At 31.8% G+C, this 107,098-nt stretch overlaps 12 protein-coding genes and 3 long non-coding RNA genes across 29 annotated transcripts; 6 read left to right on the top strand and 9 right to left on the bottom strand.

Moving 5' to 3' along the window:
* Positions 1-5,742: 5,742 nt before the first annotated feature.
* LOC122514606 (nardilysin-like) lies at positions 5,743-10,819 on the bottom strand. 2 transcript variants are annotated; one of them, XM_043631534.1, is made up of 12 exons: positions 10,379-10,819; positions 9,938-10,158; positions 9,780-9,871; positions 9,440-9,693; positions 9,211-9,324; positions 8,198-9,114; positions 7,625-8,122; positions 7,378-7,528; positions 7,170-7,303; positions 6,693-7,071; positions 6,071-6,584; positions 5,743-5,984 (listed from the first exon to the last, which is right to left on the bottom strand). In XM_043631534.1, exons 2-12 carry the CDS (start codon positions 10,153-10,155, stop codon positions 5,806-5,808), a joined length of 3,450 nt encoding a protein of 1,149 aa, XP_043487469.1. In that variant the 5' UTR covers positions 10,156-10,158; positions 10,379-10,819; the 3' UTR covers positions 5,743-5,805. The 2 variants fall into 2 exon arrangements, with proteins under 2 accessions (XP_043487469.1, XP_043487467.1); XM_043631532.1 differs by having other exon boundaries at positions 9,938-10,819.
* A 4,564-nt stretch (positions 10,820-15,383) lies between these two features.
* On the bottom strand, positions 15,384-31,711 carry LOC122514607 (putative uncharacterized protein DDB_G0282133). Of its 2 annotated transcripts, none has more exons than XM_043631536.1 (4): positions 30,611-31,711; positions 17,607-17,922; positions 16,664-17,473; positions 15,384-16,139 (listed from the first exon to the last, which is right to left on the bottom strand). In XM_043631536.1, the coding sequence occupies exons 2-4, from the start codon at positions 17,912-17,914 to the stop codon at positions 15,473-15,475; spliced, it is 1,785 nt and encodes a 594-aa protein (XP_043487471.1). In that variant the 5' UTR covers positions 17,915-17,922; positions 30,611-31,711; the 3' UTR covers positions 15,384-15,472. The 2 variants fall into 2 exon arrangements, with proteins under 2 accessions (XP_043487471.1, XP_043487470.1); XM_043631535.1 differs by having other exon boundaries at positions 16,664-17,476.
* A 473-nt stretch (positions 31,712-32,184) lies between these two features.
* Positions 32,185-35,079, bottom strand: LOC122514608 (aminoacylase-1-like). Its single transcript, XM_043631537.1, has 5 exons — positions 34,917-35,079; positions 33,750-33,919; positions 33,110-33,616; positions 32,477-32,767; positions 32,185-32,375 (listed from the first exon to the last, which is right to left on the bottom strand). Exons 1-5 carry the CDS (start codon positions 35,011-35,013, stop codon positions 32,232-32,234), a joined length of 1,209 nt encoding a protein of 402 aa, XP_043487472.1. The 5' UTR covers positions 35,014-35,079; the 3' UTR covers positions 32,185-32,231.
* Positions 35,080-39,272: 4,193 nt separating this feature from the next.
* Positions 39,273-59,013, bottom strand: LOC122514609. 5 transcript variants are annotated; one of them, XM_043631540.1, is made up of 13 exons: positions 58,764-59,013; positions 48,071-50,663; positions 47,895-47,985; positions 47,194-47,347; positions 46,898-47,045; positions 46,761-46,808; positions 46,001-46,652; positions 45,363-45,841; positions 43,678-45,256; positions 41,947-43,560; positions 41,506-41,743; positions 41,036-41,173; positions 39,273-40,923 (listed from the first exon to the last, which is right to left on the bottom strand). In XM_043631540.1, the coding sequence occupies exons 2-13, from the start codon at positions 50,326-50,328 to the stop codon at positions 40,457-40,459; spliced, it is 7,866 nt and encodes a 2,621-aa protein (XP_043487475.1). In that variant the 5' UTR covers positions 50,329-50,663; positions 58,764-59,013; the 3' UTR covers positions 39,273-40,456. The 5 variants fall into 5 exon arrangements, with proteins under 5 accessions (XP_043487475.1, XP_043487473.1, XP_043487474.1 ...); XM_043631538.1 differs by having other exon boundaries at positions 41,938-43,560; XM_043631539.1 differs by lacking the exon at positions 58,764-59,013 and adding an exon at positions 53,855-53,942 and having other exon boundaries at positions 41,938-43,560.
* On the top strand, positions 54,154-54,576 carry LOC122514611. The gene is made up of 2 exons (XR_006303094.1): positions 54,154-54,240; positions 54,338-54,576. It is a non-coding gene; the product is annotated as an uncharacterized LOC122514611 (long non-coding RNA).
* Positions 59,014-59,584: 571 nt separating the features above from the next.
* LOC122514423 (protein MANBAL) lies at positions 59,585-60,301 on the top strand. Its single transcript, XM_043631238.1, has 3 exons — positions 59,585-59,728; positions 59,864-60,035; positions 60,190-60,301. The coding sequence occupies exons 2-3, from the start codon at positions 59,865-59,867 to the stop codon at positions 60,286-60,288; spliced, it is 270 nt and encodes an 89-aa protein (XP_043487173.1). The 5' UTR covers positions 59,585-59,728; position 59,864; the 3' UTR covers positions 60,289-60,301.
* A 556-nt stretch (positions 60,302-60,857) lies between these two features.
* Positions 60,858-64,671, top strand: LOC122514452 (integrator complex subunit 5). Its single transcript, XM_043631304.1, has 10 exons — positions 60,858-61,249; positions 61,317-61,446; positions 61,529-61,938; positions 62,038-62,173; positions 62,249-62,918; positions 63,045-63,292; positions 63,372-63,577; positions 63,665-63,952; positions 64,031-64,291; positions 64,404-64,671. Exons 1-10 carry the CDS (start codon positions 61,028-61,030, stop codon positions 64,623-64,625), a joined length of 2,793 nt encoding a protein of 930 aa, XP_043487239.1. The 5' UTR covers positions 60,858-61,027; the 3' UTR covers positions 64,626-64,671.
* Positions 64,672-65,325: 654 nt separating this feature from the next.
* On the bottom strand, positions 65,326-68,758 carry LOC122514453 (protein transport protein Sec61 subunit alpha). Its single transcript, XM_043631305.1, has 8 exons — positions 68,534-68,758; positions 68,254-68,321; positions 67,978-68,043; positions 67,622-67,832; positions 67,281-67,538; positions 67,033-67,199; positions 66,541-66,930; positions 65,326-66,466 (listed from the first exon to the last, which is right to left on the bottom strand). The coding sequence occupies exons 1-8, from the start codon at positions 68,538-68,540 to the stop codon at positions 66,203-66,205; spliced, it is 1,431 nt and encodes a 476-aa protein (XP_043487240.1). The 5' UTR covers positions 68,541-68,758; the 3' UTR covers positions 65,326-66,202.
* Positions 68,759-69,549: 791 nt separating this feature from the next.
* Positions 69,550-72,068, top strand: LOC122514533 (regucalcin-like). Of its 3 annotated transcripts, none has more exons than XM_043631419.1 (6): positions 69,550-69,683; positions 70,720-70,907; positions 70,975-71,184; positions 71,252-71,464; positions 71,541-71,656; positions 71,756-72,068. In XM_043631419.1, exons 1-6 carry the CDS (start codon positions 69,619-69,621, stop codon positions 71,984-71,986), a joined length of 1,023 nt encoding a protein of 340 aa, XP_043487354.1. In that variant the 5' UTR covers positions 69,550-69,618; the 3' UTR covers positions 71,987-72,068. The 3 variants fall into 3 exon arrangements, with proteins under 3 accessions (XP_043487354.1, XP_043487356.1, XP_043487355.1); XM_043631421.1 differs by lacking the exon at positions 69,550-69,683 and adding an exon at positions 70,303-70,344; XM_043631420.1 differs by lacking the exon at positions 69,550-69,683 and adding an exon at positions 70,462-70,549.
* LOC122514535 lies at positions 70,298-70,821 on the bottom strand. The gene is made up of 2 exons (XR_006303080.1): positions 70,731-70,821; positions 70,298-70,662 (listed from the first exon to the last, which is right to left on the bottom strand). It is a non-coding gene; the product is annotated as an uncharacterized LOC122514535 (long non-coding RNA).
* Positions 71,352-71,975, bottom strand: LOC122514536. Its single transcript, XR_006303081.1, has 3 exons — positions 71,869-71,975; positions 71,584-71,777; positions 71,352-71,452 (listed from the first exon to the last, which is right to left on the bottom strand). It is a non-coding gene; the product is annotated as an uncharacterized LOC122514536 (long non-coding RNA).
* Positions 72,069-72,716: 648 nt separating the features above from the next.
* LOC122514537 (exocyst complex component 6B) lies at positions 72,717-77,154 on the top strand. 2 transcript variants are annotated; one of them, XM_043631424.1, is made up of 13 exons: positions 72,717-72,968; positions 73,345-73,510; positions 73,598-73,884; positions 73,972-74,074; positions 74,160-74,402; positions 74,479-74,646; positions 74,767-74,838; positions 74,913-75,047; positions 75,128-75,501; positions 75,586-75,820; positions 75,916-76,057; positions 76,198-76,384; positions 76,464-77,154. In XM_043631424.1, exons 1-13 carry the CDS (start codon positions 72,901-72,903, stop codon positions 76,585-76,587), a joined length of 2,304 nt encoding a protein of 767 aa, XP_043487359.1. In that variant the 5' UTR covers positions 72,717-72,900; the 3' UTR covers positions 76,588-77,154. The 2 variants fall into 2 exon arrangements, with proteins under 2 accessions (XP_043487359.1, XP_043487357.1); XM_043631422.1 differs by lacking the exon at positions 72,717-72,968 and adding an exon at positions 73,002-73,275.
* A 112-nt stretch (positions 77,155-77,266) lies between these two features.
* LOC122514538 (eukaryotic translation initiation factor 4B) lies at positions 77,267-80,733 on the bottom strand. Of its 2 annotated transcripts, none has more exons than XM_043631426.1 (12): positions 80,621-80,733; positions 80,278-80,406; positions 79,677-79,861; positions 79,483-79,593; positions 79,184-79,403; positions 78,827-79,084; positions 78,503-78,737; positions 78,372-78,417; positions 78,167-78,287; positions 77,903-78,044; positions 77,708-77,780; positions 77,267-77,630 (listed from the first exon to the last, which is right to left on the bottom strand). In XM_043631426.1, the coding sequence occupies exons 1-12, from the start codon at positions 80,628-80,630 to the stop codon at positions 77,562-77,564; spliced, it is 1,599 nt and encodes a 532-aa protein (XP_043487361.1). In that variant the 5' UTR covers positions 80,631-80,733; the 3' UTR covers positions 77,267-77,561. The 2 variants fall into 2 exon arrangements, with proteins under 2 accessions (XP_043487361.1, XP_043487360.1); XM_043631425.1 differs by having other exon boundaries at positions 77,708-77,783.
* A 535-nt stretch (positions 80,734-81,268) lies between these two features.
* LOC122514539 (DNA mismatch repair protein Msh6) lies at positions 81,269-87,603 on the top strand. Of its 2 annotated transcripts, XM_043631428.1 has the most exons (20): positions 81,349-81,702; positions 81,917-82,084; positions 82,163-82,248; positions 82,316-82,594; positions 82,660-82,794; positions 82,854-82,989; positions 83,076-83,353; positions 83,435-83,560; positions 83,644-83,728; positions 83,797-83,987; positions 84,065-84,159; positions 84,218-84,373; positions 84,460-84,617; positions 84,699-84,787; positions 84,878-85,168; positions 85,289-85,504; positions 85,590-85,769; positions 85,873-86,050; positions 86,119-86,270; positions 86,363-87,603. In XM_043631428.1, the coding sequence occupies exons 1-20, from the start codon at positions 81,564-81,566 to the stop codon at positions 86,618-86,620; spliced, it is 3,396 nt and encodes a 1,131-aa protein (XP_043487363.1). In that variant the 5' UTR covers positions 81,349-81,563; the 3' UTR covers positions 86,621-87,603. The 2 variants fall into 2 exon arrangements, with proteins under 2 accessions (XP_043487362.1, XP_043487363.1); XM_043631427.1 differs by having other exon boundaries at positions 81,269-81,702; positions 84,460-84,787.
* On the bottom strand, positions 87,334-106,603 carry LOC122514543 (microtubule-associated protein Jupiter). Of its 4 annotated transcripts, XM_043631436.1 has the most exons (7): positions 106,498-106,603; positions 106,072-106,370; positions 105,922-105,994; positions 94,474-94,913; positions 92,507-92,530; positions 90,704-90,787; positions 87,334-89,839 (listed from the first exon to the last, which is right to left on the bottom strand). In XM_043631436.1, the coding sequence occupies exons 3-7, from the start codon at positions 105,981-105,983 to the stop codon at positions 89,652-89,654; spliced, it is 798 nt and encodes a 265-aa protein (XP_043487371.1). In that variant the 5' UTR covers positions 105,984-105,994; positions 106,072-106,370; positions 106,498-106,603; the 3' UTR covers positions 87,334-89,651. The 4 variants fall into 4 exon arrangements, with proteins under 4 accessions (XP_043487371.1, XP_043487373.1, XP_043487370.1 ...); XM_043631438.1 differs by having other exon boundaries at positions 105,922-106,126; positions 106,498-106,570; XM_043631435.1 differs by lacking the exons at positions 92,507-92,530; positions 106,498-106,603 and having other exon boundaries at positions 106,072-106,124.
* Between the last annotated feature and the right edge of the window lie 495 nt (positions 106,604-107,098).

Genomic DNA, 107,098 nt, shown 5'->3' on the forward strand with positions numbered 1-107,098 from the left:
ATCTCAGTAACCTAGCCTTTTGCTAAATGAATTTAAATTTAAACGGATAGGATATATCATGAGGGAGAGAGAGAGTGAGAGAGAGAGAGGATTTATTATTGAATTTTTATAAGTAAATAGAAATTAGAAAGGGTATAGGGTACTGAGATGATTGTTTGCACATGGAGACTGATGCTTTTCATATAGGTAAAATATATATTTATATATATATATGATTTAGAATTAGATTCCCATAGCGTATTATACGTAAGTTTGTATGAATGTATGAGCGTGTGTGAACGTGGACTTAAACTTACATAGGACAAGAGAGAGATTTATGAATGTGGTATTTATGATGATAGCGTTGCTGATGCATCGTGAAGACGAATGATGTATATAAGTGGGGGATGTTAGGTCATTGCATATAAACGTGTCTATATATATATATATATATGTCTATGTGTATATACATACATATAGATATTTACATATAAATAGATATATATGTGTATATATATGCACAGGATGCATGTACACACACACACACACACACATATATATATACGCGCGCGTAATATATACATACGTTTATATGCAATCAAAATTATATATTTACTTGCTGTTGCATTGGAACTTATATGAATGAACGTAATCTATTGAATTGGAACGTTAAATGTAATAGTTTTTTCTATTACACATATGTAGCTTTTAAGCTGGTTATTAAGGAGTGTAAATGAACGAGTTTTTTCAAGAGATTAATAATATAAAAAAATAAACATGCTTTATATATATATATATATATCTTTAAAAGATGTGTTGCATTATAAAAAAGAAAAAAAAGAAAAAAAGAAAAAAGAAGAGAAGGAAAAAAAGGAAAAGCTACGAATGGGCTTTATTATCGGGGACGTTTTTCGAATTAATATAATTCTATCTTTTCTATTTTTTAAAGAAAAAAAAAGAAGAAGAGAAGAGGAAAGGAAGAAGAAGAAAATTTAAATCAGTGGAGTTTCCTTTTTATTGCCTATTTAAATATTACTTCTTATTAATTATTCAGACACATTATATTAAAACTCATTGAACGATAATTAATGATTAACAATAGCAAAATTATTTTAAAAAAAGTGTCGCTTGTTGCTGTTAAAATAATAAAAAAAGAATAAAAAAGGAAAAAAGAAAAAAAGAAAAAGAACAGAGAATTTGTACTTGAGGGTAAAAAAAAAAAAATTTCAATCGGATAGTAATCACATAATTAGCCCAAGTACAAAAAATCATCCTACACATCTATTGTCCTCCACACACATTTATAATTAAATTCAATGATATATATATATCTCATTTAACTGTACATATGAATAGTTAATACTAGAAGTAATTGTGCGATTAATGTGGTGTGTACATACAAAAAAAAAAAAAAATCCAGTTGCGTGTGCTTATCCATGCACTGTGAGTTAGAGAACATAATGAATTATGTTATAAATATATTTATGAGTAGAATAGTCAAAATGAGAAGACAATTCTACCAAAGAGCAGTGTTTAAGAGAGAGATGTGTTCTTTTATCAATAATGAAAGAATGGTGAGAAAAAACAAGACAGCACGACAAAACACGATTATTAAATAATAAGGTGAGGCAAAAAAAAAATAAATAAATACATGTGTGTCTAAGTGCAGAGAGATAATTAAAGTGAGTAAAAAAAAAAAAAAAGAAAAAAAAGAAAAAAAACCATTTATTGAGATAATATAAGAAAAAAAGACGATAAGAATAAAATGTTATATTTTTGTAGATTTGTTATTGCGTAAAATGCATTAAGACAATGAGAAACTTTATATAATTTGAATAGAATGACAGAGAACGAGAGAAAGAGAAAGGGAAAGGGAAAGGGAAAGAGAGAGGTGAAAAAGAATTGATGAGCCTGTGGAATAAAATAAAGTAAGATCTGGAAAAACAGAGAGAGAGAGAGATGTGTTTAGAAAAAGTGCTTTGGATGTGCGTATTTAGTAATAGTACATCCAATAAATAAGCATTGCCGAAAAAAAATCCCATATTCTCGTAATATCTCTAACTGTTTAATTATGAATTTTGGACAGCTTTTAGGGATAGGAGAGAATGAATAACAGAAATGAATTATTATACAGTGTCAGAAAGTGAGAGGATAGAGAGCTTCAACGTGCGCTGAGCATCTGCGAATAATGAAAAGTATTTCCGATGCATCTTGAATGGCAGCACACACTTGCTTGATTATTAAATAATAACCTGCGTTATATAGATATATACACATTTAACGATGTGACATAGCAAAATCTTAACAGTTAACGTTAGCTAAAATTATTTGACAATTGCAACGTAATCTATTTGAGGTATATTATATATGCATATTACCATTATTGTTTCTATCGCTGGCGCGAATTACAACTTTTTCAAATATGTGAAAGAATATTAATCATTACAAGTGACACGTACTAGAAGCAGACCTTCTGATCTGACAAACCAATTTGAGAGTAAATAATGCCACTTTACGCTTTCGTAAAGGTAGATGATTTTCTTTCCAAGAAATCAATCTCTTGATACCAGATACAAAATGTTAAATGACACAATGATGTACACAAAATAAATCAGTTGCTGCTGCACTGATATGAGTATGCAATAATAAATAATAACATGAAATAATTTAAATAAAATATATACGAAGCAAAATGCGGAAAAAAAATCCATATTGAATACAACAGAATAGAAATGTCGAAAAAAAGAAAACCAAGAAACTTGCATAAAAAGCATATAAATCAACGTTTAAAAACAGGGGCGTTTAATTACGTGCCTGATTTTTTTCGTTGTAATAAAGTAGAAAAAGAAACGGGGGGCCCACAGAAAAATGTCTATGATACAACATACCATTTAAATGAAAACAAAAAAGATAAAAAAAAACATACGAATAATCTACTATATTTATGAAGTAACCATCTATAATGACCTTTGAACATTGTGTGTTGTAATAACAGAAAATTAATTATACGCAAAGTATAATATTAACTTAGTATCTCTGCTAGAGTGACAAACGCTTTTGAGAAACGGTCGATGGTATGAATTACGCGATTAATGTCTGCAATTATATTGAGATTCAGACGCATTAAAGTAAGACTCGTATTTTTTATGGCTGTATTTCTTTTTACGTTAACATCATATTTTTTCTAGCGAAGATTATTATTATTCTTATAATAATTATTATTATTATTATTATTATTATTATTATTATTATTATTATAATAATATGAGGCAGCCAAGTAGGATTTCACAGATTTAGCTTAATTCTATCACTTATAATTATGCTCCTAATTCAAAAGAAAACACAATATATCTTTTTTCTTTTTTTTTTTTTCTTTTTTTTTGTCTTTATTTTTTCTTTTTTTTTCTTTTTCTTTTCTTTCCTTCTTTTTTCCCCCCCTTTGTTTTGTATTTATTTTTATTTCTACTTTTATTTATACTCAGTAGTAGATCTTTAGATATCGTTGAATAAAAGAAAAAAAACAAGAAAAAATATAAAATGAAATCATTTAATTTTTATTTACTTTATTAAATGATTATCCCCAAAAAAAGAAAAAATATAAAAACGAAATACTATCCTATTTTTCGCGTATTATAATAAATATATAAACATTATGACGGGCATTGAAATATTGATGTTTCTCTTATTCTTCTTAATTTGCTGTAGGATTGTATGAATAGAGTTGCAATTTGCTAATTGTAATTTAATAAATAATAATAATAATGGACAGAGAACAACTTTAATTAGTATGTTCCATTCGTAAATTTTAAGTTTTCTTATGTCATAGTTTTTGCTTACATATGCAATATTGAGATATAATAAAATATAATAGCGAACACGATATACTATAATAAAATAAAATAAAATAAAAAAATTAAACACTTATTGATGTAGCTGAAAATGCATGTGGGCCCCATCATTATATATTCTTATTAAATATTACATAATATATATTCTGCTATTATTTCTCATAGCTAAAAAGAGATACATGCGCATATGCGAGAGGTAACATGTATGTTTGATAATCATTAGTATGTTTATTTTTGTTTTGCTTTTTCTTTTTGTATTTTAAAAAAAGTATAACAATGTTTATATAAATAGCGCATGCGGTTAAGCAATGAACAAACAACAAATGTTTTACTTGATTATGATCTAGCGCGTAATTATAAATTATGAGGTTTTTGCCGTTTTGGATTTATTGTCAAAGAAAATTAAAAAAAGAAAAACAAAAAAATATTGAGGGATCATCCTCCTCCGAAAATATAAAGCATGCGCTGATATATCGTTAGTAATCGATTAATTTGTGACCTTTATGGGTCGGTGAGTGGTTTCTCTATTTAATGAAAACAGTGACAGTAATATTTTATATATTTAAATTTAAGTATTTAGTAGTAATGTCTATATAATTAATATGATTGATTAATTGTTTGCATTGTATTAAAAATATTATGTCATTGTTATGTATCGTCGCACATAATACTATGCGTATAGTATTATGCTTCGACGATGCAGCAAATTTCTCTATGATACACTTCGATTCAGCAAAAGCTACAATTTCAGAATGAATTATTCGTTTTTAAACTATTAAATATATACATTTAAGAAAGATATAGTAATTATTACTACATAACCGACCCATTTGGTCTCTTTGCATTTATATAACACAGTAATATTGATGTATTCTTGTTGAATTATTCTATCTTGTAACTTAATATTATAACATGTACCCCATTCATGTCTAGTGTCAAGCAGAGCTGATTCTATGCTTTTGCTAGCCGAAGAACTTGAAAACACTAAGTACAGAAATTTATGTATTCACGTTTGTATGCTCAAATTCTGATGCTTTTCTGTAATTCCAATTTAAAAGGATCAAGTGAAATGAGAGAATCAGTGCTGACGAGAACATAAGGCAATTAAAAAATTATTATAAAGCTAAAATCACATTTACTACTTTAAAAATGGATACATATTTGGGAAGTAGGAGGTAATAATTATATAAATGTAGTGGCAACTCTATAATACTACCAAGAAAAAAAAAAAAAAAAAAAAAACAATGTATACAATAATTATTCGAAATATTAAAATGCAAACGCACTTTGATGGATGTTGTAACAATTTAGAATATTCAAATTACATTAATATTTGCTTTGTAAATCTGCACACTTTGGATTACGTCGCTCTGCTAATATATCAATCCAAGATTTATTACATATTCGGTGGCATCCAACAAAATTGTATTTCTCGAACAAGGAAACATTTTTTATAGCAGGCAGAGTGGCTCTCATCCATTGGCAGATATTTTAAGTTCGTTTCTTTTTAAAATATTAACCAATATAATTTTCTTGTATAACGTAATTTACACAACACACACACGCAGAGAATAGAATGATAAGATACATAGAGATCCTCCGTTGGGTTTTTAAAAAAAAGCTTTTCAACATAATGTATGGTTCAAATAATGAAAATTGAACTTTCAAGAAGTTTTGTAAGAAAGCTCTTAGCACGAGAGGTTCTTGGATATGGTTGGCTGACATTTTCGAAAGTTTAATGATTTATTGAAACGTGTTGTCATGTCTTGAATATAATTAAAAGAACTATAAAAATTCTACTAAGAGAACATCATTGTTTTATACCAAACATTTTCGTCTATTTTCATTATTTCTTGTATATATAGAATATTTCATTGGGTTTTATAAAAAAAAAAAAGGTAAGTAACAAGAAATATCAAGAGATTTCATCTTTTAATATTTAGAAATCTACATATTTATTACATTACTGAATGTGATGTTAAGTAAACGATTTGTTTTTTAATACCAAGTTATCTTTCATAGCAAATATTGGTAATTCATTTCGGAAACTTTCAATATCTGAAATATATACGTCTGAATTATTCTTTTTAGGTGTATTATCATTTAAATATTTCAACTTGTATGAAACTATATTGTCGTTTTCTGATGTAGAATTATCTGTAAACAAAATACATATATATATAATGTTCGATAACATTCAATTTAGCTGATCTATGCCGAAAACTAAATATTTTAGTACGTACCTTCCTTATTAGAGTTTAATTCTTCTGAACTTGGATCTTTAAAATTGGAAGTTTGTTCCGTAGTTCCTATTACATGGACACTTAATTTCCTGAGGTTGTCTCCATTAATAGTATGAGAAGCCATCCAATCTTGTAATTCTTTTATGGTAATACTATCTATAGCAATAATCTCTTTTTCCAATCTGTCGAATACGTAATCACAATTAGTGATTTCATGCCAGTTTCTATCGACTTCTTCTTTCAAATGAATATCAGCGCATTGTTTTATTTTTGTTAATGCTTCTTTAATACTCTCCAAATCTTTCTCCGAAGTTTCTTTTAATGACTTGTTAAATGATTTTAAAAATTTTTCGATTCTACTATCCACGTGTTCTGTTGTAAATCTATCAGCTTGAGTATTAACGATGATAGAATAACCGAGAACTCCATAAGTATTTCTCATAAGACACGAAACATCATATCCAAGTTGTTCTTGCGTTCTAAGTTGATTAAATAATGGTTCCTCCATAATCATCTAAATATACATATATATATATATATATATATATAAAAGAAAAAAGAATTAGTTAACATAACACTTTAGTTATCTCTCAATTTAAAATAACGATCACACGATACTTACAAGAAGCAATTCTATAATAACAGTTAATTTGACGGACAATTCACCCGATTGGTAATAATTAGTTATTACTGAATTAACATCAGTCTTATTAAAATTTTTTACTTTACAATATTGTATTCCAACAGGCAATTTTGTAATTCTCAATTGAGGCATAGTATTTGTTAACAGCGGACCGCACTTTAAAATATCGATACAGTTCTGTACATTTTTAATGACATTTTCTTTAGTCATATTGCCTTGTACGAGACATTGTATATACGTATGTTTAGTAAATTCTTCGATAAAATCTTTAAATTCATTAAACGTAGTAGTAGAAATAGCCGTATGTCTATCAATGGCAGGCCAATGGTCGAGCATTAACATGGATAATCTTAAATCCCTGTAAAATTTTATAGAAAAAAAAAAAATGTTAAGTACTTACGTATTATCACTTTATAATCTATAATAAAAGATTAACAAGAGAAACATAATACGTACTTAGCCAATTTTCCTGGTTTTAAAAATGAATTATAATAAGCTTTCAGTTGTTCTTGCTTCATAACATCAAATAGATCTTTTGTCAAAAGATTTGGACAATTTGCTATATATTTTACACAAATATTTAATAACAGCTGAAAAAAACAGATGCATTAGTGAAACTTACCATGATCAAAATCGAAGAATCAGATAAGACATATGTACTTACTGGTAGTTTTTCGTTAAATCCACTAACTTTAACAACAATGCCCTTCTGACCTGTATACATTTGATGTTTGAATTCAGCCGCTGTAGCCGGATACAATTCTTCGACTAATAATTGTTTTAATATTTCTATAAATAAGTCCATCATAGCAACGCTACAAAAAATTCATGATTATTCATTATTTTCAAGCAATATAATATTTGTATAAGTAAAAATGAATATTAATATTTAATAATAAAATATTTCTTACTTTTTAGCTGACGTGGTTAATGGTGATATAATATAAAAGTACATGTAACATTCAGGTAAACCAAACTTAGAATCTTGCCTATACCAAATTTCGCATATATCGTCGTAATGTATTTTAACAGGATATTTAGGAATTTCCGAAGGTATAGGTATCAAACTAAAGTCATTAGTAAGAAAGATATTTGGTAATGGCAAGTGAAATTCTGGCAAAGGAGCTATTGTTTTCCAAGTTTCTGTCCATTCGGTGGGTATATCCATGTCGGTATATTTAGTTTTAAACCATGGTTCCACTTTATCGAATTCTCGTTCATTAAATTTTTTATCAAATATAATAATATTTACATTCTCGGGGGATAAATAATTCATGCACATTTGTATCGCCTCAGGATTATACTCAAAGTAAAGTTCGCTACCGGTAATGTAATCTTTTGGAGGAAAGAAGTGCATATTCTCGCACATTTCTTCCACATAATCTGCGGGTGCGACTTCGTCCGAGAATCTATATAAATAATAGATGTAATATTATATTACGCGTTAATAGATTTTTTTTGTTAATGAAATTATTTTGTATTACCTAAAATTAGTTTCCTCGATCTGAGATATTTCATCATAAATTCGTTTTTGCGGGCCTTCCTTTTTCATTAAATTAATATAGGAGAATATGCAATTTAATACGTCCTCCAAATGCTTGTGACCTTCTTCTGTAAGAATCAATGATAAACTAAACAATGCATAGATAGAGGAATGTTCAAAACCGCTTTCTGAGTTTCCACTAAAAATATCCAAACACCACATTTTCTTTCGCAAATAACTTATCAATGAGCCCATTCCTTCGTGTCCAATGATCCAAGCGATATAATGATGAGGTTTGCTTTTATAATATTCATGTAAAGGTGGCATTGCCCACGTTAATTCTATTTGACAAACATCTTTGACAGGCTTTACTTTATAGATTTTTCTAAAGCTAGGGGTATCAAACGAATCTGCCCCTTTAAACTCGCTAAAGTTAGTCGGAGGTAAATCATTGCTTGGAACTTTGGAAAAACATTGGATTGCGTATTCTTCTAACGTATCTAATGGTAATTTAGCTTGTATAGCCACTTTCATTCTGTGAGCGCTATAATGACGTTCCCTAAACTTATGCAATTCTTCGTAAAGTTTATCATCCGTTACGTTATCTCGTAATGTTATTAAATTTCCCCACATGAATTTTCTCGCAGGATGGTTCGGTTTGGCTAGACTACAAAATAATTGTTCCTTTCTATAAATATCGGAAGGCAAAGCCATTTGAAATTCACTTTCAACGGCTTCTCTTTCTCTGGTAATCGCTCCTTTTTTCATCAATGGTTTAATAAAAAATTGTGCAAAACGATCAAGAGACGATAATAAATATTTCTCTTGTACTTCGAAATAAAACGTTGTTTGCTCGCATTCCGTAGCAGCATTATCAGAACCGCCTCTTTTTGTAATATATGAATCAAAATCATTTTCCTAGAAATATAATACATTTCATGATAAACCATAATTATAATAGCATTTTAAAATCATTCATTTATAAATAATATATAATATGCGTAAGGTATGAACCTCAGGATATTTTTCCGAACCCATGAATACCATATGTTCTAAAAAGTGAGCCATTCCTGGAATTTCTTCTGGATCGCTAAAGCTTCCAACACCAACGCACAAACCGCATGCTGCCTGTGTAATCACATTTCATGAAATACAATAGAAAAATCTTTATATTTTGATATTCTTACTATAATATAATTTCACATTACATAGTATTTTTTTTAATTATTTTTTGAAAACATACCATTTTTTCTTCTCTTTTAAGGCGTTTACCTCCTAATAAATGAGCATCATCGGTCTCCGGTTCGAAATGACATTTCCCTTCTTCATCATTTTCATCTTTGTTTTCTGTCAAATCGTCATCTTCGACATCATCATCCTCATCATCACCCTCACCACCATCATCATCATCATCATCATCATCATCGTCATCATCATCCTCGTCTATGTCGTCTTCGTCGCTCTCTTCATCTTCAGCATCATCGTTCACAACTCCAACTTATAAAAAATAAAATATTATTCACGCGTATCATAGCAATGATATCTTTTTATATAAAACTATATAACATTTGGCGTATCATTACTTATAGAACCATCGGTATCGCGTAATTGATGTTTAGCGGAATGTAAATCTGCAATTAACAAAGCGGTGAGCCCGTTCTCCAGCTTGATGACTCTAACAAAAAAAATTGGATAATAATGTCACTGCTTTACATACATCAATATTTTCATTTTCAATTACCTGTACTCTTTTTTATCGTTTTCTGATTTAACTGGTGTGTCCAAGTATTCGACTTTAACATTACTCTTTTCATTATTTTCTTGCATATTTTCCATGGAAAGTGTGCTTTTGTGAAGGTTAATATTACCCGAAACTTCTTGATCGTTTGACATTTCCGTTGAGCTTAATTTCGATTTCAAATTTTTCTCCGGCGAATTGTGTACAATTCTTTTTGGCATTATCTTTGGAAACAATATTTTTTTAAACGTACATTTAGCACTTTGTTTAAAAAGAATTTGTTGAAAAGATAAAAGCATGTGACGTGACAACTATTATAGAATGAACTTTACTTTTTCACCTAATTCTAATATAAAAGATATGCATTTAAAGATTTAGACGGAATGAATAATTTTTCTAATATTAAATAATATTTGTTTAACAATATTTAGCTGTCATTATTACTTGTATATCAGAAACGTATCCAGTTGATCCACTAAGTGTAGACTTGGCAGTATATCAGGTTCCTTCATTATCGACCGAACACTCCCACATAGAATTGATTTTTTTTCAAACTTTTTATTTTATTTTTTCAATCAAAGAAAATTATCAATCAAGAGGAAAATTGACAATCAAGAAAATTGCCGTCATTTTACATGCGCTATTAGTTTTTATTACTAAGAATGTATTGTTATTTGAAGCGTTTTTCTGCTTTTCTCATCTGATTTATTATCCAAAAGTTTCATTGTAGTATATTTACATGTTATATTAATAATTACGCACTACATCTCTTATATGAATCTATACGAGACTTTACATTAGATTGACATTATATAGAAATGTTACAAACAGGTACAAAAACTATTCTACTTATTTATTCTAACTTATAAACTAACGATTAATCGAATACAATATATATATATATTATTTTTCAAAGATATGAATAAAAAAACAAAATACGTTTTTATTTTTAAGTAAGTAATCATAATAGTAAATACGTTATTTTTCATAATTTATAATATTTATTTTATATTAACATACAATCTTACAAATTCATATATAAGTTTTTATTTATTTCAATTAAAAAAACAAAATGATACAAAAGAGCGCGTAATTTGAATGAACATTAATCAAAATGGCGTATCAAAGTTTTTGTACTGTGACAGGGTTGTAATCAAGATCTTCATTTTTATCAAAGTTTTGATTGATTTAAAAGTAATTAAGTAATTAATAAGAAAAGAAAACTAAAATTCACATTCAGTGCATTGATTAATTCTCAAGTAATAACACAGTTAAGATAATTTTAAATGTTAATTGGTAAGATTTTGATTACAAATTTAATGTAAGTTCTCTTATTTATTTTCTTTATTCATATACCTTGACCATTTTTGGCAGTGCAATGTCATCGTAAATACAAAATATCAATACGTCTTATAGATTATACAAATTTATAATTTCGCACAGATATTTTTGTATTCCAATTCGTACGGTATATATAAACAAATACATTTTTTTATTTATTTTTTTATTAATATATACTCACAACTTGCATTATTTTTTACTACGATGTTGTTTTCATTAAAATGCATAAGAAATATGGATAGATTAACATCTTTGAGATTGTTATTTAAATATCATGCACGCGTTGCTATTACCTGTTCCTCTTTTTCATGGACGGTAAATACATAATTTGACAATTTATGTTTTTCGTTTCCATGAATGTTTATTTATTTATGTATATTGCATTGCATTTTATTTTTCTTCTCTGCGAATTTAATTTATAAAACGTATTGCGTGATAAAAAAGTATGTCTCCTATTACTTCATACGCACTTAAGTAGTATACTTCCAAGTAGAATATTAATACAATTGTTGTTATATTATAAAATGCATATTTCCTTTCGTCTAATATTATATTAGACGAAAGGAAAATTTATGACATCACATGAGTGTGTTATATATCGAAAAATATTTACAATCTTTTTTTTTTTTTTTATAAAAATGTTCTGTTGTGCGATGAATTTTTTTCTCATTTCATATGTATATACATATTACACATTTTTATAGCGCTGACGTTTTTATTTTTGATCATCTAATTGGGCTAATAATTATCTATTACAATTTTTAGAATAATTATTTTTATACGAACATAAGTTTTCTTTCGTGCTGAAAAGTAATTAAATATTGTTCATCCGTTATTTAATTATATTTCTTATTTCTTAAAGTAACACTCGCGATTAATAAATCTTTGTCGTAGTTATAAAAACATTTAAAAACATTTTTAATAGAATTGAATGTATACGCAACGTTGATACGTTGTTACTTGGACATTTTTTTTGACCGACATTGCAATGCTAAAAGATAAATGAAAGAAAAACGACGAGTTAAGTTAGATTCATTTGTATAATTTTACGCATTGAATAATTTGATATTGTTGCCATTAAAATAATCATCGCACGTATAACAAATAGGCATAAGTTAGTATTTTTCTTTTCGTTAATTGTTAGAATCATTGAACGCTGTGCCTTTTTTTTTTATCTTTCGTCGTAAAAAATAAAATCACGAGTTTATTTAAAAATCGATTAATGTTTATTAGAAAAAAAAGAGAAGTATTTACAGTAATACAAATACTTTCTATACAAAATGTATCTTTGATCGTCAACTAAGTCTGTCTTATGAAAAACGAAAAAGAACATCTTTGTATGTGCGATTAAAATCAAAAGATTGGTCCCATTTCTTAATCATAAAACATACTTTATACATTTCAAAACAAGCTTTTTTTTTTTAATATATTAGTACATAATAAATTTATGGTGCCCACGTTATGATTTTTCTTAAAATGTTATTGTAATACAAGTGATATATCTACTGGTACTTTGTCTATCGTTATATATATATTTTAAATACGACTCTTGTTATATATACAACTTATTTTAAATATAGTCCACTTATTTTTAATTAGTTACATCCTGATAGAAGAAACGGTAGATGGAATGATAACAATGAGACAAAGCATGCGTTGTGTATATCTTTTTTTTTTCTTTGTACGAATATTGAATTTTGGTTAAACGTATGTACTTTTTTTTTAAATGAAAACTTTTTATATATACAATACAACTTTTAAATATAAGTCCACTTATTTTTAAATTAAGTTACATCCTGATAGAAGAAACGGTAGATGGAATGATAATAACTGATAGACAAAGCATGCGTTGTGTATATCTTTTTTTTTCTTTGTACGAATATTGAATTTTTGGTTAAACGTATGTACTTTTTTTTTTAAATGAAAACTTTTACCGTAAACAATATGCAAGATAATTAAAAGATAATATCTCAAACAATAGAACTCTATTAATTTTATAAAATAGAATTCTATTATTTAATTCGTTTCAATTGATCTTGCATTTAGATATTACCATAGAAGTCATTTATAGATTGGTAAAATAATGTTGATAGAACAAAATTATTGCGTACGTTGTATTACAGTATTTTTTGAAGAAAGACGCTTAAACGTGGTATTTTGTCATAAGTATTAAAAAAATCATATTAAAAGAAACTAGAAAAAGGAAATAGTTTTGCTATACAACTTAGCATTGTTAATTGCAAGATGTATATACAATATTAAAATTAATTAATGATATGCATATACATACTTATCATCAACACGTTCCATTCCGCAAGGGTCGCATACGTTGTGTCCCATTCTGAATAATTTTTCGTTCAGGCTGGTTGAAATTTTTGCTATTCATTATTATTTGTCATGCGTATGCGACCTATGCAGCAATAAAAAATTTATAAATGTTTTCGAAATGCTATGAAATGTCAATTTACAAACTTCTTCTTCTTCTATAAGTGAATACTTATAGATACAGTTAATTGATCGTTGTCCTAATCTGAGAAAGGAACATTTTTCTATAGAAAACTAAGAATACGATTAATGTTACACTTAAAAATAAATCAGGTAAAACAATTTTCATCATCTGTACTTAATTATACAAAAAAAAAAGAAATTGTTTCTTTTCGATCATTCCATAGCTGTCACGTCTTTGTACTCTACTTAAATGAAATATAATACGTTTAATATTTTATTACGTTTTTCAGTAATATATCTGCAAAAACATTTATAATTATTATTTATCTCAGAAATGTATAAAAAATATGTTACATCAGTCTGGCCAATATTAGAATGACCAAATACTTATTAGTTTACTTTACAACACGTTTCTTTCTTTTTTTGGTTTTTTGTTTGTTTTCCTTTTTTTCCTTTTCATTTTATAAATGTGGTCTTGGTAAATTACAAAATATAAACAATGATAATGATAATTATTAGACAAAACTTTATAAATTATTGTATATACTCGATTGATTTTGTTTTCTACTTTTTGTCATTTAGTTATATATATATTATATATATAATTTAACATTTTTTTTATCCGATATAAACGTAACTTTAATTTTCTTTTCTTTTTCTTTTTTTGTTTTTCTTTTTCTTTTTTTTTCGTTCCACAATATGTATCATTGTTCGAGTCAAATAAAATTGCAAGGCAATAATATCTGGATATTATTTGTACAAAAAATAAAATAAAAGTAAAAATTGACGAGAAAGGAATGATGACAGCAGAAATCTAAGAAAAATATAATGTGAAAAAATGAGACAAAAAAAAATATTCTGAAATTGTCTACGGTGCTAGAATGATTAACTATACGTGTACAGAGATTACACAGAGAAACAAGTTCGGTAAAAATAGATTATTCGTCAACAATATTAAACGGAAGTTCGTGAAATCGTTTAATGAATTTGGAAGATCTTCATGCGTAACCATATTATCTCATTATAGTTACTAATGCACTGTGTAAAGTAAAAAGACGATATTTATGGTTTGCTCTGACTCAGTTCATGAGTAAGTACTCCTATACAATCTAAAATGCATGACATATATATATATATAGATAATGCTAGTAAGTTTGTTATATAAATTACTAAGATTTTTAAATCTACAACTCAATATTTTCAATCATATAAAAGCTAAACATGTTATTAAACAGATGGTGATGGTGGTGGTGGTGGTTGTGGTGGTGTGGTTGGTGGGATATATACCGCTTTGCTTCTTATACTTTTTCATCGTATGTACACTATAGTACTGATGCGTTTCCAACTGTTTTTTTTTCTACTTGCTCGCAATTTTACTTGGCTGTTTGATGAGATTCGACAAAAAAATATTTCTATGCACATGTACCATGATATTACAAAATTAAATAGAGAGATTTTCTAATAAGAATAATTCCAATTATTATTACAATGCTTTTTGAATTATTTTCATAAATATTATAATATATAAAATATAAAGAAACATCATTTTGTATTCGCAGAATATCGTCAAATCGTCAAAAAAAAATAAAAAAAGAAAATAATAATAAAAAGTAAAAAAAAAGGAAAGAAAAGAACGATCATATTTTATAAGCATGAAATATTTTTGTCGAAAGCTCTTTAAAAAGGGGGGAGAGGGGTGTTAATTACTCGTAGATCCATACTCGATTTTTTGTTTTCAAATGTTTTAAATTACTCGATTTTAAGAAGAGGTTCAGCCGTGGTCTCTGCTCTTAAAAGTAAAGGCGTTTTTCTTCGAGAAGTAGTTACAGGTTGATAAACGTAATTCCCTTGTATAGAACCGGTAAGGGCTTTTCGTTTTTTTGTACAAGGACTTAATTCATAACCAATTGTTTCTTGTTTAGTGATGTTTAATTGCATATGCAGTGCCTCCTTATCATCTATGTCGATTTCATCGTAAATATGTTCTTTGATGTCAATATCACAATCTTGACTACTTTCGTCATAACTGTCGGTAACCGAATTAGCTGCAATATGATTGTGCATAGATTCATCGTACACAGCACTTTCTTCAGCAGTCTCATCACTTGAACTTTCATTTTCTTCTGACATTTCACCACTCCCACCATACTTCATTTCTCCTCTTTCCAATAGTTCCAAATGATCCGGACATATCATTGCCTTTTTAATTGCTAATGGATCCTTCCTCGACCATTTCTGTACTTCTTCATCCATTTTGGCTACCTTCGCTGGATTAATCGCCCACAAGCATCCCTTTCTTTGATTTCCATTGCCTGCTGGCTTTTCGATTTTTTCAAAACATTTGTTCAAAGATAGATTATGCCTCACGGAGTTTTTCCAACCATTTGGTGCAGTTTTAAAGTATGGAAAGTGTTCGCTGTAACATAAATATTAAACTTCTAAAAAAAAAAACTATTTAATGCAAACTATTGGAAAAAATTATTGCAAAATAACAATAGGTTTATAAAAGGGAACGAAAGTTTGTTGAATAAGAACATAAGCCCGAAAATCGTTGAAAATTAAGCGGGGAATACCGCGTATAGTTTCTAGGGGGACTGTACCCTGACATGCACCTGGTGTTCCAAGGGCCCCCATACAAAATGGCAGCTCCCCCCATGTAACCTGGGAATAAAGGAGAGAAGACAATACTTTCTCCCTTCGTTCCCCGAACATCAGGAGAGATGGAGAGAGGGAGAGGGAGAGGGAGAGGGGGATTTACCCAACCCTTGTCTTTCCGGCCAAATGGTTGAAAATAAGCGATCTGGAGAACTTTGTTTTTCGAACATAAGTTTTTCTATCTTTTGTTAGTCAATTTTGTTCAAATAATAATATCCCCCTTCAGTTGAGAATTAACAATGAAAGATATATAAAACAAAAATAATAAAACTGTTGTTAACTTACCACATAAAATTGTAAATTTCTGAAACTGGAAGTGAACCAGTTTGACTATTTTTCAAGGCCATGGCAATCAAACAAGAATAAGAATACGCCGGTTTCGGATAAAGTTTATCCTCAAAATCGGACAAATCAAATTCTTTTCTAATCGAGATCGTAGACGACGAAGAATTGTTAACGTGATAATTGTTATTGTAGATTTGTTTTCTAACGTGCTGAGATTGTTGACTCGGTTGGGTGCTTTGTAATACTTTAAAATTTTGAACCCGTATACCGGGTAATCCATTAATTTTAGATGACAAATGGGCCTTCGTTATTTGAGGCGATATTGTTTTAATGGCAGTATTTAACGATATGGTATGAGAAGGTTTTGTTCTCAACAATGCAACCGGTCTAGTTATTTCTTGCTCGTCCTCGGTGTCATCCTCAGTTTCCGTAATATCATTTTCATATTGATCTATTTCCGTATCTATCTCGTTATAATTTTCTTGATCATTTTCGTTATCCTGATCAATATCATTGTCATTGTCATTGTCATTGTCATTGTCATTGTCATTGTCATTGTCATTGTCGTCGTTTTCGTTATCGTTATCATTTTCATCGTTCTCGTTGTCATTTTGGTTCTCGACATCGTCGTCATTGTCCAACTCGTTTTCAACGTCTATCTTTTCCTCTTTGATCTCTATCTTGGGTGTAAAAGAAAAGTGTCGTTTGTTGATGTTCGACATAGCATTGTGGGTGGCCATGTGGGGCATTACAGAATTGGGATTAACCATAATGGATGTAACGTCGTTGCTTAAATCGAGATGGAAATTACTGCTGAAAGCAAAGAAGACAAAATTCTTATGAAGAAAATAAAATTAGGGGATGTTACATATATATCTTCGTTTCAAATTTTTAATCATAACTTCTGGTGGGGGGGGGGATTATTAATAATAATCATTCGTACCTGTTAGAACTGTTGCTGTTGCTGTTGCCATTTAGCAAATTAGAAGAATTTAAAGTTTTATGAAGATCGTTAAGGACAACAGGATTGTCGTCCAATTCGATTTGCGGTAAATCTGCGATACTGAAACTGTAATCATCGTGAATATCGTCCTGGCCGTCGATAACATCTTCGATCTCGCATCTGATGTCGACGTCGAGCATTTCTTGAAGGGAAAGACTGTCGGTACCGAAATAAGAATCCATTGAGAGCCAAGGGCTTGATGGAACCTGATCTGGCCCAAGAGCGGATCTACTCATTGTTTCCAACATTCATCTAACTGAAAATATCAAAAAAAAGGAAAATAAAATACATATTATTTTATGAAATAATTAAATTACATATTAAAATATTGACTCAACGACTAGCGTCAAATCTGTGATCCAAGTCAAATTAAAATAATTCGATGAATAAAATAAATAAATAAATCAAAAAAAAAAAGAAAAAGAAAAAAGAGAGATGAGGGGGGTTGAGAAAATATGTTAGATCAGATATTATAAACCTAGAAAAAAATATTTAATCTTCCTCCCAGTGTTATTTTCCAAGGGCTGTTATATATACCGGTTAAGTAAATAGCAAGCACACTACAACTCGAGCCATTGACCGAAGAAGAAAATAATACTATATTCGATGCCAAGTATAGCGCAAGAATCGTCTGATCACGCTAATGTATATAACATATATACACGGTGTATGCATTATATCTCTCCTATACATATATATATATATTAATCATTCTTTTCCTTTACGAATGTTTATATATTCATCAATTTCTTAGCCATGGAAAAACATAAAGGAGAGAGAGAGAGAAAATAAGAAAACAGTGACGATTCTACTCGGAAGTAGATACATTCTTCGTAAGATAAACGAAATACGGAACCACATTCGATACTCAAAGTTGATTTCGAGAAAAGACGAGGCCACCAATAGATCCTCGATTATGTGTTCCTAAGCATGACCTCGCGTGCGGCAATGGAATATACATGTATGTGTGTGTTGACTCACTAGAATCACACGTTTACCAGCTAGCTCATCTTAAGCCAGGACGTACGTAATATACACACACACATACATACATACAAATCTTCTCTTTTTCTTTCTTTGTGTGTGTATGTATGTACGCGTTGACTCGTTAGAATCACACGTTTACTAGCTAACTCATCGTAAGCCAGGACGTACGTAATATACACACAAGTCTTCTCTTTTTCTCTTCGTGTGTGTATATACACGCGTACACGAGGGTCTTGAACCCACAATCGGACTTGTGGGTGTGACTGACTCATAGTATTATAGTCGATTTACTATAGAGCACGCGTGGACTCTCGTAGTAAGCTTCCCCCCCCCTTCGTTTTCTTTTTCTCGTTCTACGCTTCGTTTCCCTTCTCCCTCGAGCGAGAACGAATGAGAGAAAAGAAGAAGGGGGAATAGGGGGACCAGGGGTAAAAGAAGAAGAAGAAGAGGATTGACGGGGCAACAAGGGGGGGAGAGAGAGAAAGAGAATTACGAGTTACCCGTACACGATCGTGACTGTGTTCCCCTTCTCGCGACGTGTATTATTTTGTATGTCTAATGTGTGTACAGAAAAGGGGGGAAAAAGAAGAGGGGAAAAAAAGAAGGGAGGAAAAAGAGAAAGGGGGTTAGGGAAGAGAGAAGGTTGTATGTGTTCTTCGCTCTCGTAAAATCGTTCCAGTATAAACTACATATATATATATTTAATAGTATAGATGCGTGATTTGATGATAATACAACAAGAGCTGTTTAACACACATATAAAATAAATTGATATCGCAAACACATGACTAAAGATATAGAAAAAGAGACCGAAAATTGATCCCCCCCCCCGTACGAAAATCTGATCCACCAACGCTCATTTTACTACGATGACGTCCGCCATGTAGTAGTAGCCCCCCGTTGATTCTTGCGTGGTCTCATTCCGTACATGTGTGTATATCTCTCTTTATGTTAAAAAATGTTTTTTTACGAATGGAAAGATACGTTTGCGTGACGAAAATGTGATAGGAATAATTCGTATGTCATATTACCAATCTTTTATGTCTTACGGTAATTTGAATTTGCCGCCACGCAGGGGGTTCGGCGCCATTTTGTATTGAACTTTGAAAATTTGCCGCCATATATATTCGCGATGCTGGTTTTCAAACGATATTCTTACGATACGATATTTATAACAATAAAGATGTTAAGCGTAATGAAAGAAGAGAAAAAGAAATTCTGTTATTGAAAGGAAAGAGTTATCTTTTCATTTTATAATAAGAATTGAAGAATTATTATCATGTAAACGGATAAGAGATCTCATATGTAAACGACGTGATAGTCGTAAAATTGACGTAAGCGGTTGTTGTTAGTGTGTTCGTATCAAATTGAACCAGCCGTCGTTTCGTATTCTCACATCTGCATTCCAAGGAATATATACATATACATATATATATATACATATACATATATATATATATATATATATACTGTCGGATATACGGTCATATAAGCACCACTCGCACGTTCTACCCGAAGTACAAGCTTTCTTGATTGTCCATAATTATCCTCAAGCGACGAATACTTAGTAAATTCTTCTACAGCTGCAAGAGTTCTTTCTTTCTCATAAATAATGTGTGCACGTATATATGTATGTGTGTACATGTTCCCTTCCTTCCAATAAGAAGAAGTCATTCTTTTTTTACTGGGGAAAAAAAATTGTATTCCGACCAATCCACCACCTTGCCCGATCACGGTTGGCTGATATCGTTGATCATAGATTGAACTGTTTTTTTTTGTTTTTCTTTTTTTTTACAAACGAATAAAAAGGGTTACAACTGAATATACGATTCTTTTAGGATATATAAACGGGTTAACATCAAATATTTTAAATAGAAGTATATTATAACGAAATAAAATTTGGGGAAGAAGAAAATCGAGAATATTGTGAAAAATAAAATAATATTATTAAATTGATAAGTTTGGAAAATATAATAAAAATACGTAAATAGTATAGTTAAAACTAACCACTTTGTAACTTAAAGAAAAATCAAGAAGTAGAATACTCGAAAGATAAAGGCACTTAAGGATTAGAAGATATGAGAAAAAGCAGACACGTCTGTTAGAAAAAACCTAAACGTCTGTTCCTTGTTGACTGTCGTCCTAAAGAGTACGCGATACATTTCATGGCCGAGTTAAATTCTTCTATAGGAAGATATATTAACCGTTTCTATTAACTTTCTTAAAAATTATACACACACACACACACCTACACGTACATTACATATATACAATACATACAGTTCGAACAATGTAATAAAATAGAAAGTGAAATCTATTTGCGTAAGATCCTAATACTTGCAATATAATTCTTCGCTCATTGTTTGTTTGTTTGTTTGTTCGTTTTTCTATTCTTTTCTTTTCTTTAGAATAATTTGTAAAATCAAAGATATAAGTGTAACAATATAGGGGAAAAGGGAGTTTTAGAAAGAACTCCGAATTTCTAAAATATTTTTTATTGAAATTATGAGACACACGTTATTGTGTCTTCCCTATTTTCCAGCATGGTTTATAATACACAAGAAGAAGAATCCAGTGCGGGCGTATATTATGAGGGTTCGAGTTCCAAGAAGGGACTCTCTCGAAAGGATAGACGATCCTAAAAGAAGAAAGAGAAGACCCTGGGAGCTATTCAACCTGAAATCCTTCGCAGGTTATAAAAAGGGACCTTTCTTTCTCTATCTATCTATCTATCTATCTATCTATCTATCTGTCTTTTCTCTCTCTTTTTTTTCTTCTCTGCGCGTGGGTGTGTGCGTGCGTTCCTTCCTGTTAATTCCAGTTTCTCTTAATAAAAAAAAGAAAAAAAGGAAGAAAACGTGTTCTTGACACAGTCCCAGGTAAGAAAACTCGAATATATATTTCCGAAACTTTTCTCGTTGGTCACGTTTCATTCTCCCAAGGAAAAAAGAAAGAAAATGTCGACTATTTGTATTTTTCTTTTTTTTTTCTATCGTAAGAAAAAATTAGAAACTTCTCGTTTCGGAACACGCGTACGAAATATACGAAAGAAAGAAAGAAAGAAAAAGAAAAAGGTGAAACCGTGTGTCGTCCTTGACAAAAGTGGGGGGTGGTGATGGTGATGGTGGTGGTGATGAGTGTTTGTTAAGAACACACATAAAAATTCCGTAGAAAATATTAGAAAAGAAGTAATCATTTTGATTTGAGTTTATTATACTTCGTAAAGAAATTAGCACGGGCCAATTTGAACGTGGCATCATATTTCGAGGATTTACGAAGATTTCCCTTTCACGATGCTTTCGAAACCGTATAAATACGAACCACCACCACCACCGCTACCCAATGTGCTTCTAACACCCTACTACTATTACAACTTATTTTCTACTACTACTACTACTACTACAAAAGTATAGAAACGATGAGTATCTGTCTCTATTTCTTGACGAAACGTTTGCGCACCATTCATGACAGAATCTCGATGCTATTCTCCGATAAAATAGAAAGACAATGAGGAAGACCCGGAGACAGGAAAAATACCAACCAACAGAAGGGAACCACAGGCAGGCAAGCAGACAGACAGACAGACAGACAGACAGGCAGGCAGACAGACGGACAGATAGATAAAGTACAAAGAAATAAGAGAAGAAGAAGATGAGAGAAAAAATATAGAAACGGATGTAACGAAAAGGGGGTGGGTGCGGGGAGGGGGGGAAGAAGATGGTGAATGTGAACGAAAAGAGAGAAAGAAAAAAGAATGATGAAGAAATATATATATATACACACACACATATATATATATATATATATATGAAACAGTCCGGGACGGTAAAAAAACGTACGATGATGCCGATGACGGATGGAAAATAATTTATTGTAAAAATCGACTGGGGAGAAGAGAAGAAAAGAAGAGAGGAGAGGAGAGGAGAGAAAGGGAGAAGGAAGAAGGGTGAAGGGTGAAGAAGGGAGCAGCAGCCTTATACACACACCCAAGGGACGAGAACGGACCTTGTGTGCGCGCGCTCGCGCACGGAAAGGTGGGTTTCTTTGTGGATCGCGAGAACCGGTTCCCATTCGAGCCACGAGAAGGCTTATGAAGCAAACCGAATGTGAATCGTCCCGTCGTGCTGCGCTTCTAAGCGAATGCCATTTTCGCCGATATGAGAAAACTTATAGAATAAATATACACACGCGTACGCGTGAACGCGAATAATACACGCATACATACGTATATTTATATTAACTAATATATGATCGATCGAGACACGAATTTAATAATATGCTATTGGTAAATATTTGTATAAATTATTAGTTATAATACTATGCGAAGTACTGCAACTGTCCCTAGAATGCGCACACATTTATATTAACTGATATATGATCACTCTAAACGAATCGAAAAACATTCAATTGGAAAATATTAATATAAATAATTGTATAAATAATTGTAGAAATTATTACTTATAATATTGGAGATGAGGTACCGCAACAACTGTCCTATGATAATTAATGCACAATGAAACAAAAAACTGAGAAAAAGTAAAGTCGAAAAGCTCAGAAGTTATCGAAGGAAAATGAACGCAACACAAATTCACCTTCTTAGGTCTTCTCGAGACGAATCTAAGAACAGGAATAACGAAGAATTTGTTAAATAAGTTAAACTCTGGTACGAGGGTTTGTAAATGTTACTGATCTTTTAGTTTTCATTTTGAACGACAAATTCCTCTCTTTTGTAAATATCAAGGACACACTAAATCATGCTCAGGTAAAAAGGAACTAAAGATAAGTTTCTAAAAAGTATAAGAGGGAGGGAAGGAAGGAAGGAAGGAAGGAAGGAAGGAAGGAAGGAAGGAAGGAAGGAAGGAGGGGAGGGAGGGAGGAAGAAAGGAATGTCCTTGGGTACTAAAAAATTCCAAAATTTTCACGCAAAATCATAGGATTTGAATTATTATAAGATATTATAGGGTGAATCAAAAGTTCGTGCTGCTTCTTTTTCTTTGAATTAACATTTCACTTGCATATAAAGTATAATAATTTGATTGAATTCAACTAACAAATTGCACTTATCTAGAAAAAACACGGTAAACGCGCGAAGAACTTTTAGTTTCACCCTAATATTAATTATGATAATCTATCGATTATAGGGGAAACGATTTCCGTCATCTAAATGTATTGTCGGTAACAACCATGAAAATGTGTGTCAGGATATATCGATTACTTTCTATTTTCGGAAAAGGGAGTAAGGAGAGGATTAATTGGTGCATCGCGCGTCGTTATGTAAAATAATCGACTTATATATATATACATACAGTTGTTAAAGATGTTTCCTTCATTTAACAAAAGTTTCCTTCATTTACGTTTTCCGAATTCGTCTGGAATAGATCATTTATCTATGATAGATCTTCCAAATGATCTTACGTAATTTTCATGACCATGAAGGAAATAAAAAACAAAAAGAAAAAATCCTCGATCCTTCGTCATAGTTGTTGTATCGTATATCGTAAGTACACTTCCGGCGACAAAATTATGTTCGCCAACTCATTCGAACGGTGATAATTTGCTTCTAATCAGTAGTAAAAGTAAAACAAGTAACGTATTTTCTTTTTTAAATATTTCTTTCTATCTCAAATATCCTATATATAATATACATGTATACGTATACGAACTATACAAAACTGGTTCGTGATAAGCGGAAGTATATACGTGATATATTATATACCATTAAACACATATTTCCGTATATTATATAAAATCTATTTTTGTCTCCTTCTCTTATATATAAAGGGTAAGATAAAAGTTGCTTTCCCCAAGAAAGTTTTGGCACAGAAATGATAAGATTTTAATCAGAGTTACAGCAATTGATAAAGAACGGTGTAAATCGATAAATTAAACGATACGAATAATCGTGCATCGAATTAATGGGACACCCCAATTTGAAACATAAAATAAGCAAATTAATAATTTTATAAACGTGACTTTTATCTCACCCTGTATATCAACAGAATCATTCTTAAAGATCTCTCCAATTTTAATATTTTCAAATAGAAATGTTAGAATAAAAATAAAGAAGAAACAAACAAAAAATAATAATAAAAAAAAAAAAAAAAAAGGAAGAGAAATAGAGGAAAAAAATAAATGCAAAGAATAGAAAATAAAGAAAAAGAAGTGTGGAGAAAAGATGGTGGGAGAGGGGAGGGGGAGGGGATTTTAATAGCGAAGAGTGCACTAGTAATATTTCTAGGGATATATAATGCACCGTGGTGATTATGAGACACGGTATATATATACATATGCATATTATACAGGCTCGTTCAAATAACAATGCATTTGTTCGAATTCTTTCTCTTGCGGCTCCCACAACACCGCAACAACATTCATTTACCGCTTTCGAACACGGCATATGCTATTTATCCAAAAGCAGACCGGTTATTCTACATCCTTCTTCTTCTTCTTCTTCTTCTTCTTCTTTCTATACGAGCCATATCTAAGTAAGTGCAATAAAAGTTTGCATGGAAATGAGACTGTTAGTTCGGTTCAATAGCTCTCTAATACCGTTAGACAACAAATACATTCTTACAAACGATACTTAATTTAAAACTAAAAATCTATTATTGTTTATTTCTCAATGAAAACGTGCAAATAATGTTTTACGAGGTAGAGAATAAAAAAAGAAGAAGAAATAATAGACGCGCGTTTGACTTGAGTAGTAGTAGTAGTAGTGTAGTAGTAGTAGTAGTAGTAGTAGTAATAGTAGTAGTAGTAGTAGTAGTAGTAATAGTAGTAGTAGTAGTAGTAGTAGTGATGGTGGTGTGGTAGTAGTAGTAGTAGTAGTAGTAGTAGTAGTAGTAGTAGTAGTAATAGTAATAGTAATAGTAGTAGCATAGAAACACAATGTGATCTTCAGCAACGGCGCCACTTATGAAACACGCTCGAGTTCATTAACATCGAACTCTTCCAGCGTTACGAAGGATAGAGGATAAGAGGTGAGGAGGAGCCTTTTCCATTCCATTACCAGGAAGAGAATGAATTCTACTAACAAATACATACAATTCTCCTTGAATTTTCATTATGTTTTCTCTCTCTGACAAATATCAAATATATTTATTATTAACGATTCTCTCGGAATAATCGTTGCTAGACGACGTGTACCCCACCATCCAGCACGCACATTTATCCTGAATTATTTATTTTTTTTTTTTTTATTATATGAAATAACGAAAATTATAATAAATGTATTTATAATAAAAAATTAAATGAGAAGTTATAGAACTATATCTCATAGCATATAATATATTGTGTAATAATGAAAGTAATACAAAAATCAAAGTTCAAACCTTGACTCTGACAATATAATAACAAGAATAAATAATAATAATAATAATAACGAATAATAATAAGAGATAGACGGAGAAACTGGTGTGTGTGTGTCTGGATTTCGCGATGGACCAACCGTGGATGAGTATGACCGCGCCTTTCCAAGCCGAGTTTTCAGAGTATCGATCTGTTACTCCCCTCCTCGCATAGAGAACTTCGATATTTGCGTGTATAGAAATATATATATATATATATATATCTCCATATATGTATAAGCTGTGTGTATATGTGTGTGTAGAAAAGAAAGAGAGAGAGAATACGACATTTGCACCCTGCAGACGTCGCGTTCTCTCTCCTTCTTTCTTTTGCGCATGCGCATTTGTCAGCCTACGGTGGGGTTGTAGTTTCACTAAACTTCCCCCCTTTTTTTTTACTAGAACCTCTTCCTCTTCCTGTTTACGAAATCGTTCAAATATTTCGAGAGAACCCGTTTCTTTTATTTTTCTTTTTTTCTTTTTCTTTTTTTGCGTTAACACACCGCTTAACGTTTTTATTCCTTTTTCTACGTTTGGTATCGTAGTAAAATCTTTATGTCGAAATTCGTGATATCGATCGAATGTTAACCTCAAAGGAGGATATATCATGTAGGTACTACGTTAGTTTTTAAAATAAAGGGATGAAATTGAATACAAAATAATCATTCGGAAGACAAATATCTATTCTAAAGACTCGATTGATAATAATTAATGGATACAGAGATCTCCATTTGTTCGTTTAACGTTTTCTTTTTTTTTTTTTTTTTATAAGTTGTGTCTCTCGATTTTTTATTTTATTCGAGTCAGAAATAAAGCATATATATATAAAAGTCTTTATCGCGAAGTTAACTCATGGAGATCCATGAACCGTGATTACATCATTCCAACTAGTCGTTGGAAATCAATTTGCCCCCTGGTTCTCTCTCTAACTTCAGTTAAGTTTTTGCTTTCACCGTAACGGGTGCGGACATAGAGTTAAAGGCAATCATCAGAATAAATCGAGTACTTTGAAAATGTTTTTTTTCTTTTTTTTTTTGCTAAAGTTCTACCAAAGATTTGACTTAAGGAAAAAAACATCTATATATATATAATGCGCGTATCTAATTTTAATATATATTTTCTATTACGATTTCTAATATCTGGATAGATCTAATGGTAAGATAGGAAAATAAAGGATTGAAAGGATTGGGTTAGTTTATCTTGCTGTTAGATATTACACGGTAAACTGGACTAAACTTAATCGATCGTGATGTGAGGCAAAAAAAAAAAAAGATTAAACAAAGAAAAAAAAAACTTCCTAATGAACGAGGGGATTTCTAAATTATCTAGCGGCCCATTAGAGTACCAGACTTGTCTGTAACATATATTATCAAAGTCTCGTGAAAGCTGGCCAGCCAACCGAATGTTGTTCTTAATTTTTCTACATAAAACTATTGCAAGATTTATATATAGGGGAGTAACTCGTGCTTATGATTTAGTGATTAGGAACTAGCATTAGAAATATCTTTTTTGTTCATTCTTAAAAGTCATTAACATAAATTAAAAAAAAAAAAGAAAAAAGAGAGAAAACCAAACGGACGATAATATTTATTAGGAGAGCCAAGTTGAAGAATAAGAGAGAAAGATTTCGCCGCCATCTTTGACCGGAAGTCGCGTCTTCGCGGATCGAACAGTTTCTTTCTCTTCGGCGCAAGAAACAACTAAGAAAAAAAAAGAAAGAAACAACTAAGAAAAAAAAAGAAAGAAAGAAAGAAAGAAAAAAAAAGAAAACAACGCGAATAAAAAAGAAACGTGAAATAAAGGAAAGAAATAAAAATAAAAATAAAAATAAAAATATAAATAATAAAAAACAAAAACATAAAGGAATAGAAAAAAGGGTGAAGTTTTGTGGGTAGGGGATCTGCGCGCGCGCGCGCGCTTCATACACAGTGACAAATAGTCGTTTGAGGATACGAAAAAGAGAGAGAGAGAGAGAGAGAGAGAAAGAGGAAGAAGAGGAACGGTAGGATTTCGTTGAGAGAGTCCCTAAGATATTTCCTACGGTGAGCATATGGCGAGGGTAGAGTTCCCAGAAGGTTCCCACGGTCAATAGTTTTCCCGGCGGCAGTAAGCGTGTTGAAAGTGCTCGAGGGTCTCCCCCTCCCCTCCACCCTCCCCACCCAGTTCCCCCTTAACCCTCCCTCTTTCTCCCCTCCTCTTCTTTACCGCCACCGGTGCGCGCTCGTTACTGACGATTTTTTACGAAAAAGAATGAAATATTGACGGAAAAAACCGGAAGACGGCAAGAACCCCCCCCCTCCGCCCCATTCTTCCATCACCACCGGATACCGACTTATTTTATTTTTATTTATTTCAACTTTTGTTTTTCTTTTTTTTTTATTTACTCTTTTTTTTCTTCTCCCTTTTATATCTATTTTCTAATTGGGTAGATGCAAATCTATTGAATGATATTACATATTACCAATAGTGTGCATATATTGTAATAATAATTACTATAGGCTAAAGATAGAGTATAAAAAAAAATGAAGAAAAAGCAGAAGCAGACTTATCGATATTTTATTCTTCTTGATCGTTGTTGTTGTTAGTTAGTAAATTTATAACATTACCTAACATTACTATATTTTTGAAGAAGATGAAAAAATAAAAGATTATTGTATTATTAAATATTGTTGTATTGTTAGTTGTTAGTTAGTAAGTTTATACACCCCATTACCTAACACTACTATATTTTTGAAGAAGGGAAAAAGAAGATTATTGTATTATTAAATATCTGGTTGGAAACGGTAAAGTAGATCGCTCGATAAGCTTTGCCTCGCATAAAATGAATCTATTTGCGCGCGAGACGACGAGCCCTCACTCTCTCTCTCTTTCCTCTCCTCTCCTTTTTCCACTCTTCTCCTCTCTTCTCTTCTTTTTCTTCTTCTTCTCTTCCTCTTCTTCTTCTCCAAAGCAGTCTGGACGACTACTACTGCTACTATAACTCCAGCCTTTTGTTTTAATCGATGGAACGAGGAGGAGAAGAAACTTCCTTTGTAATTCGTAATAATTACGAATGGTATTTTATTTTTGTTCCTTTCTCAACTACTCTCTTTTCACAAATACTACTACTACTACTACTACTACTACTACCTACTACTACTACTACTACCTACTACTACTACTACTACTTCTTCTTCTTCTTCTTCTTCTTCTTTCTCCTCCTCCTCTGCGAAGAGAGCAATGATTTCTTTTTTTCTTTTTATATATATCTTTTTAACGAAACGAAAAGGAAATATTTTTCTAAAAATATATATCTAAAAAACGATTCGTTTTTGGTTTTCTTTTTTTTGGGAGGGGGGGAGTTGTTTTTTTTTTAAATTATCGATCGTTTGTTATTATTAACGTAAACACATAATTCGATAAATATAATCGATAATAATAATCGCAAATAGTACGCGACGGTGATATATTAAAATGAGAGAAAAGAAAAAAAATGATATACATATCTCGTAGTACGTTCATTGTTCTAAACCATTGAAGAAGAACGCGACCGAAAGGTAGGAAAAAGAAAAGAAAAGAAAAGATGATGACGATGATGATGATCAACAAACAAACTTATTCGCACATACGTTTTCGAGAAAGACGAGGAGAGACGACGGTATTTTCTCTCTAACGTCTTCCCGCTCAATTTTACTCTCCTACACACTGTGGTGAATCACTCATTCAGGTTTGTACGATCGTACACGTACTTACTACACATATACGTGATATGTGCTGATGATGATATGGCAGTCGGTATGTGTGTGTGTGTATTCGGTGGCGGACGAGAGGGTGGTGAAGGGTGGTGAAGGGGTGGCGGAGACACGACCGATACGATTGTTTATTCTCGGTTGCTCGGTCGCGCTACGTTTACGGTAAATAAAACGGTTGCCATAACAATGAATGTAGCTAAAGAAAGGCACGGCAGAATGAATTCGTCGAGCGCGGCAAAAAATGCCCGCGCTTATTCCAGAATATTTACTTTAACAGGGGGGGGGGAAGAGACAGATAAAAAGGGGGGGAGAAAATAAGAAAGAAAGGGTTACAATTTAAGAATAATACGCGAATTGTATAATACCGATGTTTTATCTTTTTTCTCTTTCTCTTTCTCTAACCGAAAGGGATTATAACTAAAAGAAAATTGATAAAATAAAATCAATCGATTAGGTGTTGAAAAAATATCGCGAAGATTTCCTACTATACCGTTAAGAAGACACGTTTATGAACGGAAAGAAAATGATTTTGTTTAGATTTCTGCTACCTACATCAACGTGATCGAATATAAACAGGATATGTTTTTTCTTTTTCTTTTTTTTTTGTAATAAAAATGTAGGCGGACCTTTTATCCTGCAATATCGTGCACTCGCAACACTAATAGAAAATTTTTCCACACAACACTTGGACTAGGAAAAAAGACTAGAAGAAGGCGACGACGAGCACGACGAATACAATAACTAACAACATCGATGAACGAGACGGCGGCAACGGGGACGACGGTGGTGGCGGCGACGACAGTGGCGGGCCGGTCACATAAAATTAGTTTCTTTATTGTCTCCTGCTTTCGACGAGAAGATTAGAGTAATCCTAACTTACCGTATAATCGACGGTCTTTGAAGTATCTCGTCCACTCAGCGTAACACCACTTTCACACATATATTTTACTTGGAAATAATGAGATTTTCGGCAGCGACCATGTATAAAATGACACCGACACAAGGCCCCTTTACGGAACTGAAGTAACGTTGACGGTAGGTTCGTGAACAAAGACCACGCACGATTTCAAATCTCGTCCCGCCTATTGGTCGGCCGAAGTCACGTGACCGAACCGAGACCGCGCTCATTGGTCGGTGCGCTTCGTTCGCCGAGGATCTTTTAAATGCTACACCATTTGCACATGGCTGACAAAGGAATTTATTTGAGATATCTTTTCTACACTTTCTTACGACCTTTTCGATACTTTTTCGACCTCGTACGTTTGTACTAGTAATTATCTTTAATTTTTCGTTCAATTTCGCTCGTGAAATAATTCGAACGATCGACGCGAATGAGAGAAGTGGCCGCGTGTTTTTCTCACACTTTACCCCACCATCCCCCTTCGCAGGAAAATGGCCGAACCCATACACTAAGAAAAAAAATTCTTCTTACTCCCGATCGGCTTATTATTTTGTTATTCCGATAAACGATCGAGGTAGTTATTATTTTTCAACACCATCACACGAAATATCATTCACAATTTTCATCGATGTGGTCGATAAAATAATCGAGACGAAGTCGAAGAAGACGGACGAGTCTATTACTTTGTTGGAAAGGGGTGGTCGGCATATGGTCGACAATGAACCCACTACGTACGACAATGGCGGGAATACACCATTCGTGCACATAGATTTATCGACTTTCAAATCAACATAGAATACTCGCGACACTATCACCGATCATTTTATCCAATTAAACTGGCACAAATAAATCCAGAGTAATAACCTTTTAGCGCAATTTAACACAGATTTTTTTTAGCATATCCTTTGATACTGCTAAGGTCAATAGGCGGTTCCTTTAACATACCTTTTCGTATATTTTCGATCAACTTGTTATAACATCAATTAATTACGATGGCCAGTAATATTTTCACAATTTTTCATCCGTATAAAGATTAACATTTATATATTATTAATTATTTCACAATACATTAAGCTTGACTACTACTTTTTTTCTTCTTTTTCTTCTTGGATGAACAAATGCAGTAGTCATTTTTAATATATTTGTGTATACAATAATAATTATTATTTCTGGTTGATCTTCGCTTTATATTAATATAGTAATTATTTTCATTTCATTGATATAATAGACTTCGTTCGTTTATTTTATATTTTCTTCTTTCTCTCTCTATTCGTGCGAAAATTATTACTTGCCTTATTTGCTTTTTTTTGTTTACGTGTTTTCATTGATCTCTCATGTTTCTTAATTTTATGTATGAATAAAATATTTTCTGCTTTCGTATGCATAACAAAATATATAATATAATAATAAACTTGTACTATTATATATATATATATATATATATATATATATAATGGTAATATATATAATGGTAATATATATATATATATATATATATATATATATATATATATATGGTAACTTGTTATTGCACTTTTGTTATATATCGCGAATGTAGTTCAGCGACCTTATTATATTGTTTAATTGTTTGATATTGCACTTAAACATTTGCAACTGCTGGTATTATTTTCATATATATTTGTATACCCCGTAAAAATATGTCTTTGTTTAAATATTCATCATGGTCGTGAAGAAGTATTTTTGTATTATTCATTGGCGAGAAACAAATTGCTGGTATACCGACCTGTAAAAATAAAACGATTTAATATATCTCTCTTTATATTCTTTTTAGAAATGTGTGTACTTTGAATTATTAATTTTTATTAACAAAATTTGTATACGTACAGATCTTACATAACGACTGTCAGTTCCACCCGGGAAAATACCTATTTTTAGTTTTATATCCAAGCTATCGCATGTTCTTTTAAATGCAATCCAAAATGGATTAGTGTCATCCAATTTGGTGTTCTCAATTTTTGGATTTTTTTGTTCAAACGTGTAAAATACACCTTCTCCGGCTTCTTCGCACCATTTCTTGATCTTAGCTTCAAATTCGTCATGATCGACGGATGGATCAAGTCTTACATCGAACATAGCGATCAATTCGTTTGGTATAACGTTTGTTTGTACTCCACCCTGCAAAAGAAACATATTTAATTAGTAACTATTTCATAATGTAAAATAAATGTAAGATGACACATGAAAAGAAAAGAAAAACTACAGATACATATGTAAAACAATACGGAAAATAATCAATACAAATACTCAATATACATTAAATACTTACAAGAATCGTAAAAATCCTAATGTAAAAGACATGTAAATATAAAAATATTGATTAGATAATTAAGAATCAAATAAAATACTCTAAATATATATATCGAATACTACTAATAATTAAATATAGTAATTGTTTAATTATTTCTTTAATATAAATGAGCAAAACATGAATGAGAAACAGAATACTTTGCCGTATACCTTCAATTGAGTCAGATTAATCGTCGTAACATCACCTATTTGATATTTCTCAGTGTCTTTTAATTTTTCTTTTTCCAATGCTCTTAAGTCCATAAATCGATTAATTATAACTCGTATTTTTTCTCCAGCAGTATTATCTAATAACAAGGATCCGTGTCCTGGATTTCCAGTACAATGTACTTCTACATGCCAAATAGATCTTTCGCCATTGAACATGAAGAATGTATCGGTAGGAGAAGCGACTCCTTCGTCGAGCGCAAAACCAATATTCAAAGCCTTGAAATCATTGGTGTGAACGAACTCCTTCATACCAAGTTTACCACCAATTTCTTCATCGGGTACGAAGGATATATGAATAGTTCTCTTGAAGCGTTGATTAGACATTTTCATACGTCTTATAGCTTCCAGATACTGTATTCCGACGCATTTCATATCTTGACTACCACGTGCATAGATGTTTCCATGTTCGTCCATATGAGCGCTGAATGGTGGATATGTCCATTTATCCTAAAAAAATGCATTTATTTAATTAGTAAACAATCGTTCAATAATCATATTGATTCACAAATTTAAAGGGACAGTCAATCAGTTAAGGGACTTCGTAATTTCATAATATTTTTGCGCAAATTATATTACTTACTTCAAAGACAGGCACTACGTCCATATGACTGTTCAAGAGAATAGCTGGTTCAGTTGGCTCCGTACCCAACCATGTGAGAACCACGATGGGTTTTCCTGGATGTACATGATATACTTTGACCGGCAAGTCGAGAGACTTTGCCTGCTTGTGTAAGAATTCGACGCAAGCATCTGTAATTAATATATATTCGTATATGTTAATCTAACAAGAACTGAAATATCTCTGTCGCACTAATTTTGACTTGTTCATTTGGTAGGAAATTAAATAACCTCAGTACTGTACGGTTGACAAAGTTATATAAGGAAAAAAGTTATCTTTTCATGAGCAACAGCTGATAAAATTTACAAGGGACATGATTGATAGAAAATAAATAATTCATGGAAGACAATGACTATCTTATCGCTATTTATTCGAAGATTACATTTGGGTATGTTTTGAAGAATTTTATCATTAAGATTACCTTTTCATTATACATTCACGGTATATTTTTAACAAAAATAAAAGAAGATATAAGGAATAAATGTCATTCTGTTATCTGTATGACATGAACGAACAAATCTGAATTATAAATAAGAGAAAATGAAGATAAGAATGATTAAAATAAAATTAGAATTTCGATGATGAATGGAAGATTTACCTCCTCGGCTGGTCTTTCGTTGCGTTCGTTGAAAAGTACGATGATTTTTGGATAAGTAACGAACGAAGGATACGTTTGAAAAACTATCGTATACTTAGCGGGGATCCTCTGAGCTCGAAAAATATAAAAATAGAAATAAAATTGTGTGTTGGGTGGGGCATATACAATGGCTCGATAGCGTCTGAGACGCTACGCCGTTTCGCCGGATTCAAAAATACCGGTTAGAAATGGGTCGGTAGAATTGGATGTTAGAATGTAATGTAATCGATAGGATGGCACGTAAAAGTCTGGAATACGTGTTTCAATAGAATTAATAAAAATGTAATTTCGTTTGAGAGGAAACGCATCGTTCATCGACCCCATTCACGTAGTAACCACACACCGAGAGGTAGGGACACAATTTGCAATACATTTATCATTCCTACACGATTCGCGTTGAACTTTCGTAAAACAAAGAAGGAAATTAAAATGAAGGGACGTTTCATCGAATCTAAATAATTAGTATAAACGTAAATAGTAGTATTACTCACCGTAATTAATGTCCGGTTGGACCGATGGTATTCTTAAATACTCCCGAAAATTTTCTACAGCTGTTGCATCCAGCTGAGACTGAGACGACAAGGCCATTGCTTGGGATTGCTGATCACCACCGCCGCGTCGGACGCTTCTGAATGCGACTGTCACAGCAGACGCCCGCTGTTTTTCTCCTCCAATTGCGCAGCTTATCAACGATGACGTCAGATCCCTTTGATCAATCAAATTGCAGTATACGAAGCAGCGGGTTAAACGATTTCAATTTTAAATGGAACTTCCGTTTGCGTTCGACAATGTTACATAGATAATTATTATTTTTTCCATGTCTCTTCTTATCATCTTGTTATTATATACGTACAAACAATTAATTAAAAATATTAACTTTTCTATATATATTTCTTATCTCCATTTGGTATTTTAATCAAAATTAATCAAATGTTTTTAACGAAAATATTTTGCCAACCAACGTGAGATATACCATTTATCTTCTTGTACGTAGATATATAGTACGATACCCTTTTTTGCACACGTTACTTCAATGATTTTATGTAACTATCAGCTTCGCGCACGACATTAACTACAATTTATAATATTTAATGCAACGTGTATTTCATTTGACATCAATTGGTCTTTATTATCGACTTCTTTAACACGTTGACTGTAAGGCGCATTTCACGTGATTTTCCCCATGGCGCCTAGATGCATTTTTTTTATTATGGGATGCATATTTTGTTGACATTTTTTTATTACACCAAATAAAGGGAGTTGTATAATTATGTTTAATGCATTTTTCGTGGCGGGGGTCGCCAATGACCCCCGAGACGTTGTAAACCATTTTTGCAATTATCAGTTGTTTCAAACTATCAAAAAATGGTAGTAAATTAGAATTTATTTAAATCTGTAGTTGATTTGTTTGATCAAATGACTGCTTATAATTTACTACTGCGAAAAATCATAAAATATAATATAGGAAATTGGCAATAGAACTTTTACTGATTACTTGTGTTGTAAATTAAATGGCGGTCATACAAACAAGTATATATATATAAGTCAACAAATATTTTTATTCCCGATTTTAGGATAAAATTAACGATGCATTTAGTTAAATTTTCCGATGATAAAGATTCTATTTTATCGAGCAATTGGTACAGGAAAAACGTCGTTAAATATCATGCATATTTTCCTTGTATTAATAAAATTATTTCTGCATGTTCTGTATGTCATTATTTTCTTCAAACCCGTATAAAAACAATGGTATTATTTAAAAATTTATCAGTATCGATATTTACTCTAATTATTATTTTGTATTATTTTAGTCGTGTTGAGGTCACCGATGACCTACATGGCAGTCAACGTGTTAACGATTTTTTCATTTCCCATTATCTAAACATTAAATTAGAAGTTTCAATTAGTCTTAAATTAGAAGAGGAATTTTTAGGAAAAACTTTTGTAATAACAGTTAACGTTTTTTTCATTGGATATGAGAGAAGATTAAAGTATCATTTAACATTTATCATAGAGAGTAATTAATTCGTAAAATGTATTTCGATTTATTAAATTTCATGTATGCCTAAATATGAGCTCTTTACATGTTATGCCATAATATGTAATATATATATATATATATGTTTGTACATATGTTGTACATATAGATATATATATATCTATATATATATCATATCAAGTTTGATATCCAAGAACTTGTTACATTTATTAATTGATAGTATTGATTAAATTATCATACAGTGTACGTAGTAATGTAACATGGCTATAACTAGGCACATACAAGTAACAATAAATCGCAAATAAAAAAATTATGTGTTCTGAAATTATTATAAGACTATGTATGTATATATATATACATATACATATACACACGTACATATATATATATATATATACACACACACATATATATATATATGCCAATATGTAATAATTGCTGTGTGATTTCTTTTATGTACAACATTTAAACGATTATTCTAACGAACTATTCTATTAGAAAATGTACTTAATAACAAATTTATTTTAATCGCTGTCCTACTTCTTTGCTATTATCACTATACAAATATATTAGTATATAGCAAGGCTATATCAGAAAATCAGATAGAATTTCAAAGCGACCGCATACACCAATCATATTTTTGTTATTTTTTCTTTCTGAGCTTAAAGAAGGTACAAGATTTTTTTTTTTTTTAAGTGAAACATCGATACCTTAAATTTATCTTACAAAAGTATTTACACTTTCTTTTTTTTTTTCTTCATTTCTCGTATATACTCAGGTGGAGAACATAAAAACTGTACACTTATATATATATGTATATATGTATAGATGTACACACACATTTGTATATATGCACACCACCTGTGATATTTGCATCTTATGGTACTAATTTTATTACAAAATATTGGCTAAAGTATAAGGGAATACCAAATGCCAAAAATATGTTTGTTTTGACTCTTAAATCGCAGCCAAACATAATATAAACGGGGGGGAATATTCTTTTTGTAGAGATAAGAGATCCATACGCAATTAGGAATTTGATAAAGTACTTTCATTAGATAGTACACATAAATATTTCAACTCAATTTTTACCTCTTATTTGCTAATCACAGATCTCCAAACTTTGATATATGCTTAAAATCTGATGGTAAAAAATTCTTCAGGAAGTGTATTTTTTTTCCTATATGCGTATTAATTCTTACAATTGCTTACTATTTTTTTCTTGACAATTCTCTTTTGTTTTTTTTTCTTCTTTATTTCTGATTCGTTAATTGTTCGATTTTTTTCTCAAAATTATTAAGTAAAAGACCATAATAATAATATAAAGATAATTTGAGTTTTAGCATTTCTATTAAATTTGGTAAAACGCATGTGTGTAATTTGTCATTAATAATCTAATCATATCGCAACATTTTCAAGAAATGAATGTTTAACCGAAAAATAAAACATAAGCATTTATATAATTTGACTAAAATAATCACTGGTACTGTGGTATTAGAATTAATTTGCTTATCCGCATTTATGACTCGAGGCATTCCATAACTTTATGACAAGCGCATATCGATACATTGTTACATATGTAAATCATGAATAATTTTCGTTGTGTCTTTAAATATAACTTTTTTTACTCTCTAATGAAAATGAATAATATTAAATTAAAATAGTACATTATTAATATTAGTTTAAATTATCAGAAAATTAGATAAATGAAATTTAAAAAATAATAATTTGATATACGTTTAAATATAATAACTAGTAATACAGTTATATAATATATATACACAATTACGAATGAGCCAAATTTATACGAAGCTTTGTACACTTATTTAATTACATTGATGTGTGTACACTAGAATAGATATATTAATAATATTCGATACATAATTTACATTTCTAAATGAAATTATTTTATGTTAGGAGCTAATTAATTACATATTTATTTGTTCCACTAAGTATCCATTATTTTTTTGTATAGGTTTTTTAAACACACAGAATTGCACAGTTATATACAATTCCATTGAAAACGCATCGAAAGACTACAGGAAAAATAAAATTAGTTACATTAAAAGATACAATTTTATCTTTGAAAAATCCTATAAACATTAAACAAAAATTATACAACGATTTCTTTTTATAGAATAGCGCCTACAAATGTTTTAATCTTCTTAATTACTGTAATTCATTGTTAATTTTTTTTGTCAGAAATTTTCTCCTGCTTATTCTCAGCTTTGTACTTAGATGTGAGCATTAAATTTTAGGATATTAATTATCCCAAAATTTAAAAACCTTGTTTTTCTATAAATTGTTTTCGTCAATCTTTTCTAAATTGAAATACAACAACTAAACGTTTGTGTTTTATTGATTCGCCGTAAAAATTAAAATAAGTAAGCACCTTTTCTTTGTATAGGTATGATATATATCTATATATTATTGTGAAGGAAACAACCGATATATAACAAGGACTTAGAACTTTTGTATAAAACATCATTCTATTAATCAAGACAAACGTGTTATCTTTAGACTTATTAACATATAAAACAATCATGTCATGTTTGAAATATATTAATTTAGAAATACTTAGTATCTAAGGCCTTGTTTTTTTTTTATAATATTAACAATATTCTTTTTTGTTTTTTCTTCTTCTTCTTCTTTAAGGCCTTTACACAAATAGACATGTGCCATAAAATATAAAAGCTATAACAAAATTTATGAGAATATTTATGCCTAAATAAAATGCGAATGTCATTAAAAAAAAAAGAAAACAAAAGGAAAAAACTGATTAAATTTATAAACAAATATTTCATATCGAATATATTATTTTCAATAATATAAATGAACTCTCTTGAAATGAAATTTCAACGTATTTATTATAACTAATTATCTAAGAATTTTACATTGATGAAATATAAAATATAGAGAAATCTGGACACAGAGAGTACTGGCTTTTGAAGTAGCACAACAACACAGCACAAGGTATTAATTATGTGTTATTAGAAGTCTATGGGTTAATCTAACAATTACGATTAAATAAAGATTTATATTATTATAATATTATGCATATATATGCAAGTAATATATACAATTTTAATTGAATAATGCAGACTCATAAGTGCACGTTATATATATGTGACGATGATAACTGTTCTTAAAGATTTCGATCAACGGATCTTTGATTTATCATCCATTTAAAAGAGATTCTAACTTTTTAAATATTATCAAAATTGGATTAATGCTACGTATAAACACTTTACGGCACCATTTTGGTGGTATAAAAAGTGCATACATTGGAATACACTTTTCTTTCTTTTTTTTTTTTTTTTTTTTCTCTTCATCTATTACAAGTAAGAGATGCTAAATATATATTTATATCAACAGGTTTCAAACATATACTATCTAAAATGCATACGACTATGTCTCGAAAATACTTAACTATTGCCATAGGCCACAGAAACCTGTTGAATATTTTGAAAACCATCGAATTTTACCTCCCAGTATATTTCTGCGCATGAAAATTCTAAAAGCGTATAGTAGTACCTACGTTAACAAGTCTCATATTTCTTAACTTCAGATGTTCGCACATCCTATACATATGTCGTTATTATTATTAATTTTTTTTTTTTCTTCAATTTCTACGTATATAATACAATGTAATTTGTAGAATGAATTATGCTACTAATATACGCGTATGCATGTATATATATATTACATATTATATATATATATATATATGCACATGTATTCGCGAATACAAATTATTTAAAATAAATAGTAATTAGAAGAAATTGTGACTTTTACGAGTATATTCCGAATGTGATGTTTATATTAATTTTTAATAGCTGCAAATTTGTCTTAATTGCATCAGTGTTCGCCATATATCAGCAGAAAAAGAGAAAGAAAGAAAGAAAGAAAGAAAGAAAGAAAGACAAAAAGAGAGAAAGAGAAAGAGCGAGAGAGAGCGAGCAGCATGAATGATAATTATTTATCATCACATTTTAACTAAAAATTTAAAAAAAGTACTACCGTTAATACCAGTTACGACCTTGGTGCAGGATGATGGAAAAAAGGTTTCTGCGTTTGACCTGAAGTTGAAAATACATGAGGAGTAGTTCCGGACGTCGAAGTCGCTGAAGAAAATTTGGAAATTGGCACTGTCGTTGTAGTCGTTGGAATAAATTGCGGAGGATATGGATTTGAACCCGGTGGAGCTTGAGATGCTGCTTGAGGTACCAAAAATTGTACCGGTTTGTTGACAGTTCCTTGAGCAGTTACATTTGGGTATACTGTTTGCAATGTTGTTTGCGGTGCACTAAAATTGGAATACTGAGCAGGACAGGACTTATTAGCCTGGAACTGAGGATAATGTATAGTTGAAGATCCCGGTGGTGGTATATAGGGCTGAGGTGGTAACTGTGGTAAAGGAAACGTAGGAGATGTAGTGGGAATTAAAGAGTATGGCGGTGATGTCCTACGAGCTTTTAAAATTGCTTCTGCTGTTAAACCTACAATTGGAGACAAAAATAACAAGAACAAAAAAGAAACATCGTACGAATGTCTATTAAATAATATTTTACGTTAGCTTTATCGATTTAAAATGTCGATCTTTTTGCTTACCATGTTTGCGAGCTCTTTCTTCTTCGTCATCACTAAGAAATAACCCAAATTCACGCTTTAATCGTTCCGTTAAATTTTCTCTTTGACGTTCAACCAATGTTGGTGCTGCGGACCAACCAATAGTACCTTCTTCGCTACCTAAATATAAATATAAATATATTTATTAGATATACACTAAGAAATATGAGTAACTTCGGGTTATAACGTGCATGATTTTTTACTATCCTTTGATGATTCATAATTTAGAAATAAAATGCAATAGATACAAATTTCTATTTGATAATTTGACTAATCCATATGGTCTCAAAGTTTTTAGTTTCTTTCTTTCTTTTTCTTTTTTTTTTGTTTATACATTGATAGCCTAAGAAAACTTATAACTATTAAAAAAATACATACTCTAAAGTTGATATTGATGACTGCAGATTAACAGGAATTGTGTACAATGTAAGAATCTGGATGCTCGTTATTACCTTTCTTTTCATCATTTTCAGCATTAGTGAAAAGTGGTAATGCAGTAATCCCTGGTAAATCAAGGGAAATTTTAGAACCTTCTTCGTCGGAACTAAGAGATGAAGTCCCACTGCTTGCGCTATCTGATCTACCTCTTGCTTTATCCTTTTCTATCGTAGAAACATCATTAGATGGCTCCGGTTCTGGAGGTGTACCAGTCGATTGTTGTTTGCGTTTTCGATATTCGGATATTGATAGCTGCCAAACCAATAACAAATGTAATATCGTTTTTTCAGTTTATCAATCTTCGAATAAATTCTCAATATTTTACTGTGAACAAAATACACGTAAAAAAAAAAATACATATATATACATATATATATAAATATATATATAAATAATACAAGAATAAAAAAAAAGGGGTGCAAACAGAAAATCTACTATAATCCTACCGTTCTAACCTTGCGCTTGACTGGCAGAGGAGCATTTGTAGAAGGAGACGGTGCTATCATATTATTTGGTACAACTGTTCTAGGATCTTTCAATCTTTTTATTTCTTTTGGCTGTATGTCATTTTGTTTAACAGAAACTTCATCCAAATGTGTTTCTTTATTGTTTTTACATTTCATCGGCGAATCTTTAACTTCTCCTGTATTTTCAGGTGAAAGTGATCTGATATCTTTGTACGAGGTGGTAGTATCCTCATTATCAACTTTATTTGTAGATTCGTCGGATAATTCATCTTCAAGTTTAGCCTCTAATAATTCTCGTAAAACTGTCGACAACAGCATTGATTTATCGTCACCATTTTTACATTCCTCTTCAGCTTCCATATCGATCGTGGATTCGATGATAGCGGCTTCGAAATTTAACTGAGTTTTAGTGTTACTAGGGGGATCAGTTTTTTTTCGAATTCTTTCGCTCAACGGTGGTATTGATTGGAAAGGAGGTTCGAGAACAGATTCCGTATCCATGTTTGAGGAAGTTGATTCAAAAATAGATTCTTCGGATGATATAACGAAAGAGGAAGATGCTTGTTCTATTTTTTGAGATTCATTGTTATTAGGTTTAATATTTATTTTAACTTCTTCCACGTTAAGATTTCTTAATTCGGAAGATTTACTCTTATATTCTAGGAAATTGTCTTCATTAGATGCGGCGAATAATTTAAATGGTTCGCAATATACATGTCCGTCATCCATATCCCTATTATCTTCGGATTCGGAATCTTCTTTCGAACTTTCCATAAGTCCTTCTATACCATCCATACTTTTATCCTTTTCCGAGCTCGTATCTACTTTTTCTTTGTAATCGTTACCATCGTCTCCGGTTATTCTTTTCATTTGTGCTTCTACGTCAAATTCGTCGATCGAGGTATTATCCTCCGATCTCATTTCCGAATCTTTATTAATTTCCATCTGCTTATCATCCTCGTCGGCAGATTTTTCACGTTGCTCGTTAGAAATGTTCACGATGTCTGCTATACTCCCACCAAATTCTAATCTCATTTCAGCTACGCGCTGATTTAAAATTGCGTCGGATTCCATCGCAACATTAGGCGAACTAAAATCTTCCATTTCCGTGTCGGGTTCGTTTTGATCAATTATTTCGACCGTTCCCTTCTCAATTATTTCTTCTTTTACAATATCTTCCTTTTTTATTAGCGCATTTTGTTGCACTTGAAAATCATGCATCATCGTCGTCTCAGGCTTAGCAATTTTTTCTTCATTTTTAATCAACCCCGTAGGAGACAAGTGGGGTTCTACTTTTGAATTAACATTGGCATCGAATACTTCGCTGTTTACGTATGATTCTTCTTTTATAGAAATTCTATCTTCTTTCACAGATCCTGTTTCTTCGATCTTAATGAATTCTTTTATTTCTTCATTTTTTTCACACTTAATATTTACTTCAGCACTGAGATTGTTATTCGAAAGTTTGTCGCGATTGCACGTTATTTCTGATTTGTTAATGCTATTTTGTACATTTTTTTCACTTGCGAATTCGGATTCATCGTGTTGTTCACCATTATGTTCCATTGTTGGTGATTGGGGGTGTTCAATAAAATGATATTCCTACAAAATAATATTACTTTAGTTAGTAGATTATAATATTCTATAATAGTATGATTAAGCCTAATTGAAAATTTCAAACAAATGTTAATTAATTCAACAAATATGAATGTAACTTACTTCGTTGTTACATAAAGATCTATTATTAGTTGAAACAACTTCTGGAAGCAACATCGTTGGTGTAGTTGGTGGTGTATAATTATCAGAAGATAAACTTTCCCTAGCTATTCTCCTTTTTTTAGGTGGTGCCACCCTTTCGCTAGGGGGAGGACTTTCAGGCCGACTGTTTGGCGAGTCACATTCTTCGGAAATAGCTTGCCTCAACCATCTCTTTTTTGCAGATCCAGTTGAAACAGGACAAGCATTGCTTCCTGTAATCATTTGTTTTCGTTGTGGTGGAGAATCGCATATACCGGAAACAGAATTAGCAGCTTGAACAAGTGTGGCTAGACTCTTGGCCGCATAACTTTGAGTTAAAAATTCAGCGGATGGATCATTGGGTAATGAAAACTCTGATGACCTACAGAGAGGATTGACAACAGAGTTTTGCAAAGAAGTAGATGATATAGAAGTTATTGGCGTGACTTGAGGTATATTAGTTTGAGGTGGGTCTGGCGATTCCTTCAACCATTCATTCATCATAACTTTTTTAGTTTTTGGAAATTTAAAACCAGGAGCTAAGGGCCCGACCGCTGCTGCAACAAGTAAACATGCCGAAGATAACGGTGTGGACGGAGTTGAACTTTGAGAACTACTGCTTGCACCGCTATCACATGTAGGACTTTTAACAGGTGTTGGTTGCTGTAAAGGTGGAGAACTTGGACCAGGTGTATTTGAATTAGCTAAAGCTAGTAACAGACCGGCGGCCGTCTGTATTCCTTGATGTCCTCCTCCTGCTGCTGTTGCTGCTGCTGCTGCTGCTCCTCCTCCTCCTCCTCCTCCACCTCCTCCTGCTGATGTACCAGTGGTCGTAAAACTATCGTTTCCATTTTTTGCTGGTGTATTTAAATGTACAGAATATGATGCATCCCCGATTGACGAACGATTTTGAGTAGCAAGCGGAGGTGATTGCATAGAATTACTCTCGTCGCCTGACGATACGTCAGAATCCGCGGAATTTAATCGTGTCCTCCTAGTACTTTGGGATTGCGAGGAAGTCCTTGCACGACCCTTCCTCTTTTTTCGTCGTAATGTTCTTTCAGAATTTTGCTGTTTTGTCTTGGCTTGTAAAACGACAGAATTATGATTGTTGTCCTCGTTGTCGCTGTGCGTACCACCCGACTCCTTTCTTTGCGCATTCCTTGCTTGAACTTCCTGCTTTCTTTGTTCTGCTTTTTCAAGTCTCTCAAAAGCTTTCATAATGGCTTCCATTTTTCTTTCCTCCCTTGTCATCTTCTTCTTATCCTTTTTCATCTCTTGTACGGTTGGCTGCGGTAAAGCAGGAGAAGTTTGGGATGATTGTGGTAGCGGTTGCTGTTGTTGTGTTGTTATTGTAGTTTCTTCTTTAGGTAGTTGACGTGTAACGGTCGTAGTACTACTAGTTGCAATAGTCTTTTTAGGCGGTGCTGTTACGGGTGTTGCCGTCGTCGGCACTTGTGTCGTTGAAGGAACTGTTGTTGATGTACTGGAAACTGTAGGTACCGAATCGCTATCTTCGCATATTGTGTTGCGTCTACCTCGTCGCCTTCTTTCTCTACCACTATAAAAAACAAAAACAATAATAATATTAACAATAATATGGCAATAGTAATAATTATATTTAATATCCAATAAATCTCTATTAATATTATACTATATATACTTACTCAGCATTTTCTACCACAGTCCCATTACTACCTCTTCTATTAAATTGATTTGTTGTTGTAAATTGGCATTCCCTTGTATTATTACATGCACAAGTCACCGGTATCACTGGGGAATTGGGATTAGGTGACAATAACAAATCGTGTGACTCATGCCTAATAGTGATTTCAGCATTCTTTTCGATTGCCATACTTGTGACAATATACAAATGCAATGTTCCTTTTTCTATACAATGTTTTATTTCTGCATTAGGTTTACAGCTACGCCTCACGAATCTGGCATCGTTTCCATATGTTCTAGTATCTACGCATACTTCGGTACCATCCCGTGGTAACCGATAAAAGAATACAAAAGGCCCTGGTCTTTGAGCATGCTGTCTACCTTGAGGATGAGACGGTCTATGTTGCGTACTTAGCATATATTTTCCACGTAATTCAACAACCGGAGTATTTGGCGGTAGATACATAGTTGCCGCCAAAAACTGTTATACATAAAAACGATTATTTAACATCCCTTCTAAGATAATAATGTGGAATAGTAAAACAATAAAATTCTTATTAATTAATTATCGAGTTCATAAAAAAAGAAAAAAAAAAAAAAGAGATAAAGAAATAACATGCTAAATAATATATATACTTACTCTTAAGTTGTTGCTGTGCACATTGAGTCTGCATTTACCAGTGGCAATAACATTCATATTACTTTGTCTCAAATCACAATGAGTACCATTGACCTTTATACTAGATATTCTAGCTCTTAATTCAGGACTATAATGATTGGTCACTGCTTCTTCGTATCTTTCTATCCACTGTCTGAGCGGAGTCATGTTTGAACTCCCCCATGGATCTAGAAATTCTTCTTCCTTTTCATCTGCGCTTCCTCTTCTTTTAGTCTTACGTTTTCCTGGACCTCGTTTCGTAGCCTCTTTCTTTCGTACCGCACTAGACTGTCTTGGATTCGAATCTCTTCTTTGTCTCTTTCCTACATTATTATTATTGTTGTTGTTGTTGTTATTCAGTCTTCTTACTTGCGGTGGAGGATCTGATTTTCGTCTGGAAACTTGATGATGCAATCGTTTCTTTTGCGTTGAATTAACACCGATATCGGTGTCTACCGAACTTGACGACGACGTCTCGGATGAACTATCCGAATTTAACAATTCTTCGCGTTTACGCATTTGCAAAGTACGTGCCCTTTGTCTATCAACGCGTCGTGGTTTACAAATTTCACAAAGATATTCATCAGGAATGTTAGAACGATCTATCCCCATGCAGTCCACGTGCTGCCAAACTCTGTAAGATTACAAATTCATTTTTTATATAAATATACGGTCTTATGCATATTTTATTTTTAATAAAAAACTAATATACAATTAGGAATAATAAATTGTTTAAACGTACAAGCAACGATCGCAGCATATCATGTATCCATCATCGTGTTCAAAATCACTGAAAATTAATAAGCAAAAGTAAATTTTTATATTTATATATTATTTATTATATAATAAATATTTATATATATTAAAAAATTCTTTTACCATATACATCTAGTAACACTATCCTCGTCATCACCTTCACCCTCAGCAGCAGTTTCTGTTTCTTCACCTTCCGGTTCTACTTCACGTCCGGGTTCACTGCTGATTGCACTAGCTGCATCATCCTCCACATTACTGCTATTATTTACAACTAAAAAATAAAAAAGAAAAAAACATAAAAAGATTTAATAATATACGACCATAATCATTACTATAAAAAAATGTAATAAATAACGTTTGTGCTTAGAAATAGACACGCGTAAACTTTATTAGTTATTTCTAATTTTTTCAAATTTTACCTTGTCCATATATATAAGAATGTTGAGAAGTAGTGGTAGAACTTCCTGCTCCGTTAATGGCCTGCTGTTTAGGATGAGGAGGTGGTGAAGGAGGTGGCGGTGTCCGCGGTGGTGGTGCACCATAATTATGGTCTTGTAGAACAAACTGGAGACACTACAATTAGATAATAAATTGTTAAAGTCAAATGAAATTATTTATTAATATTTGTTTCGGAAAGGAGACCAGACCCTAACACTCTGCCCGCTCGAAAGCGAATCATCGACTGATCGTTTAACCGATCATTGTTTTTTCAGATCCGTCCAAGTGATTTTCGCCTAATTTCCGTCACGATTGTCATACTAGAATAACGTGTACAGGGCATTGGCATCGGCATCACGGCACTTTTTTGCGTTGAGTCGGCTCCATTAAGTCAGTCAAAAATAAATTCAGTTAGACAGCACACTAATTGCATTTTTTCCTGGAGATTTTTTTTACGTGGTGGCGAGTGAATAATCTCCTCCACCCCTGTTCTCATCGAACATCGCGAAAAAAAATCTATGCACAAACGTTCTCTACTTTTCATATAAAATCAAATTTCTAATTGTACTGTTTAAAAACATCTTTCACGAAATCTCCTGATATATTATTAAGTTTGCAGTATGAAACGTCCGATTATTCCTACTACTTTCGTACGTTTCATAATTAATTGGCCTAATATTACCTCGTAAGGTAAGGGCATTCTTCTAACTGGAGATTTTGGTGGTGTTTTCTGTATCTCTTCTACTTTAAATTTGCACGAATCTGCTTCCATTCTAAAATGCAATAAATTATTCCATTAGATTAATCTAGATAAATTTTATATTTTATACAAATAATACAAAATGATGAAGTAATTACTTGTTATCTAAATCTTCATTTACTTCTGTATTTGTTGTAGAGAGCAAAGTTTTTATTTGTCCAGTTTGCGTTCTACCTTGTTGCGAATATTGCGATGCCATAATAAGTTGTTTCTGTTGCATAGCTTGTTGCTGAACTTTAATAGGAGAACTCTTATGCACTAACATATTTTGCATAACAGTCTGTTGAGGAAGTAACGTTTTTATACTCGTTTTCTGCGATACCGATGTCATCAATCCTTGATTCTTTATCGTAGTAACATTATTTGAAGAGCTTTTAAATCCTGACGCTTTCTGGGTATGATTCCTTTGAGCAGGTTTCTGAGGTGGAATAGTTTTAATACAACCAGGTTGTTTTTGGGTATTTTGTGGACCAATTACATTCTGTTGCTGTTGTATGATTTTAACTGGTTGAGAATTATTATTTCGGTGTAAAGATTGTTGAATAGAATTCTGAGAATTGGGAGATTTTATGGTATTTGTTATCTTTTGTGGAATAGTTTTTAAATTTCCTTGCTGCAAGTTTTGCGCTTGATTTTTGGATACACCTACTCTCATAACCATTTGTTGTTGTTGTTGTTGTTGTTGCTGTTGCTGTTGTTGCATCTTTGAATTTACTATAGTTTGAGTTTTATGATTATTCGGTATCGTGGTTATAGTAGACACCTTCTGATGTATATTTGTAATATTATGATTTCTTTGAATATGTGATGTCAAGGTAACTGATTGCTGTTTCTGTGTAACATGTTGTTGCTGAGACGTTTGTAATAATTGTGGTTGCAATTGCGTCGACGTTTGTTGCGATTGCGATGCTCCTCCCTGTTGTTGCTTGCTCGCAATAGGAGCATTTGAATTATGTGGAACCTTCGAAATATTAGGTACGCTATTACTCTTACATACGTTCGTTATGGTCTGCACTCGATTCGAAGAGAGAGCCGCCAAAGTTTGAGATTTGTTCAACGCAATTGAAGATTGCGATCTTTGATTTTGCGACGATTGAGACTGTTGTACTTGTTTCTGCAACTGTGGTGACTGATGTTGATTTTGCATCTGTCCACTAATTTGTGACTTCTGTATACCACCTACGGAATTATTAGACTTTTGAACATTATTCTGTCTTTGAGTAGGCAATGACTTTTGTTGCTGTCCCTGGACCTTTTGTAACGCTGGTGATACCTGCTGATTATTCTGATATTGCTGATGCTGTACTTTGTGATTTGCATGATTAGTTACCAATTGCTGACCTGCCGTCTTTTGGTTATTATAGACCTGCGATATTTTCGGGGAATTCGTCGAATTAATAGATTGGACCTTTTGCGATGAAGTACCAGTTTGTAGCCGTTGCAAGTTAGCATTGTTAAAGATTTGATTAACTGTGAATTGCGTTCCTTGAGCAGTAGAGGCAAGTACTTGGGATTTTTGAATAGCTTGTAACCTCGATACCGTATTACGTTGTACCATAGTAGGATTACTGAGATTTGCTACAGCTTTAACTTTCTGTAAGTTAACCGTCTGAGGTTGCCCATTGAGGTTAGATCCTTTTACTTGTATCCTTTGTATATTAGGAATATTCGTAGCCGTTGTAATAGTTTTTACAGTGGCGGTATTAAGGATTTGTTGGGGCGAGATTTGTTGAAATTTCGTATGCACATTCGTCGTTGCTTGTTGCTTTTTCGAACTAGCATCAGTCACAGACGCGGAGGTTTGTGTTTTAGCTTGCTGATTGTTCTGTGTACATGCTGCTGCCTGTATAGGATAGACATGTGCGACACTGGGCGAGGGTAAAGATTGCGAGTTGACTGATAAATGCGTGACATTTGAGGAAGCATTTAACGTTAAAGGTTGATTTATATACGCTGTACACGGGGATTTTTGTGATATCACGCGAGTCGTCAAAACTTGTGTAGTATTCGTTTGAGAAGAACTGCTCACCCTCTGAGATACTTCTTTATTAGTTTTATTAACAGGATACGAAACACTTACCGATTTAACATTTGATAGCGATATTGAGGAATGGCTTACTGCTATCTTGGGTACGTTTGTCACTTCAAGACACTGTAGTACTTGGGGATTATTACTATCGCTATTGTCGTCGTTCATTGCGACTAAGGTATTTGCCGTAGTAGTAACGCCAATAGTTAATGGCGACGTTAATTCTTGGGTATCAATTAACATGGACGAAGAAGAAGTGGCGCTGCCGTTTTTTGTCTTTTCACCGGAATTGTTTTCCATTGCGCCCAATTGTAATACAAAACTCATGGTGGCTTCTGATGCTGCTGCACCTCGTTCAAAGGCAACCGCTGTTGCTGCTGCATCTTTCTTTTTATTCGCATTACTTTCATTACTTTCGCTACATTTTTCAGCGGTTGGGGATACCACCGGGGGAGGTGGTTTTGGGGATAGTTCCTCCCCGCTCCCACCTGTGCCACCCCCGGATAACTTGATCACCGATGGGGTCGACGTTTTGAAGGCCTTTCGATAACGTTCAATGAAAATTTGAAGAAGTGCGGATCGTCTGGCTTTCTTTTTTTAACAACCTTCGACTTGAATAACGAACTTTTCGATTCTGCTATTTGAGGATTATTGACCATAAGCTGAAACAAAATACAATTATTTTTTTATTACGTATGATAGAGGCCAATTATTATATCGATTCATCAATAATATCGCTATACACATCAAGAATAAAACTTTACAAAGTGGAAACACTTCTTTAGAAAATCTTTAGGTTGCTAAAGAAACGAATAGGTTCCACACACAAAGAAGTTTAATAATTCAAAACAAGAAAGTCGCGCCGCGTTTGAACTTATCGATCCCAAAAAAATGCTTTTTGCGCGCAAAGAAAATCGTAAATGGACTAAACAATCATTCCCATTTTCAAGAGTTTGTTTAAACGAAACAATGAAACGCAATCATATATGTTACATATTATAGAATGTATAAAGCTAATAAAAAAAAAAAAAAAAAGAAAACTAACGTTATGTTACTCTGATTGGTACGACCTTCCATTGATAATTGTCTCCTATCTACGTCATTAATTTTGAGAGATGATACAAATTCTTTTTATTTATTATTTTCTCAAATATTAAATATTTCGTTTCGATAATATTGTATAGCTTATTATTCTTTTTAACTCGTACAACTTCTTCTAAGAAAAGTATTTACCTATAAAAGCAATCATATATATGTGTGTATATATAGATCATCGATTGTACTGCGACTTAAAATATAGATAAACAGATACATAGATAGATAGATAGATAGATAGATAAAGAGAGAGAAAGAAAGAGATCGTGAGTATAACTACGACGCAGTTATTGCTATAGTTTACCATCGACGAAAGCAAACGAGAACGTTACTTTAAACCAAAGTTATGCGTTCTATCGCACACTGACCGACTTAATTTTAACCGAAGAACTTACGAAATCCAATGATTGCTGCATTACCTCGGATGCCAGAAAATACCACTGAAATCCAAGCCCATGCAGCCACTCTCAATTCAAACAAATTTTCTACTTCGTATTTAAAATCTCTTCTATTCTAAATATAAAAGGAAAATCATATCGCGCATGTAAACACGGTACTTATTCCAAGCCAATTGTAGATTCTATAACGTTCGAAGAGAACTTATGAGACTTTAAAGCAGTGATCTTTGATACCTACTTCCTTTTAAATATCTATTATCGTCGAAGATGAAACGATTTTTTCATTGGAAACATAAGAAGAAAGATTCAACGAATTTGAATTCTTCGTATTGCAAGCCGCCATTTTGAAATAAATAATTGGGGGTACTTGTTTGAAATAAAAAAAATAATGACTAGTATTTGGATTAATTGACAGAATTGGATGAAAATAAATGGAAATAATCCTACGTTGAAATTTGATCATCAGTGAATTTCAAAGTCATCCATTTATAATCGAAAAATTCGAATATGCTTTTTCAAGTTTGCAACAAACAGAACTAATAATCTCATCATTAGTGAATGGCGCGAAACAAGAAGCTTCCACCCAAATCCGCGGTGAAGCGCAACGGGACGATATCGTGCGACGTTGCACACGGGGACTCTCAACTTGTATTCTTCTAAGTTGGCAGCAATGGGATTCATACAGCGACCTACTTGGCGTACCTCGACCCTCAACATTGATTCGATGCAAACCAAAATTATTTTCCAACTGATTATTATACTTCGATGAATCGTAAGACATTTCCGTTCTTTATTATTGTTTCTGAATATTTCTTAATTAATTATGTCAACGCTTTGTATCCTAAATAAATAATTCAAATGCAGCTATCGATTAAATTCCCAGAACGACAACGGAATAAAAACAAAATTAGTGACAATAACTGATCTGCAATAAATGCAACTAGATTTAAAAAAGAAAAATACAAAATTAACATATGGCAACATTTTTGAAACATACGGAAACGAATTTAAAAAATATGAATAACTTGTTCGTATCGCGAAGCATTACCCGCCATTTGTTTAATCGATATAAAAATATCGATAGTCGACATACGAAATTAAAAATCGATTGGTATGAAATTTTGTCGAGCCTTCCATTCCCTTCCACTCGTCATTGTTTTATTTTGAAACAACGGTGGTTACAAGAAAATGGTGTTATGATCTCGCGTCCCGTAGTCGCGCATGCGCACAACAACGACGACAACGACTCCTCTCGATGCATTCCATTGGACGTGTAAGCTCAACTTGATTATAAACAAACTGTACCGATGTAATAGTCTCTGCGCGATTAACTCTGTAAATTATCACGTGCCTGCGTTCAAATTAGTACAAATTACGTTTGCACATAGATATCAAAGAAATTACTCAAGACAAAAAGTAACACGCTTAACGTTAATTTTTTCAAAGGAAAAGAAAAGAAAAGAAAAGAAAAGAAAAGAAAAGAAAAGAAAAGAAAGGAAATCCCGAATTTCCCACCATTACGTTGCCACTACTGGCTACGCGTATTGCGCAACCGGAAATAAAGAATTCTTCTTTACCGACTGTAATTAATTAAATTCGTTGCTCGTAGATTTGTATTTTGCCGCCTAACGAAAAAAGTAAGAAGTATTTAAAAGCACATGAAGAGGTAAATAAGATGCGGCGTAATAAAAAATAGGCGCGAGTGTACCGCTGGAAAAGCAGTTACGCGTGCGCAAATACTTATACACAACATAACATTCATGCATTCAGTGGAGAACATACAAATATGTTAGATGGATATCTCTTGTACGTTAAGAGATAGAAAGAGAGAAAGAGAGAGAGATAACTAGCGAGTGTATTCAACAATCCCAGCATTACCCATGGTAACCGCAGCTAACGCAACCGATGCGCCACATACTGTCCCCCACCACCCCTCCCGACCCCCATTTAGCTATCCCAAGCGGCCATAGCGGCTAGTTCTACGTCGTTAAATAAACGTTTGGTATCTTGCTTTCTTCCCCTTCTTGCTACGACCTCCTCTTTCTCCTGCTCCTCCTCCTCCTCCTACTATTTTTCTTTTTATCCTTTCGCTGGAAACTTCAATGCGCGCTCTCGCTCTCTCTCTCTTTCTTTCTTTCTTTTTGCTTCCATCTTTTTTTTCTTTTTCTTTTTCTTTCTAGCGAGGGAGAAGAACACGAGCGCGCAACATGCAGTGAGCCGTATACAAAGGTCTGATTGCTGGACACCCGGTGAAATATGCCAGTCTCCGCCAATAACCGGTATCTTTCTTTGCTTTCTCTATCTATCTCTCTCTAACTCTCGTTCTTCCACTGAACTTGCTCTCTCTCTTTTTAACTTACTTATCCTCTTTACTCTCTTTGGCTGCTGCTGCTGCTGCGCTGAGAGAGTGCGAGGGAGAGTGAGAAGAGAGTTATAAGAGCGGTAATCCGAGAGGGGAAGGATGCGAGGATGAAGAGGAGGAGGAGGAAACAAAAAAAGAGAAAGAAAGAAACGAAAAGAAACGATACTGAAGGAGAGAATGGTGATGGCGAAAAGAAGCAATGCTGTGCATCGGACGGTGATATTACACCGATGACGGCACCCTTCCTTTTCTTATAAACTTTATGAAATATCGACACTTTCTCTCATCCTTGTCTCTATATAAAACTTTTATCAGGATAAATAAACATCATTGGTTAATGAACTGCTTCATTTATATCGCAACGTTTAATATTCCGCGTAATTGGTGTGTACATATATAAGATATTTAACAAAAAAAAAAAAAAAAAAAAATCTGTTTGATCTCTCTATTCCTTTTACGTTTCTCCTTTTCTTTTGCATAGACAATGAAGTTGCTTCTATTGATGTTGAATTACTATACTCTAACGTCATTCATCATCGTACCGCAGGGAACGGACGGTTTTTGACTGCGGGTTCTATGAATTAACTATTTAGGAATGCGAGCAGACCGCAGGAATGGAGGAAACGAACTGAGAGGAACGAATGTAGCATTATGAAGGCATAAAAGGTTCATTGATTTCAACAATTCTTTATAGAAAGAGAAAATTACGGATGAGAAAAGGAAACCGAGAAAAGAAAATAATCGAGTATAAATACGCGTGTCGTGAAAATTGTAAAGGAGCCGTAACATGAAAGAGACAGAGGTTGAGATTACCTGTCCTCCATCGAGAAAGCAAATTCGCAGGCGCAGGTTACGTGGGTGTTTCAGTGGAAAGGTGGAAGGAGAGGAGAGGAGAGGAGAGGAGAGGAGAGGAGAGGAGAGGACAAGAGAGTGCATTGTAGTGGTGAGTCTTCGCTATTACATCCAAGGTTAACTCTTCGCGAGTGCAACATTTTTCTTCCTCCTCCTCCTCCTTCTCCTCCTCCCCACTTCTCCTCCTATATACAAGCGTTTTTTGTAGAGAACGTATGCAGTTTTCTCCTTCCTTCTGCTGTGTTTCTCCTACTCCTACTACCAATCATTTATTATATACACAAATTTTATTGCAATTCCAGATACTTCTATATATTATTTAATATAACTAATTCCCTATGATATTTCGTTTTTTAGAAATTGTTTAAAACTCTGTAGAACAAGGAAGGGGAAAAAAAGGAAAAATTAAAAGATAGAACAACTACGTAAAATGAAAAAGCATGAAAGAGACACGCGCGCGCGAACATTTGTAAACACCGATAAGCAAGTATTGCAAGTGTCTATTTTATCTTAACGACCCTATTAGATTACGGTTGAACACAATGAAAGATAAAAAGAATATTCGCTCGGTATTATTCGTTAACTTTATCAAACGAGACATTTATCCTACAATATAGTATTATGTACGATATATCACGAGCTAATCCTTCATGCATGTACTTTGAAAGGTTACGTTTCTAAAATCTCCCATTACAAGCTGCTAACAAACTAAACCATACGAGATAAATTGATCATCTTTCTATCTTGTTAAGATACAATAAACTTAATGCATATCTTTTAATGCATTAGCGCTCCTACGTAAAGTTACTCTTCTAATAAACGCGCGAACCATTAATAAGCTCTGACGTCATCTCGAAGAAACGCATCAGCGCAATATAATAAACGCAAAAAAGCTAGATCTTCTGCGAGATCCGCAAGCAGTAGCAGTTATCTCATCACTAGATCTGAACGAAACCTTCCTCCCGGAGATCTTTAAAATGAAACGGTGGTAACAATCCTACGCTATCTATCTATACCTATATCTATATCTATATCTGTATATATATATATTCGTATGTACGAAAAGAGATGGGGAGAAAGAGCGGGAATTTTGAATCGCGCATAAAACGGCGAATAATAATGAAAATAAATTGGAACTGGGCATGCACACAAAGGAGAGGCGCGATAATATTAATTTACATGAATCAATGGGACAAACGTCGTTGCTTTGAGTTAGGTCGAGGCCGAGTGCCGCGGGGGCAGCAAAAGCAAACACGAATGCTCGATTTCTCTCTCTTGCCCCTGGCTCTTTTCCTCGCCCACCCTCTGACCGCTTTGCTTCCCCTAAAGCACCACCGGTGCAGCACAAAACCGTTGCTCTGGCTGCTGCTGGTTGCTTCGCCTACAAATTTTCGCATGGATCACACGCATTCGGTGTGTCGCGCGTGCTCGTCAATCCATGTGAACTTCTCTCTTGCGGTCGATACCATTTTACCTCGCAACCGGCGAATGCCAACCCACCGTTGGACCGAGCGCGTCAAACCTCCCTCCTCCCTTGCCCTTACCCTACTGCTCCATCCCTTCTACCCTTCATCGCTTTCCGTCCCCTTCGTCCCTCATTCGCAGTCCCCCCACCCCGCTCAGCTCCGCCATTCCTCTCACCACCCAGTTAAAGTGCAGCATTCCCCCCTCTTTGCACTTCACTTCCACTCCCCCTCCGGAACATCCTCTATCTCCGCCCACTAGCGCTACGCGCCTCTTCTGAAGATGTATCCTTTAAAACGACCGATTTAAATTTCCACTGCTACTAGCGAGAGCAAAAGAGAAAGAAAACAAGAAAGAGAAAGAGAAAGAGAAAGAGAGAGAGAGAGAGAGAGAAAGAGAGAGAGAGAGGAGAGATATTGTGAAAAACCGTAAAACGTAAAAATAGGACACACTATTGAATTGTATCTATAGAAAAGAGAAAACGTATGTTTATATCTACTATATAATACAATATCCTCTTTGCGTTCCTTAATACATATTTTTTTTCGGTTTTTCGTATATATTCTTTTAATTTGCATATCTTCTATACATGTACGTAGTTGTTATCTCAATAGTTATGTGTCCATATCAATGATTTATTGTTCGGTATAAACAATGATGAAAAGAGGAAAAAGTTGAACGATATTGCAAAATAAGGAAAAAAGAAAGTATATTACTATACCTCGTTGTTTTTACGTAAGTCGGTATTTCATTGATCTATCGTAACAAAAGATCGGAAACTCAAATTGGGAAGACATTTTTTTGAGACATAGATTAAGTGAAACGTAAGAAGGGCAAAAGAAAAGGAAGAGGAAAAGAAACAATAAGGTAGTTTTAAACGAAAAATTTCGATGCATCGAAGAAAATAATACGAAAGGACAAATGACGTTAGGAACGTAGGAAAAAGTGATTGAATAGAGAGAGGAGAGAGAGAGAGAGAGAGAGAGATTAAAAATAAAATAATAGAGAAATATAAAATCGGAGGAGGAAACGAAAAGAGATTGCGTGAAAGCTGTGGAAAAGAAGAAGTAAAAGGGGAAAGAGGAGTAGTTGTAGATAGGTGGCGGGTAAGAAGGGAGTTCGGCAAGATGGCCGTTAAAACGCGAAAACAGCGCCGTCTGGTTAAATTTTTTTATTCCCGCCGACTTCTCTTCGGAATCATATATGAATTTTCAGCAAGAGATAGGTTAGAATTCTTGTTAATACGCATTTCTAAGAAACTTAAACAGATTTTGATTAACCTAATTGATATCACAATTAATGTAACAGATTGCGTCTCACATTTGTTGAATATTAGTATTTGAAAATGTATGAGAGTAACTAAATATCGAGCTGTTATAGTAAACAATTTTTTTAAAATAAACATCTTATTACTTAACATTTAAAGTATAAAAAATGATCTTTCCATATTTTTAATACTCACATACACATTACAAATAAATTTATGTATTAAGTATAATGAACACTGCACAGATTGTATAATTTCTGGGATCGACTAGACTGAGTTGAAATAAAAAATATTACAATCTTAATAACCTATGTTTATTGTTTCTGAAACTATTTACCTTTTATGACATTACAATGTACCACATTATATACTATGGTTAGCTGAAAGACTTCATATGTCAAGTATGTTGCTCAATATGTTGTAAAGTAACGAGTACATCACTTCAATATATGTAAATTAATAAACTCATTGTGAAAAACATAGACAAAAGATATAATTAGAAATAATTATCCCATAGGAAATTACATATTTTTTCCAATGGAAATGAAAGGAAACTACGGTAACACTAACGCACATATTTAATTAATTTATACTTTGTAAACTGTTCTAGAATAATATTTATATAAAAAAATAATCCAACCAACTGTTTTATATTCTTTCAAGAAAAGAAAATTCACAAAATTACTCACAAGTTGATATAATGAATCTATCAATGTATTATATCCGCGTGAAAGAACTCCGAAATAACTGAGAATAAATATACTAGTATAAATAACATAATAGACAATAATTATTTCTAATATGTACACACATTGAAAATATTTAAAGTTTTAAGTATATAATGTGGTTGACCTGCCCTCGCTCACCATTTTACCAGCCATTGTTGCCACCATTGCGGAATAGAAATCGTAATTAACAGATATATTTTGTTGAAATCTTATCTTCATAATAATCTGCAATATTTATTTAACAAACTATCCGATAAAAGTTTAATACATTAATATTTTAACGTTCTTTCAAACTTTTTTGGTTATAGAAAGCATTAAAAAAAAGTTCGCATGTTGCCGATAAAGAAACGGTTCAAATAATAAAAGATCGAACAATGCCTAATGAATAAATAGTTGATCGTTGATATGTAAAAAAATATATTACGTTAAATAAGATTTTAATATCATCTAAGATATTCTTCGTCATAAATTCGATGTTCCAAATTAAAAAACTATTTAAAAGTGATATTAAATAATACCGAATAATGAAATAATGCAATTACAATTTCTAAACCGTTCTAAAGTATTAAAAATATCGAAAAAAAACCATCGCTTACCTTATAATGACAGGAATACAGAAGCTCACTCGAAACTTAGATGTAAACACAAGCATTTTTTAACGGAACTAACACCAAGGCAGCTTAAATAATCAAGGAGAAAACACTTTTTACATCGTGGACGACGTTATTTCACTATACTAAATTTTATTACGTTATTAAATACCGGAATAAATACAAGAATTCACGATCTCTTCGGAAAACATCCATCGAAAACTAAAGATGGCAGCCATACTTCTGTACAAAACAAAGGTTTACATCCACGGACTCGCAAGCAATGAAGCCTCGAACCCAAAAGCTTCCGGCGCTGTTATCGGCGCGCCAGTTTCAATCTTACCAACACGCGAATCCTTATTTTCATGTTAATACGAATACTTTGTATCTTTTAACGCTTTTAAATACATTTATTTTAACAAAAATAATCTATAATAAATAAATATGATTTAAATTAACAAATATTACTTCAATTAAAATATTTAAATAATTGCAAATTAATACACATTATTACTCGTAGTTGGCGTAACGATCGATTATATCTACCCAGTTGCCATCTATCGTTCAGTTTATTAAATTTGTGCAAGATGACAACTTAAAGAAAATTGCAATAAAAATTTAGCGAACTTTTTGTACATTTCAAAATTGATGAACTTTCTGAATAAAAACATATATTCTTTGTACATCCTTATAACTTTATTAACTTGATAGATTATGCATTTAACATTTATCTTTGTCTAAATCATTATTTTAATAAAACCAATGTCCGATAGTTGTCATTTAAAATACGTTAAATGCGGTGGTTGGTAATTCTGCAAATTTTGCTATATACAAACCGAACTTTCTGTTATACGATCGACTGTTGCTTAGGTTATTGATTTCTATGTTATGATATATGTTTAATAAAAATTGATATCTCTCTCGCACAATATTTGACAATATCCTAAATGGGATGAAAAACTCAGCAAGAGGTATTGTTATTTCATTTATACATTATCTCTACCAATTTTTGGATCCCATATCATTAATATAGAAGATTTTAATTGTCGATATTTATTAGAAAATATTGTAATGTTTTGTGTATTTAAATGCATATACTTTTTTAGTATGGCTGATGCTGATCCACAATTGAAACGCCTTTTACTTCCTGCTGAAGAAACGCTCTTTGAACAGCTGTTAAGATTTGGACTTTATGTGGGAGCAATATTTCAAGTTATATGCATATTAGCTATAGTCATTTATCAAGCAGGTCCATCTGATGGGGCTGCTGCATTAAAGGTATACTTCTAAATTCTATTGCTTAGATATTTTATTAGATTATCCAATAAAACTTAAAATAAACTTAGAAAAAAAACTGCATGAATTTATTAAACAACCTAATACTTGGCTCTATATTTGTTGTATTTATTATACATAACGATAATAATTATAGGATGATCCAAGTGATGTTGAATGTTCAGAAAATAGTCCACAAGTTACTCCAAGGAAACCTCATCGGCCACGAAAGCAAGAAAAAAAGAAGAGACGTTAAAACAATGAGAAAAGAAAAATATACTAATTGCCTTCCATACGTAAATGTGAAATGCAAGTCCATTAAATGTTCAATATAAATATTCCAATATTTCTAAGGACTCTTTTTAACATTTATCCATTATATAATTGATATTAATCTTTCACATAAGTATTTTTTAGAAATTGTAGAAATTATTTTAGATACTTTAAGTTGATATTTATAATGATTTTTTTAGAATTATATAATTGTAATAAGAATTTAATAAAAAATAAAGATTGAAAAGACATCGATGTATTTTTTTTTTCAATAAGAGATTAATCTTATGTTCATCCTATAAGTTTAAGAAAATAATGGAAAGGATATAATAATTAATTATTTGCATTAGCAGAATTTTTCAAACAGGCATTCGAGTCAAATAAAAATTAACATTCTTAATCTATTTGAAGAGAATAATTATTCTATATTATTAAAAGCGATTTTTATTATTCTAGTGAATTTAAATTAATTTTAATTTGGCAAAGTTTACGCGCGCTCGTATTATTTTTTTGAATTTAATTTTGATTAACGTAGTGTGTTCGGTTTTGTACTTGACCAATGCGAACGTTATGCGTCACAAATAAAAAAATGTGTTTATACATTGTTGTTGTAATATGAATATATTCGTGTAAAGTTATTACGAAACGTAGTCGAAATTTCAAAATTATTAAAAATTTCTTTTTTTCTTTTTCTTTTGTGTATATAAGTTAATATATTAAATATGTTACATTTACCGGATACTTTGTCACCACAAGATATATTAGCAGAGGTTAGAAAATTTATTTCATCGGCTGTCAGACCTACCCACAATACAAATACACTTGATGTAACTAAGACAGCTTTGTTTTTACTTAAAAATCTTCCTGCTGCAAGGGATGCTGTACTTGAATATTTTTGTAATGTATTTTGTATTGCAGTTACTAAATATGTACGACAAATTGAGGTAAACAATAATAGTATTGCTGTTGATTATTGCTTATTCAATATTAACTTATTTTAATATTTTACAGACAAATCAAAGCGTAGTTATATCTGAGGAAAGTATCATCGCAGAAATTTATTCTGTATTAAGTAATTTCATTCATGGAAATCCAGAAGCATGGGCACCAATTATATCAGCGTGGTCTTTAGAATTGCTTGGTAAGTACGAGTTTAATTTTCTATATACCATGTAAACGGATAAACTATTTTTCTTTCTAATTCAATTATTTTATTTAAATAGGTAAATTATCATCGGAATATTCAAAACGAGGCAATTTATCGAGTAACTCTGGAATCAACGATTTCTTACAACAATGGATGTCTTGTCGTGCTACTCGTACATTGATCGACATCACAGCGCAATGTCTTCAATGTCTTATGCATTCGGATACAGAATCTTGTATTAAAGCGTTACTGGATACAAGCGTAATACATAGTCCACATTTTGATTGGGTTGTCGCTCATGTGGGAAGTTGTTTTCCAAATACAGTTATTACTAGAGTATTATCTTGCGGATTGAAAGATTTCTGTGCAATGGGTTATGAAAATAATGTAAAGAATCCAAAGTTGAATTCAGTAGTTGGTATTCTAGGACACTTAGCTGGTAGCCACTTTCAAGATATTAGAACTGCGCTTTTGGATTTATTTAAAGTAAGATATTATATGAAAATAAGCGACTATATATATATTATATATATAATAATAAATAAAATATTAGATTTACTAACTTTGAACTCTTTTTCATTACAGTGGAGTTTGGATGAAAGTGTAAATGTCGATGAAGACACGAGACAGCAAAAATTAGCTACAGTACCATTTCTTTTAAATTTAGCTTCCCTTTCTCAAACCTTATTAAAAGCGATAACTAGTGATATTTCACAAATATGTAAGTAAGATACGTAAATACTTTGGTAGATCGATAAAAATATAAAAAAGTAATTGCGTAAATTTGATATTTCAGTAAATCCCGATGTGATTCCACGACTTGCTTTATATGCCTCAGATTGGTGTAAATATTTCAATAATCAACCAGAGTCATTGATTGACTTAGCCGTACATTTAGCGCTAGGTTGCGAACAAGGAGCATCTCAGATAATAATTGTTCTATTAGATACTAGTTTGAATACGAGCAATGTTGGGTATCACAGTGTGAATGCAACTCAGAGTGTCAAGAATGTATGTCGTGAAATATTAGAGTTAATGCTACAAGAAATAAATTTAACTTTAAGGACACATAACGTACAGTCTGCAAATATTTCTCTTTTAAATTCCATCAAACAAGAGTTACCTGTGATAATACCATTACTTCTAAATAGAGATCCATTGCGAGTTCAAACAGCAGTCAGACTATTGTGTTTTATCGGCGGACAAAGTTCTAACATTTTAATATCCGCCGCATCATTTATGTTGGTAAAAGCGCAAACGACATTTCATTTAGCCGCATTGATACATCTTATTTCTAACAATTCTATATTGTTTCCTATAAACAAACCGGAAAGCGAAACTATGTTCGCTAATCATGGTTATTTTACGCAAGTAGTAGAACAAGCCCTTCGAGAAATTCATTATAAGAGTCTTACAGAGATTCAAGAGTCAAGACAATTATTTGAAAATCTTACAATATTATTAAAGTAGGTATATAAAGTAAAGATTAACGTAATATCTAGGAATTACGCATGATACAATATCGACTTAATTTAATTACCGAAGAATAATTACAAATGCGGAACTTGTTTTCTTCTTCTTTTTTTTTTTAGGTGGGAGAAATCTAACAGAGTTATAGTATTTAGATCCAAAATGGTAACTAGAGCCATCAAATCGAATTTACTTCAAATTTCTTCATTATTAACGAAAACAGATAATTTTGATTTAGCTAGTGACATAGCTGGAATGCTAGCTTTATTAAGTATGCCTGGGAAAGATTATTTCGTTCCGAACATTGAACTTGCGTTGAAATTAGTGAAAGCGATATTGCAATATTTTTTTCTATGTATAGCAGAAGAAGGTAATTTATATTTATTCTAAAATTATTTATATTATTATATATTACCTGCATAAATATTGATTTTCATTTTCATTTACAGATATTATAAAGAAAGAGAAAGGTATAAAAATAGTTTGCCATTTGTTAAAGGATTTAACATGTTATTCTCAGTGCGCACGGGTTTTAGCACTTAGAGATATTTTAGTACATTGTATTAATAATGACCCAGCTAAATATTTTGGTGCAAAGGAAAAATTCGAACCACAATTTGAAGAAATGTTATTATTGCATCAAAATCATAAACAGGTAATATTATAATATAACTTTCTAATTGACGAATCAAACATATATATGTTATATCGAATGTTCCTAATATTCCTCTCATAACTATAGGTTACAAGTACGATGCTAGCTCAAAGAAATTCTTCTGTGTTTCATGCTGGTGTAATAGGTCATGGTCCAAGAAGGCCACCACCTGAAAATAATCTCGATAAAGGGATTATCACTATAAATAAAATGTTATTAATTGACGTGATTAAAGCTTGCTGTAGCAATCAAGAATCGGAACAATATCCTGTTAATTTAGATGCATTAACAATGGTTAGTCTGTTATTAGTTGAATTAGTATCACCCGATGTTATGTATAATGGATTACCGTGGCCTGACGAAGAATTTACCAAAGTAGGTATTTTATTCAAAATTTACCGATCAATTACAAAATCTTGAATATTAATTAATACGAATTTTCTATTATTACAGGTTACCGTGGAAAGAGATTTACAAATCCGTCGTACGTTCAAAGATGTACCTCTTTTATGGACTCTGTTGGAATTAACAGCTTGGTACAGGCCAGCTTTAGCATATTGTTCTGTTTTGTTAAGAGGCATAGCAGCTACAGTTATGGCTAATTGGAATATCGAAGAAGGTGTTGCATTATTAAACGTTATGGCGCTTGGACAATTGTTGCCACCTCCGTTAGCAAGTATCAGAGATATTTTACCCGTTCTAGAAGCTAATCAGGTATGCGCGTACACATTTACTTTATAAAGAAATTATTTGAAATTTTTTTTCCGATATATGAATTTTTACCATATCATAAGTATATATAAATATTATTTTTTATTTATTATAGATAAATATCATTATGAGAGAATGCGTATGGGCATACATGCGAGAGAATGTTCCATCCCCGGCATTATTTACTCGAAATGAAGGATCTAATATAGCATGGAGAGATACCGATACTTCTATTCCCAACACACGTTTCATAGAAATACTTCGTTTGATTTTACTAGCAAACATTCACAATTTAGGTCCACTTTATTCTACATTGTTTTTTAATGAACATAAATAATAATAATAATAATAATGCAAAAAACACCTTTACATTTTATATCTTTTCGAATATAATTACGTTTGTAAATAATATAATTATTATTTATTTTATATATATTATATCGGAGAATTAAACAAAAGAAAAAAAGTGAATTTAACGAAAAGTTATTAATACAAAAAAAGGAAAACTTGATATAATATGTGCCTTCGAAAAGAATTTAATATTTTTATACTATTCGCAATACAATTTAGGTATTTTCAATATACCAATTTCTACATTGAAATTTTATAACAGTAGGTATATTATTATTAATAACAACGCTATTACATACAAAGTAGAAAAGGACGTTCACACTTTATAAAATAGAAATGAATTTTTTTTGGGAAGATTTTTTTTCCATTTTTTTTGCTAATATTTTATGTATATATATATATATATATATATATATAATCATTTGCTAATTCGTTTATAATAATATATATAAAAAACCAACACACTCGTTTATAAGTTTTAATAATTATATGTTGCATCATTGATACATCATCTCACATTCATACTCCTTCTGATATTAACAAATTGCAATATTTGTTTGACGATTGACATTGAGTTAATATATAAATGAACTTAAAGAAAGATATCTATTCTATAATTTTTTTTCTTTTTTTCTCTTTTTTTTCTTCTATAGGTAGGACAAAAAGCAAGGAAGACAAAAAACAACTTTCACTTTTTATAAAAGTACATTGTGCTAAATACAACATTGAAGAAATTAAATTGTGTGTTATATCTTTAATAATACAGGAATGATGTATTACCTATGATGAGTTGGTTGTTGTACGAATACCCTAGGTGGGTGTCTCGTCCGAACAAAATGATTACGTTTGTATACACTTAAATTCATATAAACGTTACGAATCCGAATCGTACCCGTCTGGAGTCTTTTTCATAAAGCTCTGGATTGTACAGAGTTTAAAATATTAGTAAAAAATGTTGAGAATATTTTTATTATTTTCTTACTATGTACATTACTCGCGCGTGCGCCTGTGAGAAACATTTTCATCATCTTAAAATGCATGGACAAAGCATTTGACAATAAATCTTTTTCACATTCTTATTCGAGCATTTAAGATTTAATTTATGAATTCTCTTGCTTTACGCTCCGTCATTACATTTGTTTGCAAATGGCATGACTTATGTACTAAGGACATATAGCGCAAAACGAACGGTTATTTTATTTAGATATGAGAGCAAAATGTATGTTTTTTGTTTTTTAAATAAATCAAAAAATCAAATAAATCAAAAAATATGAGAAACATAAAGTATATAAGTCTAACATATATTAAAGAATTTATGAAAGAATTGAATAATTAGAGAAATCTACTATCGGGCAATAGTATACACATATTGTATGATTTGATTCACACGATGAAGACTTCACTTTATGGCAAATCAGGTACATATTAGTGCTGACATTGCCAAACGTTCTTATTTTACAATAAATTATTATTCTCAGTTCTTCAAAATTAAAAAAGTTCACTTTGAAAGTCTATATATATAATTATATATATATATATATATATATATATATATATATAAATTTAGAACAATAGTGTGCTCATCCCACCCATTTCACTTTGTTCCTTAACGAAGATTTCAAAGTACTGATAAATGATGGTCACAGCAAGTAATATACCAGTACCCGATCCAATTGCACCAAGAAAATCGGCTAGTACAGAAAGTGCTCCGATACATAATCCGCCAAACGCTGCAGCTGTTGGAATGTATCTATTTAATTCACGAATCATTGAATTGTCTCTATGACCCCTCATAACCATTTGCTGTTCCTTCAATTGCTTCCAAACCTACGTAACCAAAATATAAATTATTGTATGCAGTATATAGATTTTATTTTATAAATGGTATTATTGTAACTCACATCTTTCGCAGAACTGCCAGAAACTTCGATCCAGGTTTTAGAGAAAAATGCGCATGAACCGAGCATGAATAAGATGTATAAGACGGCATGAACTGGATCTTGGACGATATGACCTACTGATTCCGGTGGAGAAAGATAATAACATAATCCGCCAACCGGATAAGATCTAGCAGGACCACCACCACCGACATCCGACCAAACTCCTAACAAATTAACAATGACGTTTCCTTGGAATTTTACAGCCAACATCTGAGATATGACATACAAGTTGGATACTAATGCTGATTGAAGAATAATCGGAATATTGCTAGTGTAGAATAATTTTATGGGATAACTGCTGTATTGACCACGGTACCTAGCAGATTTAATTGGCAAATCGACACGGAAACCCTGCGAATATAAATTTATTTCATATTAATAATATTCAATTTATATAGTTTTTTTTTTTGCAGAGATATTTCTGGAAGGTATAATAAATATTTCACACATTACCTGGAAGTATATCACAATTGCAAATACTAGAATGGTAGCAAGGAGATTCATGAGATTAGGTAGGTTCTGTCTGTAAAATGCTTCGCGAAGGGCTCGAACTTTATCTTGTCTTGTAGCCAAGAGATGGAACAAAGCAATAACAGCGCCTTCAAATTCTGTTCCACGACCTATAGATAAAACAACAATTTAAATAATGTATCATAGTAATGTAATTATGTTATAAACAAATAAAATTAAAATCAATGTACCCGTATTGACAGTGGCAGGAGAAAATGCTTTCCAAACAATGGTTTCACAGATGTTAGTAGCAATGAAAAGAGAAATACCACTTCCTAAACCGTAACCTTTTTGAAGTAATTCATCGAGAAGTAATACAATCAAACCAGCAACGAATAATTGAATGATGATCAAAAGACAAACACCAGCTCCAATCTCGGTTGGGTCTCCGTACATTCCAGTCATTACATAAACAATGGCTTGTCCAACAGTGATAACCATACCGAACACTGTATCCAAATAAAAGAGAAAATCATTTAATCAATGAAGGTATTATAAGATACAAACAATTTTTTGTATTTTTTGTATTTACATTTTTGTGCTCCATTAAAAAGCGCTCTATCTTTCGGAGTGTCGCCAACTTCAATAATCTTAGCTCCATGCAAAAGCTGCATGATAAGGCCGGAAGTAACAATGGGAGAAATTCCTAATTCCATTAGGGTACCTCTATTGGAAGCAAGAATAACACGAATCCAATAAAACGGATCTGCGCTGTCTGAAGACATAATGCCAAAAAGTGGAATCTATAGAAAATAATATGTATTAAAAACTTTGAAATATTTTCTTGTACAATGAAACAGATGTGACGATAATAATAAGTCATATATACATATATATCTATGTTATATTATACATATATATATATATATATATATATAAATAACTTACCTGACAGCATACTAAAAAAATAAACAACGTTATTGCCGTCCATAATACTTTTTCTCTGAATTGAATCTGTAAAAAAACATAGATAACATCAAAGATCTGCCTGTAGAAAAGAAAGAAACGTTACACGTGTGAAAGTAGGTTAAAGGTTATTTTCTTTAAAGTATATTATAATAATCCAACGCGGATCTAATTCTTAAGATATAAAAATATATAAAGTATGACGTTTACGATAGGCAAATATAAATTTAAGATATGAATAGATTCATGAAAACTTACCTTTCTTTGTGGTTTCGCTATTTCTGGTAGTATACTGCAGAATGGTTTTATCACCTCCAAAAATTTAACTAAAAAATCATCAAATAAACATGTAAGAAAAAGATAAATAACATATCGGATATTAAAGTTAAGTAATGGAAGAAAACTTTTTTCGTAGGAACAATATGTTGTTTTAATATAAGTCATAAGGGGAGGTTACCAATAGCGCAAATAGCGGTAATTTGTTTTATGAAAATAAATTATTACTCTGTAATTAATAATAATTCGATGGTATACTCACATCCCATTTTTAATTCCGTAAGGTTATTTGCCTTAGAGATACCAGTTTTCGAGAGTAAAAATAACGGATGCTCTTAATACGGATCCTAAGAACAACACCGTCTAACACTCGTACATGAAACAAGAAGACTCGAATAAAGGTGGCCGCGTAGGCTTAAACTGGCAAGCGGTTGCGAGTCGTGGCTGTCTTAGACGACACGTATCAATATGCCGCTGTCACGTGACATGATGATGTTGGCCGCGAGAGAACAGGGTTCCTTTGCTTGACAACAGATGGCACCACACTTTTCGCGCATGTGCATTTAATAATTATTTGCGCATGCGCATTAAATAACATTTGTCTGCACATATGGCGCGTACATTCGTCCTCGTTCAAATTGAATTTTTCGATTTTTTAAATCTTATTTAAATCAAAATCCTCTTTTTTAACAAAACATGTTTTCTTTTATTGTTCCATACTGTTGAGCAATCTTACAAATGTTTTATAATCGTTATGTCAATATTTTTCCATTGGAAAGATAAATTTTTTATATCATAATAATAAATTTTGTTTATTCAATATTTTATTTCTTTTATGATCCATAGAAATTGAATAGATATTTCATAGAAAAATTGTATTATTTTCTATAAAATAAATAAACAACGTAAGATAATATATTTGATATATTAGATAATAGATTTAGTTAAATTTCATTTTCATTTTGAAAAATAGTTGTCGAATATAATACAATAGAAAAGAAATATATTTTTCTTTGACATTTTTCCTTGTTTTTCGACAGTAGTAAAATTAGTAAAATTAATGTAAAATGCAAATACAATGGAAGAAGCAATATAAATATGTTTAATTTATGTTCTACGCGTTTTGTAAAATATTGATTTTACGCGTTATCAAGTTAATCAACGAGCTTGTCCTTTAGTTTCGATTTAATGAGGTGAACGTAAAACTCTATATAAGGATAAAGAATATATTTATTTTAGCATTCTTTCTACTTTGCCCCTCTTAATTTGAAACGACTATAGACAAGCTCGTGTTTCGTGATCACTTCCTTAACTTATTGTAAGAACGAAAACATCAACTTGTTCATTATGTTCGATATTCTTAATCTTTTCTTAAATTTAACTTTGATTTCTGCTATTTTTGCACATCCTAGGTAAGTAAAAAGAATCAATTATTTTACAATTATATTTGAACATTAGAAAAAAAAAACAAAGATTCAAAAATCATCGTAAACTTGTTTCAATACCTAATCGTGTGTTTCTAAACTCCCTGGAATTTATACTTTCTAATTTATCGAATGTCTACAAAAGTATACAAAAATGTATCTATTCGAATACTAATGATTTTCATTTTTTTCTCGTTTTCTTATTTAAAAATAATTTTTAAATATAAGCACACACGTGATACGTTGAAAGAATTTAAAAACCATTTTTTAATAATTAGAAATAAGAGATTTGAAATAGTAGAGGATATACGTGGTTTGATAACCATGAAACTTATTATCATAAAATATCTATAAGACGTGCTTCCAATTAGAATGGAAAAAAGTTAAATTGGAGTTCAACGTGATATCAGAGGAGTGGCAACAAGTAGTTTGAAGACGGCTTTATTTGTGATACGACGGAACGTTCATCTTATCCGTCCATACGTTTATTATTAAACCGGTTCTCTTCATCAAATTTAATAATAATTTATTTAATAATACCTTTAGTCATTTTGCTTTTATATCTTATTTTTTAATAATTAACGAACATTTTTGTTCGAATATTTTTATTATACAATTGATCAGTTTTTTTTTCTTTTCAAATGGCTTGGTAAGTATTTCCTTCTTACATAATCTGCAGTTATATTGAATATTCGTAGAACTTGTGTAATAGTATGTCTAAGATTTGCTCAAACTTTTCCGACTTCATATAATTGATCTAAAGATGCACTCGCATTCCATCTTCTTTCTCGTTCCATGCGATAACCTTATAAATTATTTGTCCTTGTCATGTCATTCATAAAAACGAATTTGTGGTATGACCATGTCCGGTTTATCAGTATTATTATTCTTATTATATCTTATCAGTTCGTTATATTTATTTTTTTATCCACGATATTTTCAACACATATTCAATGCTATTTCATATCTAAGTAATTAGAGTAATTAGAGTAATTAGAATAATTAGATGTATTTACATTTACAGCAAAAATGTACCTGAAATTACTGAAAATACACCCGGTTTTACAATTAAAGCAGTGACTAAACCATTTGGACTTTCTGAAGGACCTCATTGGGATCATGGATCTCAAAAATTATTCTTTGTTGATATTATGAACCAATTATTATGCAGATTGGATCCTATTTCTGGTTCTGTTACACATACATACATAGGTAATCAATTAATCAATTTAATAGAAGCAATATGATTCATTTTATAAATGATTTGTTTTCTCTTTAGAGAATGGTCCAGTTGGAGTAGCCATACCCGTGGAGGATGAACCTAATAAATTTGTAGCGGGTTCTGGTACCGATTTTACTTTAGTTACATGGGATTCTGAGTTTAATTTAACTAAAGCTTCTACCCAAGTTTTTGCTACCGTCGATAAAGGACACAAGGGCAATAGATGGAATGATGGCAAAGTTGACTCATCTGGACGATTTTGGGGCGGTTTGTATTCAAATATAATCTGCAATAATCATAGAATTAAATTAATGATAATAAATTCTTGGAACAGGTACCATGGGTGCAGAAATAAATGGAAAGGTACAACCCAATCAAGCATCTTTCTATCGTATAGGAAAAGATTTTGTACCCCACGTTGAAATATCTCCTGTTTCTATAAGCAATGGATTAGCATGGAGTAAAGAAGATGATATATTTTATTATATTGATTCGCCTACACGTGAAATAGCTGCATACGATTACGAGCCTGTTTCTGGAACCATATGTAATCAATATTTAAATATTTGTATTAGACGCAAAATAATGAACACGTTTGACATAGATTTTGTTATCGTTTCTAGCTAACAAAAGAATTGTCTTTGATTTTGAAAAAAACAACATTACCGAAGGAGTTCCCGATGGTATGACTATAGATACAGATGGTAATCTTTGGATAGCCGTTTTTAATGGACATGTTGTAAGTAAAGATAACAAATTAATTAATACAGTTAAAAACACATCTGAATTATTTGATTTAATTCATAATACGATATTATCGCAAATACATCTTATTTAGGTGCTTAACGTGAACCCAAAAACTGGAAAATTAATACGTATAATTAGACTTCCAGCTAAAAGAGTAACAAGTGTTGCATTTGGAGGACCAAATTTACAAAAATTATACGTTACCACGTCGAGTTATGGATTATCAGAGGAAGAGAAGAAACAGCAACCTAAGGCTGGTTCTGTGTTTGAAGTAACAGGTTTAGGAGTTAATGGATTATTGGCTAATTCATTTCAACTGTAAACATGTTAATATACATATGAATTTTAAAGTACATTTTTTATAAAGTAATATTGCAAATATTCTAATACATATATAATCAATTATATTCAATGACATAAGTATATATAACCTGTGTTTAAATAACTTTGAAATAATTATTATATATCAATGTGTATTCGTGGTAAAGTTTTATGTAATTTTAGAAATATATTCGTTTTTTCAAGGTATTTCCTTCTTTGACTCATCTTTATATCAAAGCCAAATAATCAGTCATTGTAAATTATTTATGTAAATTACGGGAAACTGAATACATAAATAAATAAATAAGACTTTTTATCCAAATAACAAATGCTGTCAATTATATGTTACAAAACCAACTTCATAATTAACGGACAACGTGACTTGTTTTTTTTATAACAATTCCTTGTAATGATAATATAATGATAAAAAATAACATTTTAAAAAAATCTATCACTTTAAATTATTCTACTCTTGATTGTAAAAACATTTTTTATCTGCCATTATTATATTCTTCATATTTTTAAATATTTCAAATGAGATTGACGTAAAAACATGTTCAGGAATGTATCGCTAGAAAAATTCTAAGGGGTGCACTTTCATGATTCAGGAGTGTAACTATAAAAAAATCCAAATGGGTTACCAAAATAAAAAATAAAATAGTTCAATATTTTTTTACTAGAGGGCGCCTCGAACGATCAGGATCGTATGTATATGGGTGGTTCCAAATTTGATAAATGCATAGCATATTCTATTATTTATTTCTGTCTACGCTGCATGGTTTTTTCTTACTGAAAACGTCAATTAATAATCATTTATAGGTTAAGATGACGTTTTGTTATAACCAAATTTAATATAATTCTTTGAATAAATGAGATTTTCTCGTAACGTCAACATTGGAAAGGAGTGAAATAAAGATGCAACGTTACGACGCCCTTATGCAAGAAATAGAAGCTATTGACGATTATTTAGGACCTACTTTTCGGTATGTTTGTTTTATTTAGGGTTGCACTATGTCATTGAATTTGTATCGAAAAAACGCGCCTACGGAAACCACCCCTTTTACGCAGATGCAAGGTCGAACGTTGCATATGCGCAATGAAAGGGTGGAAACGAAAGCGCAAGTTAAGGGATGAAAAGAAAATGAAATAAAATAAATTAAAATAAAATAATATGTCAAGATTATCGGTCGCTCAAATTCAAAATATTCTATCGAGCGTTGCAACTAAGCACGAACATTTTTTATATGAAATAGAAAAATCAAACAATAATAGTATAAGCCTTATTATCAGGTAATACTGTTGCTGTTTGTTTAACTTGGTTTGTCATCCCATTCGTTCTTTAATTATTTTTTTTTGCAGGGCTATTTACGATGGCAATGAACACGAGAAATTTCAGGAGAAACTTGATGAGCGGATCAAAGCTCATGACAAAGATATTGAAAGATTGTGTAATCATCACTATCAAGGATTCATCGACTCCATTCGTGAACTTTTACAAGTTCGTTCGCAAGCGCAACAACTTAATGTTAGTTATGTTTTCTATAAGTTTCTATCGGATATTTCTTTTACGTACTAGTTGCATAACTTGGCTAAGTTGTCGTTAACTGTACAGGCAGAAATATTAGAACTGGATAAATGTATAACTGCTACTTCGAGTAAGGTCATTGAAAAAGCGGAAGAACTTGTACGGGCACGTAAAGTAGAAAATAACATGGCAGCTGCTGTAAATAGTCTTACCATGTGCCTTCCTGTTTTGGCAGCATACGCAAAACTACAAAAGCAATTGAAAGATAAACGTTACTATCCAGCTTTAAAAACCCTCGAACAACTCGAACACCATGACCTTCCAAAAGTTACAAATTACAGATTTTCTTCCCAAATAACTCAACAAATTCCACAGTAGGTAGTATTACAAAAATTGCCAATACTTTAAATAGAAATAATATTAAAAATAACTTCATAACTCTTTATTACAAATTTATATAGATTACGTGAAAACATAAAAGATGCTTCCATGTCGGATCTACGAGATTTTCTCGAAAATATAAGAAAACATTCGCCAAAAATTGGAGAAGTTGCTATGCGACACGTAAGTTAAATCTTTCTGATATTATGAAAAGATTAATTTTGTAATAACATGATATAATATATAATGTATCTCACATTTGAAATAGACTGCTGAGCAATTGGTTATTGAAGCTGAGATTATTGGACGTAAAAAGAAAAAGTTACATACAAATTCAGAATCAAGCGACGGAGAGGAAGAATTAAGTGCGCAAGATTTAATGGATTTTAGTCCAGTATATCGTTGCATGCACATTTATACTGTCCTCCGCGAAGGCGAAACATTCAAGACTTATTATAGGAACCAAAGAAAGCAACAAGCTAGACTTGTTTTGCAACCTCCTATTAATATGGTAATGTACAGCATTTGTATCAATTATATTTGTTATGGCAATACATAATTTAAAATATTCTCTTGTCTATGTTTAGCATGAAAGTTTGATCGGATATCAAGCTTACTTACATAGTATCGTTGGCTTTTTTGTGGTGGAAGATCATATTTTAAATACAAGTAATGGATTAGCTACTTATTCTTATTTAGAAGAATTGTGGACTATGGCTTTATCTAAAATAGTCAATTCACTTAGAACGCATTCAGTAAGCTTTCTATTAAATTACATGTATAACTTAAAAAATATTAATCGATTAATTAAATTAATTAAATTAATTAAATAAGATAGATAAGATTTAATCGATTGAATTTTTAAATTTTTTTAGGCATATTGTACAGATGCAACGTTAATATTAAAAATAAAAAACTTGATAATGCTTTTTAACACAACATTGAACGTAAGTAAAATTTGTGATACATGCCTATTATATATTATATGATTGTTTATCATTCATTCTATTGTAATAATTAGAATTATGGGTATCCTGTTGGACAACTTTGGGATTTACTACAAGAAATTCGCGTGCATTATAATGAAGTTCTTATGCAACATTGGGTTCAAGTATTTCGAGATATTTTAGACGAAGATAGTTTTTTACCATTACAGGTATGGTTAATTGCTTGAGTAAAGAAAAAAAATCATTATACATTCTAGGTCATATATCACAATTAGTTAATTAATTACAGGTCACGTCACAAGCAGAATATGAAAGCATTCTTAGTTCTTTTCCATATCATGACGAAGAATTACAAAAAGCAACAAATTTTCCTAAAAAATTTCCATTTTCAGCCATGGTTCCAAAAGTGTATCAACAAGTTAAAGAATTCATTTATGCTTGTTTAAAATATTCCGAAGATCTCAATTTTACGCAAACGGAAATAGACGAAATGATTTGTAAATCCACAAATTTACTTTTAACGAGAACATTTAGCGGATGTTTGTCGTCATTATTTCGAAAACCATCTTTAGCTCTTTTACAAGTAGTTCAAATTATAATAAATATGGGCTATTTAGAAAAGTCTACAAAATATTTGGAAGAATTTGTTACTAATATTACTGGGTAATTAATCTTCAGCAAACGTTATCAATAGCATTTCAAAAAGCTACGACATTTCAAGGAATTATTAATTTCATATTATTACAGAACACAGCACGAAGGACAATTAAGTTGTGTGGGTGACAAATCTGCTATGTTTAGAGTAGCTAGGGAAGATGCAGAAACACAGATTTGTGAAAAACTTGAAAAAAAGCTCGACGAATTTTTGGAATTAGAAAATTATGATTGGAATTTGTCTGAACCTCAAGGCCATGCTTCTGGATTCATTACAGATCTCATAGCATTTTTACAAAGTACATTTACATGTTTTACTAATTTACCAGTACGTATAAAAAAAAGAATGTATATATGTATATACACATGTAAAAATTCATAAACAATTCTATTTAATAATAAATATGTCTTTTAAACTTTTAGGATGAAGTTGCACAAGTTGCATGTAAATCGGCTTGCGATCATATAGCAAAAGCTATATTAGATATATTAATTAGCGAAGATGTGAAGCAAATATCAATGGGTGCGCTTCAGCAAGTCAATTTGGATACAATACAATGTGAACGTATGTATTCTTTGTATTTACAGATTAGATTTATTTAGTAGTAAGCAATTATTATATATATATATATATATATATGTATATATATATAATGTTGCATATATATATATATATATGCAACAATATATGATTACATTTTACAGAGTTTGCTGCTTCAGAACCTATTGTCGGTTTACCAGAAGGTACATTATTGCAATACTTTAGTCAATTAAGACAATTGCTAGACTTGTTTATGGGTTGGGATTGGCCAACCTACTTTCATGACTATGGTCATGATTCAAGCAAATATAACTTAGTAACTCCGAATATGGCTGTGATTTTATTAGAGAAGTATGTAGCCAAGAGTATAACTTTTTTATTATTTATCATTGAATATATATAAATATTAATACGATGTACTTTTTTACAGACTTAAAGAATCCGATAAGAAAACAGTATTTTCCGTACTGAAAAAAAGCGAAAGGGATAAGAAAAAATTATTGGAAACTGTATTAAAGCAATTGCGTCAATTGGCACAGACTACTCAACAATAATGACCGATTAAAATTGATATAATATATCAAATTAATACTTTTGTATATAATATAATATATATATACACACATATATATAAATATATGTATATAGAGACGTATGAAAACTTTTTGCACAGTTCTGTAAAAAGACCATGCAATACCATTAGTTTTATTAATATTAACTAATTTATTTTACTAAAATATTATAAAAAGAATTGTAGTTTAATTTATACGAAGTAGAGACAAGGTAAAATGATAAATCTAAGATTATATAATAAAACTTCGAAATATATATGTATGCGAACGTAAACGTTATTTTCTCCAACGTGCAATTCCTTATTATATTATAATTTGAATTGTTCAACGAGCACAGCGTAGCACAAAGTTAATTCGATTAACAAAGGTTATCTTCTGTTACTTTGATTTTCTTTTTTATCGATGATATATGAAAACATCGTACTGTATCGTAAAAAATACTATAACACAGTATCTGGCATAACTGTATCAGTATCGATATATTATATTGTAAATAAGATACAATGTACAACTCTACAACAAATAAAATCCCAATTCCTATTTCGTGAATGCAATATTTATATAGAATTATTATATTATATATGTATATAATTATATATATAGAATGTATAATTATATATATATATATATATAAGGTATTGAAATAATAATTCCTTTTTAATATAGTTGTATGAAAACTTTTCCACGTTGATTTAGTGACACAAAATACGCATTCATATTATTAAATATAAATCAAATACACAAATGGAGAAGATTGATAATTATATTCGGAATAATAAAATAGATTAAATATATATATATAAATCAACAATAATTCCTGTAAAATAGTACCAAGAGAATATGTCTTGCTTTGTGAATCAATGGGATACGTAGTTTTAATTGTAAATCAAACATTAGTAATATATGCATATAGACCAATTAGCATGCCCGTGGCATGATAAATTATGATGATACGACTAATCTTCAATTATGTCAGGATCCGCGTCATCAGGTAACATGGAATACTTGTTGGAAACGACAAAATTCTGAAATAGAATTTCCATCATATATACATCTTTTAATATATATGTAACAATATTAAAAAAGAATATATTCTACTCACTGGAGCTTTTTCGTCTTTTGCCTTGGGCATTCTATCGAGTTCATCCTTCTCCTTATCTCTATCCTTTCGTTCCCTGCTATAGTTTATTTTTATAATAAAAATGTAATTAATTTAACATACCATGAAGCATATCGTACAATATCTAAATGTAAATATCTTGTTCCATGATTGACAAGTAAATGAAATAATAATTACCTATCTAAACCACGGTTATCAGTTTTTTTTGTTGGTGGCGGACCACTGCGAGAATTGGAATTTTTGGAATCACCTTTAGAATCCCCTTTGGAACCCCCTTTAGAATCTCCTCTGGAATCCGCTTTAGAATCTCCATGTTGATCTGACACACAAACAGAGCACGCTTAATTGTATCCAGTGTTTCTCTTTAGCAAAAATATTTATAGAAACTAGAACTACGTATATATACGTAGTTGCTTTTTTTAAATACAAAGAGAAAAATACCAGAACGCGCAGTAGTCGAGTGCTGACTGTGAGATGTCGTCGATTTGTCGCCCCATTTTTTCTCCCCATCTGATCTCCATGTTTCGCGACTCTTATCCTTTTCTTTATCATCGCGATCCTCCTATAAAATAAATCCAATCGTTTCATTTTATTTTTCTTTGTAATATAAAAAGCAAATAAAATTTGTTTATAAAACAAAACTCACTCCATTTCGACGACCCCATGTACCTTCCTTACGTTTTTCGTTTTCTCTGTAATTGGAAAGGTTAAAAGAATAATGTTAAAAATAATTCGAAACATTTGTAAAATGAAATTAAAATAGTATACCACACTTACGCTTCTTCTTTCAATCTTGATTCTGCATATGATTTAGCAAGACGTTCTTCTATTTCTCTTTCTCTGGCAGTAGTATCGACGGGTTTGGCTGCACCAAAAATATTAGTAGTAGGCACAGATGCGGAGGAAGTAACTGAAGTTGTCGATTCAGATTTTTCATCTTTAGTATTTAATGGTTCGATAGGCTTGGTGCGAGGCTGCAATTGTAACTTTGGTCTGGTTCGTGTTTCAGCAGCTACAATTTAATAGTTATACATTAAAGAATAACAATATGAATATTTGAAGTTTCAATGTAATTAATAATATGATCTTATATTGACTTACGCTTAGTTTCTGAACTTCCTTTTCCATCTTTACGACCATCGCGTTCCCAATCTCCATAATCGCGACGTGGACCAAAACTGCTACCTCTATCTCTATCTCTATCTCTATCGCCATCTCTATCTCTACTACCACCTCTGTCACCATAGCGCGACCATTCCTTATCCCTATCGTCATCTCTAAAACCTCTATCCTTGAACGCAGATCTTCCTCTGTCATCTTCGCTTCTATTACGCCATGCTCCAGGCTTATCATCAGTAACTATAATAAACATAAAAAGAGACAATTTTTAAAACATATTTCCTTGTTGTTTTAATAAAAAAGTATATATTAAAAAATAATATTATATTCTTTGCATACCTTCTCTTTCTCTCTCTCTTTCCCTATTGTCATAAGGTCTACGATAAGAATCACCTTCTGATCCTGCAGGTTCATCCCTAGGCCTACTTCTCCAATCCCCAGAAGTACGTTCGGGATCATCATAGGTATCCCTGCGATTATCTCTTCCTAAACGTCCACCACGTCGTTCATCGTTATTGCTGTTTGAAACTTCAATACGAATACGCCTAGTTTTCATAGTCTACAAATTATATACAAATATTTAAAATATTATCTATTCATTTGGATACTAAAAGAAGGTATTTTATTCGTTGTCTTACACTATTTGTCATAGAAAGAGCATTAATTAAACTTTGACGGTCTTCAAATTCAACATAACCGTATCCTCTAAGTTGCTTATTTGGATCTTTAGGTAAACGCACGCTAGAAACCTAAAAAGTATTAAAATCACAAAATGAATATATGATCAAGTAGATAAACTGAAAGCTTTTTAATAAAAAGAAAATCAATAAACCTTCATTTCAGCAAAAAATTCAACAAGATCATCTTCATCTACTTCATAAGGTAAACTAGTTACATATGCAACAAAAGGAGGATTTGTAGGAATATTTTCTTCGTCGATACGCGAACCTCTTGCTGCTCTGGGTGCAGTAGGCAGAATAACTGGTTCTTTATTACTCCTTGAAGTATATCCACCTTCTATAAAATAAAAAACCATTAATAAAAATAATTCATTACAATGGAAGAAATTAAGGAAAAAACCTTCATTCTCTTCTATATCATTTAGTTAATTGTAATATTGATTAGACATTGTTTTATCTTTATTGGATGGATGAGTCATACAAATCTCTTTATCTAGTTTATATTAAACTTTGGAATTTAATATTTGAACATTTTAATGCTATCCATTATTTTATCTACTATATCTTCTAATTATGTATTTTATACTTTTCTTAAAATAGTCTTACTATCGATTAAAATTATATCAAAAATTAACAGAAAATTAAAATACAATTAATACCTGTTATATGCGCATATATATGCAAAATAAGGAAATTATCTTTGACATAGATTATATGATAGTAATGCATTATAAATGTATAACGTTCGTATACCATGCTCATCTTCGACATCATCGGCCCAATTCGTTGACTTCAAAGGTATGGTAGGGGTTCCACCACCATCAGCCAAAAATGACATCAAATCGACGGTTTTACAATTTTTCTTCTTTTTACCTTTTTTACCTGAATAAATGGATTAATTTTATATTTTAAATATATAAAATGTGGCGTTAATGGTATATGGTACAATATTGAAAGCATGGTGCAATTTATACAAAGTTTGGTTAGGTTCGCGTAAAAATCATGCTAACGTTGCGCAGAAAACTTTAAACAAGTGAATCTATATAAAATAATATAAAGAATTATGTAGATAAGGTGTTCTAACGAATATATTTACCTGCAGACATGGTTGTAGCGAAGATTATCAGAAATACAAATGGGTAACTACCACGCCAGCCCACTTGGTTAACTTCAGAATAATGTAAGGCATGAAGTGTACTTTGAGAAAGGACACTATGCACGATAATATCGATACTATCGATTTTGTGTTTTTCTCGATAGTAGTCGAGACCAATCGAACTTTCGTAAATTTAAACCAATAGCTATCTCTGCTTTTCAATTCGTCTACGTCATTCCCTCTTTCAACCAATGACAAAGTATAAAATCTTATTAATATTAATTTAAAAAAAACTAGATTCGATAATACAAAAAACTATCTGTTTATTTGCAAATTTTCATCGTGACTATAAATAACTACCTTAAATCGGAGATCTGATTGGCCGAAGACAAAATATCTGCATTTTGATTAGACGACAGAGTAAATTATACGAGTGGCGCGAATCCAATAGAATTTAAATAGAGTTAAAAAGCATGCAGATACATGCATTAAGAAAATTAAAAAATAATACAAAAATTTGAATGATAATTATAGATGTTTATGCAAATGGTGCCCACATATATGTAAATGGAATAGACACAATGTTTTTAATACTTATCATCAGAAATGATAAAAATAAAAATATTGAAAATTCGTTGTTGTAACTCATAATTTTTCGGAAGTTTTTATTGATGATTTATTTTCCGAAAAAATACTACGATACGCTCTGTATAAATATAATTGATAAATAATTTATTTTTTGTTTCTATTTATCTAGGGAAAAATTTACCTGATCGATCAGGTATTACATCAGAGAGATGGTCAAAATTTTGCCGCGATTTTGGCCTCGTGGGGTCGGAAGAGAAGTATGAGCGTCGTACGAATTAGAAGCGAACGAATAATTTCCAAGAAATTCTGTTTAAATATTCTCCAACTATTAAATACTAATTAAAAATAGAAAAAAATGTCTAAAATAAATACATTGTACAATTACTTTACATCACCAAAGACTGTTAAACAAAAAGATAATAAAGATAATAAAGATAATAAAGTTACGAAGACTGAAACGCCAGGAACACCGAAAAGTGGACGAAAGAACAAAGGTTTTTAAGCTAAAATATTTCTAGATCGATTTCCTTAAATTATGAATACATTTATTTATTTTATTTATTTATTTCAAAAGAAATATATATTCAGTATTATAACTCTACTATTATTTATTGTTATTTAACTTATATTGCAAGAAATTTAAATTATAAGTATACACATATAAATCTCCTTGTTGATGGACTGCGAATGCACAATTTTTTTTTATAGAACAGAAAAAAATAGAAGAAAAAGAAAATCGTCAAACTGATATACGCAAAAGAAATTGGAAAAATGAGGAGTCGGATGATAATGAAGAAATTGCACCGGTTCAAACCAAACGACGTAGAATTATTATACCCGATGATAGCGAAGATTCTGGGGATAGTTTTAAACCAGGTACGTGTTCTTTTTTTTTTAATTTATAACAACTTTTTAATGCTTATCAAATCATTTATATTTTATACATGTATTTAGATTCAGCAGATGAAGATAGCGAATCTGAATTATCTGAAGGTGTTACAGAAAGTGAAATAGAAACTCAAGAAGAAGAAACTCCTGAGGTTAGTAGAGCATTAAAGTTTAAGTTCTTATTTCTCTTTTTATAATAAATGTTCTTTAATATTTTAGAAGAAACCAAAAAAGCCTGTAATTGCCAAAGGTTCACGTAAAGAAAAAGGAGCACCCAAACGGTCAGGGAAAAAGGAAATAAAATCAATTACTGCATCCCAATCTCAGGAACAATCAACAAGTGTACCTGTTACTCCGGCAGATTCATGGCCTCACTTAAAATATGATTTTCTTCAACCTAATAAAAGAAGAGATATTAATAGAAGACCACCGACCGATCCAAACTATGATTCTAAGACTGTTTACGTTCCATTGGATTTCCTTAACAATCAGACACCTGTAAGACCTTTTATTCTTTATAAATATAAAATGTTTAATGTAATTCTACTAAATATCTTCCATAGGCCATGAGACAGTGGTGGGAAATCAAGAGCAAACACTTTGATTGCGTTCTATTTTTCAAAGTTGGAAAGTTTTATGAATTGTATCACATGGATGCAGTTACTGGAGTTAATGAACTTAATCTAACATACATGCGTGTAAGTTGATAGAAGGAAGTAAAAAAAAACTATCAAATTTCTAATTATTTTTCTTACAGGGAGAATTTGCACATTCTGGTTTCCCAGAAATTGGATATGGACGTTTCTCAACGAGTCTTATTGAAAGAGGATATAAGATTGCACGTATTGAACAAACTGAAACACCAGACATGATGACACAACGTTGTAGTAAAAGTAAAGGATTATACCAAAAGATATTTTAAATATATAATACACACACATATGTTTTATATTAAATGATACTTTTTTTTATTTTTTAGTGTCCAAAGTAACTAAATACGACAAGGTTGTAAAACGCGAGATTTGTCAAATAAGTACAAAGGGTACTAGAGTTCATACTCCTTTGGAGGTTGACGTATCTACACCTAATTCTAATTATCTTCTCTCTTTGGTTCAAAAATGTAAATCAGGAGTAAATAGCAGTTTTGGAGTATGTTTCATAGATACCACGATTGGTGACTTTCATCTTGGAGAATTTGTGGATGATTGTTACAATTCCAGACTATTGACCTTATTTGCACATTATCCACCAGTCCATGTAAGTGTATATTAATAATAATTAATAAAAATAATAGTATAAAACATTTTCGTTTCTTATCGTGTATATCCTTATTTCTAGATTGTTTACGAACGCGGAAATTTATCACCAGCCGTATTGAAAATTTTAAATAATTCAATGGCAGTTGCCTACAAGGAATCTCTACAACGCGATGTACAATTTTGGACTGCAGCAAACACGTTGAAAGTAAGATTAATAAAATTATATTTGTTTTTTTTCTGTTAATCAAATTGACGATGCATTAATTAATATGTCTTTTTTAATTGAAGTATCTTCACGAAGGAGAATATTTTAAAAAAGAGAAAGATTCAAGTTTTGTTTGGCCTGAAGGTTTACAACCTTATTTAAGCGAAGGTACGTATATACAATTTATATTAAAAAAAATTTCTACGAACGTGTTTTCTTATAATATGAATTTATAGGAGATAGTTTGGGTTTAACTCCTGCCGAAGATAAAGAATTAGCAGTACGTGCTCTTGGAGGATGCATTTATTTACTTAAAGAGTATTTACTCGATCAACAATTATTGGCACAGGCACAATTTAAGACATATGTACCACCTGATTTTTTCAATGGCAATGAACGTACAGAAACAAAACTTATGAATAATATGGTACGTATTTTGTTAAGATACCATTTACGTATATCAAACTTGTTTGTTTTCTTTTTTTACAAATTAATTTTGATCAGGTGTTGGATGCTATTACAATCAACAATCTACGAATTTTTGGGGAAGGTTCTCTTATGAAAACATTGGATTATTGTGCAACTGCATTTGGTAAAAGGTAAAAATATAATATCTATTATTACCTTGCTTGATTTACATTGAATTTAATAATGCAGGTTATTACGAGAATGGATATGCAGACCATCTTGTCGTAAAAATATTATAAAAGAGCGTCAAGAGGCTATACAAGAGTTAATGGAAAGAGTGAATGTGGTGCAGTCTATTCGATCTGTGCTGTCGAATCTTCCAGATTTAGAAAGATTATTAAGCAAGTGAGATATTAAATATTTTATTAAGATCTATCAAACACACCATTAGCGATATCATTTTTATTGAATTTCTATATATGTATTTTTAGAATACATGCATTAGGAAATAAAGCTAAATTATGGAATCATCCTGAAGGAAGAGCAATAATGTTCGAGGGTCAGACGTACTCGAAAAGAAAGATCATGGACTTTACTACAACTTTAAATGGATTTGAAAAAGTATTGGAGATTATTGATTTGTGTTCTGGTATGTATTCAAGTTTAAATATTGAATCAATACTAAATATTAATTCTTTTTTGGTAATACTATCTTTTTTCTTTTCTTCAGATTTCAAAACTAATTTGATAAGCCGTTGTATCAAATTTGAGCCGGAAGGAGAATTTCCTCATTTGAGAGAGACGCTCGATTATTTTAAAGTAATTAAATTATACGATAAATATTTCAACATCTTTTATTTTTGTTTTCTTTTTAACACCACGCGACCAAATAAAATATTTTATGTGCAGACAGCATTCGATCACGAGGAAGCAAAGAAACAGGGATGTATCGTTCCTAAAAAAGGAGTGGATGACGAATATGACTCAGTGTTATCTCAGTTGGAAGAAATAAAGGAAGATTTAGATGCTTACTTAGCAAAGCAAAGAAAACACTTTGGCGTTAAGGTAACATTCTTCGGTCACGATAGAAAAAGATTTCAGCTTGAAGTTCCAGACTCTCAAACAAAAAAAGTAGGATCGGGATACGAATTAACGTCCCAACGTAAAGGCTTCAAGCGTTACTATACCGCGGAAGCAAAAGTAAGTTGCAATCAACTGCATTTTTTATTTTTCTACCATTAGTTGTAAATGAATAAAAATTTTAAATAAAAGCATAAGCGAATAAAGTAGGAAATTGACCAGCGAATATTTTTTTCTTAGGAACTTTTAGCAAGACAAACGAGCGCCGAAGAAACTAGAGACAAAGTTTTGAAGGATTTGAACAGACGAATATTCGCCAAGTTTAGCGAGAAGTATGATATGTGGCATATGGCTGTTCATAAAATAGCCATTTTAGATGTTCTCATATCTCTTGCCGAATATGCTCATAGCGGTGATATGTGCATTCCAGAAATTCATGACGCGAACGAGGGTGAAGTAAGTAGAAGATATCCTATTAAAATATAACAACATAAATTTTAAACAAGAAATCCATTTATATTTATAAATGATGTACGAACAGATCTTCATCGATATCAAAGATGGAAAGCATCCGTGTATATTGTCCGATAACTTTATTCCCAATGATACTTCAATTGCTAAAGATCAGACAGCTTCGGTAATTATTTTAACCGGTCCAAATATGGGAGGTAAATCGACTTTGATGCGTCAAATAGGATTGTTATCGATCATGGCACAAATAGTAAGTCTTGTATCAATTTAATATTTTAAGAACAAACGCTTTTTCTTATATGTAATGAACTACCAACAAAATTGTACAATTAATTTCGTCTTTAATCTTTTAGGGTTGTCACGTACCAGCAAGTTCATGTAATCTAACATTGGTGGATCGTATTTTTACAAGATTAGGAGCAAACGATGACATTCTAGCTGGCCAGAGTACATTCCTGGTAGAATTAACAGAAACTTCTGCAATATTAAAACACGCCACACCTTACTCTTTAGTTTTGCTAGACGAATTAGGTAAGATTAATCGATAATTTATTTGATATATTGATTTAAAAAATAAAAAAATATTAATTATTGTATAGGTCGTGGTACTTCGACGTATGATGGTACAGCAATAGCTGCGTCAGTTGTTAACGAACTGACAAAGTTAAAATGCCGTACATTATTTTCAACGCATTATCACTCATTGGTAGAAGATTACAAAAACAATCCAGACGTAACATTAGTTCACATGGTAAATAATTCAATTCCTATTCGATCTTTTATAAAAATTTCAAACGTAGACAAAGTATCACTTGTAAAATTGTTATTTTATTGTTTCTTTAGGCATGTATGGTAGAAACTGAAGAAGAGGAAGAAGTATCTCAAGAGACTGTTACATTTTTATATAAACTCAGCGAAGGTGCTTGTCCTAAATCTTATGGATTTAATGCAGCAAGATTGGCTGGTATTCCACTTGCTATTACAAACAGATCACGTGAAATTGCTAAAAGAATGGAACAAGAAACTGTTAACAAACACCTCTTCATTAGTCTCTGTAAAGCTAACGAGTCTGAGATAAGAACTCTTATTGCAAGTATTTGAAGAAAAAAAAAAAACCAAGAATGAGTTATTAAATGATTAAAAAAAGATATTAGATGTATGTATAATGTATATCGGGTAAAAAGAATTTTCAACGAGAAATAAATTTAGTAATATTTGTCCGTTACCAATATCGTTAAGTAATGTTATATACAAGTACAAGTACAAGTATACGTAACTTTGAATTTATTTATAATTATTTTTTGTCGCGTATATGTTAATTTTTTTTACTCATTATTTGCATTACTTTATTACTTCTCGTACCTTATTATACTATATTATTAATATTTTTTTTTACGATTTGAAATTTTTTCGTCTTTTTTAAAAGATTTTGTATAAATAAATTAATTGTAACCATATTTGTGTTATACGCTATATTTTTTTATACTTAATAAATTTTTGGTACCAAATATGCATCATGTTACAGGAGCTTTTTTTTATCATGTATGTTGTACAAATGATTATATACTTTCAGGGACTTTTTATATAAAATAAATGTATAAATGGTTGCCTGTTATTCCAAGCGTTTTCGAAACTGTACGAATAATTATTAAATACAAAATTTCCAATATTAAAACGCAGTTTTGTTGACAAAGATGTGCCTGAAATAATATTTTTGATTGTAAAGTAATAAACCGATAGAAGATAATTTAACACCATGAAAACTGACTAAACGCAAAATATTTTAACAATAAGAATCACTTGCAAAGAGATAATTATTGCTTACAAAACTTTATTAATCAATGCCAGAATACAAAAAGGCTTTTCTTCATGACTAATTACGATGCATTACAAATGATATAACTTTGCTCACACCAAACGATTGCATTAAAAAAAAGAAAAAAAAAAAAAAACTTGGTGAACAAAAGGAGGAGAAGAGACGATACACGTGTGTGTGTGTGTGTGTGTGTATGCGCGTGCGCGCGAAATATTGCTGTGAAATAATAATTGTAAAAAAGAAAACTAGATGAAGAGGAATAGAGAAAGAAGAAGAAAAAAAAGAGAAAGAGAAAGCTTAAAAGTATAACAGAATAGAAGAAATATTTGTAAATAGTAATAATAATCCGCTATATATCCCAATACGAATATGTGAGGATATATATTATAAAAAGCAGATAAGGAATATGCGATACATGATCAGCGACGGGTAAAATATTTCCTCTATTCGTAATATACTCACATATTAAATTCTAAATGCGTGCCCTGAATTAGAGGAAATCGATTGCGGTAAAAAAGACAAATAATATAATCATAGTAATTATAATAATAGTAATAATAGTAATAGTAGTAGTAATAATAATAATAATAATAATAATAATAATATTAATAATAGCATTCTGTTACATATATAAATAATCAAATACGTACAAGAATTGATATCGTTTTTATGTATACTTCATTTCAATTGAAAAGTTCGTCAATATATAACATGCAAACTCATTGGATATAATATATCTATATATCATAGACCGATTAATAATAATTATAAGAGATGTGATCGGCCCTTTTGTCTAATTTTGCATGTACCATTATTTTCCATGCACCACAAAAAAGTTTACAATTAAGAAGGCACGGAGATTAATAACGCACTATATAGCGGTTTAATGGGTTTAACGCATCATGTACTTTTATTTTAGATATTATCACATGACTAATTCTAGTACACAGTTCTCTTGGAAAAAAAGGGGGGAGAGAATCCGCGACGACTGCGACTTTTTTTTCTTCTTTGATTAATTCTTTTTTTTTATGCTTTTTCCTTTTTTTAAAATTTTTTTTATTATCATTTTATTTTTTTTTTTTTTTAATTATACTTAGGAGAAGATTATAAGTTGGTTTCGTATTTTTTTTTTCTTGGGGGGCGTGGGGGAGTATTTTCTTTTTTTCTTTTATTAATTATTTTTTTAAATTTCTATGCCCTCTTCGCGTCCACGCCTGTGCGATCTAATTAATTAATTAATTTTTATTTATTTATTTATTTATTTATTCATTACTTTTGATCATTACAATCGAGAATATCGATCAAACCACTGTACTAGAAATGATTTATTCTATTAGTTTAGTCTCGATTAAGTCAGGATTAAATTCTAATAAATGATCGCGACGAGAGGGATGATAAAGGGGGCAACAGGCCTTGCGATTTTTCGTCATTTTTTTTTATTTTATCTTTAAGGCCGAAATGTAATTATTAGACGAGAATTACGAAGGAGGATGAGGAGGAGGAAGAAGAAGAAGATGATGATGATGATGTTGATGATAACAAATAGGAAATTGGGGTTTTAGTTCTGCTTCTTTTGGAAAATCTAAGTTTAGAAAAAACGAGAGAAAAAAAGACGGAGATAGATAGAAACAAGAAGAAGGAGGATGATCAACAAAATTTTCGTTTTTTCTCGTCCGATGGATTTATCAAAGTACTATATATATATTTATATATATATATATATTTATGTATATAATGTATAGTAGCAATTTACGATTAAGTTTATCATTTCCATGTTATGAAACTATAAGCCGAGAATAATATCAAATGAATTGAACGATCAATGAACGGTATTTTTTTTTTTTAATTATTATTATTATTATTAGTTTTTTTTTCTTCCTTTTGACTCGACGACCAGCTAGATTATGCAAGTTTTTCCAAAAAGAAAAACGACTAATTAATTTTGGATGGCTAGTGTTTTTTTTTTGACTTTTATCCTTTTAGTTTGGCCTGCAAATTTTTAGAGTTGTTAGAAAGGCTTGTGTGTCTATTTTTCTTTCATTATTTTCACGATACAGAAAACTTTACGACAAGAGTCGAAATAAGAGATGGTAGTAGAGCCTGTATTGTTATTATTTTGTTGTTGATTATTTTTTGTTTTTGTATGTTATCATAATTTTGTATTCTTCTCTTTCGTCCTTTCTTCAACCATTGACACGCCAAATTTTGTCTTTTAGTTCACGCTCTAGGATGGAAAGGGATGTTATGTTGTTGTTGTTGGTGCTGCTGCTGTTTCCGTTGCTGCTGCTGGAAAGATGACGGATCCAACAACCCTTTTTACCAAAGCCCAGATGAATATCCACCAGGTGGGACACGGGTACGCGTTCCTGCTGGTTTTCCTGTTGGCGATGAACCATTCGATTTCTCACCTATGCTGGAACTTGAGCTACCTGTTCCATTCTGCATCGCTGATCCTCCATTCTGCGTCTCAGACGTATACCCGGTTCCAGTTACTGGATTACCATCTATAAATAGAATTTTTGTGATATTTTCTTTTCAACTTTTGTATATAAATTTATTTCTATATATTTTCTTTCTAATATTTCAAAATTGCGCGATGCATTCGCGCTTTATTATATATTTCTGCATACGGAAGCTTCCTATTCGGATCGTTTGGAATCTTTAAAAAAGAAAAGAGAACGTTTATATATATTATAATAACGTTTAGGGTAATGAGAGATTAATGGTCACACGAGGTAAATAATTCGATCATTTTACTTCATGACAATAAAAGGGTAAATATATATATAAAGAAAAAAAACAAAAAACAGAAAATTAAGAGTTGAAAAGAGATAGAGAGAAAGAGAGAGTTAAAAAGTATAAAGCGACACACTCGGTACATAGAAAAAAACAAAGACAAAAAATTAAAAGCGAATATACATATTCGCGGTACGTTTTTCTCATATTCTACGTCACACCAAATTGTTCACGCAATTAATTTATTCTTAATTATTACATTAAAACTCTCATGTGTGTGCGTGTCTCGCAAAAAGAAATGGTGTTAATCATAATTACGATTTTCCTTTTGTTTTTAATTAAACCACATTGCAAGAAAACAAAAAAAAAGAAAAAGGTAAAATACTATTTACCACGATTTTTCTTTACTGTAAAACTTACTTTTTTAATTACCGTCTACTACAAAATAAGCGGAAGTCAACCAAAATGGCGGCAAATTCGAACGGAGTGCAACAAGACGTATTATGAAGATGCGACAAGGATAAAAAGAATGGGCAAAATTTACGAACGGGGGAAAAAGGAATACGATGATGATGATGATGATGATAATATTGATAGTGGGAGGAAATAATATTGGCAAATGTAAAGGTTACCTCTACACCTTCGTGTGCGCCTCAATGGCGTCACGTCGACTCCGTCTCCGGTGACCGGATTGCGTGGCATGCAGGACGCTCCTCCTGCCAGGATTTTCGACAGGATAACAGGAACGGAACACGCCAAGTTTTCAGATAGAGCGAGCGAGAGATATCATCCGTTGCCGCACGTTAAGCAATAGGACACGTACCAGAAATTCACCATCACCGATACCATGCATCATCGACAACGTCATCACAAAACACAGACAGAGAAACAATCGCATCCCCCATACGTTAGTGTTTTATGAATGCGACAGTTTGTGTGGTTTTTTTTTCCGTACAAACGAGTAAAAAAAATAATACAATTATTTATATATTACATTTTAACACATATTTTTATAGACAACAAAAGAATATGTAATTTATATTTTAAATGGAATAAGATGAGATTATATATGTTATCAATTTTCACATATCAAATTTAACACCTGATCTTACATTACACTTTTAAATATTACAAATGTTTATTACACGTTGAAACGATAATGATTTTAATTTATAATCTTTTGTCTCTGGCTATAATAAGAATCACAAAATAATGAATCATTTTTATTGTACTATTTAGAAAATATTTTTCAATTTTATAATCATCGTCGTGTAATCGATTTTATCTTTGTCATCTACTTACTCGTCTGTCCGAAAAGATTTTTAACAAGAAAAAAAGAAAATAATAAAGATTAATGGAACATGTGATGCTAGTTTTTTTTTTTTTTTTTTAGTGTATTTATACTAACAATAAGATAAGCGGGTGAATGCGAAATAAGCAAAATGTGATTTGATTATTGAAATTAAAATAGCGAAGACAGAAATATTTGTAGATCGAGAAAAAAAAGTTTCATCGGATGACGTATGATGAAGATATTATCTATGGAAAATGCCAGAAATTGTGTAGTTATTCTCTTTGAAATGATTTTTCAACGAGACCAGGTGTTTTAACGAGTCGACCGAAAGAAAAAAAAAAAAGAAAAAAGAAATAGCACGTGAAAAAAAAATAATAGCTCGGACGCGGTGTTAATAAAAATATCAACGTGAAAATGTGTACATATGCAATATACCGTAGTATATATAAGTATATATGGCGTTTTGCTTTCACTTAAACGCGTAAAATAAAACATTTTTAATGTCGGTAAATAACGAGCTCTACGCTCGTGAAATTTTATTTAACAAGCGAACGCGTTCCGTGTGTGTTATTAACATTCTCTTAGCTAGAATGTAAAAAAAAAAGAAAAAAAAGAAAATAAAAGAGGTGTCAATCCAAAAATCAAATAGAAATTGTAAATGACATGACAACAAAAATAATATATATACTTATATGTGCTATTGCGAATGCATGTGATTAAAAAAAAAAAAAACAAATTTAATACAAATAATAATAAATGATGATGATGATGATGATGATGATAATAATCAATCGTCTAACTCAAAATATGTGTTTCCGTTTATACTGTGGCAGGCCCTACACTGTTTTACATTTTGTTAACGATGTAAAAATTATGGTCTAAAAATCTAAAATGAATATTTGTATCGATTATTTAATACATGTGTATGCATTTCTAATATAAAAGGAGATATTATTCATGACGAATGATAAATCAAAATTCTATATATATATATAGATAGATAGATAGATATGTAAGATTATCTATGTCTAATTGCAAACAAACAAATTAAAAAAAAAAAAAGAGATAAAGATAGAATATGTGTAATAGGGTGGACAAAATGTTGTATCGTCTACTCAAATATTTTTCGTTGCACACTTACGAAATCGTTTGATTCTCCTAAAAGCTGCTTGCGAACAGTTTAAGGAAAATTCATTTTTCATTAGATTAATGTGTATAAGTAAGTACATATATATCTATACATTAATAAAAAGAAATAAATTGTTGTTTTTCTTTTTTCTCTTTTTTTTTATAAGTATCATGCTATACACATTACGACACAACTAATATAATAAATCAATTTAAATTGTGAATTTTTTTCTAATTTAATTTTTTCTTTTTCTTTTTTCGTACGAGAGGAAGAATGCAAACCTGATCAAAACTTCGTCTCTCATTGCACAACGTTATATTCTTTTTCTTTTGCTCTTCTAACAATAAGTTTTATTTAAATTTCTGATTAAAAATTCTAAATTTCTAATAAGAATAAAAAAAAAAAAACAAACAAACAAACGAGTCTAACTTACAATACTAAAAGGAACAAGAACGAAGACCAATTTGTGACATACGATTTTTATATCACGTGAGAGCCTGCAACGCGCGGACACATATTTTAAGATAGAGTTTTTATTTTATCTATACAAAAATAATTAAAAAAAAGAAAAAAAAAATCGATGCCACAATGTGCTTCGTATATTATATATATTTATATAGAGACATACAGGGTGGTAAAAAGAAAAAAGGGGATCCCATATTTTAACCATTCATTATCATTGAGAGTGTATTTATTATGAGAAGTAAAAACAAATATTTAATTAATATTTTGATAATTTTTCAATGTAAAAATTAACTTTTATTATTTATAAATGATTAGATATCGTTAAGTTAAATCTATTAACGACATATTATATGTACCCAGAATAATTCGTTTAGAAAATATTATTTCACGTACATAAATGATTAGAAATTTATTTGCAAAGAAATGGAGTTGATTTAAAATATTAATTGGGCATATTTTCTACACACTTGTTTCGGTGAATATTATTAAATTAAATATCGAACCATATATATATTTTTTTTTACCATCCTGTATAGACATATAGAAATAGGTATACAGGCATATATATACATATATTGAGGAAAAACGAAAAATATAGTTATAATAGTAATCGGCAGTGTCCAGATACAAGTACTCAAGATACGTTATTCAGCGAAGCAATTTATTTTCCATCTCTCTCTTTCTTTCTTTCTCTCTCCTTTTCTCTCTTTTTCTTTCCTTCTGTGTCTATAAAATATCCCGCTGTAAGTTTTTTTACCAAACCGTAAGAGTACCGCTATGAAACACGAAGCATATCGCGTCTGGTGCATTTCTAAGTTCTTACTTGAACTTAACAAGAGAGAGAGAGAGAGAGAGAGAGAGAGAAAGAGAGATGGAAAGAAAATCTGGCGTTACTTCGTAGGAGTACAAAAAGACAATTTTTCGGAATACTCCATAGGCGTTTGAAACAAAAACAATCATAAATAATAAATGTAGAAAATAAAAAAATTACACGAGCATAACTACCACCACAGAGGATGGAACATTTTAATGGAAACATTTATTAAAAAATTATTCTATTGACAATGGGCTTCTTGAAATATGTACTCCAAAGTTTTAAGTTGACCCTTGAAAAGTATCATCAAAAGCAAACTTAGAAATGCGTATTTTGTTTGATCATACAATATCGTTATTTCATAAAATGAATATTAGAGTTAAACCAGTCGCGTACCGTTGTTTAAATGAAAATTCAGCCAATGATATAATCTTCACGGGGTTAATCGTAATAATCGATGCTCGTTCGTAGCTGCTAAAAAAAAAAAAAAAGAAAAAAGAAAAATAAGAATAGTTTCCATTAGAAATGTTCTAACCAGTTTGATGTATCTTGCAACTGTATCTAGATACTCTCGTGATTAAGATGATAGAAAAATAAAAGAATAGGATAAATGAGGAAGAAGAAGATTAAGATTAAAATTCAGTAGAAGAAGAAGAAGAAGATGGAGTCGTCTATCAGCAAATGACGACGATGTCCTTACCTGTGATATCGTTGACGTTAGAATTGTTGGTATTGGTAAAGCCGTTGTGGATGATACTCGAGCTCGAATTGGTGCTTGATGTACTTTTAGCGGGCGACGTTGTATCATCCCCCCCGTTGAGGGGTATATTGCTTCGCATGTAATTTTTCGCGTTTGGGGTTGCGGGTGGGGCATCGGGAGGGCCAAACAGGCGATTGTATGAATCATTACCGGGCTTGATGCCGGAGCGTGTTGTTGTTGTTGTTGTCTCGGCGCCGTTGTTATCCATCATATTGCCGGTGGTGGTGGTGGTGGTGATGTTGTTGCTGGAATCTGTAGCGTCGCCGAACAATGCGCTACCAAGTTGAGATTGATTGTGATTCTTCACGCGACGTGGACTGGTCTCGTCTTGAGTCGAACCGAAGATATCGCTGCTTCCACCGCCAGGTGGTTTCAATACTCTGAAATAATGATCAATTGTTAGTATATGTGTGTGTGTGTGTTCTTCAATTGATTACTTTGAAAAACAAATAAATAAAATTAATGTTATGCCGTCTGGTGGTACCAGGCACACACCATGTTATTTTTTTTTTTTTAGATAATATCGTTTCTAAAACTATATACCAGATCAGATATATAACGCAGCAAGATATATATGACACAATCGGATCGCTTCTTGGTAATAATAAACCAAATAAATCAATATTTCATTTTAAATAGCTACGTTGGTGTTATGCGTAAAACTATTGGGCAAATATCGGTGCGACGCCATTTTATTTTTTAGATAATATCTAAAAGATCAGATCAGAGATATATATATATAACGCAAAATTAGATGACTTTTTGGTTATTATTAAAATTAAATAGCTACATTGGTGACATGCGCAAAACTATCAGGCAAATCCCAGTGGCACCACATTGATGTCATGCGCAAAACAATTAAACGAGCGCTGATGACACTCCCCCCCATTGTGGTGCCACTTAGAAAATATGTCAAAAATATACTAAATACCTAGAAAGTACTAGAAAAGAAAAAAAAGAGAAATAATTAAATTACACATAGAAACATTTATAAAATTCAATCCTACCAACGTCAAACAATAGAATCCCGATTCTAGATAGAAATTTGCGAAATAACGTTAAAAGAAAACAATCTAATGTTAAAATAAATAATGTTAAAAGAAAAAAACCATGGTTGAGCTTAAATTTCACGCAAGAGAATAAATTGTAGTTGGGGTTGTTGCGCATACGTTAAAAATAATACCAAAGGCAGCAGCATCCGTGCTGAGAAGAGAAACAAAGATAAGTACCGTTCAATCTAGCAGGTAAATCAATTCTAATTTCTATTTAACGAGCAGCCGAGTCAACGACAACGTTTCTCCCTTCTTACCCCCTCATCCCCCCGTGTGTGCTTGATCGGCACGCGTTTCGTTGTGGCACGTGCGAGGAGTTTAGTATACTTTCCTTTCCTCTTAACGTTCCCTCTCTTTTTGCTTTATTTATTTTTTTGTGTTTTAAGACAGAGAAAGAGAATGTCTGTGATTCTAGTGTTGAAAAAAGAAAGAAAAGAGAAAAAGAAGAGGGAGACGCAATTAGAGTGATTGCAATTAGACGATACGAAATAAATTTCGTCGTCGACCCCCCGTTGAAAAACTCAACGATGTGTGTGTGTGAGAGAGAGAGAGAGAGAGAGAAGAGGTTTTTTTAGACCCCTTCGAAGCTTTTCAACGTTTCACGGCCGACCATTGACGAAGACCATTGAAAAGGATTTTAATCAATGAGAAAACAATCCGTCGTCGTCGTCGTCGTCGACGTCGTTGTCGACCCTTCCTTGCTTCCGCGAATATAGTGCGCAACGTGCGCAACATGCGCAACGTGCACAACATGCGCAACGTGCACGCTTTTAACCCACCACCCTTCGCTCATTAACGACTCCATTGTGTACTTCATCATTTCCATTGATTGGATTTGCGCTAGAAATTACAACGGTACGTCTATTTCTTGCTCACGTGAACACTATTGCACATTATAAATTTGTATAATATTTTTTCTATCCCCCCGTTTGAAAAATGATTTTTTTATTCATTAATATGATATACATATATATATATTTCTAATAATATAAATTCGTATACTATTTCTACCACCCTTTGAAAAATGATTTGTTCATTAATATGCTTTATTATTCATTTATTTGAAACGATTAGAAAATATATTTATATGTATTTAATGTAAGGTACAGTTAAACTTGAAAGCACCGATATATTCGAGAATTGGAAGATAATCTTTCTCTTTCGACCGTAGGTAGGAAGTGGAAAATCTACGAGTGAAGAACAACAGGATGGGTGTGTCGGGAAATATGCCGTATGATGAATGTCGACGAACGCCTCTTCGCGATATATTCCTTCATATAAAGTATATAAATATATACAACACGCGTAAGATAGTTTTACCGATCATCGATTTTAATTATTGATTTATCGATTCTATATTTAACACCATATAATTAATATCCCAATTATTTCTTTATCTATTTCGAACATAAATCAAGATTATAAACACGATTGAAATGCAACAAAATGAATCATAATTTCTTATCTTTTATTGCTGAAACTTCAACTGGAAGTATATATATTATATCTTAAACGCGATAACATAGTATCATGATTCATCCTTGATGATCTTCTTTATAAATATGTATAAACATCTAAGAAATTGATTTTCATTTTCACGATAAACATATAATATAAAATCGTTGCATCATGTTCGGTGACATCGCCGATTGATAAAGATGTAACATTGTCACGAAGTATAACGTGATTGTCTTTTAACAATAGAAAAAAACAATTCCAAAGTCTTGGCCTAGAAAAATGAACATAATTGAGGGGTGGCTGGACGGGGGAAATTATTTAATAGGATCGTTACGAAAATGTAAAATATTACGAATATAGGTAAAATACGTAACCGTATATACCCACGTATATATGTATGCGTATGTACAAAGTATGTACAAGTATGCATCGATGGTATATACACGTGCACATATACGCGCGTGTATATAAGTACAAATATGTAACGATGGTATATACGCATACATATATAAATGTGTGTACCTATTCGAAGAGTATTTTTTTGTTTGTTCTTTCTCATTTCTTTCGAAGAGCCAATCACGTTCGATAACGGTTAACCTTTTTCTCTTGCATTTAATAATTCTTCTTGCATTTTTCTCCCCCCTACTTTTCTGTTCTTCCTGCTAGAAACATGACGGCATTTGACTTATTTCAAATCGGCTTCCTCGTAATACTACTTTCGGAAACCGTAACCATTCGACGAGGAGAGGAGGACCGTTATTCTCAATCGGCGTTGTTACGGGGAACGGAAACCGGAAAAATATCGGTTACGGTTCACGAGGGCCCCGAAGAACACTTTCCGTGCTACATCGAGCTTTCGGTTCAAGCGGAATCGATTAAAACGATAATCGATCATTCACCGAATAAGTAGGGATCCGATTGAGAGAGAGGGGGGAGACGGGGGCAGGGGGAGGAACGAGAGACTTCGTAGCCTCTTTTCCCCTCGCCCACCCACCCACCAGCCCCTCCCACCCCTTTTGTAATCACCTTGTCACGCAAGCGGAACGCGAGAAGCTATACAAAAACTTTCAACTTCGATCGTACCGAAGGTGACCAAAAAACACGATAGAAACTCGTTAACTGTTATATTTTTTTGCCTATTTTTATAATAGACGACAAAAGAAATATTCTATTTTAATTCTTCTGTGTAGCCTTAATTTTTCTTCTCCCTCTCTCTCTCTCTCTTTCTTTCTCTTTCTCTACGTTTCTACAAAGAAAATGATAATGAGGTAACAAAATGAATCGTTCAATCAATATTGTAACCAAATTCAAACGTAACATAATAAAAATATCTATTTTTATACGTAACTCTACGCGTAACCTTGATTTTTCTTATCTCTTCCTCTCTTTGCATATTTTTACTAGGAAAATGATTACAACGTTGAAATAATCTAATCTGAAAGACAGAAAAGAAAAAAAATAATGAAGAATATTTTTTGAAACGAGGATACACGTTAAAGGTCGATATTGTCAGCATTACATATACTCGTTTCTCTTTTAGATTTAGAAGATTTTAGAAGACTCAGAACAATACGTTCTATTGCTATAGAGGAAAAAGAATTGTTAAAGAGAGAGAAAAGTGGAGAACAAAGAAGCAAAAGGCTTATACAACACAACCGATGCATAGTACTTACTTACTTATCGACCTGCCGACTTCGTATTCAAGAAAATGAGTACGTGTGAATGGGCAGACATCTTATCACGTATGCGTTCGAGCATTACCTTCGATACAAGTTTAACTATCACTTTAAGAATCTCAATAACCTTTTGTACGTGTCATCGGAAAGGTCCCCGGAAATTTACAATTTAATATCGTAATCATACAAAACAATACGAAAAATCATTTCTTTGTACATTAGAAAGCCAACTTCGAACAGTACTCGCACGTGCGATTGATGAATCATTTGTAACTTGATAAAAAGTATATGATTAGAAAAAAGAACAAAATATCTTAGACACGTACGGTGACTCATAAAATTATCGAAACATTTGCCATGGAATACTTGTATATTATACAACGCTTACCGACATATCTTAAAACAATCATTTTCACTTTGAATTATATTTTCATTTTGTTCCCTGGCAGCTAGCAAAAAATGTATTTTAAATGTTTTATTTGTATATAACTATATATTACTATAACATAATATGCTTATTATAATAAATCAAATATTCCATGATATAAGTGTTCAAATACTTTCACGAGTCAAATGTATTTTCTCGGTTGGAAACAACAAAATAGAACGGTTTAAGTTAAGTTTAATCGTCGAGTACTGGTAATGGTGGTGTGTTCGTTTCTAGTGTCATTGACGCCTAGCAAATTTCCGTGGAATGCAATTACTCATCTAGTAGTCGCGGTAGGAGAATTATGTCGGCCAGGAGAGTTTAATCGTACTTTGCCATAGTTTTTTTTTTCTTTCTATTTTTTTTTTTTTTTTTTTAGAGAATGTTTCTTTTTATTCTTCTTTATTTTTCTTACCTTGGAAACGTACAAGAAGTGCAATTTTCTAATACGTTTTACAACGTTGTTTCTAGATGAATAATTATTAACGACGACGAGACGAGACGAGAAAATTCTCGTTCATCGCTTTGAGAGATAATCATTTCAACGATTTTGGAAAAAAAAAGTAAAAATAAAAATAAAAATATCTTTCGTGATCGATGATTTTTTTTTTCCCTTTCTTTTTTCTCTTTAAGCTAAAGATTAATTACGTAAATTAGATTAAGTAGTACGAACGGATACCATAATAAGATGAAGTTCATTCTCTAATAAGAGGTAACAAGCTAATAAATAAGAATCGGCCAGGATGTAAGAACCTAAAAATCTCTCTCTCTCTCTCTCTCTCTCGTAATGAATCGTGAAAGACTAATGATACACGACGAAACTTTTATCAAGGATTAACTAATTGGCCAATTACACCCACGTTCAACCCGATTAACCACACAACGATCTATCGATCCTCATCATCATCATCATCATCGTCATCATCGTCAGTCCGACTTAATTCCTCCCTATTTGGTTCCAAATAACTACTCTCCCAGTACCTTGGAAAAAAAACCATATAATTGTTTTGCTACGGATATTTCACGAGTCATTCGAGGCCCCAATTTCTCTCGACTTATTTTTCTTTCTTTCGTTTCTATTCGATAATTTATCTGTGATTTCAACTATGAAACGCGAAGGTGGGCACACGATTTATTCAAATGTAAATTATCTCGACGAAATTCTAAAGATCTTAGCCAACCGATTTCCAAATCAATTCCGTTGCAAAAGACAGAGGGGAAAGAAGAAAAAGAAAAAGAAAAAGAAAAAGATTAAATCTATTGTATTTGCTACTCTTACGCGCGAAACAACGCAATTGATTATTCGTATCCTTATTTTTCTCATAAATAAAGATATGCACGCAACTTTCTACAAAATAATATACAAAAGTAATCATACGCGAGAACGGGACACTAATTTTTCTTTTTTTTTTTTTTCGTTAGAAAATATAATACAGTAGATTATTCTACCGATTATAATCATAATTTTTTGTTCGCGTTGTTGTTAATAATAATTTCACTTAGGAAACAAAGGTTTTTCAGAGAGAGAGAGAGACAAGTGTGTCGAGTTTAATAACGTTGGTTCGTACTTGTACAATGGAAGGTAATGATTACCGTAAAATGCACGGTCCATTTACGAAAGAAGTACGTAAATATGTAAAAGGATAGTGTGTCTGGTGCGTTAAGAGAAGAGTTTATAAATATGATGGTACCAAGTTGCAAGCAAGGATGTGGGTGGTACGTATATAAGACATGATTCTCGGTTATATGGCGTAATCACCCATATCAATGCACACCACGCAAACAGTCATGCCACTTAATTCACCTATTGTCTCTTAAAAACCTTCTATACTTTTCGATCAACTTTTTATCGTGGTTTCTCTTTTTTTCTTTTTTTTATTATTCTTATATATTCCTATATTAATAATATTAATAATAATTTATTTATCATTATTGCGTATATAAATTAACACGTTGAGTTTAATCGTTGTTAACAATCGAGTGCGATCGTACTACTAAAAACGTCTCTTCCTTTCTTTTATTATTATCTCATCTCATCTTCAACGTGATCCGATACCACCCCTTTGATACGCCGATACATGATCATTGATTGTCATGAAGTTTGATATGGTAACCAGACACCCCCGATAGTCTTCTTCTTCTCTTCCATACTTCGGAGTCGCTCTTTCTCGACAAGAATATGTGCTCATAATTAAGAAAGTGATCTAACATAAGTCATATACTATGCCCATAATTATGAAACTGATCTAAATCATATATTTCTTCTTTCGACGGATACAAATCGTAGAAAAATCTTCATTTATTTATTTAATAATCTGCGAGACAAGACAAGAGACAAGAGGACAAGAAACAAGACAGACAAAAAAAAAAGAAAGGGCTAGACACCGGTAGTACTCGTTCGAGATAAGCTTCGTTAATTAAAACGGGAGACGGTCGCTTGTGAGAAGCTCGTTTTTTTCTTATTAAAAAAAAAGGAACGAAAAAAGGGAAAAGGGCTTCTACTACGAGAGGCACGCGCCGTGTCGATAAAATCCGGTTGTTTTTTTTTCTCTTTCTTTCTTTCTTTCTTCTTCTTCTTCTTCTTCGTGGAAGCCCCGCGAAGTGGCCAGAGATGATACTTTCAAAAGCTCACGCTTAACAAACGCGACAGTGTGTGTATGAGAGAGTAAAAAATAAGCGAAGCCAATGGCTGCAACACACACACACACACACACACACATTATTGTATACGAGTGTTTGCGTCTAACAAATCCACCCTTTCTTGTCGAGCACGGTGTGGGTGGTGGTGGGGGGTGTTGTACACGCGTCCACCACCACCACCACCACCACCCCCACCCTACGAGTCGGGGGTGAGTAACCCCGTAGTTTCTTTTTTCTTCCTCGTCAGCTAGGTAAAAGGTAGAAAGGGAGATGCGAAGGGGGAAACGGAGGTGAAAAGGTGGAGGTGGGAGTTTCAAACGCCACATCCGGATAGTAGTAGTCTCATTGGATGGTAATATGATATATTTCGACGGACATTGGATACACGAGACGACTATGGGACCCTATCTCGTTTTACACGTGGAACCACGCGACAAAAGAGCCGTTGTTTGCTATGCTCGCTCAATGACCGCACTATAATAATACTACTGACTACTATTCCTATTAGATTTAAAGCTTCGAATTATATTAATTGGGTCTTTTTTTTTCTACATTTTTTTCTACATTTTTTCATTGATATACTTTTAAACGCGTTCTGTTTTTTATTCGCGTACCAAATTATTTATCGTTCGACTAATTCATTCGAGTTATTTGCCGCTTTGACGTATCGAATAAAAAATACGTCTGCGTGTACCACCGGTGGTAATATATATATATATATATATATATTTAGCGAATAAAATTGGAACATCCACTTGGATCGTTTAAAATTGATCGTCCCCAATTAACGAACTCCTTTTTTTTGTTCCTTATTGCGTCCATCTAAAGAGAGTCTTATTTAATTTTTTTGTAATTTAATCTACCGTAAAAAGAGAATTCGAACGGGTCTTGTTCTTTTTATTTTCTTTCGTCGATAATCCTTATTTGTAAAGCGTCAATAAATGTCAATGATGAAGCAACGAGCCAACTCCCACGACAATGTTCAACATATGGCGTGTTTTATAGATTCTATTCTCCCTGCAACGATGCAGTAGGAACATTGCAGTTAACTAAACTGCTCTCTTTCTCCTTTTACCATTATAATACAAGCACCCCCCTTTTCTTTTTTTTTTGACTCGTGTTAGTGGCCCAGATGTTAGATCGCGATTAGGCCAACGTAGGGAATCGTTGACGAAATTTTGAAAATAATTGAGAAAAATATGAGATTATCATTTGTCGATTACGAAAATTATAAGGTCTTCCCTGTTTAATTGAAAGACAAAGCGATCATTATACCGACGTTCTCGTAGAGAATGATGCATTGAGTATAAGAAATAAGAACACGTCTTGTTCATTTGAACAAAGCCGATAATTATCAATTCGAATAGTAGAAAATCAAGGGGATGACTAGCGATTAAAATTTCATAGCGTGTCTCTCGATATCATTTCGAGTTGATTAACCATGAATCAGCTGGTTAGAATAATAAATGAATAACACACACACACATACATTCAAATAATATATCGCATGAACGAATGAAGATTCTAACTCGTTAAGATTAAATTATCATACTTATAATAATATGCAAGTAACTTATTCTTAATGGTTACGAATCATTTTCTTTTTTTTCGAATAACACGAAAAAGAAAATATAAATGAGTTTTTATAGAATGAAAATATTTACGAATGGCGTTGCACGAAAAAAGAAAAAAAAATGGAATGAAAAATGGTTATAAAATAAAAATAAAAATTATCCGTAACGAATCGTAAATTCGCAAAGAAGAAGAAGAAGAAGAAGAATCTTTAAAAAAAGAAGAAAAAATATTCTCATCTCTGCGAATAAGCCTAAGCTTCGAAGAAGATGATTGGTTTTCTTCATAGGAACTAATATCGCGCTTGATTTCACGCACGAATAGAAAGAAAACCGTGCTTCGTGTATGTATGTGAGATTTGCACTTAATATTATTGCATTCAATCGACTGTTTCATGTACAATAAGTACTACAACTTTCCTATAATCTCCAATAGTAATTCTATTTTATGTTAGTTATTGCATATACATACTTATATACTTATATACTTATATATACGAAAGTTGTTCTCGGAATCCTGCGTGCAAGCGACACACACAAACACACACACATATGTATTTACAAGTGGTATGTAATAAGAACGAAACTCGTCCGAGTCGGTTATCATGTCTACAGATTTCATTTGGAATTTGCGGTAATTGTTTAAGAAGAAAAAATTCAGTCAAATCGAGAAATACGCTCGAGAAAGTTTACAATTTAACGAGTAAAATCGTACCTCTTACTTTGTATTTTCCTTTTTTCTTATTGCGACCATACCATAGAGACACGACAAAATAAATATATTTAATATAAAAAATAAATAATGTAAGGGAGAAGGTTCTCTCATTGTTTGGTCAAAGTTTTTTTTTCTTTTTTACCAAAGGAGTAAATAATTTTCTTTTACGCGTGTGTGATCATAAATTAATATTCAAATTCTAGGTCATCAAAAAATGAAATAAAAAAATAAGGTAATTAGACACCTTTGATCCTTTCTATGGAACGCAAATCGTACGATAAGATACAAAACGGTGGTCACGCTTTCTAAACCCAGCTGCTGTTACTCTTCTTCTTCTTCTTCTTCTTTTTCTTTTTCTTCTTAAATTCCTTTTCTCAATGTATAACTCTGGTTTTTAATTGATGTCCTACACGGAAGCTTGCTAACAAAAGTCAAGCAAATAGAATCATCGTCTCGAACATTTTTAATCACCCTTTTTCCTCCTCTCCCATCCCCTTTCTCTCTCTTTCAACATTTTGTTTGTTTTTTATCATTTTTATTTAATTCTTCTTCATCCTGCGGTGCTTCATGCCGGGGTAAGCCGTTATGAACTCAATGGTAAATTAATTCGTGCCTCTTTTTCTGCGGTTACCGTTCTTAGAGAAGAAATATAACGATATAACGTACGTATATCCCGATTTAATGTTACGTTAATGATAGTTGAAACGATAAAATATACTTCCTGAAACTGAAACTGTATGGCGAATAATAAAAATCCAGGCCAATTACAATCAAACCCCGGTAAAATATCTTCTAGACGTTGTAAATTAACGACGAAACATTTCAAACGTGAATTTTCGTAACTCTCCTCCTCCTTTGCTTTCCTATTTTTCTTTTACTTCTTATTTTTCGTTGTTGTTGTTTTGCTCTATTTGTATTTTTTTATTAATGATTGCTTTCATTTATCACAAGGTATACGCACGCGGATATAGGTAATTATTAAACGTTATTAACTTTCGATTCGAAGTTAGTATTGATATGCGTGCGTATCTAAAGTAAACGAGGACAAAATTTCAACGTTGAATTAAATGTTAATATCGTACGTGTCAATTTTATTACAATTTATTTCATTACTCTGTTTCTTTTTAATTTTATCGATAATATCCACTTCGATTTGGCTGACAGAGTTCGTTTACATGGATAATTAAAAAATTGTAACATTAATCCAGTTATTTAATAAAAACCAAAGTGTACGTTCGAGTTACGTAAAAATCGATGAGAAAATGGTCGAGTATCTTTGACTAAAAAAAAAAACACACAAACGTTTTCCCCCCGTAAAATAGAATTTCCCGGTCAACTTGAAAATTACAAAATATCGGCTCGAGCGCGCGCATTTCTTCCTCCTTCCTATCATCCTCCCTCTCCTAAACCCTTTTCTTTTTTATTTTTTTATACACCATTTTGCGTCGTTTAAAAATAATATTAAATTTTTATCTACTCTATCCGATAATAAATTAAAGATCATATACGTTAGAAAAATTGGAACGCGTTAAGCATATTAAAATAATGCAAACATATTATTGATAAATAAATATTTAAAAAAAAAACAACTTAATATACGTGTATATATATATATATATATCTCGAATAATCGAAGAAAGTACGTAGTATCATCTCTAGACAAAATCGATCTGGAAAAATCTGTCGAGGTATGGGGGAGGAGGAAACTACGCAAAGAGGGAAAAGAAAAAGAAAGAGTAAAAAAATAGGGGGAGGGAGACACCATTGTTCATCCCTCTGTGATTCCTCTCCCTACCTTCGAATTTCAATCTGCTAATAAGAAAAAAAGGAAAATCAAAAATCAACCCACCTCTTCTTCCCGTAACCGACGTTGTCGAGTTCGACGTGTCTGTAAGCGGCGTAAGTTGCCATAACGTATAATCCTTGAAGAAGATGAAGATGAAGAAGAAGAATAAGAAGAAGAAGAGGAAGAAGAAGAAGAAGAAGAAGAGACGCCCACCACTTCCTAGCAGAGGATGACGACGACGACGACGACGACGAAGAGTAGCCGCTCCCTTAACGACGATGCCGATGAGGAGAGGAGAATCAGAGAGAGAGAGAGAGAGAGAGAGAGAAAGAGAGAAGGGAGAGAAGGGAGGGTTCGCCCAACCAACCAACCACCAACCAACCAACCCAGCCAGCCAGCCAACAACCCGATATTCGTTAACACCGGAGAATCGGACAGTCTCTCAGTGTTATCTCTCTTACACTATTTCTCTCTCTCTTTCTCTCTCTCTTTATTTCTCTTTAACTCTCTCACTTTGAAGAGAGAAAAAAATAAATCAATCTCGCGTTTAATATATATATATATATATTATATATATATATATATAAAGTACGCGAAAAAAAGGAAAAATAAGGGCAAAGAAGAATATTAGAAAATCACCAAATTTGGAAATAAAAAAACTCGTGAACACTGTTTTAATATCGTAACCGATGCCGACGGGAGACTGACAGTCGCGCAAGGATCTCGCTTGTATATACTACCGGCAGTGGTGTTACCCCCACCTTCATGGGTTTCGCCCGTGGGTCCTCCTTCCCCCACTATTCGACCGCCAACCTATCTCTTTCTTTATCTATTCGCGCAACCCTTTAATTTCTTCTAGCATTTTCCATACGGGTAATTAACGCGAATTTATGTAATTCATAGATTGTTTATATTTAGATAAATGTAACGTTTTAGAAAATGATAATATATATTTCTAAACATTATTTAGAAATCTCGAAAGCAGAACAACAAGTTTCTATCTATTTCTTTAATCTCATGGACGCGTTTCTTGGATTTGTCTCGATAGTTGGTCAAAGTCACTTGGACCGACCAAGGAGGAAAATTGTTTGGCCATCTCTCTGCCAAGAGTAGAACACCCCCCTGGAGCGTCGACGTATGCACTTTCAGTCCAGAGCCCCCCACCCCTCCCCATCCCTCCCCCCACCACCATCACCACCACCACCGTCGATCGGAGAAAAAGAGGGATGCCGACGTTGAC

This window comes from Polistes fuscatus, unplaced genomic scaffold (assembly GCF_010416935.1).
Source record: "Polistes fuscatus isolate 324 unplaced genomic scaffold, CU_Pfus_HIC Scaffold15, whole genome shotgun sequence".
NCBI classification, from domain to species: domain Eukaryota; kingdom Metazoa; phylum Arthropoda; class Insecta; order Hymenoptera; family Vespidae; genus Polistes; species Polistes fuscatus.

Bases quoted from the DNA above. Each gene is read 5' to 3' on its own strand.
- LOC122514606 (XM_043631532.1), bottom strand. From the start codon at position 10,233: ATGCTTTTATCTTTTCAACAAATTCTTTTTAAACAAAGTGCTAAATGT. The intron at 9,115-9,210 runs GTTCATACCTTA...TTATATTTCTAG, and splicing joins GTTCGGAAAAATATCCTGAG to GAAAATGATTTTGATTCATA. The intron at 7,304-7,377 runs GTAAGTACATAT...TGTTTTTTTCAG, and splicing joins GATTTAACGAAAAACTACCA to CTGTTATTAAATATTTGTGT.
- LOC122514607 (XM_043631535.1), bottom strand. From the start codon at position 17,914: ATGTTGGAAACAATGAGTAGATCCGCTCTTGGGCCAGATCAGGTTCCA. The intron at 17,477-17,606 runs GTACGAATGATT...CTTTGCTTTCAG, and splicing joins AACAGCAACAGTTCTAACAG to CAGTAATTTCCATCTCGATT. The intron at 16,140-16,663 runs GTAAGTTAACAA...TTTATGTTACAG, and splicing joins GAAATTTACAATTTTATGTG to CGAACACTTTCCATACTTTA.
- LOC122514608 (XM_043631537.1), bottom strand. From the start codon at position 35,013: ATGGCCTTGTCGTCTCAGTCTCAGCTGGATGCAACAGCTGTAGAAAAT. The intron at 33,920-34,916 runs GTGAGTAATACT...TATTAATTACAG, and splicing joins CCAACCGGACATTAATTACG to ATGCTTGCGTCGAATTCTTA. The intron at 32,768-33,109 runs GTATACGGCAAA...TTTCTTTTGCAG, and splicing joins TTAATCTGACTCAATTGAAG to GGTGGAGTACAAACAAACGT.
- LOC122514609 (XM_043631538.1), bottom strand. From the start codon at position 50,328: ATGAGTTTTGTATTACAATTGGGCGCAATGGAAAACAATTCCGGTGAA. The intron at 47,046-47,193 runs GTAAAATTTGAA...TTTATTTTTTAG, and splicing joins TTCTTATATATATGGACAAG to TTGTAAATAATAGCAGTAAT. The intron at 45,842-46,000 runs GTAAGTATATAT...TATGTATAACAG, and splicing joins TGCACAGCAACAACTTAAGA to TTTTTGGCGGCAACTATGTA.
- LOC122514423 (XM_043631238.1), top strand. From the start codon at position 59,865: ATGGCTGATGCTGATCCACAATTGAAACGCCTTTTACTTCCTGCTGAA. The intron at 60,036-60,189 runs GTATACTTCTAA...TAATAATTATAG, and splicing joins ATGGGGCTGCTGCATTAAAG to GATGATCCAAGTGATGTTGA.
- LOC122514452 (XM_043631304.1), top strand. From the start codon at position 61,028: ATGTTACATTTACCGGATACTTTGTCACCACAAGATATATTAGCAGAG. The intron at 62,919-63,044 runs GTAGGTATATAA...TTTTTTTTTTAG, and splicing joins AATCTTACAATATTATTAAA to GTGGGAGAAATCTAACAGAG. The intron at 63,293-63,371 runs GTAATTTATATT...TTTCATTTACAG, and splicing joins TCTATGTATAGCAGAAGAAG to ATATTATAAAGAAAGAGAAA.
- LOC122514453 (XM_043631305.1), bottom strand. The intron at 67,539-67,621 runs GTAAATACAAAA...ATTTGGATACAG, and splicing joins TTTTAATGGAGCACAAAAAT to TGTTCGGTATGGTTATCACT. The intron at 66,931-67,032 runs GTAATGTGTGAA...TTATATTCGCAG, and splicing joins CAATTGTGATATACTTCCAG to GGTTTCCGTGTCGATTTGCC.
- LOC122514533 (XM_043631419.1), top strand. From the start codon at position 69,619: ATGTTCGATATTCTTAATCTTTTCTTAAATTTAACTTTGATTTCTGCT. The intron at 69,684-70,719 runs GTAAGTAAAAAG...TTACATTTACAG, and splicing joins GCTATTTTTGCACATCCTAG to CAAAAATGTACCTGAAATTA. The intron at 71,465-71,540 runs GTAATCAATATT...TATCGTTTCTAG, and splicing joins GCCTGTTTCTGGAACCATAT to CTAACAAAAGAATTGTCTTT.
- LOC122514537 (XM_043631422.1), top strand. From the start codon at position 73,157: ATGTCAAGATTATCGGTCGCTCAAATTCAAAATATTCTATCGAGCGTT. The intron at 74,647-74,766 runs GTAAGCTTTCTA...AAATTTTTTTAG, and splicing joins ATTCACTTAGAACGCATTCA to GCATATTGTACAGATGCAAC. The intron at 74,839-74,912 runs GTAAGTAAAATT...TGTAATAATTAG, and splicing joins TTTTTAACACAACATTGAAC to AATTATGGGTATCCTGTTGG.
- LOC122514538 (XM_043631425.1), bottom strand. The intron at 77,784-77,902 runs GTAATTATTATT...AATAAACTATAG, and splicing joins GATAACCGTGGTTTAGATAG to CAGGGAACGAAAGGATAGAG. The intron at 77,631-77,707 runs GTGAGTAGAATA...ATTCTATTTCAG, and splicing joins CAAAAGACGAAAAAGCTCCA to AATTTTGTCGTTTCCAACAA.
- LOC122514539 (XM_043631427.1), top strand. From the start codon at position 81,564: ATGTCTAAAATAAATACATTGTACAATTACTTTACATCACCAAAGACT. The intron at 81,703-81,916 runs GTTTTTAAGCTA...TTTTTTTTATAG, and splicing joins AAGTGGACGAAAGAACAAAG to AACAGAAAAAAATAGAAGAA. The intron at 83,354-83,434 runs GTAAGTGTATAT...CCTTATTTCTAG, and splicing joins CACATTATCCACCAGTCCAT to ATTGTTTACGAACGCGGAAA.
- LOC122514543 (XM_043631436.1), bottom strand. From the start codon at position 105,983: ATGGCAACTTACGCCGCTTACAGACACGTCGAACTCGACAACGTCGGT. The intron at 94,914-105,921 runs GTGGGTTGATTT...TCATTATTTCAG, and splicing joins GTCGGTTACGGGAAGAAGAG to AGTATTGAAACCACCTGGCG. The intron at 92,531-94,473 runs GTAAGGACATCG...GTTCGCAAGCAG, and splicing joins TAACGTCAACGATATCACAG to CTTTTAGGAGAATCAAACGA.